Genomic DNA, 141720 nt, shown 5'->3' on the forward strand with positions numbered 1-141720 from the left:
AATGCAGCAAACCCTCCCCGGTCTGCTTGCTGGGAGCCATTCAAAGGCTCCTCTGTTCTCCTCCCTTGCTCAGGGCTGAGCAGGATCAGCAGCCGCAGAGCTGGGCAGGAAATGCTAATCTCCCAGATGTTCGCCTCCATCCTCCCTGCTCCACCACCATCAAACTCAAATTCTGCACCAAGTGGTAGGAGCAGAACTGGGCCAGAGCAGCAGCACCAGGGTGTGCCTACTCTTCTCCCTGCTCCCCAGCCCCTCCTACCCCAGCTGCCAGGCTGGGCTCTGTGCCCCTGAGTCAGGGGCAATGTAGATATGAGAATTGGGGCCTTTTTTCCCCAGGAAAGAGGGCAGGTGAGCAAGCAGGGACTGGGAGGATGGTTGGGGAGCAAGGGAGGTGGCATTTGAAGAGGAGAGAAGTCAGACTTTTGGCCCTGTACCAAAGTGGGAGGAGGACCTGCTTGGCAAGTGAAGCATTGGGGGAGGCTCCTGAAACTGATGGTGCCTGAGTTCCAGCTGAGACTGTGGCCAGGGATTGGAACCAGGGTGATGCTGGGTATGGGAACGGTTGGGGTGCTTGCTGTGATATCCGTGTACCTGGGATGGGCTGTGGCTAAGTGAACTAGGATGCTGTAGGGCCTGGAACTGTAACACCAAGGCTGCTGCCTCTGATTGTACTTAGGACACCGTTGCAGTGCTCTGATGCTGGTGTGCCTAGGCTATAGCCAATAAGATTACCTGAGAAACTATCGCCAAGCTGTGTGTATATGGGTGTGTGTGTGCATGTTGATGGAGGGCTGTAACTGATAAGCTGTTGGGCCTGAAGCTATAGATATGAGGCTGGCACACCTGAGACTGGCTGTAGCTGAGAAGCTGTTCCCTGTTAATATGATGTAGATGGGACTGTAACTGGATCCATTGCCTAGGTCCTAGGAGATGAGAGGCTGTTGAGAGGAGCCTGTACCTGGGAGACAGGCTGTTACCTGGGATAGGAGCAGAGCTACTGTTGTGTATGGGACTGTAGCTGAGCCGCTATTGGTCCTGGAGCTGTAGCTGTGATGACAGCATACTGGGGATTGGCTATAGCTAAGATGCTGTTGCTCAGGATTGTGGCTGGGCTGTTACTGTGTGCTGGACTCTAGCTGGGATGCCTTCAGCTATAACTTTAAAGCTTGGGTGTAGCTAGGAGGCCATTTCCTGGTAATTTTGCTGGACCATTGTTGTGTGGGGGCTGTGGCTGAGACTCTATTGTTTAGGAGATGACAAGCTGTTCTGGGAGGCAGGATACTACCTGAGATGGAAGCTGATGTACTGTTGGAGCTGATCTACTGTTGTGCCTAGGGTGGTCCCCAAGTGGCTGTTGCTGGGTCAGTGACGAGCTGGGTGGGGAAGCCAAGTGAGTCCTGCCTTGAGGTCTGGGAGATGCCAGGAGCCCTAGGCTGGGTGGGGGCTGCTGCTCTGGGGAGGCCTCAGCAGCTGCTCTGCTGTGGAGCTGGAAAGCCTGTTTTCATTACTGTTTTAACTCTTTTTTTAACCTTGTTTTTCTCTCGGCTGCACTTTCGCTCACTCATTAATTTTGGTATTTTTCTCACGGTGCCTCAGCCCCTGTCACGGCTGCCATGGCAACAGGAGGCAGTGTGCTCAGTGCCAAAATATCTGATCAAAAAATAACCAAAATAAGCAAACACCAAGACGACTGTTCTGGGAACTATGGTTGAGGGAGAGCCGATGGCTCAGATCCAGGAAACCCTAGGCTCCAGGGTACCTGTTTCACTACCCCTCTCCCCCAGGGAAGCTTTGCTGAACATTCTGATAACCTAGAGGGCCCCTTTCCAAGGAATCCCCCACAGCACAATCTCCTAGGACTCTGAGATTTCCAATAGTTCCTGTCCAAGGGGCAGCTTTGCCTGAGGTGGGAGCATCGGGAGAGGGTGAGGGCTGGGGATCACTTCCCAGGAGCTGGCAGATGAAGCTTCTAAGAAGCTCCCTCCCTGCCCTAGCCACAAGCATCCGCACTCACTCATTCACCCACCCCTCTTCTGGCCCTTCTTGCCTTAGGCTTGTCTCCCTTTCTCTGCACCCAACCCCCACTAGGCCACTTTTGTTTTCTCACAGCCCAACATTCTGATGGGATGAACAGAGGGGAGGAAGCTGACAGTCTCCAGCCCCCTACCAACTCCTCAGTGGAGGTGCCAGAGAGGGGTACCATAAAAGTAGCTGACATTCCGAGGCCTCTGCCCACCTCTAGCTCACCTTCCTAGGGGAGATTCCTGAACATCCCTGACCACTCACACTGCACTCCAATTTTCCCTCCCACTTCTTGGGAGCCTTCTAGTTCCCTGGAGACCTCCTCTCAAGTGGGCATGTTCCCAGGAGGGGTAAAAGGATAGAGCCTCACATAAGTTAGAAATGGGCAGAGCTCTTGGTACTACCTGTCTCTTTTCCTTCTTCATCCACCACTTTCCCCTCTGAGGAGGCTTGTCTAGATGTCTGGAGCACTGGGAATTGGGGGAATGAGGAGGAGCCCCTCAACTCTGTCTCAGTCACATCACTTAATCACACCTCTCCTTCTGCCCCACCCCTCTGGCAGTGAAGGCTCACTCCCAACAGATCTCCACCCGCTTCCGGGAATGGCCAGAACTCGCCTCCTGCGTCTCTCTTTCCATTTCTATCTTCCCCTCCCCCCAAGAGCTGTAGTGGCCTTGGCCTCCTGGCAGTGCCTTCCCAGCCTGTTTCCATAGAAACTGGGTAGGCTGTGCAGTGCAAGAAGTGGAGGGGAGACAGGAGCAGGAAGGAGGGACCAAGCCTTAGGGACAGCCCCCGATGAAGGGACCGAGAGAAACGGGGAGCTGCCCCATGCAAACTGAGGGTGGGACCCCGATTTGGGGAACCGGGCGGGATGGAGGGTGGAGTGGGGGGAAGAGGTAGCAAAAGCTTGGTAGCTGGCTTTGCTGCCTCCTGAGGAAGGGGCACAGAATCTCCCCTTCCCTGCCACAGGTAGTGGGGGTTCCTCCCTCCCCACCCCCTTAAAATCCTTCTTTACCAGGAACTGCCTGATCCAGATGAATCTCTTCTCCGGGGCCCACTAGTCTCTAAGAAAGGGACCATGGAATTCCTTTCTTCCCCGAAGAGCTCCCCACTCTCCCTGACCAGAGTCTCCTTGATCTGGAGGCTGGGCAGCCCCCGGGGACCCGGTGGCCGCCGCTGACCCCGTGGCATGCGGCTCTCAAAGGCCCCATTCATCTCTGGGGGCTGAAGGCGCCATTGTCCCCAGCGGGGGGTGGTGTGGGGAGTGAAGGGGTCTGGACTCAGAAGGAAGGAATGCGTCTGGAGAAGTTGCCCCCGGGGCTCCAGTCTCAAGGTCCCCACCAGATCTCCATCGGGACCCTTTCACGACCCCGAGCCCTTTCCCCAGGAGCTCCCAGCAACCTTCGCGCTTCTCCGGAGGGTGGGGTCTGCCGCGGCGCCGGGGCAGCCTCGCCCCACCTCACTGCTGGACTCCGGAGAGCCATTTCTGGGACCGGGAGCTGTCCAGCGCCTCGGGTCCTGACGGACCGCTGATTCGCCTAGGTGCCATCGGACAAGCGGGTGCTCAGAGCCAGCTCTGGTGGCTCGGGACCTTTCCCCCAACCAGGCTAAGACCACTAAACCACGCCTGGCCCAGATGAGCTTGGATGCAGCTCCGAACGTGGGGATCCATCGGTGCTGAGAACTGACCCAGGGAGCACCTTGACCCCTGCCCTATCTGGGCACAATTGAAGGGCCAAGTGCCACCAGACCACTTTCCTGGAACCCTGTCTCAGACTTGGGCAGGAAGAAGAGCCATGAGAGGTCAGGCCTTGCCTCTCCCCGCGTTCCCCATCTTTCTCTGTGCCTCTGTTTCTGTTTTCCTCTGGCTCTCCTCCCTCCTCCTCTCTTTCCTTCCCTGCTGGGTTGGGGGCTGCTGAATTATCATTTCTCAGCTCTGCTAATGTGCTCCCCGCTGCGGGAAGGGATCATAATTCTGGGAGATGATTAAGTTTCAAATTGTTTTTCTTTGTGTTGTTAAAGATGAGGCTTTAATATGGTCCTTCCTCAGCCCGGGAGCCTGCCCCCATTTCTCCTCTCCTAGTACTCTCCTCACTAATAGGCTAGGTTTGGTACCATGTCTTTTGTGGTCCTTGCCAAACTTTTATGTGTATGGGGTGGTAAGCGAGAGGGGTATAGACCTACCCTTTACTCAAAGGGGAATTTTTTTGTTTTTGTTTTTGTTTTGTTTTTTTTGAGACTGAGCCTCACTCTGTCACCCAGATTAGAGTGCAGTGGCGCCATCTCAGCTCACTGCAACCTCTGCCTCCCGGGTTCAAGTGATTCTCCTGCCTTAGCCTCCCGAGTAGCTGGGATTAGAGCTGCGCGCCTCCACGCCTGGCTAATTTTTTATATTTCACTAGAGACAGGTTTCACCATGTTGGCCAGGCTGGTCTCGAACTCCTGATCTCAAATAGTCTGCTCGCTTCAGCATCCCAAAGTGCTGGGATTACAGGCATGAGCCACTGTGCCTGGCTAGGGATACATTTAATATAGTGGTGAGAAACACTGGTTTGGAAGTCAGACAAGTCAACATTTAAATCCTGACTCTGCCACTTACTACTCAGGTGACCTTGGATGAGTTACTTGAACTATCTGAGCCTCCGTTTCTTCATCTATTAAATGGGGATACTGTGAATTACCTCATGGAGTGTTGGTGAGGATTTAAAGTGATATATCATGTAAAGTGGTTAGCCGGGTGTACAGCTTATGGTAAAACTCAGTGAATGTTAGTAGTTATTACTACACACATACCTTACCCTGTTTGATCCTGCTTCCCATAGCCTCCCTGACTTTGTTCTTCTGTTCAATGTTTATCTAATGCCTACTATTTTCCAGGTACTGTACAATAGAGAGTAAGTTATCCAGGAGTGAGGAAGTTGGCTTTCTTACCTATTTGTTCCTCAAACACCCCTTCCTTTACCTCCTTCCTTCCTTCCTTTCAACTGAAGTTTACTCTCATTTTACCCTCCCACCGGCTTCCAGTTCTTCCTGCATTGTTCCTACTCCATTTTTCCTTCTTTCACTGATGTCTTATCACTTCACTTTGATTCTTATCCTCCTAATACACATACATTTTTTCACCTTCTACATTATTCTTCATCCCATTTGGGGCCATCATAGTGAAAAAAAGGGCTGAATTTTCAAACTAGGAAAGAGAATTCTGTCATGCTGTGTGTATGTGTATGTGTGTGTGTGTGTGTGTCTGAGGAACACACGCATTAATTCACATTCAACAGTAACTCTATAGCTGACTTCTGAACTCCTACGTTTGAACTGTGTGCTTGTTTGCCTCTCTATCCCCTCTATTTAAGCTCTTAAAATACAAGTCTATTTCTTTGCCTGCCTACCTGTCTGCTCTGTCCTTGCCTCTCTCTCTTTTGGAATTTGTTGTTTTAAACATCTTTATTGAGATACAACTGATATACAAAGAACTACATGTATTTAATATGTATGATTTGATGAATTTGGATGTCTTTGTTATATTCTAAATGGGAATGCTTACTGGTTGTTAGTATAAGAAGCTGATTTATGATAATGTGTTTTTGTGTTTGCTTAACTGCCCTCCTACCTATCACAATACTGGTGATGGGTTCAGGATACACTACACCAAAATGTGGCAACTTGACATTTGAGAAAACAGCAGAAGCAGGAGGGTCATTCCCACCTGTCCCTCTCCCTTCTTCCCGGAAGTGGGCCAAAAACCTCTGACTGTCTTCCTCCTTTTCTCCTGAGGTAGAACATAAAACCCTAATTCCAGAGGTATCCTCCCCATACCCAGAGGAAAGGAGCATCCTTGTCCTCAAGTTACACAGAGTTACTAAGTAGAATTTGAACAAAGAGACCTTGCTAAGTTTTCTCCAGTTTACTACCACTAGACTATACCTCCTTTGTCCAATCATACTTCTGCTTGCCTGTCCACTCTTAATAAGAATCCCAGTCTGGCCAGGCCTGGTGGCTCACTCCTGTAATCCCAGCACTTTGGGAAGCCGAGGTGGGTGGATCACAAGGTCAGGAGTTCAAGACCAGCCTGACCCACATGGTGAAACCCCATCTCTACTAAAAATACAAAAATTAGCAGGGCGTGGTGTTGCACACCTGAAATCCCAGCTACTCAGGAGGCTGAGGCAGGAGAATCGCTTGAAGCTGGGAGGCAGAGGTTGCAGTGAGCCAAGATCATGCCACTGCACTCCAGCCTGGGCAACAGAGCGAGACTCTGTCTCAGAAAAAAAAAAAAAAGAAAGAAAAAGAAAAGAAATCCCAGTCCATCCATTAGGGGCTTTCCTCATTTTTTTCCTTTTTTTTTTTTGAGACAGAATCTCGCTCTGTCGCCCGGGCTGGAGTACAGTGGCACGATCTTGGCTCACCGCAACCTCCACCTCCTGGATTCAAGTGATTCTCCTGCCTCAACATCCCAAGTAGCTGGGATTACAGGCGCGCGTCACCACACCTAGCTAATTTTTTGTATTTTTTTTGGTAGAGGCAGGGTTTCACCATGTTGGCCAGGCTGGTCTTGAACTCCTGACCTCAGGTGATCCACCTGCCTTGGCCTCCCAAAGTGCTGGGATTACAGGTGTGTGAGCCACCACACCTGGCCCAGCTTTCCTCATTTTAATCTTCATTGTTTGGTTACTCCTGGGAAAGTTCCATCCCAGTAGCACCAGTTTGGTGTCACAGATTAGTGGGTATGTGACTGGAAGTGTCCTATATTTCTACATTTCATGGGAAATTGGAGAAACCATTTTCACAAACAGCATCCTTTCCCACCTGTGGCTCTGAAGGCCTTTGTTTTCTTTAGGCTATCTTTGGGGGTGGTTCTGGATCTTGGGAGGACTGAATCTTTTTGTACCCTCTTTTGAGGATATCTCTTTCATCCATGGTTAAGTCATAAAATATTTATTGGTTTTGGGCCAGGCACGGTGGCTCATGCCTGTAATCTCAGCACTTTGCGGGGCCAAGACAGGTGAATTGCTTGCGGTCAGGAGATGGAGACCATCCTGGCCAACATGGTGAAACCTCATCTCCACTAAAAATACAAAAATTAGCCAGGCATGGAAGCGCGCATCTGTAGTACCAGCTACTTGGGAGGCTGCAGCACGAGAATCGCTTGAACCCAGGAGGCAGAGGTTGCCGTGAGCCGAGATGGTGCCACTGCACTCCAGCCTGGGCAACAGAGCAAGACTGTGTCTCAGAAAAAAAAAAAAAAAAAGAAAGATTTATTGGTTTTGGTTCTGAGTCAATTGATTGCTGTCTTTGATTAAAATAAGAAAAAGGATATTTCAAAGTTTTTAATTTGTTTATTTTTTAATTTTAATTTTTTTTTTTTTTTTTTTTTTTGAGATGGAGCCTCGCTGTCACCCAGGCTGGAGTAGCTGGGACTACAGGTGCCTGCCACCATGCCCGGCTAATTTTTTGTATTTTTAATAGAGACGGGGTTTCACCATGTTAGCCAGGATGGTCTCCATCTCCTGACCTCGTGATCCGCCCGCCTCAGCCTCCCAAAGTGCTGGGATTACAGGCGTGATTTAATTTGTTTTTTAAAGAGCTTGGCCGGGTGCAGTGGCTCACACCTGTAATCCCAACACTTTGAGAGGCTGAGGCGGGTGGATCACGAGGTAAGGAGATCGAGACCATCCTGGCTAACACGCTAAAACCCCATCTCTACTAAAAATACAAAAAATTAGCTGGGCGAGGTGGCGGGTGCCTCTAGTCCCAGCTACTTGGGAGGCTGAGGCAGGAGAATGGCATGAACCCGGGAGGTGGAGCTTGCAGTGAGCCCAGATCGCGCCACTGCACTTCAGCCTGGGCGATAGAGATTCCGTCTCAAAATAAAAATAAATAAATAAATAAATAAATAGCTCTATGGTGGAAAGTTGGTTTAATTGAAAGTTGGTAGGCTGGGTGTGGTGGCTCACACCTGTAATCCCAGTACTTTGGGAGGCTAATGCGGGTGCATAACGAGGTCAGGAGATCGAGGCCATCCTGGCTAACACTGTGAAACCCCGTGTCTACTAAAAATACAAAAAAAAAAAAAATTAACCGGGCATGGTGGTGGTAGGCCCCTGTAGTCCCAGCTACTCGGGAGGCTGAGGCGGGAGAATGATGTGAACCCGGGAGGCGGAGCTTGCAGTGAGCCGAGATCGCACCACTGCACTCCAGCCTGGGCGACAGAGCAAGACTCCATCTCACAAAAAAAAAAAGAAAGAAAGTTGATATTCGGAATATATATATATATATTTTTTTTAAATTTTTATTTATTTATTTATTTTTATTGATCATTCTTGGGTGTTTCTCGCAGAGGGGGATTTGGCAGGGTCATAGGACAATAGTGGAGGGAAGTTCAGCAGATAAACTAGTGAACAAAGGTCTCTGGTTTTCCTAGGCAGAGGACCCTGCGGCCTTCCGCAGTGTTTGTGTCCCTGGGTACTTGAGATTAGGGAGTGGTGATGACTCTTAACCAGCATGCTGCCTTCAAGCATCTGTTTAACAAAGCACATCTTGCACCGCCCTTAATCCATTTAACCCTGAGTGGACACAGCACATGTTTCAGAGAGCACAGGGTTGGGGGTAAGGTCACAGATCAACAGGATAAGAATTTTTCTTAGTACAGAACAAAATGAAAAGTCTCCCACGTCTACCTCTTTCTACACAGACACGGCAACCATCCGATTTCTCAATCTTTTCCCCACCTTTCCCCCCTTTCTATTCCACAAAACCGCCATTGTCATCATGGCCCGTTCTCAATGAGCTGTTGGGTACACCTCCTAGACGGGGTGGTGGCCGGGCAGAGGGGCTCCTCACTTCCCAGTAGGGGCGGCCGGGCAGAGGCGCCCCTCACCTCCCGGGCTGGGCGGCTGGCCAGGCGGGGGGCTGACCCCCCCACCTCCCTCCCGGACGGGGCAGCTGGCGGGGCAGAGGGGCTCCTCACTTCCCAGTAGGGGCGGCCGGGCAGAGGCGCCCCTCACCTCCCGGACGGGGCGGCTGGCCGGGTGGGGGGCTGAACCCCCCACCTCCCTCCCGGACGGGGCAGCTGGCCAGGCGGGGGGCTGATCCCCCCACCTCCCTCCCAGACGGGGCGGCTGGCCGGGCGGGGGGCTGACCCTATATATATATATATTTTGAGACAAGTTCTCGATCTGTCACCCAGGTTGCAGTGCAGTGGCGTGATCTTGGCTCACTGCAACCTCCACTTCCCAAGTTCAAGCGATTCTCATACCTCAGCCTCCCGAGTAGCTAGGACTACAGGGGTGCACCACCACGCCTGGCTAATTTTTGTATTTTTAATAGAGACGGGGTTTCACCATGTTGGCCAGGCTGGTCTTGAACTCCTGACCTCAAGTGATTTGCCCGCTTTGGCCTCCCAAAATGCTGGGATTACAGGTGTGAGCCACCATGCCTGGCCCAGAATATATATATATATATATTTGTTGTTGTTTGAGACGGAGTCTTGCTCTGTCACCCAGGCTGGAGTGCAGTGGCACAATCTTGGCTCACTGCAAGTTCCACCTCCCGGGTTCATGCCAGTGTCCTGCCTCAGCCTCCCGAGTAGCTGGGACTACAAGTGCCCGCCACCACGCACAACTAATTTTTTTTTGTATTTTTAGTAGAGATGGGGTTTCACGGTGTTAGCCAGGATAGTCTCGATCTCCTGACCTCGTGATCTGCCCACCTCGGCCTCCCAAAGTGTAGGCATTACAGGCGTGAGCCACTGTGCCTGGCCCAGAATATATGTATTTTAAGGCATTTCTGTTCTGTCTATTGAACCCTGCTTTTCTCATGGGAACTTCTCGGTTGACTGACCCTTTGCCCCCTTCCCAAACTCCTTCTGACTATATTTTCTGTCAACTCTCTCCATCTCCTTCTTTCTTGAGCTTCATTGCCTCTTTGGGAAGCTGAAGATCCCCCCAGACTAGCTCCTCTAAGACCTCTTCTTTCCATTTACTTCTGCTTTTCCTTCCTCCTTTTGCTTTGGTCTTCTTTCAGTTCCCTTGAATTCTTGATATGCCACCTTTCTCCCTTCCCTCTCCAGAACCTCAATTACTTGAACTTTAGGTCTCCGGCTCTCAAGATACTCAGAGACTCCTGAAAGTAACCACTTGAGGCTAAAAGGGAGAAAGAAAAATACTATTTGGAAACAAAAAATGGATGTTTGTCTACTTAGATGGGCTTTGGAGGCCGATAGCCACTAGATGTCTCCTCAGTCACTCACCTAAAATTAGTCCACAGCCTCTATAAGATTAACCTCTGATAATAGACAAATACGCCTCCAAAACTTGCATTCTTTTTCTGTGCCATTGAGTTGTAAATTTTCTACCCTGTCTTCTTTAGAACCTAATAGTTACCTTTGGGAAATACAAACTTCAGGGAGGGAATTGTCATCAGAAAAAAAAAAAAAAAGAAGAAGCTATTTGAAACCAGGTAAGTAAAAAATCTTAAAAGTCTTTCCCACAAATATTGGTAAAAAACTTTAGACAACTGAGAAGGTAATCTTAACTTGTTATACCTGCCAAAAACACAATTTAGATCTAGCCGTTTATTTTATAAATTAGTGTGTTTTGAATTATTGTACCTGGCACATGGCTAACATGTTAAAAGCTGTAAGATCGGCTGGGCACAGTGGCTCACGCCTGTAATCTCAGCACTTTGGGAGGCCAAGGTGGGCGGATCACGAGGTCAAGAGATCGAGACCATCCTGGCCAACATGGTGAAACCCTGTCTCTACTAAAAATACAAAAATTAGCTGGGTGTGGTGGCATGCGCCTGTAGTCCCAGCTACTCGGGAGGCTGAAGCAGGAGAATCGCTTGAACCAGGGAGGTAGAGATTGCAGTGAGCCGAGATTGTGCCACTGCACTCCAGCCTTGTGACAGAGCGAGACTTCGTCTCAAAAAAAAAAAAAAACCTGTAAGATCTTTGCCATCTGTCCATATGTTTACATATGTATATGTATTTGTATGTTATGCATAGCTGGTATTTTTCCTACCTCTGGATAGTATTATCACATTTATTTATAAAATTCCTTAAAGGAATTCTATTCAAATTGGTCTGGAAATAAATGAGTGCTTGTATAAAGTATTCCTAAAACTCTCAGAAATGTAGAGTCCAAGCCAGGTGTAGTGGCATGATCCTGCAGTCTCAACTACTTCAGAAGCCGAGGCAGGAGAATCTCTTGGAGAATTCCTTGAGTCCAATAGTTCAAGACCAGCCTGGGCAACATAGTGGCCTCATCTCTCTCTCTGTCTCTGAAAAAAAAGAAAGAAACAGAAACTAACCCCAAGCTTTTTTGAGTTTAGATGACTTGGGTAAATTTTCTTCCTTCCTTCCTTCCTTCCTCTCTCTCTTTCTCTTTCTTTCTTTTTTCCTTTCTTTTTTTTTTTTTTTTTTTTTTTGACAGAGTTTCACTCTTGCTGCCTGGGCTGGAGTGCAATGGCACTATCTCAGCTCACTGCAACCTCTGCCTCCCGGGTTGAAGCGACTCTCCTGCCTCAGCCTCCCAAGTAGCTGGAATTACAGGTGCCTGCCACCAAGCCCAGCTAATTTTTTGTGTTTTTAGTAGAGACATGGTTTCACTATGTTGGCCAGGCTGGTCTTGAACTCCTGACCTCGCGATCTGCCCGCTTCAGCCTCCCAAAGTGCTGGGATTACAGGCGTGAGCCACCACGCCTCGCCAACTTGGGTAAATTTTCAAGAAATAAGATTAGTTTTAAAATTGTTCGTAAAAGAAAATCAGAAACGTCTTCAGAATTGTTAGCATTAAATATAATGCAGACATACATTTTTTTCCACTTGGGTTTACTAGTCAAACAAGCTTATATTATCTCCACTTATATATTTAACTTTTAGTTTCTTTGCTTCTGTGGTATTTTTGATACTTGCCTAATTTGTCAACAAGAAAAATAACTTAAAATGGTGGCTAGCTTTGTTTAATGTCTCATGAAATTTTCATGAGCAATTTAATTCAAGCATAATTGTTAAGAACAAGTGAATTAAATGAGATATAAGTGGGATAAAAGCTTATAAATAATCTTTTCCAACAACAATTATGTTTTATAAAACATTTCCAGTTAAAAATAATTCCAAAATTTTTTTGGCAACTTCAAGCTTAAAGTTATACTAAATTAAAATGAGTAACAAACATTTATCAAATGGGTCATTTCTATGTAAGATATAATGCTGAAACATTAATCGCTGAACATGAGTTTATCTACTTTTGCTTCTTATTTCAGAAGAACGAAATATATTTGGGTCTCAGTAAAAATGTTCTGTGCCACATTGAAAAATTGTATTATGGAGATGCATATATTTCTAGAAATTATGAAATGGTGTTAAGCTACAGAATGTTGGTATGTGACAGTTCACAATTGCTTACTTCTTAGTTTTCACTAGAAATTAAGGATACTAAAATTTAAAATTCAAATTAATATATGGAATTAAAACTATTAGAAATTATAAGTGTAACAACTCTGTATGCAAATAATGCAAGGAAAATAAGATACATTGTTGGTAAGGAAAATTATAAGGCATGAGGATGTGTTTTTCTGTTAGGGGAAAAACGAGTAATTAATTCTGCCATAAAGTAGAATGACTGATCTTCCCAGAATGAGAAAGAGAAAAATATAGGGAAAGAAATGTTGATGGATATATATATATTTTTTGTTTGTTTGTTTTTGAGATGGAGTCTCACTCCGTCATCCAGGCTGTAGTGCAGTGGCATGATCTCAGCTCACTGCAACCTCTGCCTCCCGGGTACAAGCGATTCTTCTGCCTCAGCCTCCCAAGTAGCTGGGACTACAGGTGTGTGCCACCACACCCGGCTCATTTTGTATTTTTTTAGTAGAGATGGGGTTTCACCATGTTGGCCAGGTTGGTCTCAAACGCCTGACCTTGTGATCTACCCGCCTCAGCCTCCCAAAGTGCTGGGATTACAGGCATGAGCCACCACGGCCGGCTTGATGGATATTTTTAAACGGTTGTAATGGGTTTGAGGAAGGAAATCTTAGGAAAGGAGTCTTATCTGGTGTGATCAAAGCTATCTGAGACGGGATAGATTTATTCAGAAGACATTTTTAAAATTAGCCTTAGCATTAATAGTACACTGATGCAAAACTAGAATTTGGCCTCCTCTGTCAAAGACAAAGTTTTGGCCGGGTGCAGTGGCTCACGCCTGTAATCCCAGCACTTTGGGAGGCCGAGGCGGGTGGATTACCTGAGGTCAGGAGTTCGAGATCAGCCTGGGCAACACAGTGAAACCCCATCTCTACTAAAAACACAAAAATTAGCCGGGCGTGGTGACACATGCCTGTAATCCCAGCTACTCGGGAGGCTGAGGCAGGAGAATCGCTTGAACCTGGGAAGTGGAGGATGCGGTGAACTGAGATCACGCCGTTGCACTCCAGCCTGGGCAGCAAGAATAAATCTCCGTCTCACCAAAAAAAAAAAAAAAAAAAAGAAAATAAAGACAAAGTTTTTTTGATGGGGGGTATATTGGTTTGCTTTTGATAAGAGATTATGAAAAGTTTTTTCTTTACCTTTTAAGTAATTGGCATAGAAAACAAAGGTTTTGTGAGCTATCAAAATAATTTTTGGTGCTTCACATGGTCTCCACTAGGTCTTTGATTACTTAAGAAAATGGAGTTCTCTCTATTAAAAGAACTGAAGGTTTGTTTTTAAAACTATGTAACCTTCTGTACTTGCCTTTAAAATATTTTGTTGCCACTTTGATTAAATAGATAACAAATAACCTGATTTAATCAAGAGTTTTACACCTTTTGATATTGTTGACAAACTTCCCCAAATCAAATTCTAAATTAAATCTTTTTGACCTCAATCTAAATTTGGGAGCTTTTAGAGGGCCTCTGGAATATCTCAAAATAATTTATTTTCTCTCCTTATAAAAAGAGAGATATTAAACTAATTTGGCTTATTTGTGTTTTTTTGTTTGTTTGTTTTTGTTTTGTTTTGTTTTGTTTTTTGAGATGGAGTCTCACTCTGTCGCCCAGGCTGGAGTGCAGTGGCGCGATCTGGGCTCACTGCAAGCTCCACTTCCCGGGTTCACGCCATTCTCCTGCCTCAGCCTCCCGAGTAGCTGGGACTACAGGCGCCCACCACCTCGCCCAGCTAATTTTTTGTATTTTTAGTAGAGATGGGGTTTCACCTTGTTTGCCAGGATGGTCTCGATCTCCTGACCTCATGATCCGCCCACCTCGGCCTCCCAAAGTGTTGGGATTACAGGCGTGAGCCATAATTTGGCTTATTTGACATGTTAAATTTACACGGGAAACATTGTCAACTAAGAAATGATGTTTAACGTTCTTTGAATTATATCTGCATGGGTATATTATTAATGTGTGTTCTAAAAACTGTATAAAATTCTTAAAAATCTGATATGTTCTCATATAATGTTTTCGGTCATAATTTTAGTTATGTTAAAATGTTTTATCCCACAGGAATAATCAAATTTCTTCATCAGGCCAGGTGCGGTGGCTCATGCCTGTAATCCCAGCACTTTGGGAGGCCGTGGCGGGTGGATCAGGAGGTCAGGAGATCGAGACCATCCTGGCTAACACGGTGAAACCCTGTCTCTACTAAAAATACAAAAAATTAGCCACTTGCGGTGGCGGGCGCCTGTAGTCCCAGCTACTCGGGAGGCTGAGGCAGGAGAATGGTGTGAACCCGGAAGGCAGAGCTTGCAGTGAGCGGAGATCGCACCACTGCACTCCAGCCTGGGCGACAGAGCAAGCCTCTGTCTCAAAAAAAAAAAAATTTCTTCATCAATTTTGTTATTATTATAATGAACTCTCATATTTTTAACCGTGGCCAGTTTTGTTGTTGTTGTTGTTATTCACAGACAGTTGTTTTACTTTTATTCTTGTCTGAAAGTATTTGCAATCAACTATTGTCCAAAATTGCTTCTTCTTCAAGGACATTCATGAAAAAGATTTTGACAAGTACGCTGGAATAGAATGCAGGTTCAGGTTTCTGATAACTTAAAAATCATACCACTGCACTGGGTAAGAATTTTCAAAACTCTAATGAAGAAACTGATAAATTCATGAAACTGCTAAGCAAGATCAAACAGAACAAGATTTGATTACATGGGACTGAATAAACTAATGAGGATGATTTTGGGGGATGACTTTTTGGCTGAAACATTGCTGGTTCTTTAATGTTTTCTTTTCCATATTTAAGAAAACTTTTTTTTTTTTCACTTTTAAGCTATCTATAGCTTACAGCCACTTGGTAAAGTATACTTTTATAAGTATACTTTATTCAATTTCAATAAGAATTGAATTCAATAATTCAGTTTCAATAAGAATTGAAGTCATCACTTTTTCTCCTTACCTGATTCCTCCAGAATTCAGAAACTATTAGTATCCTTTCCTGATTCCTCCAGAATTCAGAAACTATTAGTGAGTATCCTTATTTTTATGGCAATATAGTTATCTGCATACGTTCAAAAAGAATCTGTTCCCCTTGTAGCAGAACACATTGGAATTATTGGCTATATTACCAAGGCTTTGACTGGAATGCCTATTTTCAGATATAACCAGAATACTTTAAAGAACTAAGGCTGACTTTATTGATCTAGTAAAGCCTCTTAGGAAAAACTGGCTTGGTAGTCTGCATACATGGTTCCCTTACATGGTTCCCCTATGTGGTTGCCTTACAGGTAAGTAAGTAATGCCACTTTTCGACAGGCCCAGGAAACTCAGGGTATTTGGGGACTTCAAGAAGAGAGGAATTTGGCCAGGCGCACACACCTGTAATCCTAGCACTTTGGGAGGCCGAGGGGGCAGATCACCTGAGGTCAGGAGTTCGAGACCAGCCTGGCAAACATGGTGAAACCCCGTCTCTACTAAAAATACAAAAATTAGCCAGGCATGGTGGCGGGCACCTGTAATCCCAGCTACTGGGGAGGCTGAGGCGGGAGAATTGCTTGAACCCGGGAGGCAGAGGTTGCAGTGAGCCGTTGCACTTCAGCCTGGGCAACAAGAGCGACACTCCCTCTCAAAAAAAAAAAAAAAGGAGAGGAATTCACCCAAATCTATAGGTATTATAGGCAAAGTATAATGAGAAATCCTTGGTTTGGCTTCCTAGACTTGAGTCAGGTTTTAAAAGTCCAATTTGAGATTCCTTATGAAAAATTCCAGCAAAGCAATCTTAAATGAGCCTTTAGGGCAATCACTGTTTTGCTGCACTTATGCAAATAATCAGGTTAAGTTTAATGAGATTGGGCCTATTTTGCAAACAAATTCATCTTATTTTGATCATCTTTGGTAGAAACAGAGGTGACTGTAGGTTTAAAAATTACATTTCAGAAGAAAACTAAAGTTTATCTATTATTGAATTCTAGTCCTGTTCATGTTTTTGAGGTTTTGTTTTGTTTTGTTGTTGTTGTTGTTTTAATGAAGAAGTATTTTATTATTTTGCTGCAAAGCTGTTGCTTCACTGTATAAAAATAGCACCACCAAAAAATGCAGTGTATTGTAAAATTAAGATAGCGGTGTTCCTCATCTGACACTGTACAAGCAACAAAAACCTCTTCACTTCCAGCTATTTCCAATGGAAAGATCATTAAGTATTTCATCCCAAATCCAGGTATGGATACATGCAAGTTACAATATTATTAAGGCTTAAGAATAACAATGTTATCTTTGAATTATGTAATGTTTATAACTAGTTTTTACCATGGATAATTTCATGAATTCTGAACACTAGAGCCTAGTCTAAAAATCACAGGATATTGTGAAAAAGACACATATTCTATTTATCTATAATCATTAGAAAGTTAAAGGGCATTTTCTTTCATTAGCAGTGTTAACAGTAGTTTTTTCTTCCCCATCGGTAATGCTAAAAGTTGCTATTGTAAGTCTATCCACCACTAATTTAAGACAACTCTGCTGGGTTGCGTTATTTCATACTAGTTTATTTAGGAGTTCCATTTTCACTCCTCAATAGATTTTATGTATTTCTCATAAGCTTCTTCACTCATAAGTTCATCTAGTTCTGAAGGGTTACTCAGTGTCATCTTGATCTGCCAACCATCTTCATAACAAGATTTGTTTACAAGTCCTGGATTTTCTGCAAGAGCTTCATTAATTTCAGTTACTTCTCCTGATAAAGGAGAACAGAGTTCACCAGCAGCTTTCACACTTTCCAAAGCACCAAACTCATCTTGTTTGTTCAATTTTGTCCCAACTTCAGGCAGACTATAGTAAACAACATCTCCCAACGCTTCCTGTGCCAAATTGCTGATTCCCACTGTTCCAATGCCATTTTCTGTTGTTACGCATTCATGTTTCTCTGTGAATTTACGCACCCAGAGCAGAGCGGGTCCAGTGCGCAGCGTACGGACGGTGCCCACACCCAGCTGCCAAGGCCTTGGCGGGCAGGGCGCGGTGGGTAACGGGACCGCGTGCAGGGTGCAGAGCAGGGCCCGCACGCTCCGCACCACTCACAGCGCCATGTTCGCTGTTGTTGTTGTTTTTTGAGACGGAGTCTTGCTCTGTTGCCCAGGCTGAAGTGCAGTGGCGTGATCTCAGCTCACTGCAAGCTCCACCTCCTGGGTTCACGCCATTCTTCTGCCTCAGCCTCCCGAGTAGCTGGGACTACAGGTGCCCGCCACCATGCCTGGCTAATTTTTTGTATTTTTTAGTAGAGACGGGGTTTCACCGTGTTAGCCAGGATGGTCTTGATCTCCTGACCTCGTGATCCAGCCGCCTCGGCCTCCCAAAGTGCTGGGATTACAGGCGTGAGCTACCTCACCCGGCCCTGAGGTTTTGTTATTTACCTATAATCTGGACTGGATCTTAAATTCTTCTAGTTTCCTCCAATATCTGGTTATCACTCTCCAAACAATTTCCAATTTTTCTCCCACCTTATGACTGAGAATCACTAAAAATTAAAACTGCCCTTTTTCCAAAGCCCTGCAAGCTAAAGCTGGACAACTTCATATAGACTTTAGAGAAATCACAACAGCCACATATGAACAATTTTTGTACGTGTTGCTCTATGTGCTACTCAGAAAGTTCCCCAGAACACCTCATGCAAACTGCAAACCAGGAAAATCTATCAGCTTGTCACTACTTGTCCTCATTCTACAATCTCAAGATGCTTTGAGCTCGAATCTAGAAATTTTTTTGACTGGCTGTCTTCTGGACTCAAAAACTGAGTTTATGGATTGCTCTAATTGTTAATGTTTGTTTTTCTATTGTTTGTCTGGAAATGCCTCTTATTAAATGCCTGATTGATTACACTACATAGAGGCCTAACTTTGGTAGAAGCCTGACTGCAATACCCCCTAACAACTGGAATAAGATACAACTGTTAACTATTTAACTGGACTGAGTTATTCCTGGAACTGAGAGATGGTTCAATGGGTTATGCAATAATCTTCCAACTCAGTTTTTGGGCTGTGAAGCCTCTTGGGAAAGTTTCAGACAGGAGAATGATGGGGTTCAGGATACCGTACTCCAAAATATGGCAACTTGGCATTTGAAAAAACAGCAGAGGCAGGAGAACCACTCTCACCTTTCCCTCTCCCTTCTTTCCTGAAGCAGGCCATAAAACCTGGGAAGGTTGGCCGGGCACAGTGGCCATGCCTGTAATCCCAGCGCTTTGGGAGGCTGAGGCTGGTGGATCACCTGAGGTCGGGAGTTCAAGACCAGCTTGGCCAACATGGTGAAACCCCATCTCTACTAAAAATACAAAAAAAAAAAGTAGCCGGGCATGGTGGTGGGCACCCGTAATCCCAGCTACTTGGGAGGCTGAGGCAGGAGAATCACTTGAACCCAGGAGGCAGAGGTTTCAGTGAGCCGAGATCGTGCCACTGCATTCCAGCCTGGGCAACAGAGTGCAACTCCATCTCAAAAAAAAGAAAAGAAAAAAACCTGGGAAGGTTACTCTCTGACCTTCTCCCTCCTTTCTTTCCTGAAGTAGGTCATGAAATCCTCATTCCAGAGATACCCTCCCTATACTAAAGAAAAGGGACTTCCTTGTTCTTGAAGGCAGAAGAATCTGAACAGGACTTGCTAAGTCCCCCACCACCAGTTTATTACCATTAGATCACACCCCTTTTGTCCTATCATACTTCTGCATGAGTGACCACTTCTACTCTTCCTCAAACCTAAGCCTAAATAAATACACAAGTTTTCCTGTTTTGGGGGGGTCTTCATTTCCTTATGAAGGCTCCTGTGTCATGTAAACCTTATATTAAATACATTTGCATACTTTTCTCTTCTTAATCTGTTTTTTATTATTGGAATCTTGGCCATGAACCTAGAAGTGGATGAGAAAAGAAATCTTTTCTCTCCAACACAACACTGACTTTTTTTTCTTTGTTTCTCCAAGGAGTCAGTCATTTCACAACTATTTGAGGGCCTAGTTCAGTGCAGGAAAACAGAAACTACTCTAGGTATTTTGAACTGAGGAGAACTTAGTGTAGAGAATTAGTGCTTACACAATCGTTGAAAGGAGTTGTGGAATGGACTTCCCAAAACTGCAACAGGAGAGCGAATATGTTTGCCATGATTAGTAAGATCAAAAGGCCACCACTGTAACTGTTGAGTTAAAGAACACATTGTCAGAGATCTGCCATCCAGGAACTAGAAAGCAGAGATCAGGAAGCTGAATGGCTGTTGCAGGAGAACTCCATGTCTCCAGGATCCTGCTTGCCAACAGAAAGCCCAAAATAGCAGAAAGAAGTCATCTTCCTCCTTTCTGTCTTACAGTCATACAAGTGTGCCTAATTGTAAGGGAGTCATGGAAATGTATTCTAGCTTCCCGGTCCCTGTAACACATTAGAAGAAAATAAGAATAGAGGTTGCATGCCAAATGACCATATTCAATACAAACCTGCCCTTTAGGAGTCCACAGATTAGAGAGATAACACCACAATAAATGCAGGTTGAAAGGATGAGCCAGGAAGTATCTGTTTCAGACCGAGTTTAAGTGGCACGAGTCAGGGACCATTTTTTTTTTCTTTTTGAGGTGGAGTTTTGCTCTCGTTGCTCAGGCTGGAGTGCAATGGCGTGATTTCGGCTCACTGCAACCTCTGCCTCCCAGGTTCAAGTGATTCTCCTGCCTCTGCCTCCCGAGTAGCTGGGATTACAGGCATGCGCCACCACACCAGCCAATTTTGTATTTTTAGGAGAGACGGGGTTTCTCCATGTTGGTCAGCCTGGTCTCGAACTTCCAACCTCAGGTGATCTGCCAGCCTCGGCCTCCCAAAGTGCTGGGATTACAGGCATGAGCCACTGTATCCACCCCATAGTAGTCTTAAAATGATTCCAGACCTAATTTGAAGCCATGGAGGTCAGACTCAGAATCATTAAAGGGACAAAGCTGAAGTCAGTGCCACAGGGAAGAGAGGGGAACAGAAGACACCATGACCTGATGTCAAAAGCTTGGAGCTCTCACTTCCTGCAAGTGGCTGTACACAAGGCCGCGAGTGCAGCCCCAAGTAAATAGGGCCCACCTTCAGTGGCAGCTTCTCTCTCACACTGGCTGGTTATGGTTTATGTGGCCCTTTGTGGCTTACTTGTCACCTGCCTCAAGACCATCATCATTCAGAAATGAGCCCGCAGGATCACCACTGGGAGAAGAGAAATACAGAGGGAAAAGATTCAAAGTGGTCCCATCTTCCAAGCAGGAGGGCCAGGGACTCAGGAGTATTTTGCTGTAGAAGGCCAAGGATCAGGTGCCTTCCAGCTGCCTGTATTTGCTTCCTTCTGCAATTCCAGATGTTTTGGCACCTCTCTTCTGTGACTCCAGGAATCAGGAGCCAGATCCTGGTGGTTCTAAGACAAGGGAATAGTGGCAGCTTCTAAGATTGCAAATAAATCCCAAGTCCATTAAAGGGCACCACTTTATATCTGTTGAGTGAGTATGAGGTGGTCTGGTATCTCCCCGGGGCTTAAATAGAAGGCAGCCTATCCTGCTGGTTCAAAGCTTGGCCTCAGAGTCCTGTCCTGGCTCAGTTGCTTCCCAGTTGTGTGATGTTGGGCAAATTACTTATTCTCAAAATGGAAATAGTGGTACATTTTTCTCTCAAGATGGTTGTGAGGATTAATTAATTATGTGTAACTATATATAAAGTGCTTAGCCCAGTGCCTGGCATATAGTAAGCTTTCTATAAATGGTAGCTGATAGTATTTTTGTTATTATTATCAATACCATATGTTCTCGGCAACAAACATCTCCCATCTTAATTACCAGAAAACATCTGGAATAGAAGGTTCCTCACACAAAGCTTGGTCTAGAACTATGAGCTCTTAGTCACATTCTGGAAAAGTGCAGAGCCAGACCAGGCCAGGATGCCCCTCAGGCCTGTTTCCTCCAGCTGAGAAGTTTCTGTCTGCTTCAATCCTAGTGCTGTCCCTGTGTAGTTCTACTGGGCATCTTGTTTTTTTTTTTTTTTTGAGATGGAATCTCATTGTATTGCCCAGGCTGGAGTGCAGTGGCATGATGTTGGCTCACTGGAACCTCCACCTCCTGGGTTCAAGCGATTCTTGTGCCTCAGCCTCCCAAGTAGCTGGGACAACAGGTGCATGCCACCATGCCTGGCTAATTTTTGTATTTTTAGTAGAGGCGGTTTTGCCATGTTGACCAGGCTGGTCTCGAACTCCTGATCTCAAATGATCCACCTGCCTCAGCCTTCCAAAGTCCTGGGATTACAGGCTTGAGCCACTGCACCTGGCCTCTGCTGGGCATCTTAACATGCCCCAGGAGAGTTATGTGGTGTCACCCTGGCAGGTGAGAAAGGAAGATACTGGTGATAGTCAGAGGCCCAGGATCAGAAGGATTTGGAATCATCTGTTCTGACATTTTCTGTCTATTTTCCTTCTTCTCTAATGTCCTTTCCCCAAAGCATTCAACTTCATTTTTTTTTAATTAATTAATTTTTTTTTTTTTTTTTTGAGATGGAGTTTCGCTCTTGTTGCCCAGGCTGGAGTGCAATGGTGTGATCTCGGCTCACCGCAACCTAGGCCTCCCAGGTTCAAGCGATTCTCCTGCCTCAGCCTCCCTAGTAGCTGGGATTACAGGCATGTGCCACCATGCCCGGCTAATTTTGTATTTTTAGTAGAGACAGGGTTTCTCCATGTTTGTCAGGCTGGTCTTGAACTCCTGACCTCAGGTGATCCACCCACCTCAGCCTCCCAAAGTACTGGGATTACAGGCGTGAGCCACTACGCCCAGCCATTTAAGTTTTATTGAACATCAATTCTGTGCCAGGCATTGTGCTAGCACTGGGGGTATAGTGAAGAACAGAGAGAAAGGCAACTCCTAACCAACTGGAGTTCTCTTTCTAATGGGGCCACAAACCATATAAATGTGATCACATAAATAATCATTTAATTACAGGTTTAATCAGTGCAAGGAAGGAAAATGACAGAGAGTAATGAGCATGGATAATGGGGGAACTTACCATCCCTCAACAGTAAGGGGTCGGGGCTGAGCAGGGGAGGTTGGGTCAGACCTGAAGAATGAGTAAGAGTCAGCTAGTCAAGGAGAAAGAAGTTTCTGGGTAGAGGTGGGCTTCTGCCAAAATGTTGGATGAAAACTTTATGGTGTGTTGCCTTGACTGGAGGTCTTAATTCTTAGCTGAGTACTCCCAAAATGATAAATATTTAGTGGTGGAATCTTTGAGAGGCTTGTGACCAGCAGATAGGATCAGGAGGCTTTCTCATTAGCCTTCAAACCAAGCCATATGGCTAGGAGGCCTGGCTCTGGGTATGTAGTGTGTGTGTGTGAGCATGAGCGTGTAGGAGTGTGACTGCATGTTTGTGACTGTGAATGTCAGTGCGGGTGTATATGGATAGATGCAGAGCTATAACAGATAATTTTGGCATCTGGGTCAAGCAACAGAAATATATCTTGAAAGTCAGGCATATATCAGTTCAGGAGGGAGTCAGAGGGGAGCAGAGAAGAAAGACTGCTCTCCCACATGCACACAGGAGCCTCCTACAAGTGGGTTCCCTGTTCATGACCTTAGACATTCCAGGTCAGCCATCTCTGCCAAGAGTCAGGGGCAAGCTAGCCAGCACTTCTAGAGAAGGACTGGTGCTGAAGATTGGGGGAGGAGAAGCCTTTAAAATGTGCACAATCTTTGAGAAAATAATTCTTTAAAATGTTGGCACCCTCCACATTTTTGTTCCTGGGCCCCTGGTGAGTGTGCCTTTAAGACTCTGAATGTATATGTGCATATATGTGTGTATGTGTGTGTTGACTGTGCTTATGTGTATATGAATAGGTGTTGGGGACTACCATGTAAATTGTGATAACTAAGAGCCCCTGTGAGTTTGGAGCCAGCAGATGTGTTCCTGCACTCCTCCCCTCCCACTTTATGTGCTCTGACACTCCCACTATGCTTATCTCTGTAGCTCTCAGCAGAAGCAGAGGCTGGGATTATCTGCCTGCCAGGGCTGAGTCCCTTCATATTAACAACAGACTGAAGATGTACTGACTGCAACGAGACAAATAGAAATAATATGGTCACATTCACCTCCATTTCATAAAGCAACTGGAACCTGGGCTCACTGCGATGAATGAGCTTCAATAATTCATCCCAGCTGCTGGTGTGGTATTGACATAAAGCTAATTTAACACTGGGGGAGCCAGGGGAAGTAGGGAGCAGTTAGCCTTCGCTTACAGCATGGTCACTCTGCTAGCACTCTGGTGCTATGCTGGAAAGCAGAACCCCAGAGTAGAAGCAAACCCCAAACAAAACCCAAACAGAACCCCAAAGCAGATCCCCAGACCTGGGGAGGTCAGTTGCCCCCTTCCCTCCTTGTAGCCAGTTGACTTTCTGAAGTTGTTAGGATGGTATTTTCTTCTTGATGATACTCTTGATCTTTTGCGTCAGGAATAGAGACTTCCCACCCCTGTCTTCAGATCTGAACTTCTCAACAAAGAGATATTTCTCAGGTCAGTCAGACTCAGGTCAGTCTCTCCAGGGAATCAAAACAAGGTTGAGGGTTTTTGTTTGTTTTGAGACAAGGTCTCCCTGTGTCACCCAGGCTGGAGTGCAGTGGCATGATCTCGTCTGACTGCAGCCTCCACCTCCCTGGCTCAAGCGATCCTGCCACCTCAGCCTCCAAAGTAGCTGAGACTACAGGCCTGTGCCATTACACCCTGCTAATTGTTTCTGTTTTGTTTTGTTTTTCTAAAGAAGGAGTTTCGCCACATTGCCCAGGCTGTCTCAGACTCCTGAGCTCAACCAATCGCCTGCCTTGGCCTCCCAAAGTGCTGGGATTACAGGCATAAGCCACCATGCACAGCAATGTTGAGGTTTTTGCTAGAGAAAAAGGGAACCTGTGGTTCATATCTTAAATGATATCCAGCAACCCATTTGATTTTTTTCTTTCTCAAAAATAAGTCACTCATTCAACATCCAAAACATGTTTGAGTTCCTATCTTTCTTCATTTATTCAACAAATACTTAGGCCAGGCACGGTGGCTCATGCCTGTAATCCCAGCACTTTGGGAGGCGGAGGTGGGCGGATAACTTGAGGTCAGGAGTTCAAGACCAGCCTGGCCAACATGGCGAAACCCCATCTCTACTAAAAAATACAAAAATTAGCTAGGCATGGTGGTGGGTGCCTGTAATCTCAGCTGCTCGGGAGGCTGAAGCAAGGAGAATCGCTTGAACCCAGGAGGCAGAAGTTGCAGTAAGCCGAGATGGTGCCACTGCACTCCAGCCTGGGTGACAGAGCGAGACTCCATCTCACAAACAAAAAACAAAAAACAAAAAAAACCCCACATATTTAGTAAGCACTTCCTGGTACTAGGTGAACCAGACGGATTGGATCCTTGCCTTCATGAAGTTGACAGTACAGCAGGAAAGATAGGCATTAAATAAATAAATGCATGAATGAGTATATAATTGCAAATTGTTGCTAAGACTGTTTATTTATATTTATTCATTAATTTAGCCTTCAATGCAATGAGAGAGAATAACATTAAGGAATAGCTTTGGAATGGGAAGACCTCTCTGAACCCTGAAGGATGAGAAGTCTGGAAAAGACAGTGGGAAGAGTAGACCAGAAGGAGGAAAAGCCACATATTTAAGGTTTTGCTTCTTGCTGCAAGCAGGTGAATAAAATTTACTGGGGCCTAGTGGGAGAAAAGGAATCAGGAAAGACCTAAGTTCAAATTTGCTTTTGCCACATTACAGTTGTGTAGCCTTGGGCAAGTTACTTCTTTCAATTCTGTTACCTCTTCTATAAGATAGAAATGATCATATTTTCCACTTTATAGGATTGTTGTGGAAAATTAAGTAAAATAATGTTCTAAAGTGCTTACCGGTGCTTGGCATATGGTAAGTGTCAATAAATTACTATTACCGCTATTATGATTATCCTTAAATGTTCCAAGTTCTTTATTACCCCCAGGCTTTGGCACAGTTTGTTTCCTTTGCCTGGATCACACACTGTTCCTTTTACTCACTCATGCACATCTTTCAAGTAACAGCTGAAATGTATTTCCCTGGAAGGACTTTCCTGACCCCTAGATTAGTAGCTCTCAAACTGTAGTGCAAGTAAGAATCACGGCCAGGCGCAGTGGCTCATGCCGGTAATCCCATCACTTTGGGAGGCCAAGGTGGGTGGATCCCTAGAGCCCGGGAGTTCGAGACCAGCCTGGGCAACATGGCAAAACTCTGTCTCTACAGAAAAATACAAAAAACTAGCTGGGTGTGGTAGCATGTGCATGTAGTCCCAACTACTCAGGAGGCTGAGGCAGGAGGATCACTTGAGCCTGGCAGGTGGGGGTTGCAGTGAGCTGAGATCACACCCTGCACTCCAGCCTGGGTGACAGAATAAGAGCCTGTCTCAAATAAATAAATAAATAATGAGTATAAGTGATGTGAACGTGTGTGTGCACACGCACGTGCTTAGTACAAAGCAGATTCCAAGTTTTGTCAAAGTGCCATTGTAATGTAAGATGATAACATTAGGGGAAATGGAAACCAAATGAAAGATGTGCAGGAACTCTCTGTACTATCTTTGTAACTTTTCTGTAAATCTAAAATCATTCCAAAATAAAAAGTTCATTTAAAAAGGCAGATTCCTATGTGAAAATCAAAACCACAATGCAATATCACCACACACTATCCCCCCCTAAAAAAAGAGAAAGAAAGAAGCTGGGCACTGTGGCTCACACCTGTAATCCTAGCACTTTGGGAGGCCAAGGCAGGTGGATCACTTGAGGTCAGGAGTTCAAGACCAGCCTGGCCAACATGGTGAAACCCCGTCTCTACCAAAATACAAAAATTAGCCAGGCATGATGGCGGGTGCCTGTAATCCCAGCTACTCGGGAGGCTGAGACGGGAGAATCACTTGAACCCGGGAGACCATGGTTGTAGTGAGCCGAGATTGCACCACTGTACTCCAGCCTGGGTGGCTGAGTGAGACTCCATCTCAAAAAAAAAAAGTGAGGATGTGGAAAACGGAAGCTTTTGTGGGAGGATAAAATGGTACAGCTGCTATGGAAAATAGTACGGTGGTTCCTCAAAAAGCTAAAAATTGAATTACCATATGATCCAGTAATTTTACCTCTGGATATAAATTCAAAATAATTGAAAGCAGGGCCTTGAGGAGATATTTGTATGCCCATGTTTATAACAGCATTATTCAACAATAGCCAAAGTGGAAGCAACTCAAATGTTCACTGATAGCTGAATACGTAAAGAAAATGTGGTATATCCATACAATGGAATATTATTCAACCCTAAAAAGAAAGGAAATTCAAACACATGCTACAACATGGATGAAACTTGAGGACATTAGTGAAATAAGCCAGTCGCAAAAAGACAACTACTATATGATTCCACTTATATGAAGTACCTAGAGTAGTCCAACTCATAGAGACAGAAAGTAGAATGGTGGTTATCAGGTTCCAGGGGTAGGAGGAAAAGGGGGGTTGTTTAATGGGTATAGTTTCAGTTTTGCAAGATGAAAAAGTTCTGGGTATTGACTGCATAAAAATGTGAATGCACTTAACTGTACATTTAGAAATGGTTAAAGTGGTAAAATTTATGTTGTGTGTATTTTACTCACAATCAAAACTTATTTTTTTTTTTAAAAAAAAAGCAGATTCCTTGGCTTTACCTTCAGAGCTTTTGACTCAATGCAGAAATGGAAAAGCCGATCCTTAAATTCAAATGGAATTGCAGCGGACCCCAAATAGCCAAAGCAATCTTGAAAAAGAAGAACAAAGCTGGAAGACTTACACTTCCTGATTTCAAAACGTATTACAAAGCTACAGTAATCAAAATAGTGTGATAGTAGCATAAAGGATAGAGAGATATATATCAACGAAATAGAATTGAGAGTCCAAAAATATACTAATACAGCTATGGGGTCAATTGATTTTTGACAAGGGTGCCAAGAGCATTCAATGGGCAAAAAATAGTGTCTTCAACAAATAGTGCTGGGACAACTGGATATCCACATACAAAAAAGGAAGAAGAAGGAGAAGGAGAAGGAGAAGAAGAAGAAGAGGAAGGAAGAGGAGGAGGAGGAAGAGAAAGAAGGAGGAAGAAGAAGGAAGAAGAAGGAGAAAGAAAGAAGAACAAAGAAGAAAGTTGGACCCCTTACCTCATACCATATACAAATATTAACTCACTAAGGAGCTTCTGGATAGCTGAACACATGAAGATACTTGGAGGGAAGGTGGCATGCCTAGAGATGTATGAAAGCTCTATGCCCCTTCCCACATGGCTTGACCTATCCATCTCTCCATCTGGCTGTTCATCTTTAAAATACCCCTTATGATAAATGGGTAAATGCTACATGTTCACTTGGCATCCTAGGTCAGGCATTTGGTCTCCACCAGAGCCCAGGAACAAGCCCAGGAGTTGTATATTTTATTTTTTCAAAGTGTGAATGAGTTATTTGTGTAAAAAGACATAGCTGCAATACAAAACTCTAGGAGTCTACATCATGATTCCTCTATCAGGGATTCCCAGATGGTTCACCAGCATTCCTATCTGCAATAGACGTTTGGAGCACTGTTGAATCTGCTGGGTCATAAGGCCCAAGCAGGAAAGCAGCTTATATCATACCTGCAATAGCTTCAGAAACTTTTCTTGCTCTGGTCCTGAATTAGCTTTCTATTGCTATGTAACAAATTACCACAAACTTAGTGGCCTAAAACAAAAACAAAAAACAAACAAAAATTTTGAACTCATTATGTATCAAATACCTAAATGTAAGAGCAAAAAGTGTAAAACCTTTAGGAGAAAACATAAGGGTAAATATTCATGACTTTGGATTTGGCAATGGTTTCTTTTTTTTTTTTTTTTTTTTTTTTGAGAGCGGTCTTGCTTTCATCCCCCAGGCTTCAGTGCAATGGCTCAATCTCGGCTCACTGCAACATCCGCCTCCCGGGTTCAAACGATTCTCCTGCCTCTGCCTCCCAAGTAGCTGGGAGCAAAGTGCCGGCCATCACGCCCGGCTAATTTTTATATTTTTTAGTAGGGACAGGGTTCCACCATGTTGGCCAGGCTGGTCTCGAACTCCTGACCTTAGGTGATCTGCCCGCCTCAGCCTCCCAAAGTGCTGGGATTACAGGCATGAGCCACCACGCTCGGCCTGGCAATGGTTTCTTAAACATGATATCAAAACCACATGCAACAAAAAGTAAGTACGGATACACTGGACTTCAGCAAAATTAAAAACTTTCATGCATCCGAGAACATCTTCAAGAAAGTGAAAAGACACTTTTCATTTCATTTGTCAATTTGCAAATCACATATCCAATAAACTTCTAGTATCCAGAATATATAAAGGACTCTTATAATTTGATAACAAAAAGACAATCCTTTTTTTTTGACACAAGGTCTCACTCTGTCACCCAGGCTAGAGTACAGTGGAAAGATCACAGCTCATTGCAGCCTCAACCTTCCTGGGGCTCAAGTGATCCTCCCACCTGAGCCTCCTGAGTAGCTGGGACTACAGGTGCCACCATGCCAGGCTAATTTTTTGTATTTTTTCATAGAGATGGGGTTTTGCCATGTTGCCCCAGCTGGTCTCAAACTCTTGGGCTCAAGTGATCCATACTCTTTGGCCTCCAAAGTGCTGGGATTGCAGGTGTGAGCACCCTGCCTGGCCTAGATAACTATTTTTTAAATGAGCAAAGGACTTGAATAGACATTTCTCTAAAGAAGACATATAAATGGCCAAAAAGTACATGAAAAGATGCTCAACATCATTAGTCATTACGGAAATGCAAATCAAAACTACAATGAGATACCACTTTATACCCACTGTGATGGCTATAATTAAGGAAAAGAACAAGTATTGGCAAGAATGTGGGGACACTGAAACCCTTGGGCCTTCCTGATGGGAACATAAAATGGTACAGCCACTGTGGAAAACAGTTGGTGGTTCCTTAAAATGTTAAACATAGAATTGCCGTATGACCCAGCAATTTCATTCGTAGGGGTATACCCAAGAGACTTGAAAGTAGATACTCAAATACTTGTATATATTCACAGTAGCAATATTCACAATAGCCAAAAGATGGAAACAACCCAAATATCCATCAATGGATGAATGGATAAAGAAAATGTGGTATACCCACACAATAGAATATTATTTAGCAATAAAAATAAATGAAGTACTGATGTATGCTACAACATGGATGAACCTTGAAAACATTGTTAAGTGAAGGAAGCTAGACGCAAAAGATCATGTAGTGTATGATTTCATTTCTATGAAATATCTAGAAAAGGTCAATTCATACAGATAGAAAGAAGGTTAGTGGTTACCAGGGGATGGGGCAAAGGGAGAATGGGAGTGACTGCTTAATGAGTCAGGAGTTTCTTTGGGAGATGATCAAATGTTTTGGAACTAGATAGAGATGATGATTGTACAACATTGTGAATGTACTAAATGCCACTGAAGTGTATACTTTCAATGGCTAATTTTTTGTTATGTAGATTTTACCTAAATTTTTTTAAAAAGCAAGTTCCTTAGGCTCCACATTCAGAGCTTTGGATTCAGCATATCTGGCATGATGCCCAGGACCTGAATTTTCAACAAGTACCTCGGATACCCCTGATGCAAGTGGTCCAGGGACCATATTTTGAGAAACATTGCTAAACAATGTTAAGCTTCGAATTGATTCTCTTCCATTCTCTTTTACTTTTTGTAATATACATCATAATTGTATGGCTTATCCTGCACCTCTTTTCCCATAGACTGTAAACTCCATGAGGGCAGGGCCCATATCTTCCTTCTTCATCATCATGATGCTAGCATTTGGAAAAAGCGCCTTGAGGCTGGGCATGGTGGCTCATGCCTGTAATCTCAGCACTTTGGGAGGCTGAGGCCTGGGCAACATGTCAAAAACCCATCTCTACAAAAAAATAAAAAATTAGCTGGGTGTGGTGGCGCATGTGCCTGTAGTCCCTGCTACCTGGGAGGCTGATGCAGGAGGATAGATTGAGTCTGGGAGGTTGAGGCTGCAGTGAGCTGGGATTGTGCCACTGCACTCCAGCCTGGATGAGAGCGAGACTCTGTCTCAAAAAAAAAAATAAAATAAAGAAAAGAAAAAGCACCTTGACGTTACACGTGCCCAGTAGATACAGGGTGAATTTTTTTTTTTTTTTTGAGACAGAATCTCGCTCTGTCACCCAGGCTGGAGTGCAGTGGTGTGATCTCGGCTCACTACAACCTCGCCTCCAGGTTTAAGCGATTCTCCTAACTCAGCCTCCAGAGCAGCTGGGATTACAGGCGCGCTTCACCACGCCTGGCTAATTTCTTATATTTTTTGGTAGAGGTGGGATTTCGCCATGTTGGCCAGGCTGGTCTTGAACTCCTGACCTTAGGTGATGCACCAGCCTCGGCCTCCCAAAGTGCTGGGATTACAGGCATGAGCCACCACGCCCAGCCGGATATAGAGTGAACTGAATGACTGAACTGGATTAACTAGAAGGGATCAGAGTAGAAGGGAAAAATCTTAAGGAGCCTCTAGCCCAAGAATCCACAGTGTAAGTAGTGGGACCAGCGTTTAACCCCCCTTATCCCCATGGCTTCCATTGCACAACAAAATGTATCAGCCCACAGTGTGGAAACCAGGAAACTATGGTAGGGAAAGGAGGCCTGACTGGGCTCCCCTTGGGGAGGCACCTCTAGGAGCTCATGGCCAAGACTGAGCAAGCTTGAGACCCTGGGGCATGGCATCCAGAGGTGCACAGCTCTGTTGGCATGGCCTGGCTGGAAGACTCTGGCCAGGTTTTCCTGGTCTCCCTGGCTGATCCCAGTGCCTTTTGGCTTGGTGACTGCTCTCACTCTTGGCTGCTTCCACGGTGCCTTAGGGCACACAGTCAGCAGAATAGCTTCCCTCAGCATCCCTGAGCTGGGTCTGGGCCATCCCACGGTCGCCTGTTCTGACTTCTGAGGCCTCATCAACACTGCAGGAAGCATGATGCGCCCAAGAGGATGTAGGTGGGACATCCAGGGGATGGAGCCTCCTGCCTGGGCCTCTCATATGGAGCCAGCACAAATATAATTGTATCCTCACTGCTCTTACCTCTTCTCATCCAGGGGCAGGCTTCCTCTAGTCGAGCAATTTTCCTTTCATCCTCTGTGTCTTCTCTAAAGGGAAGGGTGAAATTCTTCAAGTCTTCACTAAGTTTGTGACCATCAATTAACCCTAAATCAATCAATAATCACCACCCCTATACACACACACTTATATACACAAATATAGGAAGTCAGCCAGGCACAGTGGCTCACGCCTAAAATCCCAGCACTTTGGAAGGCCGAGGCGAGTGGATCACCTGAGGTCAGGAGTTCGAGACCAGCCTGGCCAACATGGTGAAATCCGTCTCCACTAAAAGTGAAAAAAAAAATTAGTTGGGTGTGGTGGCACATGCCTGTAATCCCAGCTGCTCAGGAAGCTAAGGGAGGATAATCGTTTGAACCCGGGAGGCAGAGGTTGCAGTGAGCTGAGATCACACCACTGCACTCCAGCCTGGGCGAAAGAGCAAGACTCCTTCGCAAAAAAACCATATATATGTGTGTGTGTGTGTGTGTGTATGTATATATATGTGTGTGTATATATATGTATATATATATTTGAAGTGAATGTCTTTCATAGAAAAAAGTAGGACCTTTTTAAAATCTTATCATTGGCTAATTATGTGGCCTTCTTCAAGGCCTCAAATCCTTCCCTCAACATGAACAGTTACTGCCAGCCAGGGGCAGAGGCATGTGCCTATAGTCCCAGCTACTGCAAAGGCTGAGGAGGGAGAATCTCTTGCGCCCTGGAGTTCGAGTCTGCAGTAAGCTATCATCATGCCACTGCACTCCAGCCTGGGCAACTAACTGAGACCCCCATCTGTAAAATAATTAAATAATTTTAAAAATAAAAAATAATAAATGAAAAAAGTTGTTTCCATTGAGTACCTACAATGCACCAGGCAGTTAAACTTAGAGCCTCACAAATGCATCACCTCATTCAGTTCCCACACAACCCTATAAGGTAAGTAACATTTTCTTTTTTCTTTTCTTTTTTTTTTTTGAGACAGAGTTTCACTTTTGTCACCCAGCAGGGAGTGCAATGGTGGATCTTGGCTCACTGCAACCTCCGCCTCCCGGGTTCAAGCTATTCTCCTGCCGCAGCCTCCCAGGTAGCTGGGATTATAGACGTGCGCCACCACGCACGGCAAATTTTTGTGTTTTTAGTTGAGACGGGGTTTCGCCATATTGGCCAGGCTGGTCTCGAACTCCTGACCTCAGATGATCCACCCTCCTTGGCCACCCAAACTGCTGGGATTACAGGTGTGAGCCACCACGCTTAGCCAGGTAAGTAACATCTTAAAAAGGTAATTGTGAAATATAACATATATACAGAAGATGTCTAAAACATGTATACGAATCTATAATATATTAATATATATCTATTACATATGTATCTGTAACAACATTCCCTTTCTTTCTTTATAGTTGTATTACCCATATATGCATTTCTAAATAATATAATTTAGTCTTGCCTATTTTTGAAATATAAGTGAATGGGATCATACTGTACATATTCTTTCGAGTTTTTTTTTTTAAAACTTACTCTTATCTTCGTGAAAGGCTAGAAAATGTAGACCCTGACTGGACAGCCACATCCCAGCTGAATTCTAATACCATGGAAGAAGGAGAGAATGGATGTTGGTGGATAATTAGCCATTTTGCTACAATGTATTACTCACCCACTTCCCATTATTTCTGGAGTTATTTCTTTCCTGCTTACTTTGATTAATAATTTCCCCTTCTTTTCTATCTCACGGCAACCTCAATGATAAAATCATGGAACCAATGAGTAGGCTTTAGTTCAAGAAGGCAATAATTTCTTTCTAGGTGGTTTTGGGCAACATGAGCAGAAATGCCCTTCTACACCATCAAATTTTTTTTTCCTCTCTCTCGCTTTTTTTTTTTTTTTTTTTTGAGATGGTGTCTCACTCTGTCACCCAGGCTGCAATGCAGTGGCACAATGTTGGTGCACTGGAACCTCCATCTCCCAGGTTCAAGCAATTCTCCTGCCTCAGCCTCCCAAGTAGCTGGGATTACAGGTGTGCACCACCACACTGGGCTAATTTTTTTTTATTTTTAGTAGAGGCGGGGTTTTACCATGTTGGCCAGGCTGGCCTCAAACTCCTGAGCTCAAGTGATCCGCCCACCTCAACCTCCCAAAGCGCTGGGATTATGGGTGTGAGCCACCACGCCCAGCCTCAAATTTTCTTGAATAAACATATTTTGAGGGCTTACCTCCCATAAGATACTAAGCACATGCAAAGGCATCCTGACTGCTTACCATGCATGGAAATTCCAATAAAAGGGCATGAAGGGTTAAGGGTATGTGCACCCACAGGGTAAGCTTAGAACCAACTTATAGAGTCTTAGATGTCCAGCCATATCCTGTCCTGCAAGGACAGTCCCATGTAGTACATGCAGAGAAGGGTGGACTGGATGTGAGATACATAGGGGGTTGTGGGCATAGGAGAGGTGGTGGGATAGGGTGAGGATCAGAAAGACCTAGGAGGTGTTTCCTAGCTCTGCTCTAGTTGGGCAAATCTCTTAATTACTCTCAGCCTCAGTTTCCTCATCGGTAAAATGTACCTATATCTGAGAAAGAGATAGTTATTATCCTCATTTTACAGATGACGAATCCCAGGCTCAGAGAAGTTAGCTTGCTCAAGAATTCATTAGAGAAAGCAGAGTCAGGATTCAAGCCCAGGCAGTCTGACTCCAGAGCTGGAGTTCTTTATTGCTAAGAATCACTAGTGGGATGGGAGTGTGCAGAATGAGTGGGGGGAGAAGGATATACGTTTAACACACTTAATACATCCGCTGTTAAATGTTTCCTGATTTCCAAGTTGTTAAAAGGAGAGTAAGTGTGTTTTAGCATGAAGGAAACACGGTGCTGTGGGTGGGCAGGAAGGATGAGGAACAGAGAATGATCCCCTACTCTCTTATGCTGTTTCTTTCTTGGGTTTACAGCCTTGGGCAGGCCCCAAGTAGAACAGCCACGTAAACGCATGCCTAGAGCGCTTGCCTCCAAGATGAGGGCATGAGCGCAGGATGCCACTAAATTTCCCTCCCCCGGCAGCCAAGGTTTTTGGGATTTGGGGGTGGGGTGCAACGGTTGCCACAGTTATTGTTCCTCCAGAGCCTCGGAGCAAGATATCCCCCCAAAGCCATATTAAATAAATAAAAGGAAATTCAGCAGATGGGAACATGAATCAATGAAAACTCCCATATGAGTGCAAAGATTTATGTCAAAAAACAAAACATCAACATCTGGGAGCTGCCGCGTCTCCTCTTGGCTGCTCGTTTGGAATGGATTCTCAGTGTCGCTTTCCGCCTCTTTCTAGCCCTGGGAGAGGACAGCAAGAAATAAAGAATGATGCCCATTAAAAATAGTCATTTTTAATCAGAAATGAACGCTGCTTTCCCCCTCAAGGCTGGAGGTAACGTGATGCAGGCAGTGGAGCTGCGGGCTCGGCCCCGGGATCGTGGGGAGAGAGAGCCCCCTGCCGAGCGCGGAGGGGCGCCCTCCCTCCCAGGCCCCGGGCCACCGTCTGGGGTCGGTTCCCTCCAGATTTCACAGCCGCGGCAGCAGCAGGAGCGCGCACACGCCGGCGCCCACTGCACTGCGGCGGTGCTCCGCAGCTCAGCCGCGGGGCTGTCACGTGGGTGCGGCCCGACCCCGGGCGATTCTGGGGCAGTCTCCGCAGGCAGTTGAGCCTGCCGCCGGGGCGCTCCTCTGGTCAGGGCAATCCTGCACCTGCCTTCCCCAATCCGGGGGAAGGGAGGCGGCGAAAGAGGAACCTAGGCCTTGAGGAACGTGTACTGCGGATCCAAGTCCGCGGATCCAAGTCCGCGGATCCAAGTCCGCACTTAGCTCTTAAGCTGGGCCACGCGGGGCCTAAAGGGGCAGGCGTTGGATCCTGATACCTGGGTTCAAATCAACTCTGCCACCGTTAACTATGTGACCTTGAAGAAATTTACCTCCCTGAGCCAGCATTTCATCATCTGTAAAATGGGAATAATAGTACCAGTCTCCCAGGGAGGCTGTGAAAAGTAAATGAGAAACCATGCGAAATACTTAACACAGTGCACATATACATACAATTTAATAAATGTTAGCTATTATAATCAGGGATAAAAATTCAAATTCTCATCATAGCCTACACGGCTCTTACAACCCGTGCTCCTAGCTTTGCAGCCTTGGAGAGGTCACTGACCCCTTCCATCACTGGGTTCCAGCCACATTAACCTTGACTTCCACTGAGCAACCTAGTTCCTATCTGCCTCAGGACCTTTGCATCTGCTGTTCCCTCTGCCTAGATGGCTCTTTTCCACCTTCTGCTTCAACCCAGCCTGCCCTTTCTTTGGGCCTCAATTTACTTGTAACATTGTCCAGGATACTCTTCCCGATTCATTTCTGCCCAAAATATAGTTCCTCTGCTCTATGCTGTCATAGCAGCCCAGCTTCTCCTTCCTAGCAACCTTCCTAATTGAAACGTATCATCAGTTTTGTTATGTTTCCCGTCCATCACCCCCTGAACAATTCACTCCATGAGGCCAGGAGCCCAGCCTATCTCATTCGCTGCTGTATCCTCAGTCCCCGGGACGTGACTGGCCTAGGCTCTCTATTTGTGGTAAATGACCCAGAGGGGATGGTGGGACTCAGGCCAGAGGGAATCCTGGGTCTTCTACATTGTTTCACCAGTTCCTTCCAACAGTAAACATTCATTTATTAAGTTCTTCTATATGCTACGTCCTGTGTTGGGCACCAGAGACACAGACTCATGCAATTCAATCTCTGACTTAATGGAGCTTGTAGTTCAAAGGCAGAGATGGATATGTGAACAGAGGACAACACAGATGGGGTGAAGACAGCAATGGGGGTGGTCGTTCCTACAAGGACAGGGCCCTTGGCTCCAAGTGGCATAGATGGACTAAGCTAAGTGCTTTACCTGCATTATCTAACTAAAACTCACAACTATTAGAGTGGCCTATTATCATCCCCATTATACAGATGAGACATAAAGAATTTAAACAACTTGCCTAGTGTCAAAAAAAGAGTAAAAGCAGAAGCGAGATTCGAACAGGCGCACAAACATTCTGATTCAGAGCCAGAGCTCTGATCTACTTGGTCACACTGCCTGGAGAAAACAGCTGTGAGATTACCTACCTCCAACCGTCATGACTCCAGTTCTGTGCTGGATAGAGTTTGGCCCTGCCCCTCCTGGGTTCCTGCCAATAGGACTGCCACCACCCAAGAGCAGAGAGGAGGTAGGGAGAGCAGGGCTGAGGGGCGGGGAATGCATCCACCCTGTTCCACACATGGCACTTAATGAGGAATGTTCACAAGGGCGGCAAAGGGGACCTGCAGCAGCTCAGCTAAAAACAGGAGCATCTCTGACTTCCATGCTGCCAAATCCCCAGTGCTTGAGGGAGGCCCCAGCCTAAACCCAGCTCAATGCCCTGAGGGTGTTGCTGTCACCTTTCTCACCCGCTTCCAAACTTCACTGATCCTGCTACACCTCCCTTCACCACCTGGGGCTTTTTTTTAAAGGTTGAATTCACATCCTCCATTTGCTCTCATAATGGCAGCTCTGCCTGCCCTCCTAGAACCCAAGAGTCAGCCAGCACAGGGTTTGGAGGCTTCTGGGGGAGCTGTTCTTCAGGGCCTTCTCTGCTGAGGCCTGGCTGAGGTCAGGTACGGGGTTTCTTTGAGGATTCGATGGGACCACCTGCCTTTTCAAGTCTTCCCACCCTCCAGCTATCAGAAAGCTGCATCCTCCACTAGCATCTGGGGAATTCTGACAGGTGGATCTGAGGTCACAGCATGACATCTAATGGATAAATCTAGCAGGTGGTGGAGGACTGAACTGGAACTCGGGAAAGAGGACAAAGGTAAGGCTAATGATAGTCACCGTTTTGAGTTCTTTCTGTGTGCCAGGCACTGTGCTAACTAAGAACTTTACATGTGCTCCATTTCATAGATGAGGAAGTGAAGCTCAAAAAATTCAAATAACTTCCCAAAGTGCACACAACTGAGAAAGTGGTGGAGGATTCAAACCCTGATTATCAGGACTCCAGAACCCAAGCTCTTAACCACTGTATTTTCATTTAAGAGTCAACAGGACAGAGGGAGTTTAAGAGCAATAGGGAAAGAATGCACATCTGGACAATGCTGGTACTAGGGGTCAGAAGGAGGAAGAAGCACTGCTAGACAGATGTAGAGACCAGGGAAGCTGAAGAGGAGACAGATTTAAGGGTCTGATGCAAAAGAAGGTGATTTTGACAGGACCCAGTGACCAACTGGGTATGGGAGTGTCTGACACCTTTGGGGTATCTGGGCAAATCATGAGAAAGCCAGACAGAAAGCCAGAGAGAAAGGGCTCACTTTGTTGCCTCCTGAGTCCATAATTCTGGTCTTTCCTGGGTCCCAGCTGTCTCTTCCCTTGGGGTTCATTAAATGTCCTGTCCACTCTTCCATACCCTGATAAAACTTTTTCAAAAGCTAGCTTCAATGAGTTTCTAATATTTGAAGTAAGAGTCAAAACTAGTGTGGGGTCATGGGAAAACCTGAACCAGAGGAAAAAAAGAAAACAGAAAACTAGTATGGGGGAGGGCAGAGAAGGAAGCGTTGAGCCAACAATGAGTTCAAGATTCCTTTCCTGGGTGGCTTGGGGAAACTACACAATAGCAGAAAAATGGAAGCGGATGATGAGGTTTTGTGTGTAAGATTTAAGGAGTGGATGGTCAACTGAGTCAAGTGCTCTGGGTCAAGGTGTCTGATTGAGCAAAGGTCCACTGGTGGTTAATGAGGTGGTCTTTGATGACCCTAGTGACCCCTGTGTCAGAAGAAAAGGGATGGAAGCTGGGAGACAAGGCTGAAAAGTGAAGGAGTCATGCAGAAATGGAAGGTAGCATGTGTGTTACCTAATTAAGAAATCTGGCAGTAGGGAGAAAGAAACAGAATGGTAGCTGAAAAGGGCAGGAGGATCAAGTAAAGGATTTTTTCCCCCAAGATTGGAAAGGCCTGTGTATATTTCACAGGCGGAAAGGAAAAAGGTAGGAGAAAGATGTACGCTTTGGCATGAGGGTCAGGATAATTATAAAGACAAGGTTCTAAAAGGGACAGGAAGGGAATGGGACTGAGAACAGAGTTTAGCCTTAGAACAAAGGGAAGAGACAGACCTTTCCAACTGAGACTGTGTTCTTGTCATTTCTGCCAAATCATAAACACGCCTTACATTTATTTGTTTAGTGTGCAGCTAACCTCTAGGTGTACTCACAGCTGCTCTTAAGTTAGATTCTTCTTCATCATCATCAAATACAGCCACCATTTATAGACCATGTGCCCAGCAGTTTAACTGTGTCATCTCATAAGAAGAATACAATTATCATTCCCATCATACAGATGAAGAAACTAAGGGAAAAGATATTATAATGAACTTGACCAAGATAACCCAGCTGCTAAGGGAGACAGCTGTGTTGGATGCTAGACAATTCAATTCTAGAACCCCTGCTCTCCTGTGCTGCTTTCTGACACTTTACAGAGTTGAAAATAATTGCCTCCAGAGAGTAGGATTAGAGAGTAGAGAGCGTGTGGCAGAGGTCTGCTGTCTTTTGATATAAGCCTTTAGTATTATTTGACTTTTTACTAGAGTAGGAGCTTTTTGACGACCATTATTTATCTGAGGGGTCAAATCCACTGAGCTTGGCTTGCTCTATGCTCCCTGCCAGTGGGCTCTTCCTTAATATACGTCACACTTAAGTATAAATCGACCCCTGGCCGGGTGTGGTGGCTCACATGTGTAATCCCAGCACTTTGGGAGGCCGAGGCAGGTGGATCATCTAAGGTCGGGAGTTCAAGACCAGCCTGACCAACATGGTGAAACCCCGTCTCTACTAAAAATACAAAAATTAGCTGGGTGTGGCGGCGCATGCCTGTAATCCCAGCTACCTGGGAGGCTGAGGCAAGAGAATCCCTAGAACCCGGGAGGTGGAGGTTGCGGTGAGCCGAGATCGTGCCATTGCACTCCAGCCTGGGCAACAAGAGCGAAACTCCAACTCAAAAAATAAAATAAAATAAAATAAAATAAAATAAAATAAAATAAAATAAAATAAATTGACCCCTGACCAACCCCATGTCCAGATCCCTACCAGGTAGGTTTTCTATGATATGTTCTTTAAAAAGCAATTAAAACAAAAATATTTGTATAAAGGCATTTGCAGTTTTATAAGAAAAATCCCAGCCAGGTGTGGTGGCTCACACCCATAATCTCAGCACTTTGGTCAGACCTCCTCTCCTGAGGTCAGGAGTTCGAGAACAGCCTGGCCAACATGGCAAAACTCCGTCTCTACTAAAAACACAAAAATTAGCTGGGTGTGTGATCCCAACTACTCAGGAGGCTGAGGCAGGAGAATTGCTTGAACCCAGGAAGCGGAGGTTGCCATGAGCCAAGATTGCACCACTGCACTCAAGCCTGGGCGACAGAGCAAGACTCCATCTCAAAAAATAAAAAATAAATAAAAACAAAATCCCCACTAATAAAAAGCAAAAGCAAGAAGAGCTAGTACTAGTATCAGTGCTGAGGTGATGACTCAGCTTTCTCAGTGCTGAAGGTGAGGTCACTGGCCTAGAAGGCACAGGGTGAAAATGAGGGCTTGACCCCCACTAATACAGCAGCCAATAGCCTTTCTTGGATCCCTCTGGCCTGGTCACTCCCCTGCCAAAACCCTTCCTAGATGTCTCGTGCCTTCAGGACAGAGTCCAAATGTTTTATGGGCTTACAAGGTGTTATGACCTTGTGCTATTTACCTCTCCAGACTAAAGGCCTATCACCACCCCATCGCCATGACTCCATGCCTCCCTCCCGGCTCCAGCTACAGTGATCTTAAATTGTGCTTTCTTTGCCTTTCTGGAACTTTGTATCAGTCAGCTGTGTCCCCTGCCTGAACTGGGTTTCTTTTCCTCTTCTTCACCTGGTTAGTTTCCAGGCCTCATCATTCAGGTTAATTTAGCATCACTGCTTCCAGGAAGTCTTCCTGACTTCCATGCCTAGGTTATGGGCCTTCCCTGGGTGTTCCCATAGCACTCTGTACTTTCTTCACCACAGCACTTGCTTGTCTCCAAAGTCTACTTCCCAGTATTTGTGACCTTACGTTTTCCCCTCCCACACTGATTCTGGGCTGACCCTGTGAGTTGCTTTAACCAACAGAGTGCAGAAGTGATGCTATGCCAGTTCCTGCCAGCTTCCACTTGTGTACTTTTGGAAGCTCTGAGCCACTGTGTAAGAAGTTCAGCAACACAGCTGGAGAGGTCATGTGGCGCAGAGGGGACCTGAGACTACATGGAGAAAGAGGCCCAGCCTTTCCAATGCCCTACTTGAGTCTTCATATGACTGCCATCTGACTACAACCTCATAAGAGACCCCAAGTGAGACCAGCAGAATTGCCCAGCTGAGCCCAGTCAATTTGCAGAACTGTGAGAGATAATGATTGTTTTAAGCCACTCAATTTTGGGGTGTTTGTTATGCTGCAATAAGTAACTAAAACACCACTCTGTATTTTAATTGCTTACTGACTTTGTTTGCACTCCTAGGCTATTTTCTGTGAGGGCAAGGACCACATCCATGTTTTGTTTTGTTTTGTTTTAATTTTTCCTCAAGACAGAGTCTTGCTCTGTCGCCCAGGCTGGAGTGCAATGGTGCGATCTTAGCTTACTGCAACCTCTGCCTCCTGGGTTCAAGTGATTCTCCTGCCTCAGCCTCCCAAATGGCTGGGATTACAGATGCGCACCACCACGCCTGACTAATTTTTTGTATTTTTTTTAGTAGAGATGGGGTTTCACCATGTTGGGCAGGCTGGTCTTGAACTCCTGGCCTCGTGAACCACCCCCCTCGGCCTCCCAAAGAGCTGGGATTACAGGCGTGAGGCACTGCGCCCGGCCCACATCCATGTTTTAAAATTGTTATATACTTAGCATATCCTTTAGCACTAAATAAGCTATCATATATTTGATTAATGCAAATTAAGAATGCCTACAAAAATGAAGGCAACAAGTATCTAGAATACTCACTGTAGTGACAGTACACAAAGTACACAATGGCATGTGTAGTCATCATGAAAGGTGATTAACTGGACAGTAGGCAATAGGTTCCCAGTGTCAGTTTACCTTTGTGGAGGGATTGAGTCAACTTGAGGGACTGTGTAGAGGGACTGAGCCACAATCCAAAACCACAGAGTTTGGGGTCTGGCAGTTGAGGCAGCTGCCATTCAACCAACAGCACTCCCAGGAGCTGCACTCAACAGGTGATCTGCTGTGCGCTCCAGCCACCCTCGCCATCTACCCTCACACAAGTGGTCTGATGTTTCTGTTTATGGGGACAAGAGATGCCATAATGCCATTCTATACATGGGGGCAGATGTCCTAGTCTCTCCTTCAAAACTTTTCAACTAGCTTCAAACAGGGAGGGCCCTCAATGAATGTTTGTATGTGCAATGAATACATTTCCACTCAAATCAGTAAATCCCCTGGCTGGGGTCTGGTACCCTTGGCTGTAATAATCATTAGTACAAGATGTTCTGTCAACAGGGATTGTTTGGACATATTCTTTGGGCTGACAATTTACGTCAAGCCCTATGTGGGACACGGAATAGGAAAATGCTATTCCTGTCCTGAAAGGAGAGAACTGGGAAGGCTAGAGTTACACAAATGAGATAAATACCAAGACAGCATATAATTACTGCTAAACTGTGTAGTAAGAAATTAAGTGCTATAGGAATTGGGAAAAGTAGGGAGCAGGGAGGGCTCAAACAGTTGAGGAGTCTACACTGAAGAGCTGGGATTGGGCTGAACCTTGAGAAATGACACAAACTATGGATAGTCTGAAAGGAAGGAGGGTACAAAAGACGCAGGAGGAAGAACACAGCCAAACCAGCGTACTTGTTTGTTACTTTATTTTGGGGACAGCAACACAAGGAATGTGAAAGGTTGCCGTCCCAAATCCCGAAGCAAGGCTATTTCTGAATAGTTGCCCAACATTCAAACTTCTGGGCCTTTATTTATTGTTTCCTCCGCTTGCAATGCCTTTCTTCCTTCTCCACCTGGCAAGCTCTTATTCACATTTAAAGACCCCGCTCAAATGCAACTACTTTTCTGAAGCCTTCCAAGGGATCCCACAATCCATTGCTCATGCTTCTATGGGAACCTAACCTATTACACTTGCCTGCTTACCTCCCCTACTAATATAATTAATAGCAACTTATACTTACTGGGCTTTTACTATGTGCCAGGAACTATGCTAAACATTTTTATTTATTTATTTTTTATTTTTTGAAGGGTATTCCCAAAACACCAAGTTAAACATTTTTAACATATTATTTTATTTAAACCTCACAACAATTGCATGAGGTATTTTCCCTATTTTACGGATGAAGCTCTTGAGACTTAGTGTGGTTAAGGAACCTGCACAAGATAACATACCTACGAAGTAAGCAAGCTGTGATTCCAACCCAGATTTGTGGGACTCCAAAGCCCACTACTAATCCACTGGACCGTGTTCCTGGAGGCCACAAATGCTCTTTCCTCATCTGTCTTCTCAGATCCTAGAACGGGCTGATATGTGGCTCAAAAGTTCTTTAACGGCCAGGCACGGTGGCTCAAGCCTGTAATCCCAGCACTTTGGGAGGCCAAGGCAGGAGGATCACCTGAGGTCCAGGAGTTCGAGACCAACCTGGCCAACATGGTGAAACCCCGTCTCCACTAAAAATACAAAAATTAGCAGGATGTGGTAGCAGGCGCCTGTAATCTCAGCTACTTGGGAGGCTGAGGCAAGAGAATCGCTTGAACCTGGGAGGCAGAGGTTGCAGTGAGCCGAGATCACACCATTGCACTCCAGCCTGGGCGACAGAGAATCCGTCTCAAAAGAAAAAAAAAAGTTGTTTAACATATTAATACAACTTTCAAGCCACATGCCTCGGTCTAAAAGTAGGTGCCTCCAGTACACTTTTACCCCAGGTAGCAACTTCCACTCACCTTAAAGTCACATACCTGGAGGAAGGGGATAGGGAGGAAATCTAAACATCTTACACTTGAATGTGAGCTCCGTTATTTCACGGATTCAAATGTGGTGAAAGGAACTATTTTTTTTTCCTTTTTTTTTTTGAGATGGAGTCTCACTCTGTCGCCCAGGCGCGATCTCGGCTCACTGCAACCTCCGTCTCCCGTGTTCAAGCAATTCTCCTGCCTCAGCCTCCAGAGTAGCTAGGATTACAGGCACCCACCACCACGCGCAACTGATTTTTGTATTTTTAGTAGAGACAGGGTTTCACCATGTTGGCCAGGCTGGTCTCAAACTCCTGACCTCAGGTGATCCGCCCGCCTCGGCCTCCCAAAGTGCTGGGATTACAGGCGTGAGCCACCGGGACCAGACGGAACTATTCTTTTCCACAAAAGAACAAACACATACATAACTTTTGCCACGTCTGAAGACGAGGGTTCTAATAGGGCGCGGGTGGTGTCTCAGGTATTTTGAAAGGAGCTACCCAAGAATCTCAGCTTGTCAGGCCAGTCATTCCATTTGACCCTATCTGGCGCGTATTGGGGCCCGGACAAGGTAAGGGGTTGGCATGAAGCTGCACAGTGAGATAAAGCTGGACCGGAGCTAGAACCCAGAATCAAAGCCTTGCCCTGTGCGGTTTCTCATCGCCTACGCAGTCGGGCCCTGGCCTGGCATCTCCAGGCAGGTGGCCTTGGACGGAAGCCCGGCCTACTGGCTTCATTTGTGGGACCCCGGGGGTCCTCTCCTCCGCCCATGGAGCCTGGTTACTCCCACTTCCTCAAGCCTAGGGCCTGGGGAAGCCTTTCCTGGTTCGCGGCCTCACGGTCTGCAAGGTCCTCTTACTTCCCTGAAGCCGCTCCAGCCCCACTTCTCGAAGGTCCCGCTTCCGGGTGGCTCGCTTCGCCACCTGCGGTCCCCTGCCTCGGCTTGGGAACGCCAAGGACATCCCCCACGGAAGCCTGGGCCCACATCCCCATGCCCTTGCCGCACGTCACCGCCCCGCTGGCCCCGAATACGCCTCCGCCCTGCACTTCCTCTCTGCAGCGCCGTCTTTCCGGCCGGGCTCCCTTCTAATTGGCCAGCTCAGAGCTTCCTCGGGTACTCGGCCACTCGGGGCATCGCGGCGGCCTTTCTAGCCGCTGTCCCAAGGTTTGGTCTCGCGCTTTCGGCTGCGAGCTCTCTGTGGTGCTGGCAGCGACATGTGGCGCCTCCCGGGACTCCTGGGCCGAGGTAAGGGACGTCCAAGCAACCAGCGTCACTCTGGGCCGCAAAGACCGAACTGGAGTGGGGGCGGGCCCGAGGAAACAGCCGAAGCGATCGTGGGCAGGGTTAGAGCCAAGGAAGGCGGGGCTTGAAAGAGGGCGGGGAAGTCAGGGGCTGTTGGAATTTGAGATGTGGATGGGCCTAGCTAGAAGCGGGTGGAGTCCAAGAAGTTGGTAGGACTGTTGGGAGGGGGAGGAGTCCAATGGCAGGAGATGGTGGACTGAATGAATGAAAGAGGATTAGGGGCCAATGGAGTAGGCATAGCCAGTGAAGAGAGGAGAGGTTTAGAGTCAAAGAGCCCCAAACATTAGTGAGAGTATATGTATGAACGTTTGGTCATCTTAGAACAGTGGTTGGCATCCACAGGAGACCAGCAGAATCACATGGGCGCTTTTAAAAAACGTGGATGCTCTACCCTGAGAAATCTTAGTTTATTGGTTCTGGGGTACTACCCTAGAATCTGTAGTAGATAAAAGATTCCCATGTGTATCCATGTTTAAGAACCTCTGCTGAGGCAGATGACAGTGATTCCTGGGTTCTTGTTGAGGTGCCTGAGTTTTGGTTCTGTACAGCTCTTCCCCGTACACTGGGACCTAGCCTCTGGAGGGTGACTCCTAAGTCCACCAGCCCAGATGGGCCTCAGACTACCTCCTCCACTTTGCTGGTTCCTGTGCCTAACCTCGACAGGTAAGATACTGCCATTTTACCACTCATTTCCTCCCCTAGTCACCCTTTTTTTTAAATTTTTTTTTTTTGTTTTTTGAGATGGAGTCTCATTCTGTCACCCAGTCTGGAGTGCAGTGGGGCAATCTCGGCTCACTGCAACCTCCGCCTCCCAGGTTCAAGCAGTTCTCTGCCTCAGCCTCCCAAGTAGCTGGGATTACAGGCACCCGTCACCACACCCTGCTAATTTTTATTTTATTTTATTTTTTTTGAGACAGAGTCTCGCTCTGTCGCCCAGGCTGGAGTGCAGTGGCGCGATCTTGGCTCACTGAAACCTCCGCCTCCTGGGTTCAAGCGATTCTGCTGCCTCAGCCTCCCAAGTAGCTGGGATTTCAGGCATGTACCATCACGCCTGGCTATTTTTTTTTTGTATTTTTAGTAGAGACGGGGTTTCACCATGTTAGCCAGGATGGTCTTGATCTCCTGATCTCATGATCTGCCCGCCTCAGCCTCCCAAAGTGCTGGGATTACAGTGTGAGCCACTGTGCCCAGCCAATTTTTATATTTTTAGTAGAGATGGGGTTTCACCATCTTGACCAGGCTGGTCTTGAACTCCTGACCTCGTGATCCACCCACCTCAGCCTCCCAGATTGTTGGGATTACAGGTGTGAGCCACTGCACCCAGTCCCTGGTCTCCCTTTGCCCCTACTTGATAGCCTCTTATTTCATCATCTAGGTCAGGTCCCCATGGCCCAGGCACGAGCGGGGGTCCAAGGTCCCATGGATGGAAGGATGCCTTCCAATGGATGTCTTCCCGTGTCTCCCCGAACACCCTATGGGATGCCATATCTTGGGTAAGGCTTCCCCAGCCTGGTCCTTGACCTTCAGTGTAGATGAGAATGATCCTTCATGGGTATACAGCCGAACCTGGAACAAGGGCTAGGGAATCACTGTGTCCATTTAACAAGTAACCCATGGTATTGGAGCATATTCAAGGAGATATTGCCACTTTCCACACCCCTGCCATGTATGTTTTCCTCATTTCATTCAGTAAACATTTATGTAACACCTTCTCTGGGCCAGGCATTTTTGCTAGTCACTACGGACATAACAGAGAACAAGATAGATATATTCTTGCCTTCATGGATCTTACAATAAATAATAATACATTGCATCTTTTTTTTATTATTCATTTTTTTTATTTTTAAATTATTATTTTTTTCTGAGACAGAGTCTTTCTCTGTCGCCCAGGCTGAAGTGCAGTGGCATGATCTTGGCTCACTGCAACCTCCGTCTCCCGGGTTCAAGCAATTCTTCTGCTTCAGCCTCCCAAGTAGCTGGGATTACAGGCACGTGCCACCATGCCTGGCTAATTTTTGTGTTTTTAGTAGAGACGGGGTTTCACCATTTTGGCCAGGATGGTCTCGAACTCCTGACCTAGTGACCCACCCACCCCGGCCTCCCAAAGTGCTGGGATTACAGCTGTGAGCCACCGCGCCCAGCCTTATAGCATTATTTATTAATGTAAAGTATTATACATGCATTATCTTGCGTAATCCTTACAAAAATCTTACAAGGGAAATATCACCTTCATTTTACAGATGAGGAATCTCAGGCTCTGAAATATTAGGTAACATGGGTAGGGTCTCATACCTGTTAAGTGAAGGAGCCAGATTTAACTCTGGAGTTCATGTTCTACTGCTTGGTTGCTGCATCAAATACAGAGCCTAGCCCGTAATGGTTGCTCAAAAATATTTGTTGAACCTGATCTATAAGGTCAGATTCTTACTAGTGAACACTAGGTCTCATAGGGCAGAGTCTTCGCTTTTCAGGCAATGTTCCAGGTAGAAGTTCTGCTTATAAGATCTTCTGAATGAAGTTGACACACACATCACTCTCATGTTTGTCACAGCTCATCCCTGCTGCTTTTGTGCTGGGTACTTTGGACAAATGACTTGACCTCTGTGACCCTTGGCTTTCTCATCTGTAAATTGGTGTCATCAGCAGAACTGAGCCTGGGATGTCCCCATGACAGGGTTACCCCTCTATGGGGAGCTGTGGACTAAGGCCATATCATACCCTGAAGAGAGGAGCATTTTCCCATGTTGCCAAAGAAGATCTGGGCCCTAGGGCTGTCCCATAGTGAGAAGTAGGAAGTGGGCCTAGATTCCAGAAGTCCCAGTGCCATCCCTGTGCTCTGTCACTACTGCTCATATGAAAGGGTCTGCACGCAAGCTGTCCTCAGTACCATGGATACTTGTCTCTGTTCTTCACAATGCTGGTGCCTTTTCTTCTGGCCTTAGCCCACACGTCACCCCCACAGACAGGCTTTCCCTGACTCCTTGTCTTGTCAGGACCCCTTTTATGCTCTGTGTAACTCTCTGATTAGTTTCCTTCTTGGCATTTAACATCACTAGTAATTACTCTATTTCTCTCTGTAGTTGTGTTTTGTCTTTCTAAACACAAGATATAAACTTCATGAGGGCAGAAATTATGTCTGTCTTACTTGCTATTGTATGCAGTGCCTGGAGCAACAAGTAAGTATCTGGGTCAACCTGTGTGTTTTTTTTAGGCTGGAGCGCAGTGATGCGATCCTGGCTCACTGCAACCTCTGCCTCCCAGGTTCAAGCAATTTTCATGCCTCAACCTCCGAGTAGTTGGGATTACAGGTGTGCCCCACCACGCCTGGCTAATTCTTGTATTTTTAGTGGAACAGAGTTTCTCCATGTTGGCCGGTCTTCAACTCCTGGCCTCAAGTGATCCACCTGCCTCAGCCTCCCAAGTGCTGGGATTACAGGCATGAGCCACTGCACCCGACCCTGGGTCAACCTTCTTAAGCATAACATAAGGAGAGACAGGAGACAGGGAAAACCAAGGAGTCTCTGGGATAAGAGCTAGCTCAGGTCTTCTGCAGACCTGTCAGAGAAGAAACACCTTTACAAAGCTTACACCTGGAGATGTGTGTGTGCTGGGGTGACTTCACTGGGGGAATGGGAGTTGGTGGAAGGAGGGGTTGTGCAAGACTGGAAAGAGAGCCTAATGGGGAACTCTGACCTGTTGCTATATTTGCAACTAGGTGCCAACCTACCCCATTATCTTTTTGCCTGCTTAGTCTTCGCTTATTTAGTCACTTGATCAAGCATTTATTCAGGTTGTACTTATTAGGTCCCTACTATATATTAGCACTGTGCTATACTTGGGCACCAGAGATACATTGGTGAGTAAAACACACATGGTCCCTGCCCATGTCGTGCTTATAGACTAACAGGAGAGACAGACCTTAGATAAATAAATGTAGAGATGATTGTTTAAATGCCAGTGTGGTCAGGGCTCCAGAGAAGTTAGGGTGTTGTGAAAGTTTGTAGTCGGGGAGCTGCCCCACCTGGATTTCCTGAGGAAGTGATGTTTGAGAATAAGGCCGGGTCTGATGGAGTTGATTGGTGAAGGACTGTGTCCTTAACGTGCTGTCTTTCCCAGGGCACTCTGGCTGTGCTGGCCCTGCAGCTGGCAAGGCAGATCCACTTCCAGGCATCCCTGCCAGCAGGACCTCAGCGGGTAGAACACTGCTCCTGGCACAGTCCCCTGGACCGTTTCCTCTCATCTCCCTTGTGGCACCCATGCTCCTGTGAGTTCTCAGTCCTGGGGACAGGAGGGCTGGGCTGGGCGTTTCTCTGGGCCAGGAAGCGTCTCTGGACACACCTCAGGAAAAGAGCCATCAGCAGCTCCTTGCCTTTCCTATCTGAAGTCAGAGGAAGAGGAATGTGGGGAAGTTCTATCCACCCAGGGCATGGGCCACACCTGCCCCTCAGTGTCTTTCCATTTCCTCCCATCACCTCCAACCAAGGGAGGCCCACAGGGTCCAGACTACTTTAGATTCTGGGTGTGGCTTCCTGGCCCACATTCAACCAGTTAAATTATTCTCTGGTCAGTCACTCAGTCATTCATAAATAAATGAATCTTTATTGAGCACCTATTATGTGCCATGGTGCAGAAGCAACATAGCCTAGTGGTTGAGGCTCTGGAGTCAGGTTATAGAGGTTCAAGTCCCAAAATTGCTGCATACTAGTCTTATGTCCCCGAACAAGTCACTTTTAACTTCCTTCTGCCTCGGTTTCTTTATCTATAAATTGGGGTAATAATAAAACCCACCCCATAGGTTTCTTGGGAGGACTAAATGAGTTAATACATGTCAAGGACTTAGGGCAGTGCCTGACACATAGTAAGTGTGTAGTAATTATTAGTTTAAGCGTTAGTTCTTGTCCTTATTATGATGATAATCATTAGCAATATTGCTATCAAAGAAAGTGCTAGGTACTGGGGCTACAACAGTGAGTAAGGTAGATGCCTCCCTGCCACTGAAGAATTTAGGCAGAGGAGTGATTGATGCTTAGGGTGGGAGATCAGCACAAATACAGGCCCCTCTAGACTCCTCTGGAGGGAAGCCAAGGAAACAGAGGAGGAGGAGTGTGAAGGAAGTGTCACAGGAGTTTTAAAATTCTTCCTATGGCCTCTAAAACCTCAGGGAGGACTCAGTCAAGCCCGAGCAGCCTGCACTGATCCTCTTCTGACCTGATCACTCTTTTTTTTTCTTTTGAGACACAGTCTTGCTCTGTCACCCAGGCTGGAGTGCAGTGGTGTGATCTTGGCTCACTGCAACCTCCGCCTCCTGGGTTCAAGCAATTTTCCTGCCTCAGCCTCCTGAGTAGCTGGGATTATAGGCATGTGCCACTACACCCCGCTAATTTTTTGTATTTTTAGTACAGTTGGGGTTTCACCATGTTGGCCAGGCTGGTCTTGAACTCCTGACCTCAGGTGATCCACCCGCCTCGGCCTCCCAAGGTGCTGTGATTATAGGTGTGAGCCATCGCGCCTGGCCCAGACCTGACTACTCTTGCTGGCTCTTTCCAGCACTGCGACAACACATCCTCCCCAGCCCCGATGGCCCAGCTCCCAGGCACACTGGCCTCAGGGAACCCAGGCTTGGCCAGGAAGAAGCCTCAGCTCAGCCCCGGAACTTCTCACACAACTCTTTGAGAGGAGCTCGTCCTCAGGACCCCTCTGAGGAAGGTATGTCCCTGCCTCATGGAATCAGCAGAAGGCAGGGGGCGGTGGTGGCGAGCTGGGCAAGATGGACGTTGTTTGCTGCGAAGGGAATTGGCACTCCTGTGAGGTCCCATGCCTTGTGAGGTGATTCAGGGTTATTTCGGTTCCTGGCAAGGGTGCTGGCTGGAAAGCCTGGATAGACTGGGAGAGTTGGAGAAAAGAAGTACAACTTTCTCCTTTGCCCTGGCCGGGTGTCGGCCTTTGCCTTGCAGGTCCCGGTGATTTTGGCTTCCTGCATGCCAGTAGTAGCATCGAGTCCGAGGCAAAACCAGCCCAGCCTCAGCCCACTGGTGAAAAGGTATTATCCAGATTTGGCCACCTGGATCCCCATAACATTCTCTTGGGCAGGTGGCAATCCCGGTAAACCATCCCTTGGTGAGTCTTTTATATTTCTTTCCCAGGAACAAGATAAATCAAAAACTCTTTCCCTTGAGGAGGCTGTGACTTCCATTCAGCAGCTCTTCCAGCTCAGTGTTTCCATCGCTTTCAACTTCCTGGGTAACCAAATGGACCCTGCCCCAAGGCAGGAGGGTGGGAAAATGGAAAGGGTATGGGGTAGGTCAGATATAGTCAAGATAGGGAGTGGCTTAAACGAGAGATTTTATTTTCTCCCAGGTAGGTAGACCAAATCTGGCATGGCAGGGACCCATTCTTATGCAGATGTGTCCTGCCATTTTTAAAACTGGCTCCCATCTTGAGGTGCAGTTTGGCAATTCCAGCTCCTGCCCTCCTGTCCGTATTCTAGCCAGCTGGTCGGGGCAAGGTAGGGAAGCTAAAGGATCACTCCTTCCCTTTAATCTAGACGTTGCACAAATCCTTGTCCAGAATATAGGCACATGGCCACACCTCGCCACAGAGGAGACTAGTTACTGTGTATGAAGGAAAAAATAAATCTTGGAGGGCACGTAGCATTCTCTGCCACACTTAGGAAAGAACAGGCTCCTGGGGTTTGGAGCAGATCCTCGATGTGTGAACAGGAACCTCTTAACCCTCATGTGGGGACTCCAAATACCCTTCCACCATTTGTCCTGTTCTTTGCAGTAACTTGGCTCATTTTAGGCCTTCTAATGCGGAGACTCAGACTCCCCACAGCATCTATTGGGGTCTAGTGGGCAGATAGGCAAGAGGCTGGTTTTCATTCACAACAAATTTATTGAGCATTTACCTTTTGCCAGTTCCTGTTTTAGGTACTGGGGATACAGTGATTTACAAGACAAAGTCCTTATTCTCAGGGAGCAGAAAAACAATAATTGAGAAACAAAAAGAGAATTTCAGATGTTGATAGATGTTATGAAGAAAATAAAGGAATGTGTTAGTGACTTGAGCAAGGAGCAGTTTTTGATTTAGAAGTCCTCACTGAGCAGAAGACCTTTGATCTAAGACCTGTCACAAAGACAGCCACTTTTGTTTCAATCTGGAGAAAGAGCTTTCCAAGTGGCGGGAACAGTAAGTGCAAAAGTCCTGAGGCAGGATTGGATTTTGATTGCTAAAGGAACAAAAGAAAAGTGAGTGTGGCTGGAGCTTAGAGATCTTGGGAAGGGCGGAAGGAGATAAAGCCAGAAAAGCAGGCAGGGGTCAGATCAGGTGAGGTCTTCTGAGCCACAGTAAAGAGTGTGGATTTTCTAAGTGAGACAGGAAGTCTTTGGAGGGCTTTAAGCAGGAGCAGGAAAGGGGGCAGCCACATGATCTGATGTACTTTTCCAAAGATCTCTCTGGCTGCCATGTAGACAGACATGGATTGTAGGATTGCCAGAGGGGAAAAAGGAGACGAGGCAGGCGCTGTTGGTGACGGCTGAACAAAACATGTCAGTGGCATGGTCTAGATGAGAGAAAGAAGAGAGCAAGAAGAGTAGATGGATCTGGGTATATTAATGAGCCAGGTGGGAAACAGGAGGATGGTGGGATCCTTTGCACTCTTGAGTCTTCTCCCCAAGGGCAGAGGGCTCTGTCAACCCTGGACAGTGAGTTTTCAGGCAGCAAGGAGGCAACTTTATTTAATTCACTGCTGGCTGAATGGAACCTGGTTTCTCCCTCATGAGCTTTATGTGATTTTGATGGGCAAAGAGTCTCTTCTCAGAATTTACTTGCCCATCCCTTCATTCATATATTCATTTATTCAGCAAGCGCTTGGCACGGTGGCAGAACGCGAAAGGAGCATAAGCCATAATCATGTTTTGCATTTGTATGGCGCCTTCACCCTAGGCAAAATTATTTCTTCTACATTCTTTTTCTGCTTCTGCCTCCAGGATTTTACAGTCTAATTGAGGAGACAGGACTTGTACTTTTGAAAAGGTTTAGTTTGTAGAAAAAGGCTTGGTATATTAAGTAAGTGCCAAAAAAAGTGTTTAAAGCCTGAGTGTGGTCCGAAGGTTTAGAGCAGACACAGGATGGGAGCTTTGATGGTGGAGGCGGAAAGAAAGATCCCAGGCAGGAGAGACAATTGAAGCAAAGGCTTTGAGTTGAGAATTGGCCGTGCCCTCATCCTTTCCTGTTTCCTTTTTGTTTGGGCAATGAAAAGAGCATGGGCTTTGGGGTTGGATGTGCCTGCATTCAGGTCTTGACACTGCTGTATTACCGCTCCCAATTTCTTCATGAAACAAGATTAACAGTATCACTTGTATCAGTTAGGGTTTGTTGGTTATGAGCAACCTAAACCCACTCTGGCTAACTTAAACATAAAAGGAATCTATTGGGATCTATTGACCTGCCAAGCCTCAGAAAGGACAGGAATCAGGGAAGCTCCAGAGACCTAAGAGGCAGCAGCTGATAGTATCTTCAGAGTGCTGCTGTCAGAATAAACCTACAAGGGCTGTTTTCTCTCCTTGTCCCAACCAGATCAAGGTTCAGATTCCTGAGAAAGAACCTCCGTGGTTAGGAAGAACACAAGCACATTGATTGACAGCACTAGGGGAGGGGTTGTTCCCAATGGGAAATCTAGATGCTATTACCAAGAGAAGGAGGAATGGTTTATAGTAGGGCAGAACCCACTGCTTTCCATGGCAAACCAGTGAAATATTTAGAAGATAGAAATATATGCAAAGGCCAGGCACAGTGGCTCACGCCTGTAATCCCGACACTTTGGGAGGCCGAGGCAGGTGGATCACCTGAGATCAAGAGTTTGAGACAAGCCTGGCCAACATGGTGAAACCCCAATTCTACTAAAAATACAAAAGTTAGCCAGGCATGGGGTCAGGCATCTGTAAACCCAGCTACTTGGGAGGCTGAGGCAGGAGAATCGTTTGAACTCAGGAGGTGGAGGTTGTAGTGAGCTGAGATTGCGCCACTGCATTCCAGCCTGGGCAACAGAGCAGGACTCCATCTCAAAAAAAAAAAAAAAAAATATATATATATATATGTAAAGTGTCTGGCACAAAAAAAGAAAGGGAGGAGGATCAGATGAGGAGTCTGTAGGTACCTGGCTGAGGGTGTGGGGAAGTTCACTGAGGAAGCTGTGTTTGTGCCCTGTGCCTTCTTACAGGAACAGAGAACATGAAGAGTGGCGACCACACGGCAGCCTTTTCTTACTTCCAGAAAGCTGCAGCCCGCGGCTACAGCAAAGCGCAGTACAATGCGGGCTTGTGTCATGAGCATGGCAGAGGCACCCCCAGGGACATTAGCAAGGTATTCCCCTGCCCCCAAGCCCGCCTCCTGTGCTGGGCTGCTGAGATTGATGTCTAGAAATGAGCAGTGGGCAGGGATGGGGGAAAGTTTGGCTTCTTTTCTCCACTTGGTTCTAGCCCAGCTGCGAAGGAAAAATAAGAAAGAAGCTCCTAACTTCCAGGAATTTAGACTCAAAATTCAGGGAGGGCAGGGATTTTGCCTTTCTTCTTTGCAACTATATCCTCAGCCTAGAATAGCATCTTGATGAATAGATTAATTAATTTTTAAAAAGTGGGATAAGAACACAAAGAGGTTATATATAAGAATGTATTTCGTAGAGTTGTATGTGAAGGCAAAAAAACCCAAAAAAACCTGAAAGTTTCTTCAATGGAAAACTGGTTAATTACATCTATTTGGGCCTTAAAATGATGTGCTAGATCTGTATGTCAGGGAAAGACATTCATGGTGTACTATTAAAGTTAAAAAAATAGGTTATAAAGTAATATAGTGTGATCTAAGTCTCTCTGTCTCTCTGCCCCCCCCACACATATGTGTGTGCAAATGCGTAGATCTCTAAAAGGTATGTGTGTGAGTATGTCTAACACATATATGTGAGAAGATATTTGCAAGGCTGTATGCTAAAATTTTAAGCAAGAATGATCTTTAGGAGGCTGAATTTCTTGGGATTTTATGTTTCTATTTTTGGTTTATATTTTTAAATTTTGGCTTATCTGAATTTTCTGACTAGTCTATAATTATTATGTATTATTTAATTAAAATAATTTTTAAAAATTTCACTGAGTGCAAAAGATGCTTACAGAGTTGCCAGCCGACTGGGTGTTTCTCCCTTTGCCCCAGGCGGTCCTTTATTATCAGTTGGCTGCCAGTCAGGGCCACAGCCTGGCTCAGTACCGCTATGCCAGGTGCCTACTACGAGACCCAGCCTCTTCGTGGAACCCTGAGCGGCAGAGGGCAGTGTCCTTGCTGAAGCAGGCTGCAGACTCAGGCTTGAGAGAGGTGAGTGCCATTGGCAGGGTCTGTTCAAGGTCTCTGAGGCCTGTGGAGCCTGAAAGTGACCAAGATGCCTTCTTTTCCTTCCTCCTTGACCACAGGCCCAAGCTTTCCTCGGGGTGCTTTTCACCAAGGAGCCCTACCTGGATGAGCAGAGAGCTGTGAAATATCTTTGGCTTGCAGCCAACAATGGGGTATGCGATCTCAGTGGACAAGCATGTTGGGGATGAAGCCTGATAAGAGAAGGGATTTTGGAAGTGGTACTGAGTTCTTCTGTTCTTAGGAGATTGTTGGATAGGAGCCTTGGCCTGGCTTCAAGCCTTAGCGCTCACTGACTTACTGTGTGACCGTTGGGCAGTTGCAGTAGTACGCCAGAGCTGGCTTGCACCAGGCTGTGAGAGCTGTTGGCAGCTTAAAATCTGCTATGGTGGGAATATTTGCACCACAGAAATTGCTAAATGCCATAAAACAGGGCTTTTTCCCTCCTCGAGAGCCAGTTGTTCAACATTTACCAGCACACTACTGGGCCTGGTCACTTCTTGATTCAAACCTGTTTCCTCGTCTTTAAAATCAGAATAATAATGCTTGCCTTACCTGTCCAGTACTTCACAGGGTGGTTGTGAGGATCAAAATCTAACTGAGATAACTAACAGGTGTGACAGTGCTGTGAAACCTGTACACGTGAGAAACGCATCATTACAAGTGATGGTAACCCAGGGAAATTAGAAGACGCATCAAGTGGAGACAGTAAACAGGGAACACTGCTCAGTTTGGGGTGGGTGGGGATGTCTGGTTGTCTGTGAACTGGGGTCATTGGCATTCAGACAATTCAGATGTGTTCCATGAAGCATTAGTTCTCTGGGATGCTTGTAAGTCATAAGAGGAAAAAAATGGTTAGATGGGTTTGGGAAATACTGAGTTAAACAGTTAATGCAGGAAGTCTCAAAGCTTTATGTCACTGTAGATCACTGAAAAGGCCATCTGTAATTTGCTGTCTTCCTCAAGTGTATTTGACCAGTATATCTTTTGAGTTGCATCTTGAAGGACCAGGAGTCTTGGATTAAATCAAGCAATATATGTGTGAACTGTAATCTCCCTACATAGGGGACTGCTGCTTCCTTTGTTTTCTGGCCAACACACTGATAGCTTCGTTGAACTCCTGGGCATCAGAATGCTTTTCCTTGTCTACTCTGTGTTGCCCAGAGTATCTGTAGTAGCTGTCAAAAGGGGACCAATGTCACCAACAGGTATCCACTGCTGTACCTGCCTTGCCTTGAAAGAGCCCCACAGAGCCTTCCAAAGTTGGGCAGGTCTGCACATCCATGTGCAGGGCAAGACTGTGGGCATGCTGGCCTGCTTTAATCAGACCAGCGTGCTAGCAGGAGAAATGTACAAAAGGATATCTGTCACCTGCTATATGACACTGTATTGGGACTCAGACCCAACACACTTCCACCCCACAGGGAATTGTGTCTTTCTGGGTTTGTACTGAGCAGTGTTGCAGGGGTGGTGTTTTGGCCTTACGTGTGTCCACTGCTGTGTTGTAACCTGGTCTGTAGGCATGAGTCTGTCATATTTGTTGGAGAGACTTTTGGCCTGTGTGTTATAGAAGCAGGGGGAGAATGTGTAGACAACTCTTCCCAGAAGTTTGACTGTGGAGGGTAGAAGAGAAATTGGACCATGGTTGAGAGTCAATAGTGTTTTGTTTTGTTTTTTTAATTGGGAGAGTGAATATGATTCATATAGTGAATGTAAGCACTTTTCATATAGTGTATTTAATCCTTGCAACAACCTAATAAGGTAGGTGCTATTAGCATCCCACTTTATAGGTAAGAAAACTGAGGCACCATGAGGTAGAGTCACGTGCCTGAGTTAACACAGCTGTTAAGTGGTAGAGCCGTGATGGGAGTGCAGACAGTCTGGCTATGCAGCTGGACACCCAGCCTCTACCTGATCTGTTCCTCCCAGGAGCATAGTTCTCAGAGAGAGGAGAGAGAATCGAGGATCCAGAGCTGGGGCAAAGAGCATAGCGTTGTTTTTTTTTTTTGAGACGGAGTCTCACACTGTCGCCCTGGCTGGAGTGCAGTGGCGCGATCTCAGCGCACTGCAACCTCCGCCTCCCGGGTTCACACGATTCTCCTGCCTCAGCCTTCTGAGTAGTTAGGATTACAGGTGCACACCACCACACCTGCCTAATTTTTTTTGTATTTTTAGAGACGGGGTTTCACTATGTTGGGCAGACTGGTCTCCAACTCATGACCTCGTGATCTGCCCACCTTGCCCTCCCAAAGTGCTAGGATTACAGGTGTGAGCCACCACGCCCAGGCCAAGCATAGCTTTTTAAAGGAGAAGAGTTGCCTTTTCTGTCAGCCCTCCCAGGCAGAGATTCAGGAAGGCACAGGGCCTTTGGGAAGACAACCCTCCACCCTCGCCTCCTTGCTGTTTCAGGGCAACGTAGGAGCCCGACTCCCAGGTTTGCTATAACTGGCCTGAGTGTTTCCTGTAGCCTTCTTTGTGCATGCTTTCAGCCAGCCTATGCAAGAGAAGCCTCCACACTGCCCTGCCTGGAATCTCCCTGGGTGGAGGGATCCCCCTCTCCTTTGTGTTGGGTGAGGTCTGAGCCTCTGGCATTTTGTAGTTGAGATCCCTTGCTATGGGGCGGGCCAGGACTGGGCCTTGACCGAGTGTGGATGAAGTCCCAGCATGCCTGACTTCACCTTCCTCCTCCCTTAGCATTTCAGTTCCTCATTCCTGCATGTGTGTATCTGTTTGTCTGTCCATTTTCTCCTTAGGACTCACAGAGCAGTTACCACCTTGGAATTTGCTATGAGAAAGGCCTTGGTGTGCAGAGGAATCTGGGAGAGGCCTTGAGATGTTACCAGCAGTCAGCCGCTCTGGGAAATGAGGCCGCCCAGGAGAGGCTGCGAGCCCTCTTTTCCATGGAGGCTGCAGGTACAGACCCAAGTCCAAGCCAACAGGTTCATTCCCTGAGCTCAGTACTCTGTGACAGATAAGTAGGTAGCAGTAGTCTCTGGTCTACTAGTCATTTCCAACCCCAGTGGTGGCTAAGAATGCAGCTTTTGGGATGGGCACGGTGGCTCACGCCTGTAATCCCAGCACTTTGGGAGGCTGAGACTGGCGGATCACCAGGTCAGGAGATCGAGACCCTCCTGGCTAACACGGTGAAACCCCGTCTCTATTAAAAATATTAAAAAAAATTAGTTGGGCGTGGTGCGGACCCTGTGGTCCCAGCACTCGGGAGGCTGAGGCAGGAGAATGGCGTGAACCCGGGAGGCAGAGCTTGCAGTGAGCCGAGATCGCGCCACTGCACTCCAGCCTGGGTGACAGAGCAAGACTCTGTCTCAAAAAAAAAAAAAAAAAAAAGAATGCAGCTTTTGGAGTCAAGACAAACCTGAGTTTTTTTTGTTTTTTTTTGAGATGATGTTTCACTCTCGTTGCCCAGGCTGGAGTGCAATAGCGCAATCTTGGCTCACTGCAACCTCTGCCTCCCGGGTTCAAGCGATTCTCCTGCCTCAGCCTCTCAAGTAGCTGGGATTACAGGCACCCACCACAATCCCCAGCTAATTTTTTGTATTTTTAGTAGAGTCTGGGTTTCACCATGTTGGCCAGGCTGGTTTCGAACTCCTGACCTCAGGCGATCCACCCGCCTCGGCCTCCCAAAGTGCTGGGATTACAAGTGTGAGCCACCGCGCCCAGTCAAACCTGAGTTTTAACCCCCACTATCACTGAACTTGGACTCCATGGCTTAGTGCCTCAGTTTCTTCACCTCTGAAAATGAAGGTAATGGTAGCACCTAACTCATTAAGTTGTCATAAGGATGAAATGAGATGACACTAAGGGACTTAGCACAGCCTGACAGCACGGTAGGTATTGAACAAATGGTAGCTGCTCTGATGATTTTGTAGGACAGACAATATCCCAAGGTTGCCTGAATTACCCTTCTAGGGCTCTAAGAGCCCTGCTCACTCATGAGTCACTGGGGTTGGGAGTTAACAATGCCTGGGGAACCAAGCCCTTGAAGAAGTGCTGGCTCCAAAGTAGGAGTCCAAGAATATACAGCATGAGTAAGAGTTGCTCTCACCTCTTCTTGTAGCTCTGGGGCCCAGCGACCTGACAGTTACAGGACTGAAGTCTTTCTCCAGCCCCTCCCTCTGCAGCTTGAACACCCTGCTAGCAGGAACCTCACGCCTACCACACGCCTCGAGCACAGGCAACCTTGGCCTCCTCTGCAGAAGTGGGCATCTCGGAGCCAGCCTGGAAGCCTCCAGCAGGGCTATTCCCCCACACCCCTACCCACTGGAAAGGAGTGTTGTAAGACTAGGTTTTGGCTAAGGTGAGATAAAACATAGTCCCTGGTGCCTCTTAGGGGCCAGAGGGGGCAGGAGGTTGGATAACAAAAATAGAGCATCAGCAACCCTTTCCAGGTAGAAATTCCAGCAGGAGTTCAGGTTCCCAAGCAATTTCACGTACATGGCTGGTAAGTGACTGATCTTTCCCCCAGCTTGGTAGCCTCACAGATGAGTCTTGGATGCATTGACATTCATTTCTGGTCTGTGCACCAAAGGATGCATTCAGTGACCTATGAAAAACCCTACTGAAGGGTCCAGAGACCCTGGTGCTCACCTTAGCCTTTGTCTTTGAGCAAATAACTTACCTTCTTCCTTCCTATGCCTCGGTTTTCTCACACTTAAATCTGTACTACTGTTTGCCAATGTCTGATGTGTGTATCCCTGGTTCACAAGAAGATTTTAGATGGTATTCAAATTAATATTTTCTATTTCAGTAGTTATATATTTAATGTATAATATAAAAATATGATTAGCATATTGACCTGTAGTTTGATAGATGTTCTGTCTAGGATAAAGCTAACTGTAAAAAAAAATAGTGAATCAGTTTAAAGAAAAACATAACATAAAAGTGGGCACAGATCCAGAGAGGTAGCAAAAATCACAGGGGTGGTTCCATGAATGGCTGACACTTAGGAAACTGTGAATTAGGCCATCCTCGAGACTAGCCCACCATTCACCTCTGTTCATCCCCCATGGGCTCATAATCGTTTTCATTTCACCTTTGATTTGGAAGGAAGAAGTTTCTTGCCCAAATGCCTGGATGTGTCTGCTTGACTTTCAGAACTTCTCACCTCAGCCCTAAAGAGGGAGCCTGTGGGTTCTCAGAGAGATATCACAATTTGAGTCCCAAAGAAGAGGCCAGATACCCACCCACCTTCCCCCAAATCCTAAGCACCTGCGCCAGTACAGTCAAGAAGAGGAAAGTGAGTGAAGACCCAGGTCTGGCTCTGCCACTTGCCTGGCCATGTCACCTTGAAGCTGTGACCTGACTCCCTATATTGTTTCCTCAGTTGTAGACCAAAGGCAATGGTGTCTGCCCTCCTACCTTAAAAGACAAATGCAAGGGCATTTCACCACAGAGAGGACCTTTGTGCTCACTTTGGCCCAGGAGGCAGTGATGCTCATGGTTGCATGACTTTATGAGTCGCTGGGCCAGGATGAGGACCTGGGCCTCCTTGACTCCTGGCCCAGAGTTCTTGTCCATCAGTTCATACTGCAATTTTATGTGAAAGCATTATGACTGTCCTACCCATGGGAGAGTAAATGTAGATTGAATGCTAGGAGTCTTAAAGCTGCAGAGTGTAGATTTTGAGGTCCCCGTTTGGGAAACATGTGCCAGAAATGTCTAGGTGTTTAATAAAACAGATATTGGATTATCTCATCACTCTTGCCCTTGAGTATTTTGGGAAGAGCCAGGGAGACAGGCAGGGGGAGCTGAAAGCTGAGGCTCCGTCCTCATCTCTAAACTCTCCATTAACCAATTTAAAGGATCTTAAAAGCTTCTCCAGGAGAGAGACTTAGGAAAAAAAAGATTTCTGAGTCAATGCTAATGAGTCCAATTACTGAATTTGTGAATAGCTATTCCCTGGCTTCTGGATGTTAGCCCAAGTTGAATAGCATAGATGTGGTTGAGAGTGGGGGCTGGGAGGGATAGAGAGCCCACCCCCACAATCCCATGACTGAGTGGAGACCAACCAGCCTGGCCAATTCAAAGGCAAGAAGATTTGAGGGGGGAAAGTTGTCCACGTTTCCCTCTCTGCTTCCCACCCCATCTCTCTCAACTTCTTATGGTCCTGCCATACTTCCCTAGCACCTCTGTTTCACCCGGGGAGCCCAAGCGTCCTCTAGCTCCAGCTCCTCGCCTGCTCCCTGCCTCCTTTTCAGGGCTGCCCTGCACACTGGCTCACCACTGTTGGACCCTGCACATGGCCACCTTCCACAGATGGCACTCCTTGGGAGCAGGGTCCTTGTCTTTGTATTACAGTGTCCCCAGCACTGAGTGCAAGGCCCCATGCAGGGTAGGAAACCTGAGGTTTCAAGCTCAGGGTTTTAAGCTGTGCAGTGCACTAAGCTCTCTGCCAAAAAACAAACAAAAAAAGGTTTCTGTGGTTAAATAAGTTTGGGAAATGCTGCACCAGACGTCCCCTTTTTATAGATTCACAATACACATCAGCATATTTGAGGTTCCAAGAAGTCCTCCAGTAAAGAACTTGGTTAACCCAATGTTTTCTCTCACTGAGTTGAGCCCAGAGCCCGTTTCCCTACAGATTGCTTTTGAGCCTTCCTGGGGCACCCTCTGTGTGAAATGTCACTGTGTGCCCTCCCTGTGGAGCCCCACTCTCCAGCCTCCTCCCCTCTGTGGTCATTTTGGATTTTCTGACTACTTCTAGCCATAGCTGGGGCCGAGGGCTGGTTCACAGTCTGGCCACTGGGCGTCCTGTGGTGAAGGCCAGATGCAGCCCTCCTTGAGTGGCTCTCCCTCCCACTCAGTCACTACTGAGCTAAATACTGATTCAATTTGGGGTGCCAAAGGTTGGGGGTAGGATATTTTTAAGCTCTCCAGTTTAAAAAGGAAGGGCCTCTCCTGTGGAAAGGGAAGGATGGCAGAGTCGTGAGAAAGGTGTTGTCAAGGGACCAAAAATCCTTGGCTGTTCAGTCACTGCGGTCTTGATCCAGCCCCAGGGGGATGGGCTTCATTGGCAGAGTTGGGGACTGCTGTGCTTTTGCCATTAAAATTCTGTTATTAATGACTCATCATCAGTGCCCCAGAGGAAGTGTGAGGGGACGAGAGGGAGGTGGCTCCCATCAGCAGGGCCAGCCTGGGTCAGGATGCTGGGTTAAAGCCCGGCGCCCTCACCAGTGAGACCTTTGTGGGAAGCTCTACTGCCTCAGTTTCCCTATCCGGAGATGCTGTTTTCAGGGAGTCCTGACACTACGATGGGAACAAGGCTATTTGGTTCACTATATCATTAGTGCTAATATAGTGTGGGGCACTCAGATGTTCAGTAAATATACATTCAACAAATAAGTGAGTGATTATACTCAACTCCCCCCACCCAATGCCCAGCACCAAGCCTACCCAGCACATAGTAGGTACTTTAAGTAATTTGAATGAATAATTTTAAATAACTTGAATGAATAATTCTGTATTGCCCCCCACTCGCCGCCTATACACACACACACACACGCATACACACACACACACACGCACACACACACACACACACGGTTTCCTGTGCTACTTCTGGCACTTAGTAATTGTTCAATAAACACAAAATGTTTGTTGCATGAGTGTTTCTGATCATGTCCTACTCCTCCCACATTGTACCCAAAATTTAGTAGGAGCTAGAAAATGCTTATCTATTTTCTAGGTATGTGCCAGGCCAAGCCTCTCCTTCCTCCTGTCCTCTCTTTTTTGGGATTTGGTTCTCTCCAGAGTTTCAAAGGTAGTGGTTGCCACATCACTCTTATTTCAGCCAGAGAAGAGGCAGCATCAATGAGCTGCCAAACTGAAGTTGGGTGACAGACAAGGCAGCTGCCTGTCAATCTTTGAGCTGCCCCCAGGCTCTGAGTGAGCACTGCATTGCACTCCTGGTGCTGGAGAACGGCTGACTATTGATTTTAAAAATGTCCCTCTATGCTTTCCAAATTAGGACGACATGTAACAGTGCTTGCTGGCTCGCCTGCTCCCTCAGTCTCCCAGGGGACAGAGCCCATCTTGGTGGAAACTGTTTTGAGCGTGTCCAAAGTCTCAGCTTTGACATCTTGGCTGATGTCAAGAAGTTTCTGTAACCTTCCTGTTCAACACACCCAGTTCTGTTACCATAGACACGGTCTCACTCTGAGCCTGTTATTGGGAAAGGTGCTGGTATCAGCTCATCAGGAGGGGACACATGGTGCAGGAGAGAACACTGTCCCTCACGTACATACACCCCCATTCTGATCAAAGTTCAGAACAGGAGCAGCTCTACGCAGGAGTTCTCCAGGTTCTGCAGGGAAGGCAGGGCTGAGGGCTGACCTAGAGGATTGTAGTGCTTTCTAATCTTAATTGGGCCCGAAATCTCTTTGAGAATCTGATCTAAGCACCTACTTCTTTCCATAGAAAAAATGCATATCCTCCCAATTTTGCATGCAGTTCAGCAGGTTCATAGATCCTGAAGTCTAACCAAAGACGTCAGATTAAGAATCCTTGATGTATTAAAAAGACCACCATACTAAATCCCAGATCCAAATCCTGATTTGAGCAAGCACTCAGTTAAATGTCTTAATTTGGAAAGCTCTCCCCCACAAACCTGCCAGGTGGCCTTGGGCAAGTCATTTGCCATTTCTTTCTATATTCTTGGCTATAAAATGAAGAGTTGAAATAGATAAAGTTCAGACTCTTTATGACAACTGCCCATGTCTGTGGATGTTTAGATAGTATCTTAAAGCAATGCTGTGTAACCTTTTAAAGGTCAAGGTTTCCTTTGAGAATCTGATGAGAATTTTGTATCTTCTGCCTAAAAAAATGCCTAGACACAAAGTTTTACCTAGTATTCAGGGGGCCCAAGGAGTACAGATTTAGGGCTTTTGAACTAGAATGATGCAATGGTCCCATGTGTCTAGTGATCTAGTTGCCAGCTCTAGCTCCAACTTCCTCAGGTCACCTCCCCCTGCCCACTCTCTTCTCTCTACCCTCCCAACATCTGCTCTGCACTGAAAATCTGCTGGTGACTGGGAGGTCACCATGGTCTACTCCAGTACTGTGGTTCTCAGACTTTGCTTTTACATCACAGAGTCTTTTTTTCTAATGAAGGCCTACCTGGAGCTCCAATATGGATAAAAGGGGCCTCTGAAGCATTTATTGACACATTTATTCATTCATACATCCATTCAACAGCTATTCATCAAGTGTTGCTTTGTGGCAGGCACCTGGCTGGTCAGGCTGGAGACCCTGCCTGCCTGCTTGATATCCCCCAGCTTCTCTCACTGGCCCGCAGAACCCAACAGTTCTGTGATCCAGCCTGAAAATCACAGATTCTGTAAGGAGATCACTCTGGCCTAGAGTGAGGTGAGGAGAAACTGTGCCCCTGAAACTCATAACTTTGGGGAACCTCATTTTCTTCATCTGTAAAATGGAATAATGATACCACACTGTATTCCAAGTATGTATGATGCACATTATCCCTAGCTGGGAGTATGATTGGCCCATTTCTTGAACAGTGAACATGAGCACTGAGCTCCAAGAAAGGACAAAAAGAGGAGCAGATAGAGGAACTTTTGCCTGCAGTGTCCAGGAGAGACCCACACTATTTAGAAGCTAGCTGATTGGCTGCTCGGAAATTTCCAAGAAAATTATAAAGCTGAACCTTGGGAAAATATCTGCTGTTTCTTCCCTCCCCCATCCCCTGGAAGGCTGGCTGCTGTCAGTGCCGATTTCATAGACCCAGTTCACAGAGTGTCCTCTGGGATTCACAAGCCTGAACCTGCAATGACAGAGGAAGGTTTACCCGCAAATGGGGTTGGGAAAGATGACATCCACACTTGAAGAGCTACTTGTTGGGAAAGAACGGGTCTGCATCAGTTCAGATCCAAGTTCCTTTTGCCTTGTGCTTGGGAATGTAGAGAGGTGCGGGCCTGGATGGCTTTGGAAATGTTCCTTTCAACAGTGTTTCCCGGGGGAGCTCGAGCAAGTTCACTGCTGCCAACAGCTCACCTCCAGGGCCTTCCCTTCTCTCCTTGGTTGGCAGGCTGGTGTCAAGGTGGAAGGCATGGGTTTTGGTGTTGGCCCAGCCTGGGTCCAAATCCTGGCTCTGGCTCTACTCCCTGCTTGATCTTGGGAAAGCCACTTGACCTCTCCAAGCCCCATATCCATGTCTGTGAAACGGGGTTAATAATACCTCCCTCTCAGGATTGTTGGAAAATCAAATTAAATCCTATTGTAAAGCCTGGTGCCTGGCTCATGTAAATGCTTTATAAATAGTTGTGCTTTCTTAGCTCTAATTTTGCAGCTGAGAAGCAGATTAGTTGGTAACATAGTGATAGGGGAACGGGGTTAAGAGCACACATGTCTGCTATTTGTGTACCTGTTACTGTGTACCAAGGTGCCCCACTCCTGTCCAGGCCCAGTGTGACGGTCTTGCCAGGGAATGGATGACAAATAACCCTCACTCTATTACTCTTCCCTTCTCCCTCTTGACAGGTGCAAACAGGAGAATGACTCACTGCTTTTCCTTTATTGGTAGGTCAGAGAGCATTTCCTGGCACCCCCAGGGTACAGCCCCCTGACTCCTGCTACCCAAGAAGGCCATCCTTCCCTGCTTGTGATACTCCGTGGCATCTGTTCTGCGAGAGGACTGACCCTTTGTGCTCCACATATGTTTTGCCAGGAAACACTTATCTCAGCCACAAACCATCCCTGTCCTCCAAAAGACTCAGAGCTGCTTACAAGGGGCTGCTTTGGTCAGTCAGCTGTTAGTCCTGGGGCTCTTGCCTCCTCTGTGGGGGTAGCATCAGTCACCCTAAAGTTCTCAGGCCGCCGCTAGCTAGTGAGTTACAAGATTTTAGAAACCAGCTCTTGTCCCCAGATCCTCAGGCCCCTGGTTCTTGGATCCAGAGGCGTCCGAGGTACGTTCACAGGCACCTGCTGCTGCTGCTGCTGCCTCTGCTCTTACCCTCAGTCCCCGTCTTTCCACCTGGGTCCCCTTGCACTTTCATGCCTGAGGCCGCACTGGTGGCCAAGTCTAAACTGAGGGTCCTCCCGCAGACCGAGAGCCGCCGCAGCACCTCGGAGGCGGCCTCCACGGGCATGCTGGAGCGCTGTTCCAGCAGCATCTCCAGCAGTGAGCTCATCTCTGAGACAAAGGTGCTGGCCAGCCTCGTGCCTGTTGGGCTCAGCTCTGGTGCCTCTGCCTTGCCGAACGTCTGGAAGGTCCTCGGCTCCTCCGTGGCTGCAGCATCCGGGGAGATCACATTGTCACGGTAGTTGGTGGTAAGGGGCAAAGAGAGTCTCGCCATCCAGGCCGGGTCAGGGGCGCTTAGCCGGTCCAGGGCCAGACCTGTGGGGGAAGGAGGGGACACAGTGAGGGCCAGGCTCCGGGAAGGGCCAGGCGGGTGAGGGTGGGGCAATGAGCAGGGCAAGGGCAGTGGACAAAGGAGGGAAGGGAAATGGCAGGGGACAGACAGAGTGGCCAGACGGGGACAGGAAGGAAGAGGCCCTGACAGGGAAGCTCCCTGGGTAGGAAAGCAGTCGACTGACACACCCGGGCGAACCAAGTGGGGAAGCAGCAGGAGGAGGAGAAGGCCTAGAAGTAGAAATTTGCCCTTTTCTGAAGAATTTCCCAATCTGGGCGTGTGTTTCCAGTCTCAGTGTCTTCTATATTTCATCCAGGATTTTTACCCCTCAGGGCGCCTTCTCCCCTCAGGGCTCCACTAGCTGAGGATGGAGGGAAAATCCCTTTTCTTTGCCAAGGCTGGAGTTCCTGGCTTAGCGCTGCCTTTTTTGGTTCCCATCCATAATAATAGGGACCACATATTAGGTACTTATGTGATGAGCAATTTACATAATTATTTCATTTAACTTCACAAACCTTTGAGGTCAGGAGTATTATCCCCATTTGATGGATGAGGAAACTGGAGCTGAAAGAAGTTAAGTCATACATCTGCTAGGCAACCAAACCTCAATTTGATGCCAGGTCTGATGACTTTGAAGCCTCCCTATGATGGCACCACCCTACCCTCTCTCTGAAGAGCTGGCCCTTCCTCCCCCTGGATACTCCAGGTGCCCAGCTGGGGCCTCTGGAATTCCCAGGCTACCTAAGGTCTGCACTGTTACCACCTGGCCCCGGATTCTCAAATCCTCCTCAACATCATCTCTCAAGCTGCTGGAACCCTGGCCTAGAGTCAGGCTGGGGAGGGGCTGCCTGTCCAAGGGCTGTCCCAGGAGAGGGACTGGGGTAGTGGTGGTGGCAAGTCAGCCTGGTGGCTGGGAATTCAAAAAACTGGCCCCTACATTTGCAATGCCACAGTCACCCTTCTTTTCCCATCCCTTTAACAGAAAATCCTGTTTCAAGAAACCAGTCCCAGGCCTGATGGTAGAGACCAAGCCAGAGGAAAGAAATTGTAAGTCTTGGAGTTAAGAAACAGTGTCTTAAAAAAATTAAAAAAAAAAAAAAGCACAACATCTACTTAACATTTATCTAATGTTTGCCTAAGGTGAGTTACTTTAAAATCTGCGCACAGAATGAAAGACTGGAAGGAGATATGTCAAAATGTTAACTGAAATTACCTCTGGGCAGAAGCAATCCATTCTCTTTTTGTTTATCTATGTTTTTCTATATTAACCAAATATTACTTATGTAATTTGAACAAGTTATTCCGAAGTATGTGTAGTCATTTATTGTACTGATAAATGAATCTCTCCCCTGCATTCTGGACTGTGCAGCTTGTGAGACACTGTTGGGCTCCTGCCCTACTGGATCCTTGGGTTTAGCCCCATGCCTGGGACTTAGTGAATGTTTGTTGAATGATTGAATGAACATAAATATTAACCTTCAACATTTGGGAAATGCAAACCTTAGTTCCTTGAGACTCTGAGGCTATAAGGTTGGATGGAACTCTTGGTGTTATAGAATCAGGCCTTTCCTTTTACATGGGTCAGAGAGCTTCAGAAGGAGTGAAGCTTGGAATGAGAAAATCACTGGGGCGTATGAGAACAGCTGAAAAGTGATGCTGAATTCACCCAGCATCACCCACCAGTTCTAGCTGCAGGTGGGCACTGGGCCAACCTGGGTTTGATTTCCCAGCTTTGCAGCTTAGGGGCAGTGTGTGTGACCTTGGGAAAATGGCTTAACCTCTCTAAGCTCCCGTTTCCTCTTAGGAAGTGGTGAGACAGTAGTACGTATCTTGTGGAGTTGTTGTGAGGTTCAGTGAGTTCATGCAACCAGGAAAACATTATCATGGTCGCATTCTCAAGTGGGGCAATCTGAATCCGAAGCAGCAAATCTGAAGCAATCTGAAGCAGATCTGAAGCAGCAAGATCCCAGTCTCCCCATGGCAGTCCAGCCTGTGAGCAGCAAAAGCTTTTCTGCCCCTCCTCTTTCCTTACCCCCAACTCCTTACAGTGCCCCTGTGTTCAGTACCCTTTGTGCTGTGGGCAAGCAGGACCGTGTGGGAACTGACCCCACAGGTTCCAGCCAGAGCTGACCAATAGAGATAGAATCCAAAGCTATATCCCCCAGCCATACATAGCTAGTGAGCACTTGAAATGTGGCCGGTATGGCAGAACTGAATATTTTATTTTATTTAATTTTAATTCACTTAAATTTAAATAGCCACTTGTCGCTAGTGACTACCTCATTGAACAACACAGCTCTAAAATTTACAGCCACACTGCCTGTGTTAATAACCATCCACGAGCTGCACAACCTTGGGCAAATTATGAAACACCCCTGACCCTCACATGTTTCCTTTATGAAATGGGGATAATGAATAGCCCCTATCTCATAAGATTTTCTCATGAGGTACTTAGAACAGGGCCTAGCACATAGAAAGTGCCCAATAAACATTAGCAATATTTTTTAACCAAGGAAAGAGAAGTCCCTGCCATACCTTCAGTGTGTCTGCAGCCAGATGGAGCACATGAGAAACAGTGTTAACTACATAGATAGAAAACCACAGCACAGGGATGGTCCGCCGTGGGGTGTGTTACCAAAGGAGGCTGACCAATGTCCACAGCAGGGGCGGGGGGCGCTAGCAGATTCTTGAATTCAAGTTCACATTATGTATTTATTGTCAAAGCTAATTATTTCTCTGCAAAAAAATCTTTTTGTTTTCATTGCAATTGTTAGCATATTAAAGAGTTGACCTGGTTCCCAGGGTGAAAGGGTATTGAAACACACCAAACACCAATGAGTGGTAAGAAGTCCATAGAGGACAGGCTGGCTCAGGGTTTGGCTCCCCTTCAATCACTGGTGAGCTGGGTGACTCTGGGAAGGCTACTTGATTTTTTTGAGCCTCGGTTTGCTCATCTGTAAATTCGAGGTAATAATTATCTACTTGAGGGGACTGGTTGGAGGCTTGAATGAGATCATGTACATAAGATGCTTCCCCAGTGCCTGGCATGTTCACTATTTTTACAATGATTTTTAAAATGAATAATCAACGTAGGGCAGATGCCTACTTTGGCTTTGATTACAGGTGCCTCATGCCTCTAATGCCAGCACTTTGGGAGGCTGAGGTGGGTGGATTGCTTGAGCCCAAGAGTTGGAGACCAGCCTGGGCAACAGGTGAATCCCTGTCCCTACAAAAAAAAAAAAAATCAAAAATTAGCGGGATGTGGTGGTGGTGCTCACCTGTAGTCCCAGCTACTTGGGAGGCTAAGGTGGGAGGATCACCTGAGCCCAGGAGGTCAATGCTGCAGTGAGCTGTGATCACGCTGTGATCATGCCACTGTGCTCCAGCCTGGGTGACAGAGCAAGACCCTGTCTAAAAAAAAAAAAAAAAAAAAAATCAAAGTAGAACCCGGTCTTTAAAATACTTTCTGAGGCTGCAAGGGTGCAAGGGAAGTTAAATGTTGTTGATGTTCCTCCACAGAAACAGAATGGCTTTTCCCTGCAGTGGATTGGAGCAGAACTCTGAAGCTTGGACACCATGGGGCAGAAGCAGGGTCAAGGTAACTCCAGGGGGTCCCTACCTGTGCTGGGGTCCAGCAGACTTGACAGCTCTTCTTCTAGCAGTTGCTTCACAGAGAGGTCCTCTTCAGGATCCAAAGGCCCTTCCTCCTGTTCTGGGTCTGTCTGGCCTCCAGCCCTTGCACTTGGGCCATCTGTGTCTGGGATTGCACTCCTGCAAAAGAAACCAACCAGTCCATGGGTAGGGACATTCCCATATAGATTCATTCATTCATGCCCATTCATGTTTGCATTCATTTACCCATATAGGGAACTGGATACACAGCCTGGCCTCTAGAGTCAGACCAACCTGGATCATGTGATTCCCGCCCTCCTCTTACTCTGTTTCCTCATTTGTAAAATGAGAGTAATAAATAACACCCACCTCACAGGGTGTTGTGAGGGTAAAATGAGACGTTGTAGGTAGAGGGGCCTACCACAGAGCCTGGCACATTGTAAGCACTCAGCAGACAGAAGTGAAGATGAGTTCATTGATATCATTCTCGTTGCCCCTCCCATGTCTAGGTATTGCCTGGCACACAGGAGGAGTTTAGTAAACCTCAGTGGAGCCAGTGCAGCCGTCCATCCGTCCGTAGGAGAAGGCTGGGATTTTTGCCTGTCTCATTGCCTGCTCCCTCACTGATGCTCAGAACAGGGCGTGGCACACAGTGGGTGCTGAATGAGTGACTGAACATTCCTTCCTCCCTACTTTAGGCCAAATCCTAGGCCAGAAGAGCAGACCTATGGAGGGTGCAGCCGGAGTGAGGCAGCCTAAAGCTGCTCAGAATCTGCTACCTGCACCCCAGTCTCCTGCTGTCTCCATCCTGGTCCCTCTCTCCCATAGACACTTGGGGACAGGCCTGGACCCTCATCCCAGCAGGTGGGAAGGCTACCTGAGGGGTTTTAAGGCGTAGGAGTCCTTCTGTTTGTTTGGTTTTGTTCACCTGTAGCCATTTCTGCTGCTGTGAAGAAATGAGCAGGGAGGTGGCAAGTGTGTGGGTGATAATGACAACTAATGTTTTTGAGCAGTGAGTCTGAGTCAGGCCTTATGCGATGCAAGGTCCATGCACCGTCTTATTCAAACCTTCCACACCTGTAAGGGGTTCTCTTTAATCAACCCATTGTACAAATGAGAAAACCAGGACTTGTGAAGATTTTGCAGGTTGCCCAAGGTCCCCATAGATTAAGAGATAAAGCAAGAATTCAAATCCAGGCCAGTGTGACCCTGGAGTGTGTGGACTCACCCCTGCAGTACACTACCTCTCACCATCCTTGTAAAAAGAAGCTGTAAGTTGTCAGGGCAAGAGCACTGATGCAGGAGTCAGGAACTCTGAGAGCTGGTCCCAGCTTTGCCACTCACTTGTTACATGACCTTTAGCAAAATTGCTTCAAGGGGAAAGGAGTTAGCATTGTGTGTGCACCTACTATGTGTCAGTTGCTGGGCTATGGGCTTAGAATACAATTGATTATGAAATCCTCACCCCATTACCACAAGGGAAATGGGATGGGTTCTGTTTTACAGATGGGGAAACCAAGGTCCTGAGAGATTATCTCACTTGCTCAAGTTTACATAGCTGGTTTGAATCAAGCTACTCAGAGCCTCAGTTTCTCCATCCGTAACAAGAAGTTGGATTTGATGTTCTCTTAAGGTGTCTTCAATTCTAGGATTGCCCAAAGGGACACGCCCACACAGCCATGTCTTTAGTGGGGAGCCTTCATATTATGTTTATGGGTCAAGAGAAAGAGAGGTGACAGTTACAGATATAAAGGCAATTTACAGCACCTCTGTAATCGGGACAAATACAGTCTCAGGGATGAGGTCATTTCCTTGGTGACTACTGTATTGATGGTATTTATCAATACAGCTAGTTAGTCCTACAGGACTTCTAGGTCCTGTAAATACTATCAATACAGTCACCTCACGACCAAAACTCCCAGGGTGGGAGGATGGATGCTGTCTGCTGCACCCTCCCAGGGGACCGGTGTCTGACTTGTGCTCACCCTTCCTCACTCACAGAGGCTGCAGAGATGAGGGGCGGCCAGTAGGGGCCTTGAGATGCCTGTAGGGGCTACGTGCTGCTTACCTGCTGCCTCCTGGCTTGGCCAAGTACTTATTTCCTCGGTGGTTTGGTTTGGGCTGGAATTGGCCCTGATGCAGCAAGGACAGCAGCTGGGAGATTTGCTACAAGACAGGAAAAATCTGTTGACTCCACACAATTCCGACTCAGCACACTTCCTCGCCGGATGTTTCCCTCAATGCCGGTGCTTTCTTTTTATAGTCTTTCCTCTGGCTTCAGATGTTTGTGTGATCAGATGGGGGATGGTGCCCAGTGACAGAGACAGGGACCTGGGCGGGCAGGTCCCCTGCTCTGTCATGTCACCCCAGGACCTGAGTGTCTGAAGGAGAGCAAGAGGACCCTCTGGGCCCGTCCCCTCATACTCATTCCTCCGAGTGTCCTGCACCTGGTGGACTCTGAGAGATGGGGTGAAAAAGGCATTTCCTGACCATCAATTTGTTGTTACTTTGATGAAGATTATCTTAAAGAGTTATGTTCCCCTTTAGCAGTATTTGGACATTCGGCCAATTTTTGTTGACCAGATGTACGACTATGTTGTAGAGAAGGCAAAATGGTGTCATTGAATTATTCATTTATTCATCTTTTCATTCATTCAACAAGTACTTAATAAGTGCCACGCAGGGTGGTTGCTATGGGAGTAAGAAGGAGAAGGAGCCCCAGCTGCTGCCCTCAGTGTGGTCACATCTGTCAGGATGTGAAGGTTGCAGGCAGCCCCACAGGGAGGCTGGCTGGAGATCAGGGCAGCGAAGAGTGTTTACCACAGGGGTTGCCTCTGGGCATAGGGAAAGAATGGGGGCTCTGTGGGAGCAGAGGGCCCCTAACCCAACTTGGAGCAGGGAGGAAGCAGGGGGGTGGTACTGGATTAAGTTAATTCATTCATTTCAACAGATGTTACTGAGTTCATACCACATGCCAGGCACCTCTGCTGAGACCCAAAGGCTCCATAGGAGTTTGGCAGGTGGAAAGAGAATGAAGGTCTGGGCAAGGGGTGGGGAGGTTTTCAGGCAGAAGCACTGCACACTGAAAGGCTGGAAGAGAAGGTAGAGTTTCAGAAAGACTGGAGAATGGAGTAGGGGATGGGTGAGATATCACGGCCAGACCCTATAGGCCATTGGAAGGGAGAGGCAACAGATCAAGTCCTGGGAGGCGGAGTTCTAGTTCAAGGCCATTTGTAGCTTATTGTATAGCATTAGACAGGTTTTTAGACCTCCTCAGACCTCAGTTTCCTCATCTCTAATAGGGGGCTAGAAATACCCACATGCCGCCTTCTCAGTGTTGTCAGGATTAAATGGTTTGAAAAAGTTAAAAATCCTCTGCAAAAGCAAGGAGTTTGCACTGTTATTCCTAGAAACACTGCTTCCTCCTCCTGGGTCCACCCCCATTCCTCCCTCAGGAGGTCCACCATGCCCCTCTGTGCAGCTTGAGGTAGGAAGTGTCAACCTCAGAGGAGAGTTGGAAGAGGAGATGGCCAGGACTGGGGCTTCACTGTGACTTGGGAGACTCGGGGTCTTATTGCCTGCCTCAGGGAAGATCCCACCTCCCAGCCCAGGCCCAGAAGCCCTCTTAAGATACCTGCCACCCTTTGCTCAAGTGACAGCTGCCATTTCATGACATGACTCCCTACATGCCAAGCCCTATGCTGAGCACTGTCATTCAGGGTCACTTCACAGTTACAGCCCAGACTCGAATCAGTCAGACTCAGGTTCAAATCCTAAATATGTCCCTGCCCCAGTTCCCATCAGGTGGCCTTGAGGAATTACTTAAGCATTCTGAGAAAATTACTCAGTTTCCTCAACAGTGAAAAAAGTGCATATTAATGAGACCCAGGTCATATGGTGGGTTACGAGGTTTAAATGAGCTTATTAATAAATCCCATGATAAACAGTGATTGTCCAGTGGTATATAATCTCATTTAATTCTTACAACAGCCTAAGGGAAGAGATACCATTATGGCCATTTTGCAGAGGTGGAATTGGAGGCTCACAGGGGCTACACAGAAATTAGTGGAAGGGCTGGAATTTACACTCAGATCTGACTCTATGTGCTGCTGGAAAGATATGAGCATTGGGCAAGTTGCCTGTTACCCTCAAGTTGATCCCAAATGGGCACCTTTCTTTCTGTCACCTCAGCGGGGTCACCCACAGGGCCTATTCTCTGTTGTCCTGTCTACCAGCAGCCAGCACAGTGTTCAGCACAGAGTTTATCCAAAAAGCACCTGATAAATGGATGGATGAATGGAAGGATAAATGAATGGTTGGCTCTGGCAACCTCTGGGTCTGCACCGATCCCAGGGCAAGATTCCTAAGAGAACAGCTGGGCCATCTCCAGGTGGCTTCCTGAGGAGGGAATAGGGAAGGAAACTGTGTTTTGCTTCACAGGAAACCTGAGCTGATAGCCTGGCCAAACAGAAGTGTGCCTTGGGCGGGCAGCCTGGCACAGTGAAAATATCTGAGGTTCACAGAAGCAGATATGGGTGTGAGATCAGGCATCATCCCTGGAAAGGTTTCCCCACTTGTGTCTAGAAAATCCCAGGTCCTTAGACATTTTGACACTCATCATCCCATTTAGCCCTCACACTCTAAGGAGGCAGACACAGGGTAAGTTTGGTCTCATAATCCCCATTTTATAGATGAGGAAAATGAGGCTCAGATGTTGAAGGACGTGTACAAGGTTGCCCAGCTCCTAAGTGGCTGTGTTGAAATCTGAACTCCAATCTGCCTAACTGCTAAGTTCTAAGGTTATTTCCACTGCCCCATCCTGCAGGCCCAGCCGGAAAGCTCTGGGGTCTCAGACAAATTATTTGCAGCACCTGGGTTTGGGTGCAATGATGTCTATGCTGGCCTTCTTCATAGGGAAGTTGCCCAGATGAGATGAAGGCAGGCAAATAGTGGAGATGGAGAAGTGCTTTGAGGAAGTAATAGTAATAATTTGCTGAGTACTGACTACATGTCAGATGGACACTGTTCTACAGGCATTAAGAGCATTCACTCATTTTATTTTCAAGCAAACTTAGAAGATGGGTGGTGTTAACATAGACATCTTCAACAGAGATGTTAACTTCCTCTGCGGTTCAGAGCTAGGAAGAAGTGGAGCCAGGATTTGAACCCAGGTAACCTTGCCCAAAGCTTATACTCTTAATCACTACCTTTGCTGTGTGTCTACTTGTGAGGCACCATAAATGCCTTATAGGAATTAATTGATCAAATCCTCTGGACAACTCTACAAGGTAGATACTCTTACTATCATTTCTAATTTACAGATAAGACAACTAAGGCCCAGAGACAGTAAGGAATTTGCCTAGGATCACACAGCTAAGTTCAGCCGATCACAAAGCTGTGCCCTGAACCATTGCTACCCAAAGCATCAGAAAGTGCCAGGTGAGCCTAAGGAAGAAACATGAGGACTGTGCAGGTTATGGGGGTGTCTGATTCTGTTTCTGGTGGTCCAGGAGTGACCAGAGAAAGAGCTGCCCATGCCCCAGGTACCTGAACAGGAGGAGAATCCACAGTGAGCTCCTCCACGGGGTTCCGCTCGGCGAAGGCAGCCACAGACAGCCGGACCAGGCTCCGCAGGATCTGACGGGGCCCTGATTCTTTCTCAGGGGACACTTTGCCATTGAGATGTCGCTGCCGTCTCAGGGTTGCAGAGGAGGCTGGTGGGCTCTGTGGGGCTTCCTCACTGCCCTGGTCTCCAGCCAGCCTCCCTGTGGGGCTGCCTGCAACCTTCAGAGGCCTGGAACGTGGCTGGCCTGTGGCAGGCTGGGGCTCGGGGAGGTTCAGGTTCTCCCGGGAGGCATTCCTCTGCCTGGGATGGTTGAAAAGGAGGTTGACCGTGTCTTGCAGCACCTCTCGGCTCTCCGCCGGTGCTCCCTGGTTGCCTTGATTACGCAGCGTCCTGTACAGGGTCGGGGTGAGGTGGAAGGGGGCCTGCAGGCAGGGGTCCCAGCCTGCTTCCATCATCGCCTCCTTGTCCACATCTTTGTGGGACTGCCCGACTTCACAAGGCTCACCTGCCTGACCCCTGAGCACAGGCACGAGGTGGATGTCTGCCTTCTGAATGTGTTTCTGGGGCCTCTTGGGCTGCTGGCGGTAGGTGGACTCGGCCTCCCGACAGTTGTAGGCCCTGTTGTCCTTCTTTTCTGTCCGGCAGATGGACATGAACAAAGCCAGGATCAACCCGAAGATGCCCAGCAGTACAGCCAGGCAGATCACCGTCAGCATCGACATGCTCAAGGCCCCAGGCTTGCGGGCTGAGTCCCTCAGGTGGTCCACACTGGTGACAAACATGACCCTCAACAGGGCTCGGGTCTGTAAGGGGGGGCTTCCCTGGTCCTCTACTACTATCTCCAGCTCCCACTCACTCCCAATGAGGCTGCTGGCATTGGTGACATTGACGAACAGCTGCCCCATATGAGGGTTGAGGATGAAGAGGTGGGCTTCATTTCCACTGCGGATGCTGTAGAGGGGCTCTCCATTTGCCCCCGAGTCTGCATCTCTTGCCACAATGGTTGTCAAAAGGAATGGCCGGGAGCTGTGAGTGGCCAGTGGAGGTGTGTCAGTGCCTGCTGGACCCAAGCCATTGGGAGTCTCGATGGGCACCAGCAGGTGGCCTGTGGAGGCATTCACAAGCACGGAGAGGCTGGCTTTTCCATCGCTGAGTACAGGCTGGACCACCTCTGGGGCATTATCATTGGCATCCAAGAGGCTGACCCACACAGAGACACTGGATGCAAGCATGGGTTGCCCACTGTCCTCTGCGATCACCTGGAACTCGAAGCCGGCCATCTCTTCATAGTTCAGTGACCTCTGAGCAGTGACCTCTCCTGTGTTGGAGTCAATAGCTACTAAGTGAGCAACTGGGGAGTCCTGGATGCGGTATGAGACTTTTCCATTAATGCCCAAGTCTGCATCATGAGCCTTGATGGTAATGAGGTGAAGAGAGGGTAAGTTGTTTTCCCGCGTGGAGACTTCATACCTGCTTTTCTCAAACACAGGTGCATTGTCGTTGATGTCACTGATCTGAATGCTGAGCTGTTTCTTGGCTGATAAGGGCTGGAGTCCTTGGTCTTGGGCTAACAGAGTGAGGGTATATTTGGGCCACTGCTCTCTGTCCAGTGTGGCATTGGTTAGCAACATGTATGTGTTGCCATTAGTTCTTTTCAGCCTGAAGTGGCCCAGCTCTTGGCTCAGCCAGCAGTGGACCAAACCATTGTTTCCTGAATCCAAGTCGTCTGCCATGACAAGAGCAATAAAACTGTCCTTGGGAAGAGCTTCTGACACCAGTGATGGCTGGGAGGCCCATGTGACGTGGATGCTTGGGATGTTGTCATTGACATCCAGAACCTTGATGAGAACTTTGCAATGGGCTGGGATAGGATTGGGACCCAGGTCCCTTGCCTGGACATCCACCTCGTAGGCAGGGTTCTTTTCATAGTCTAGAGGTCGACGCAGAATGACCTGGCCTGTCTTGGCATCAATACTGAAGGTGTCCAGCACCTCTGGAGGCATGTGCTTACTGAGGAAGAACTCCACCTCCCCATTGGGGCCTTGGTCAGGGTCTGTGGCGGTCAGTTTTATGAGAAGCGTACCAGGGACAGCATCTTCTTGGATTTCTAGTGCCAGTGAACTCTCAGCAAACGCAGGGCTATTGTCATTGGAGTCCAAGACATTGACCTTGACCAAGCTGGTACCTGACTTGGGGGGGTTCCCATTGTCATAGGCAGTTAACACCAGATCAAAAAATGAATGGATTTCCCTGTCCAGCTCCTTCACCACTATGAGTTCTGCATGTTTGGTCTCATCAGGGCCCACAATGACATCCAAGGCAAAGTGCTCACTGGGAGACAGAGTATAGGTGTGCAGGGTGTTAGGGCCTGTGTCTGGGTCAAGAGCTCTGTCCAGGGGGATCCGGGTTCGCAGAGAGGCGCTCTCAGAGATTTCCAGCTCCTGCTCGCCTTTGGGAAACCGTGGCTGGTGGTCATTGATGTCCAGCACTTGGATCTCCACATGGATCAGAGCCAAATCCCCTGTGGCAAGCACATCAAAGGAAACCAGGCAGGGATCCCACTGTCGGCATAGCTGCTCTCGATCCAGCCGCTTGCCTGTGCTGAGCAAGCCTTCCTCAGAGTCCACCTGAATGGGGAGCGCCTGAGGCAGCTGCAACACCTGGAAGGCAGCCCCAGCTTGCCTCTGCCTCTCCTCCCGGCCCAGTTCCTGGGACAGCTTCCCGATCACTGTACCAGATGGCACTTCCTCTGACACTTGGTATTTCACCGTGAGAGTGGTCACCTCCTGACAATCCCCTAAAAGAAATAAGTAGCCACCTGGCCCCAAAAGCCCCAGCAGAAGTTGCAGAAGTTGCATCATGCTTACCGCCAAGTGGGCTAGATTCAGAAACCACTAGAGTTCTTTCAAGGCTGGACAAGTCCTCCAGTGTTTCCTGGATGGCTTGATCAGCCCCGTGCTCCTTCCCCCAGAGCTGCCGGCACAACCTTGTCCCATAGTTAGATGATTATGAAACAAGCAGGACCCCAAGGCAAGGCCATCTTCATTGGAAGCGATCTGAGATGTCCAAACGCCGATCAAGAATTGCCAGGGGAGACCCCCTACTGGGGAACTAGTTGGTCCACTTCAGCAAATGATGGACAAGAGCTGGTCTAAGAGGGACCTGACCCAGTTGAGCAGGATGTGGGACTCTGACTGCCAAACAGTTGCTAGGCTGGGGAAACAGAGAAGCAGCTTTTTCCTATGGAAACCCCACCTACAGGAAAAGGGAGGGCTGTGAGTTTCAATGCCAATTAGAGAAAGAGCATTTCCTGTGAAGCTAAGTGGCCTGCCGCTGAGGAGGATGAGGCCGGGGCTCCGGGGACAGGCCAGATGGGAAGCTGCTGTCCACGCAGCAAGGCGGCTGCTGAGGGAAAGGGAGCCTCTGCATCACCAAGTGAGCAGAAAACTTGAGCCTCCACCTGCTTGCACGTGGACTGATGCCCCTCCCGGGCAAGTCATGTTTCCTGTTTCTCTCCCCTTCCCCAACTCTCTTTGTTCCTATCTTTTCTCCCATTGTTCCCCTCTCATTCCTGTCTTTTTCCCAATCTTGTTTACCTCTCTGTCTTGACTCTGCCCTGATCACCCGTTTTTGTCTCACTGGAAAGCAGCTGTGATTAACAGAGCAGCCATCAGAGGTAAACTGCCTGAGTTCAAATTCTGACTTTGCAACTTACCAGCTGTGTCATCTGGGACAAGTCACTTAACTTTTCTGGGCCTCCATTACCTCATCTGTAGAGTGGGGATGGGAGTAAGAATAGTAGCCCTTTCAGCAGGAAACTGTGAGGATTAAACGAAATGATGTATGAAGGGCTTTGGCCTGGGCCTGGCCCCGAGTCACAGGCAGTGACGTTATTGCAAGGGGTGAGTGTTGTAATCTGCACAACTTGTCACACCCTATGGCTACCTCTGGATCTTGGATTGGCCCTGGGGCAGTCCCTGCCCACACTGACTTATGAGGGTGCCCATGGTCTTGATTCCAGAAGCTGCAAGAACCTGTGCAACTTGACCGTGTGGCTCTCCTCCCGCTTCCCTTCTGCCCCACCCCCCAGCCTTGAAGTCCATTGTTCTCTGCATCTGGTCCAGCCTGAGTCTCTGTCTGGGGAACCCCCAGCCTCCCACTCCTCTTGGAAGCTTTTATACATTTCCCTCTCCCACACCTTCCCCTCCCTTTCATCTATGTCTTTCCCCCTTCCTCCAATTCTTCTCTCCCCAGTTTTGTTTATAAGAGTCCCGTGAAGCACATCTCCTTTGCTGCCCCCAGCTCTCCTTTTAGATGTTTTAAGGGATGCCCTCCCTTCCACTCACCTCCTCATAAGGTGAAATTCAGGAAGGAAGGAGGTGAATGAGCAGTTTGCTTGGGTGGGCTTTGAGGTGGCCTTATTGCTTCTCATTGTGCCCTTCAGTTTGCTGCCCCCAACATTCTCCCAGCCTTATACCCACTTCAAGGTTGATCCCTGAGGCTCATGAAGCATTTGAGGTGATGAGAATGAAGGCCAGCTTCCCTAGATGGGTGTTTGCTACTAAGCCCTTGGGGCCAGAGATGCCATGTTTGGACCCAAGTGGCACTAGTCAGGGCTTATTGGCATGGAGGCCTGTGATCATCAGGACTGGGGTGGCTAAGGGACAGTCACCTGCACTCCTTCCCTTTCTCTCTGGCTTTTCTTTCCCTTAACTCCATATCCCACTCCTGAGGTTTCCCAACTATTTCACTGAAACCCATTAAACCATAGCAAGGGGCCTGAATCCAGGGCCACCTCCTACAGCATGGCCCTGGAGACAGACAGGCCACTCACAAGCTCTGAGACACTGCACAAGGGACTTAACCTCTCCTAGCCTCTGTTTCCTTCTCTGAGGGCTGTCATCCATCTCACAAGGTAGGGTAAGGACTCAGCACAGGGCCTGGCTCAGACAAAGCACTCAGCACATAGGGACTATGATTTTGCTGTTTATTATCTTCCAAGTTTTATGCCTCATATGCAAATGGCAAAGATGGCCTTGCATTTGTCCCTTCACTTTTTTCTTTGCCTCTTTGGCAGGAATCCCATTTCTCAGGTCTCCCTCAGCTTGGTGTGGGCAAGGTGCTGCCTAAGCTACTAGGAGCTCCTGGCAGCTCAGGGACACAAGGGTGCCCATTGCCCCCTGCTGGCAGCCCACGTGACAGTCTCACTGTCCGCCCCGCAATCGTCCCCCTGTGTGCCTCTGGCAGTGAACAAGGCAAGGGGCTGACAGTCGCAGGTGGGGGCAGGGAAAATGAAAGGCGAGAGGCCAGTAGAATGGCTCTGGAATCAGGCCTGGGGGTCCGGGAGGCTCCTCATGGAGGGCACACGCTGAATCCTGACGGACCTGGAGGAGTGAGCCCGAGGAAGTTGAATAGGCAGGAGACAGGCAAAGCTGGTGGCAGGGGCAAAATGGGCAAAGGCCCCAAAGTGGGCAGGCTGGCTCCTGGCTGTGCTGCAAGAGGGTCAGTGCAGTAGTGTAGGGAGGAAGGTTGGGCAGGGGACATAAGCAGGGGTCCTCAGATGATGCAGCGGCCTGGGTTCCCATGGCTAAGAATTTAGACCTTGTCCTGAAGGTCATGGAGTGCTTTTGAAAAGCTCTACGCAGGACCATGAGAACAGCGACCACATGCCAGGCCTTGTCCTAAGTGCTTTACCTACATCCTCTCATGACACACTCACAGCCATGCCATCACATTGAAGATGCTGAGCACACAGCGTTAGGTAACTTGCCCAAGATCACACAGATGTGCCCTCCAGAAAGGCCTTTTGGCTGCACCCTGGAAAATGGCTTGGAAGGGAACAGAGAAGAGGGAGGAGGGAGCCTAGTTGAGAGTAATGCAGGGGAGCTTTGATGCAGAAAACTCGTTTCCAGAGCGCCATCTGGTGGCCAAAGGCAGAGAAAACGGCACAGAGGCAGGGACCGGGGACAGCCACGAAAACAGGAAGTGGGTGCCTGGGGTTCATAAATATCCACAGCTCCAGCCCCGTGCTACACAGAAGAATACAACAGGAGAAGCTACTCACTGATGACAATAGTATCTCTTAATGGAAAACCTAACGTGGACCAAGGCCACAGAAGGAGTTATGGAATTCATGATAATTTTACTTGTGTTAACATTTATATTCTTCAGAGGACATTGTTTTATCTATATATATTTTACATGCAGTTATATATCTGTTGGGTGTGTGTGTGTGTCTGTGTTTTGACTGGGAATGTGAATGCAAAAAAATGATGCATAGGTCGCAAGAAAGTTTGAATTTAGATTTCATAGGTGGTTTTTATTTGTTTTATTCACACTGGGGACATGAAGCTAAGATTACCCTTTGAGATTTCAAAGCTGGCAAAAAAGGCCCCAGACTTTTTTAAGGTGATCACCTCTGGAAATGAGGTCCCCATTTAGCAATCTTCTCTCCTCCTTCTGGCTGCAGGGGTCAGCTGATCTTTAGCAGTCAAATGCCAAGGGGTGAATGGAGCTGTCACTAGAGTTCGCCTGGAAAGGCGACGTTTTCCTGAGTTTTGAAAATAGGTTTGAAGGAGTGGAGGTACTCTGAAATAGGTTTGAAACAATTGAGGACAGCCTCCCTTAAGTCCAAAATATTTTTTTAAAAAGGGCAGGATTAGAGTTTGTGCTTGAAGGCCTCACTAACCACCAACCTTGGGGTTGTTCACACTTGGGTTCTTAACCACAGGGAGGGCTGAGGGGTGAAGTGGGAAGGGTGGGGGGGTGGTCAGAGAATCTTCTTAAAACACCTGGAGTCCTAAGGAACCTTGAGGGGTCAGATTAGTAAGGTGTGACTCTGACCCTTGGAGGACTCCCAGGCCAGCTGAATGAAGGCCGAGATCACACCTCGCCCCTACGAATGTCCCGCTGGGCTGGCTGCCCACTTCCAGGGCTCTGGTCTTCCAGGCTTGCTCCTTGTGAATCTCCCCTGTGGTTGCCACAGCATCACCACCAAGACAGCTTTGGGGAAGCCAAGAAGTATCCTCCGGTTTATCCTAGGTAGGAAGGTGGTTGGACCATCCAAGCTCAGCATCTTTTTTCAGGAAGATCTTGTTGAAGTTAGATTCCTAGTCAGACCAGGAATCTTGACTGGGAGACTCAGGTAGATGTTCTGGGTTATCTGCTCCTAGCAGGGCACTTTGTGGACTTTGTTGAGACAGATGACAGGTGCTGTCTCCCACACAATGGCACCTGTTTCTGGGGTCAGTGCAGAAAAAAGAATGCACTTTGCAGGGAGAAATTTGCCAAGAAATAGGACCTTTCAAGAAATGAAAAAGCTTTATGTCTTGTTTAAGAGCAGCAGCTCTCAAAAGGGTCCAGATATCAAAGTCACTTGGAAAGCTTTACAAAATACCAGGGACAGGGCAAGAAAATTCATACTTTTCCCCTTCCCAGAATACTGCCAAAGAATAGTCTGTAATTGCCAGCTCAGTTCCGCACCCTTCATTTGGGACAGGGTTGGGGAATTTGATTGGACCTTTTTGCTGGAAAGAGAGGCTAAGTTGATTTACGTGATAAAAATAAATAGACGGGAGGAGGGAGATTTCTGCAATCTGAGAAAATTATGGAGAGCAATACAGCAGACAACAGCAGAGGCTGTGAAGGAGGTAGAATGAAGATGAAAAGGACTTTTGAATTCGTTATTGCAAATTATAGACCTCCTTCATGATTTTCAAGAAAAATACAAGAAAAGATTTGTATGTTCTTTTCCAAATTTATTTTGTGCGTTAGTAACCATAACATGGACCTAAAACTGGACCACTTGAGTTCTGGGTTGATAAGAGTTACACACACATGTCTTTCTCCCCAACCTTCGAGAGGAAGGGCACTACTTCTGGTGTACAGATTTCAATTTTGATATATTCTGGGTGATTCCGACATGCATCCTTATCTCCACCCCAACTTCATCGAGAACCACCTATTAGAAATTCTCAGAATCACCATCCCCCATTGCAAAGGCCAAACTCTATAGCGATCAGGCCTTTCTTAACCCAGCATCCTCATGGTCCCCACCTCTCCCTGACATGTGTGTCACTATTCATTAGAGTTCCATACTCACCTGGTTCTCTCTCCATATTTCTGCAGACTCCTCTATCTGCCTCTCTGGCTCCTTCTTTGGTTTTCCTTCCTTCTAACTCCCAGGTGCAGGCATGTCCCCTAGAAGCTATCTTCTGTCCTTTCCTCTACGTAGGGTTATTGGTCTAGAAAGGGGTTGCCAGATTTAGTAAATAAAAATACAGAGTGCCCAGTTAAATTAGAATTTCAGATAAACAATGAATAATTTTTAGTATAAATATTTTAATCTGACAACTCTTCCCAGAAATAATGTATGCTTTCAACACAAGTTCCTTTTTTTTTTTTTTTTAAGAATTTTGGTTTGCACAGTGAATTTGAAAATCTATTAGTAAACAGAAAAAAAAATCAAACATATTGACTGGGAGCATCATCTGTGCATGAATATTCAGAAGCGAACTCTGTTGATTGGCCTTGTTATGTGTTCAGCATTTCTGGGTGACTCCAAGATCGAACTGTTTTACACGAAAGAACCACCCTGGAGGAAGCCTAGATTACACTCATTTATTAAATCATTCGGTCATCCAGTCACTCATTTATTTGGTGGAATTTAGCATGTTCCTCTCTATTTACAAGGTCATTTTTTTGGCAAGGGAAGTAGCTCAAGTTGACCCACATTTTCCCTTCCTCTAAACCATTGGCTTGGTTTTTTTCTTCATATAGAATCTAATCGGCCTAATTCTCTCCTTGCTTCAGAAAGGCTCTTGCAGGAAGGAAAATGAGTCTTCCCATCGTTACATAAATTCTCATGGGGCTTCCCTTTATAAGTTTATGACAGCCAGGAGTTGAGCCTGGAGCTCTGAGAGAAACAGCCACACACTGATTTATGATGGCAGCTGCTGCTAAATCTCACCCCTCTTTCCTCCTTACAGAGCCATGTTACCTTGGGGTTACAAAACTCTTTTCACTGTTATTCAGGGGAATAATAATAAAATGCCAGGTTGCGAGTATAAACATGATCATTCTGTGCCTATTATTGTAAATCAAATTTTAGCTTGCATCAAAAGCACAGAAAACATTTTATACTGTCAGCCACCTCAAGCCCTTGTAGCAGTCTGTCTTTATATAACCCTGGGCTGACCTGACCTGAGTTATTGTTTAGGTTGCACTGGCCAGGGAAGCTGGTCACGCAGGTAATCTGGCTATTTCTCCTTACAGACCCAGCTGACCACTTTTCTTGAGCCAAGTATTGACTTGGTCTAAGCATAGCAATGGGGTTAATGATGTGGGCCCAGGGCACCAATTGCCTGGGTTCAGGGATTGGCTCTGTAATTTACCATCTGTGTGACGATGGCAAGTCAATTATCTATGATCAGTTTCCTTAGCTTTAAAATAGGAATGATGATGATGATGATGGTGCTATGTTATAGGGTTGATGTCGGGTTTAGCTTAGTTAACATACAGCACTTAGAGTGGGGCCTGGGATATAAGTAGCACTTTAAGCGTTATTTATCATTGTGCTTCTAGTGTAGGCACTTCCAATTTTTTAGGATGAAGCCTCTATTTTTTTTAATTTTGTTTTATTTTTTGAGACAGAGTCTCATTCTGTCGCCCAGGCTGGAGTGCAATGGTGCGATCTGGGCTCACTGCAACCTCTGCCTCTTGGGTTCAAGTGATTCTCCTGTCTCGGCCTCCCGAGTAGCTGGGATTACAGGTGCCCGCCACCAAGCCCGGCTAAATTTTTTTTTTTTTTTTTTTTTGTATTTTTAGTAGAAGCAGGGTTTCACCACACTGGCCAGGCTGGTCTCAAACTCCTGATCTCAGGTGGTCCACCTGCCTCGGCCTCCCAGAGTGCTGGGATAACAGGCATGAGCCACCACACCTGGCCCGAAACCTCTATTTTTTTTTAAAAAAACAATGTTTCAGAGGCCCACATGATAATAGACTTTTAAGATCTACATGATGAGCAAATACACAATGACAAGAGACCAGCAAGAAGTCAGGGACACTTCTGTACTGGGGTAGGGCTCATTACAGTTCAGTTTTATCCAAGAGTTGGGCAGGGTTTTCCTCTCCACACTGCTGCCCCTCTGTGTTCAAGGGCTTGTTGCAGGAGTGCTTGTGAGTGGTGGCCATGGAAAAGGAGGCAGTCCCCCCTGGGATGGTGGGATGAGTTCAGCGAAGTTTCTGGACAGCCACCAGATGCCAGTGATGGATGGGAACAAATGCAGGCACCGTCAGGTCTGCTAACCCCTATAGTGACAAGCCATAGTTTGTGACTCACTTCTACTCTCCACTCCGTGGCCTGGGTCCCGACCTCTGGTCTAGGTGGTACACTGTAACCTCTCCTCTCCCTAGGCTCCGTCATCATCCGGTGTCCCTGGGGACAGGGGGTGGGAGTTGGGTCTCTTTCTCTGTCTGTGTTCTCATTCTCACCTATCCTTAAGTCATAAACTCGAATCCTAACTTCCCCAGGGCCTTCCCGTTTAGTTCTTAAGGCCAGAACTATTTTACTCTCTGTGAATTTGTTACAAAAAACCCTTATTCTCTGACAGGCTCCTGGAGAGAGTCAGACTGATGAGGAATTGGCTCTAACCCTGGCTCCACCACTGTGTGATACTGGCCAAACCTTAGTGCCTCCATCATCTTTAGCAAACTAGCCCAGGAACAGAAAACCAAATACCACATACTCTGACTTGTAAGTGGAAGCTAAATGATGAGAACACATGGTCACAAAGTGGGGAACAACAGACACTGGGGCCTACCTACTACAGGGTAGAGGATGAGAGGATGAGAGGAGGGAGAGGATCAGGAAGAATAAAAAGTACTAGACAATATTTCGTCACTGGGTGACGAAATAATCTGTACAACAAACCCCCGTGACACGAGTTTACCTACATAACAAACCTGCACATGTACCCATGAACTTAAAAGTTAAAAAAAAAAAAAAGTGACGCGGTGGCTCACATCTGTAGTCGCAGCACTTTGGGAAGCCAAAGCGGGTGGATCACTTGAGCCCAGGAGTTCAAGACCAGCCTGGGCAACATGGTGAAACCCCATCTCTACCAAAAATACAAAAATTAGCCAGGTGTGGTGGCGTGCACTGGAATCCCAGCTACTCAGGAGGCTGAGGCACGAGAATCGCTTAAACCCTCTACCGGGAGGCAGAGGTTGCAGTGAGCTGAGATTGTGCCACTGCACTCTAGCCTGGGTGACAGAGTGAGACTCGGTCTCAAAAACAAAACAAAACCCCAAAGTATAATACACCTGACTTCAACTTTATGACATTGCTGTCTTTTATTACATCTTTTTATATTAAAAATAAATAAATAAAAATGTCATAAATAGTAATTGTGTAAATATAAAAGGCCTTATTAAAAAAACAAATCTTAGTGCCTCAGTTTTCTCTTCTGTCAAGTGGGCACATAAAATTACCTAAGTCATAGGGTCCTGGGCATTTAAATGAGAGAATGTACGTGAAATATTTAGCACAGTGGAGGGCTAGGCACACGGGGAGACTGCAGTTTAAAAGACTAACCAGGCACATGAGACCAAAGACACAAAAGTCTGTTATTTTCCTAGAGTCAAAAACAAAACTTATTAGAAGGCTGTCTTTACCCAATCTTGTCCTCAAAATTGACTCTAAATCTTTAGTTCACTTTAAACATTCAGTAAATTATTAACACTGCTTTGAAATTCTCTTTCTATTCTCTCTATCCTGTGACCTCTGACATGATGTCACAATTCACCTTCTGCTCTGACTTTGTGAGAATTTCCCAAGCTGGTTGGTGCATGGGCTTCCTCACTTTTTGCATCGAAGAGGTCTCTGGTCTCCCCTCTCTGAGCACTCTGAGGTAGGGTTGCTGTGCGTTTTGCTCTTGGTCTAATTCCTTTGGCTAAACATGAATAATGATATTAATGAATGGCTTTGGAGATTCTTCTTCCATCCTTTGCATTTTTCCGAGATATGTTTCTGGTTTTGGTATCTATTAGAAGGGTATTTTGGTTTCTGTTTTGTGACAATCAAGATTTATAGTACAGAAAATTAGAAGTGATTATTTCTATTTCAAGGTTCTTTCTGTGGCAGCCAGGTAATCCCTTGGGTGCCCTGATTTGCTCACTTGGTTTTTTTCTCTCTCCTGGGTATAAGACCAACTACATAATTTACAAAGCCCAGGGCAAAATAAAAATGCAGCCTCTCATTCAAAAATTATCAAGAACTTCAAGAGGGTGAGAGCACAGCATCAAATCAAGAGCAGGGCACTTCTTTTTTATTTTAATTTTTCCATAAGTTATTGGGGTGCAGGTGGTATTTGGTTACATGAGTAAGTTCTTTAATGGTGATTTGTGAGATTTTGGTGCACTCATCACTCGAGTAGTATACACTGCACCCTATTTGTAGTCTTTTATCCTTCGTCCCCCTCTCATCCTTCCCCCTAAGTCCCCAAAGTCCATTGTATCATTCTTAAGAGCAGGGCACTTCTAAATCTGGGGCCCTTCTAAGTGCAGGGCCCTATGTGACTGCACGGGTTGCTGGCCCATGAATCTAATCCTGCCTGGGAGGCAATGGTGGTAAAAGCTTTAGAATCCTGTAGGCTTGGGTTAGAGTCTTAGCTCTGCAAGTTACTCTTTTGGAGGAAGAAATATATGAAAAAGCGGACACAGGAGCTTATTAGATTATGAGGAGCACATTAGTTTGATGGGTCCCAGGAGAAGGAGCCAACATTTCTGTATTCCACTTAAGTGCTGAGAACGGTGCTTTGTACCTAAAAAAATTTTTAAATTAAGACATAATTCACATGCAATAAAATTAACTCTTCAAAAGTATACAATCCAGTGGTTTCTAGTACACTCACAAAGTTATACAACTATCACTGCTCTCTAATTCCACAATATTTTCATCACCCAAGAAACACCATATCTATTAGCAGTATCTATTAGCAGTCACTTCCCATTCCCTCCTGCCTTAGTTTCTGGCAACCACTAAACTACTTTTTGTCTCTATGGATTTGCCTATTCTGGACATTTCATATAAATTAAAAACAAGATATGGCTTTTTGTGTTTGACTTTTTTTTTTTTTTTTTGAGACGGAGTCTCGCTGTTACCTAGGCTGGAGTGCAGTGACTCACTGTAACCTCTGTCTCCTGGGTTCAAATGATTCTCCTGCCTCAGCCTCCTGAGTAGCTGGGACTACAGACATGTGCCACCATGCCCGGCTAATTTTTGTATTTTTAGTAGAGATGGGGTTTCACTGTGTTGCCCAGGCTGGTCTCGAACTCCTGACCTCAGGTGATCCACCTGCCTCGGCCTCCCAGTGTGCTAGGATTACAGGTGTGTGCCACCACACTCAGCCGTGTTTGACTTCTTTCACTTGGCATAATGTTTCCGAGGTTCATCCATGTTGCAGCATGTATTAAGTACTTCATTACTTTTTTTTATTTTGAGACAGGGTCTCACTCTGTCACCCAAGCTGGAGTGCAGTGGTACAATCTTGGTTCACTTCATTCCTTTTTATAGCTGAACAATATTCCATTGTATGAATATAACATTTTGTTAATTCATCTATTGATGGACATTTGGGTTGTTTCCATTTTTTGGCTATTGTGAATACTGCTACTATGAACATTTGTCTACAAGTTTTTGTGCAAACATATGTTTTCAAGAGTGGAATTGCTGAGTCTTATTGTAACTCTGTTCAATTTTTTGAGAACCTGCCAAACTGTTTTCCAAAATGGCTGCACCATTTTAGGGTCCCATCAGCAGTATATGAAGGTTTGAATTTCTCCACATCCTCACCAATACTTGCTATTATCTGTCTTTTTAAAATAGACATCCTAGTGTGTGTAAAGTGGTTTCTCATAGTGGTTTTCATTTGCATTTTTCTGATGACTAATGATGTTGGCCATCTTCTTATGTGCTTACCAATTATTTGCATATCTTCTCTGGAGAATAATCTATTCAGATCCCTTGCCTATTTTAAAATGGGATTATTTGTCTTTTTGTTATTGACTTGCAGGAGTTATTTATAAATTTTGGATAAGTAGACCTTTGTCAGATACATATGATTTGCAAATATTTTATTCTATTATGTGGGTTGTCTTTTCATTTTCTTGATAGTGTCCTTTTGTTACAGGAAAGGGGTCCCAATCCAGACCCCAAGAGAGGGTTCTTGGATCTCACACAAGAAAGAATTCAGGGGGAACCCATAAAGTGAAAGCAAGTTTATGAAGAAAGTAAAGAAATGAAAGAATGGCTACTCCATAGACGGAGCAGCCCCAAGGGCTGCTGGTTGCCCATTTTTTATGGTTATTTCCTGATGATATGCTAAACAAAGGGTGGATTATTCATGCCTCCCCTTTTTAGACCATATAGGGTAACTTACTGACATTGCCATGGCATTTGTAAACTGTCATGGTGCGGGTGGGAGTGTAGCAGTGAGGATGACCAGAGTTCACTCTCGTGGCCATCTGGGTTTTGGTGGGTTTTAGCCCGCTTCTTTACTGCAAGCTGTTTTATCAGTAAGATCTTTATAACCTGTATCTTGTGCCGATCTCCTATCTCATCCTGTGACTTAGAATGCCTAACTGTCTGGGAATGTAGCCTAGTAGGTTGCTCAGCCTTATTTTACTGAGCCGCTACTCAAGATGAAGTTGCTCTGGTTCAAACGCCTCTGACATTTTGAAGCACAAAAGTTTTTAGTTTTGGTGAATCCAATTTATGTGTTTTTTTCCTTTGATGCTTGTGCCTTTGGTTTCATATCTAGGAAACTATTGCCTAATCCAAGTTCACAAATGTTTACTCCTACATTTTCTTCTAAGGTTTTTTTTTTTTTTTTTTTTTTTTGAGACGGAGTCTCACTCTGTCGCCTAGGCTGGAGTGCAGTGGCGCGATCTTGGCTCACTGCAAGCTCCGCCTCCCGGGTTCATGCCATTCTCCTGCCTCAGCCTCCCGAGTAGCTGGGACCACAGGTGCCCGCCACCATGCCCGGCTTATTTTTTGTATTTTTAGTAGAGACGGGGTTTCACCATGTTGGTCAGGCTGGTCTCGATCTCCTGACCTCGTGATCCACCCGCCTCGGCCTCCCAAAGTGCTAGGATTACAGGCGTGAGCCACCGCACCCGGCCTTCTAAGGGTTTTATAGTTTTAGTTCTTACATTTAGGTCGTTGATCCATATTTAGTTAATTTTTGCATATGGTGTGAGGAAGGAAGGGTATAATTTTAATTCCTGCTTAGCCTGACGATAATCATAATCACGTGACCCTTGGTAAGTTCTTGCACCTAAGTCTCAATTTCCTTATTTGTAAAGTGAGAATAACAAATGGTAGCTAAATCATAAGCTTACAGTGAAGATAGAAAATTTACGTAGAGCATTTATCACACTGCTTGAAGCATCCTAACTACTCAATAAATGCGGTCGGTGTTACAGTTATAACATGAGCGATGAATGCGTGCTTCCACAGTGGAGTGCCAGAAAGACCGGCAGCATTTCTGAGAAGGTAAACGGGAGGAAGTAGGCTTGCTTAGTCCACTTAGAGAAGCAGGTCTGGGATTGTTGTGAGAGTCTCTGTCCTAGGTAGACCACTGCCTCATGATCCCCTCTAGAGATTGGTAAAAATTCGAATTCTCGGGCCCCATCAGAACTACTGAAAAGAGCCTCCTGTGAGCACAGGGCTCGCAGTGGTGGGGGTGACGATGGTCGCGCCGGCAGCGCCGCCTTGGGCCTGCGGGAGGCGCCCGAGAGGCAGGGGCGACCACGGCGGCTGCGCAGAGTCCTCCCTATGCCGGCGGCCGCAGCAGCGGGATCCGCCTGGCTCAGCTGACAGCTCCCGAGAACGGAAGAGGCGGCGCGCCGGTTGAGCAGGGCGTCTCTAGTCCTGGTCGGCTGGCGGCGGTGAGTGGGCCCCAGGCAAGGGCGGAGGGCGGAACTTTGGGGTTCGGCACTGCCGGGCGGCCGGAAGGTACGGTGGGGATAGCTCTCGGGGCGCGCGAGGCAGAGAAGGGGACCGGGCTGGGACTGTACACTGGGCCTCAGTCCCTCAAATCCGGGACCGGGCGTCCGCAGCCCGGCTGGCCGGGACTCCCTTCGGGACGCTGAGGAGGAAGGGGAAGGTGTGGGCCCTGCTCCTTCGGAACGCCCCAGGCTGGCCAGCAGCTCACACACCCGCATTGCGCCCTCTGATCCCAGCGTTGGGGCGGATAGCTAGCCTTGGGCCTGCCCCTGTTTTTGGGCAGTCGCCCAAACGACGCCGCACGCCAAGTGGCGAGCTGAACCCAGACTAGGACACCCGAAGACCAAATGGATAGACACCCGAAGACCAAATGGATAGAATGAGAAGGAAATGGGGGTTAGCAACCTGAATTGAGGTACTGGATTCCAAGTGACAGCTTCACAAGCTGAAATCTTGTAGGGTAGGTCATGAGGAACTGTTGAAACTGCTTGGAGTAGAAGTTCTTAGCCCTGGCTGCATATTGGAATCACCTGGAGAACTTGAAAAACTACTGAGGCCTGAATTAATTGTTCTAGGGTGTGGCCTGGGTATTGAGATTTTAAAAAACAGCTCCTCAGAATTCTAATGTGCAGTCAGATGGAGAACACTAACCTAAAACCATAAACTGCATGAATGAATCTCTCATCCCATTTGCAAATGTTTTAACAGGAAGAAACAAAAAGCTTAATTCAATTAGCACCATATACTCCCACCTAGTAAAATAAAACAATGTGAAAGGACCTAATACAGTACATAGTAGGTGCTCAATTAATGTAAATTGATTCTGAATCTCATTCTTATCTCATTTGGGAGTTACACATCCGAGAATCTGGTTTTTAATTATGGTTTTGTATATAGTATTTTTGCATATAATTTTAGGGTGTTGATAGTATTCTCCATAACCCATCTATAGACCACACTCCCTTTTCCCCTCACCCCAGTGAAGAAGCCTAGCTCTAAAGCATTTAGAATAAAACTTAAAAGTTTGTGTTTGTGTACTCTTGTTTTAAGTATTTTTCTGTTACCAAAATTAACCTTGAGTGCCACTGGCAGGGTTAATTCATGAACAAGAGAGGAAAAACTGGAGGGGAATGGCAAATGAAGGAATACAAGAAGCAGAAGAGGAAAGGAGAAAAAAACAAAACAAAAAACAAACTGAAGAGGTTGTTTGTTATGGGGCATGGTGTCCTGTACTTTCATATGACCTTGGTGTTCCTCCTTAGCTCCTCCCATAGCTGAGGGCAGACAGATAAAAAGTCCTCAGTCATTGCTGGGGACATGCAAATACTCCTTTAACCACATGGCTCAGTTAGCCTGCCCTAGGAGAGTAACATGCACCTGTAGATTAGGATTGGCTATATGTTAGGATATGTTTGACTTAAGCGGTGATCATGGAAATTCAGAATTTTAATTTGGAGAGGGTCCTAACACCATCTTTTGTATTTCTTTTCTGCAAATGGCAGGATTTTCATAATATATGTAGTATGAGTTCCACATCTTGGCCTCTTACCCAGCTTCAGCAGTCTCAGCTCCACCAGTTAGAGAATAAATGGGATTTGCATGAACTCCACTCTGAGCTGAAATACAGACTGCGGTGTTAATATCCTTTTCTTCTGATTGTTATTAACAGGTACTAACTGACCTCAAGTAGAACATGTAATTGTGTCTTAGATAGGGATGCAGCTTAAGCAGAGCCATGAACTAACATCTCCTAGAAAAAAAGTGTTTTTTGAAAATGAAATCATTTTAAATTTCATAGTATGACCTTTTAGAATGTAAAAAATCCTAACTTTTTACTTATGTACATTTTAATTAAAAATATTTTAGTTGTGAGGGAGGATATTTGCAAATGCAATTGTAGTTCAATATTTTAATTGACTGGTAGTTTTGTTTTATTAAAATGATTTTTGTAAATTCTCATTGCATATTTTTTCCACATTTAAATTATCTGAAATTGCTGTATCTTTCAGTTGATGCTATTTTAAAAAACATTGATTCATACTTTATTTTTTGAGACAAGGTCTTGCTCTGTCCCCCAGGCTGGAGTGCAGTGGTGCAAACACGGCTCACTGCAGCCTCAGCATCCAAGGCTCAAGCGATCCTCCTGCCACAGTCTCCTGAGTAGCTGGGACTACAGGCACACACCACCACACCTGGCTAATTTTTTATAGAGACAGGATCTTGCTATGTTGCCAGGGCTGATCTCAAACTGCTGGCCTCAAGTGATCCTCCTGCCTTGGCCTCCCAAAGTGCTGGGATTACAGGCATGAGCCACCATATCCAGCCAGTTCATACTTTAATTGTAGCTAATTTCTTTTTCTTTCTTTCTTTCTTTCTCTTTCTTTCTTTCTTTCTTCTTTCTTTCTTTCTTTCCTTTTTTTTTTTTTTTTGGAGACAGAGTCTGTCTCTGTCACCCAGGCTGGAATGCAGTGGTGCAGTCTCAGCTTACTGCAACCTCTGCCTCCTGGATTCTAGTGATTCTCTAGTCTCGTGCCTCAGCCACCGAGTAGCTGGGATTACATGCGTGTACCACCATGCCTGGCTAATTTTTTTATTTTTAGTAGAGATGGGGTTTTGCTGTGTTGGCCAGGCTAGTCTTGAACTCTTGGCCTCAAGTCATCTGCCTGCCTTGGTCTCCCAAAGTGCTGGGATTAAAGACTTGAGCCACTGTGCCTGGGCCTTGTAGCTAAATTCTTAGTATTACCTAAAATAATGGTAAATCTTTCTTAAAATTATTATCTTTTAAATATTCTTGAGTCATAATGGTAAATCTTTAAATTGGTGACTGCTTGGATTTGACAAAATCTATTATTTCAAAAATGTAATATTATTTTGCTGCTTGCTCAGTTATCTAATTTTCTTCCATAATATCTATGCCTGTCACATCCTCAAGCACTGTTTTCTCACCTGGGAGCAATTTTGCCTCCAACCCCCATCCTGCCCCAGGACTTGGTGCTATTTGGAGATTTTTTTTTTTTTTTGAGACAGGGTCCCACTTTGTCACTCAGGCTGGAGTGCAGTGGTGCTATCATGGCCCACTGCAGCCTCGACTTCCCAGGCTCAAGTGATCCTCCCATGTCAGCCCCCCAAGTAGCTGGGACCACAGGCGAGCACCACCACACCTGGCTAGATATTTTCAGTTGTCACAGCTCTTGTGGGTGGAAGCGGGCCACTATTGGGTATCTAGTGGGTAAAAGCCAGGGGATGCTGTTAAGATTCTATAATGCATAACACAGCTCTCCAACAACAATTATTTACTCCAAAATGTCAATAGAGCTGAAGCTAAGAAAACTTGCCCTAAAGATTCCTGTGGATTTAAAAAATTTACTTTTTTTTTTTTTTTGAGACAGAGTCTGACTCTGTCGCCCAGGCTGGAGTGCAGTGGTGCAATCTCGGCTCACTGCAACCTCTGCCTCCCACGTTCAAGCAGTTCTCCTGCCTCAACCTCCCGAGTAGCTGGGATTACAGGGGTGAGCCACCACACCCAGCTAATTTTTGTATTTTTAGTAGAGATGGGGTTTCACCATGTTGGCCAGGCTGGTCTCGAACTCCTGACCGCAGGTGATTTGCCCGCCTTGGCCTACCAAAGTGTTGGGATTACAGGCACGAGCCACCGCGCCTGGCAAATTAACTTAAGAAAGGAGTGTAATATACTTTGACCACTTTTGCGAGCCAGGCACATTGCTAGGTTCAGTGGACAAGTCAAAATAAATTTGTGATTTGTCCTTTTCAAAGAAAATTTTCAGATTGTGCTTTTTTTCCTCTAATTCAGTCATAAAATATCTAACTGATAAGACCAGGAATTAGAAGTACCACAACCATCCCTTTTGAAAAAGACTGTTAATATTGCAAAACTAATGGAATGCCAGATATGGCTGTCGTTTTTGGTTTAGGAGAAAAGTGATAATATCGATTAATTCTTTGCAGTTGTTTGTGCCATTAAGCTTTTTCCACCTCTGTGCATTTTCTTTTCTTTTTTTTTTTTGAGACGGAGTTTCGCTCTTGTCGCCCAGGCTGGAGTGCAGTGGTGCGATGTTAGCTCACTGCAGTCTCCACCTCCCGGTTCAAGCGATTCTCCTGTCTCAGCCTCCCAAGTAGCTGGGATTACAGGCACCTGCCACCACGCCTGGCTAATTTTTGTATTTTTAGCAGAGATGGGGTTTCACCATGTTGGCCAGGCTAGTCTCAAACTCCTGACCTCAGGTGATCCGCCCGCCTCGGCCTCCCAAAGTGTTGGGATTACAGGTGTGAGCCACCACACCCAGCCAGCCTCTGTGTATTTTCTGTTCTTAACTGATTTTAATGTTTTCAGGTCCTTATGTCGTCAGAAGATCGAGAAGCTCAGGAGGATGAATTGCTGGCCCTGGCAAGTATTTACGATGGAGATGAATTTAGAAAAGCAGAGTCTGTCCAAGGTGGAGAAACCAGGATCTATTTGGATTTGCCACAGAATTTCAAGATATTTGTGAGCGGTTAGTTAATAATTTCTTAAACAGATTTTTGTATTATTCTTTATTTCTTAGTGTACCTTAAACTATTTGTCATTTTGTGTTTATAGGCATTAGTGATAGGTGGTAGTATTACAGATGTAATGCATGTTTCTGTTTTAAATGAAAATTGCAATGAGGGGCAAGCAGTTTTCAATTTGATTCTACCTTTTTGATCACTGAAGAGGGATATTATCCTGCATATTTCATACATCCTGGTCTGCTAACTAGCAGTTTATCAGCCATGAGTCACTGGCTGTTACATAGCAGTAATCAAAGAGAAAATGAATGTATGTGAAAACACTTAGAAATTTTCAAGTACAGTGGTGGTGGTTAATACTATTTGGTTTCCAGAATCATTTCAACTACTATAAACATATGACACATGCTATTACTCTGTGACCTTTTGCTTCAGAAAAAACAAAACTGCTGCTTTTGATACAGACATTTACAGAAGACTTTGATGCACACTTTCTCAAAATGTTTCTACTATAAAGGGATTGAGTAAGGAACGTAAGTGTGGTAATTTAAATGAAACTTTGATTGTGAGAGTGTTGTGTGCTATATCATATCCTCAAACCTGAGATCATTGTGTTGGCACAAATTTTCCCAACTGATTCATGGGTAGTTGGGACATGCTGGTCTAAGTAGGTCATGCTGTTCAATGGAAATGAACATCCTTTCTCTAGATTGTGTCTTTAATCATCTACTGTAAACCAAACCACAACAAAACAAACATTGTGTGTTCCTTGGTCATTAGTGTTAGGAATTGTACCCAGAAGTGTATACAAGAATAAGTTGTAGTATTTTCATTATACATTTCATGGTGCTGAGTAGATTTTTCAAGGGCTTACAAGATTTTTTTTTAAGGTGGTGGCTACCAAGTTAAAATTAAGAAATAGAAAGTGCTTTGGGGGAGGGTTTTTATTCCCTCAACTAAAGCATTAAGTCTTTCTTGAGCGCTGCTCAACAGTAGTGGACACTCAAGTGTTGACCAACTGATCCTTTCTAATCTCTGTTTTTGGTTCAGGCAATTCAAATGAGTGTCTCCAGAATAGTGGCTTTGAATACACCATTTGCTTTCTGCCTCCACTTGTGCTGAACTTTGAACTGCCACCAGATTATCCATCCTCTTCCCCACCTTCATTCACACTTAGTGGCAAATGGCTGTCACCAACTCAGGTTAGACTTGAAACTTAATTTTTCCTATCCATTTTTAGAAACTTAAAAATCATCTTTAATTGAAGACTATCTTAATGATCTTGAATTCAGTGCATGAAAAACAAATGGCTTTGGTTTTGTAATTTCTTTCCCTTGCCTTGGTGAATCCTGATGTTAAGAAATTGAAAATGTTTGGTGTTTTTAAAAGGAATGGCAGTAATTAAAACAATCATGAATTGTAGTAGGAGTAATTTTTAATCAAGTATATTATTTCTTTTCTTGTCTTGCTATTTTCCCGTTTAATCTGTATTATAATGGAGACTAAGAGGTCTTCCTCATTTTCCTTAGACATTGATACTACTTTTTTCTTAGTTTCTTATCCATTCCTTAAATGAAAGATTCCATTGTAATTAGGACTAAAAATTGAGCTAATGTAGTTATAATAAGCAAATTTTCTGAGTGAATACAATAACTGATTTTCTTTGTAAAAATCTGTATTAATAACAAATAACAGTCAACTGGTATCACATAGACATAAATGCATACAAGTAGAAATGTGTATAGTTCCTGTAGATATCTCAGTAAGGCTTGAGGCCTTATGTTAAGCACCTCATTTCCTCTGGGTTATATATACTTTTCTAGCAACAACCTCAACTCTTGATTGAGACATAAATATGGCTTGAAGCTAAATATAAATAATATAAAGCATTCTGGGAGAGATAATGAATCAGCAGCTGCTTTTCTAGAAGTCATAATGAAGATTGATAGACTAATGTGTATTAAGACAAAAGCTCAGCCTGTGCAACATGGCGAAACCCAATTTCTACAAAAAATACAAAAATTAGCCAAGTGTGGTGGTGCGTCCCTGTAATCCCAGATCCTTGGGAGGCTGAGATGGGAGGATCACTTGAGCCTGGGTGGCAGAGATTGCAGTGAGCCAAGACTGAGCCACTGCACTCCAGCGTGGGTGACAGAGAGAGACCCTGTCTCAAAAAAAAAAAAAAAGAAAAAGACAAAAGCTGTCAGAGTTGCTGACCTCAAGGAATAGCTCATTAGTTTTTCTCTTTGGATCATACAGTTTTCATTTCCCCATCCACCAATCTAATCTTTTAAGTGAGAGTACTTTCACAAACTAGAGCTTATCGTTTAAAAGCAAAATTAAACCTTAAAAAGGATAACACAGGTAGAATAAAAAGGAGTATTACTTTACATTCTAATGTCTGTGCCAGAGGCAACAGATGCAAGACAGTTGATTTGTCCAGGAATATCAAGACTGTTTGCCATTTAGGCCACTGATAGTTGGCTTAATTATTTAGATCTTCATAGTCCTATTTCACCAGAGAGCTTTTCATACTTTACATCCACGCATGTGCGTGCATGCACACACACACACGCACAAAACAGGGACAGATTAACTGGATGCGTGGTTGTGGTTTCAGATTCCAGCTAACCAGCATCTACTTAATGCTGGATTTGGGGGCGGGGGTGTGTGCTGGGGAAGAGAGTTGTTTTATGTGTTACAGCTAAAATTACAGTAGAATTCTTTATCAAATAAATGTTTATGCATATAATTAACATTTTAATTGGTCTCTTATATTCCTTCTTGGTTCAGTTCTTGTTTGTTGCTGTACCCTGATTCCTTGGCATTATGACTCTCACCTGTTAATGGTGAAATTGACACATAGAGCTGTCATTCCCTGAATTGGGGCGGGTAGACAGAGGGAAGTGGTTTTAGTTTTCTAAAACCTTATTCCTCCCCCAATATACTTACACAGTCTCTTTCCCGTCCCCCTTCCATTTACATGCATTCCAGCTGCCTTTCTCTCTCTCTCTTTTTTTTTTTTTTTTTTTGAGATGGAGTCTTGCTCTGTCACCCAGGCTGGAGCACAGGGGCACAATCTCAGCTCACTACAACCTCTGCCTAGTGGGTTCAAGTGGTTGTTCTGCCTCAGCCTCCCAAGTAGCTGGGAATACAGGCGCCCACCACCACACCTGGCTAATTTTTTGTATTTTTTAGTAGAGACAGGGTTTCACCATGTTGGCCAGGCTGATCACCAACCCCTGACCTCAGGTGATCCACCCGCCTTGGCCTCCCAGAGTTCTGGGATTACAGGCATGAGCCACCACGCCTAGCCCCAGCTGCCTCTCTTGAGAAGGGACTGGGGTAGAAAAGAGGTTGGAGAATGGCTTCTTCATAGGACTTGGTAGCTCACACAGCACTCATAGCTTCCCTTTTAGTATTTATCACATTTTACAGATTTTAGCAGATTTCTCAAAAGCATGGTTGATTTATAAGGATATTTATGCAAATGTGAAAAATCATTAGTTGTTCAATCTTAACTCATCAATAAGTATTTAAGGTAGTACCTATGCAGGGTTTAGTCAGTGGCACTACACAGAGTGTAAGAAACAGAAAATCTGGTCCCTTTTCATTTGTCATTTAAATTTACAAAATTTGTTTGCCATCTGGAAGGCATATTTTTGGATGTTTACCTAAAAAAGAAAAGCTGCTTATAATTCCTGTGCTCTAGTTACAAATATTTTATATTTCTAATGGAAAATCCTCCTACATTTGCCTTTCAAATTGAACAGACCACTTTTAAAGAGGAAAATTCCAAATAATTTAACTTTGGTTGCTTAGCTTAGGAAGCGTAAGCTTTCTCTATGGCTGCCAAACCTTGCTGAGGGCTTGTGATTAGGACCAGGGTCAATGTCAGGCAGCTTCCCTCCATTAACCAGGATCTGATATAAGCCCAGATTGCTTACTTAAAAGCAGCTTGTAAATCTGAACAAGGACTCTGAGGTTGAATTCTGTTAGTGATTGTTTCAGATGAGTTACCTTTTTGATAAAACTGTAAGAATTAATTTTAAAACTTGGATAGTATTTTTAAACTATTCTTTTTCTAACCATTATTCTAGGATACCAACAGGGCTAGGACTCCTAATGGAAGAAAAATAGTTTATTTTTAGAACTAGATCTCTTTGTCCTACATGAGGTATATGGCAGTACTAAAAGATTAAAGAACAGAAAAAAGTCTTCCATTTCAGTGGCTAAAATGTACAGCTATTTCTCTACCTTACGGAGTCTTGCTATTTCTCTTCTTCTCATGGTACTTCTTGCTTCTGACTTTATGTTCTACTCTGGCTCATGTTGCCGAATAGTTTAAGAAGTGCTCCAGTAAGAATGTTTGTACTGTTTTGTAGCACAGTGTACCACAGCAGTAAAAAATAGTGTTAGAATAAGGGCCTAACTTGCAAGTGGAAAAGATTTCTAGGGAAACCAGGAGTTGGCAGCAGCATCATCTTTCCAAACTCACCAACATCTTCATGTGTTTTCTCCTAGCTATCTGCTCTATGCAAGCACTTAGACAACCTATGGGAAGAACACCGTGGCAGCGTGGTCCTGTTTGCCTGGATGCAATTTCTTAAGGAAGAGACCCTAGCATACTTGAATATTGTCTCTCCTTTTGAGCTCAAGATTGGTTCTCAGAAAAAAGTGCAGAGAAGGACAGCTCAAGCTTCTCCCAACACAGAGCTAGATTTTGGAGGAGCTGCTGGATCTGATGTAGACCAAGAGGAAATTGTGGATGAGAGAGCAGTGCAGGATGTGGAATCACTGTCAAATCTGATCCAGGAAATCTTGGACTTTGATCAAGCTCAGCAGATAAAATGCTTTAATAGTAAATTGTTCCTGTGCAATATCTGTTTCTGTGAGAAGCTGGGTAGTGAATGCATGTACTTCTTGGAGTGCAGGCATGTGTACTGCAAAGCCTGTTTGAAGGACTACTTTGAAATCCAGATCAGAGATGGCCAGGTTCAATGCCTCAACTGCCCAGAACCAAAGTGCCCTTCGGTGGCCACTCCTGGTCAGGTAACTGTTTACCCTGCTGATGGTTGCCTCCTAATTCTCTTCCATAAATGGAGATATCATCTCAGGAACTTCCTTGATAGGGCTCATGGGGCAGTCCGAGGCCTTGGAGCCAGCCCACAGGTTGTTTTGCTGTATCCATTAAAAATGCTATGGTCTTAGTCTACTGCTTAAGCAAATGGAATGCTTCCTTTGGCCTTGCAGTGGGCAAGGATGAGTGTTAAAGTAGTTATTAAGTAATTGTGATAATTGACTTTGTATATATGCTAGTAGGATCCCATAAACCTTGGGGAATCACTAGCTTATTCTTGTGTGAGGTTGGCATCTGAAGGGGACGTCTCTTAGAATGATTAACCAACTTTTTTATAGACTTCAGCAGAAGTACAGCCTACTTAGGTTTTGTTGTTGTTGTTGTTGTTGTTGTTTTGTTTGAGATGGAGTCTTGCTGCGTCACCCAGGATGGAGTGCAGGGGCATGATCTCAGCTCACGGCAACCTCTGCCTCCAAGGTTCAAGTGATTTCCTGCCTCAGCCTCCCAAGTAGCTGGGATTACAGGCACCCGCCACCATGCCCGGCTAATTTTTTTTGTATTTTTAGTAGAGACGGGGTTTCACCACGTTGGCCAGGCTGGTCTTGAACTCCTGACCTCAAGTGATCCTCCCGCTTTGGCCTCCCAAAGTGTTGGGATTACAGGTGTGAGCCACTGCGCCTGGCCAGTTTTTTGTTTTCTTATTAAAGCATAATTTTACTTAAAATAAACTACACATTTAAATCATACAAGGCTAGCATGGTAGCTTACACCTATAATCCCAGCACTTTGGGAGGCCAAGATAGGAGGATCGCTTGAGGCTAGGGGTTTAAAACCAGCCTGTGCAAAATAGCATGACTCCATTCTTAAAAAAAAAAAAAAATCAGGCATGATGGCAAGTGCCTGTTGTCCTAGCTACTTGGGAAGCTGAGGTAGAGCATCATTTGAGCCCAGGAGTTCAAGGCTGCAGTGAGCTATGATTGCACCACTGCACTCCAGTCTGGACGACAGAGTAAGACCCCATCTCTAAAGAAATAAAACTAAAATATAAAATAAATTGGACACTTTGCTTAGTTTTAACAAATGTGTAGACCCCTATAATTGTCATCTCAGTCAAAATGTACTTGGTTTGATTTTGAAGTGAAAGAGAGGTTTTAATTTATGTGCCCATCTGGTTTACACTAGCATCCTAAGAATCGCCTCAGGTTCAGAACTGGTTGTGGAATCATCAAACCTATGGTGTTTTGTATTTCCCTCCAGGTCAAAGAGTTAGTGGAAGCAGAGTTATTTGCCCGTTATGACCGCCTTCTCCTCCAGTCCTCCTTGGACCTGATGGCAGATGTGGTGTACTGCCCCCGGCCGTGCTGCCAGCTGCCTGTGATGCAGGAACCTGGCTGCACCATGGGTATCTGCTCCAGCTGCAATTTTGCCTTCTGTACTTTGTGCAGGTTGACCTACCATGGGGTCTCTCCATGTAAGGTGACTGCAGGTATGTTTTAACTGTGAACCCAAACCCCCATCCCCAGTCTCTCCCTCACATTTCACTCTACTACCAGGGCCTTATGACTTCATTCTTCAATTTGGAAGTATTCATTTAGCAGATATTTCTGTGTCAGTGACTATCTCAGGCCTTGGGGCTGTAGTAGTGACCAGAAGAGACAAAATCTCTGCCCTCATGGAACTCACATTCTACTAGGGGAGACAGAAAAACAAAATAAGGATATTAGGTGGTGGTAAGTGCTGAAGAGGCAGAAGAAATAAAGCAAGGACAGGATATGAAATGTTCTGAAGGGGAGGGGACTTGGGATTTTAGTTAGGGAAAACAGGGGAGGCCTCACTGGCAAATGGTTTAAGTAAAGACTTGAAGGAGGTAAGAAAGACCGTGCAGATACCAGGGAGGAACATTCCAGGAGAAGGAATGGCACGGGAAATTCTATATACGAACATGGAATAATGTAGATCCTGGATGGCCAATGCAGGGCATCTAAGCTGCCATTCTTGTCTCCATGGCACATGTGTTTGACTAGTCATCAAATGCTTTCTCCTTGAGCCCAGAGAGGCCTCAGAATCTTCCTCAACATGGCACTTCGGAAAGCTACCCTCTGATGAAGTAGACACAGGAGTGAAATGTGTTTGCCATTTCCAGTCTACGTAAGGAATCATAAATCAGGCCCTTAACGTCGATTTAATTGGACTTTGGTGGCTTAGTCTTCTTCAGACTAACAGGGATAATGATAACAGCTACCTCACAAAATTGCAGCTAGAGCAGATAACAATAACTTCACGGGGTTATTCTAAGGATGAAGGGAACGAATATCGTGCTATTCAAAATTGTTATATTTGTTAATTGGTGTATAATATATAGAAATTGAGAGGGTTAGAAACTTTTATAGTGATTTCACATAATTTTATGTCAAATCTAATAAAAATTTAGACTTTTTTTCATTTTTCTAATAATTGATTGTTAGCTGACTGTGGTGGTGCACACCTGTAGTTCTAGCTATTCAGAAGGCTACAGCAGGAGGATCTTTTGAGCCTCAGTTGAGACTAGCTTGGGCAACGTAGTGAGACTCTGCTTCTAAAAAAATTAAATCAAGCAAACCTGGTTATATCTTATAAAAGTGTTGATCTTTGACGTATCAGAGAGAAAAAAAACTGGGCCTTTACCATAAATAGTTTGAGAAACAGTGGGCTAATACATGTAAAATGCAGAATGGGGCTGGGCATAGTGGCTCACCTCTGTAATCTCAGCACTTTGGGAGGCCAAGGCGGGCGGATTGCTTGAGTCCAGGAGTTTGACACCATGGCAAAACCCCGTGTCTACAAAAAAATACAAAAATTAACGAGGTGTGGTGGTGCACATCTGTAGTCTCAGCCACTCAGGTTGCTGAGGCGGGAGGATTGCTTGAACCCGGGAGGTAGAGGCTGCAGTGAGCCAGATTGCGCCACTGCACTCCAGCCTGGGGGACAGAGTGGGACCCTGTCTCAAAAAAAAAAAGAGGAAAAAGAAAAATAGTAATTATTAATGCTATTATTATTGTAGTTATTACTTGCTAATGTCAGCAGACTGTCATTATTTCCAAGAAAGTACCGTGAGAGGAAAGAGTGGGTAGATAATTTCAGTTGCCTCAGGCAGCACCTTGTAGAAGGTAAGGCCAGATGGGATGGAGAACTTAGCAATGTATAATATAAGCCTTTACTTTAGACTTCTGTAACCTTTTCATTAAAAGTCAACAGTACATTTCAGGTGTTTCACAGCATTCAGGGAAGAAATTGAAGATAGATTCAGGGCTTTAGCAAAATTAGGAATCTCTCCCTCTCTTTGTAGGTATATATTATATAAAATATGAAATACTAACAATTTTATTATTTTGGGAAGACTAAAGCAATATAACCTTTGTCCTTAGGATGCCTAGGAACACAAAAATGCATTGAATTATTAGAGGGATGAGATTTACATTGCTTCACTGCTACACTGAAGTAGAGGTGATGAAGCTGTGGGAATGTACTACACAGAGAAAGAATTCACAGGTGAAAGCAAAGAGTGGAGATAGGATATAGGATTCTATACCGGAAGATGTCTTTTGCTTTAAAAGGGAGATAGACTTCCAAATAATGTGAGGAAAGTAAACTGATAAAATAACTAGAACATTGTTGAGAAAACTCTTTAATTAATTGTGTTGAAAAATTAAGGTAATACAACTGTGAACAAAAGCCTTTTGTCTGCAAGTAAAGCCTTTGGGATTGGTTACCTGTTCCATTTCAGTTAAATGATAGAGCAGTAGAAGCCAGATTGAATAGTATCGAGGGAAAACTTTTCAGCACCTGTAGCAAAGCATAGTACAGGGTGAGACTTGGGTGGTAAGTTTTATTCACTGATTTTTTTTTTTTTTACACAGAATTGAAGAGGTAGTCTTTGCCCTTAAGCCAAAGGTGCCTTTGTATTTGGTAGGCCTCTTCATTATCAAACAGTGAATGGTGCTGACTTAGTGGAAAAATCAATGTCTGTTTCAACCTTTGTGTCTTCTAGATAAGTCAGTCTTTAACTGCATACTTGTAGTTGCATAAACATACCAACATTAGGAAATCAAAATCAAAGGAAAAAAATAGCCTATCTTATTCTACCACTTTTAGCAGATACATCTTTTCTAGTTGGGGGATTCCTTTCCATTTATTATCATTTGTGCATGTATAATTTTTACTGGGTTATAACATAAATATACTTTTTTTCTGGATTCTGTGATGAGTGTTTTAATTGGGTTGTAGTGAACCTAATTATGTTTTTAATAATTGAATATTATGTCATTAAATGGCTCTTCCAAACATAATTATTTCCTTAGAAATGTAATTTTTTTGCCATTGTTTTCTGCATCTCCATGCATATGACTTTGGATTATTTCCTTATGATAAAGTTCTAGGAATAACATTATTGAATAGTCGAAGATTATAGCCATTTGTAATGATTTTTGGTCAGAATTACAAAGTTATATAAAAGTTAATTTTCCATTTCACTTTGTAGAGAAATTAATGGACTTACGAAATGAATACCTGCAAGCAGATGAGGCTAATAAAAGACTTTTGGATCAAAGGTATGGTAAGAGAGTGATTCAGAAGGCACTGGAAGAGATGGAAAGTAAGGAGTGGCTAGAGAAGAACTCAAAGAGCTGCCCATGTTGTGGAACTCCCATAGAGGTAAATGTTTTGGGACAGACTTGGAGGCCATCAGACTTGCAAGGATGTTATGATTACCTTAAGAAGCCTTACTAGTCAATTTTATGACTTACAAAACACATGCTGGTATTATTACACCTTCTTACGTGGAAGGTGGAAATTTCACTATTAGATCTTGTTATCGACCTTAAATGTTTGTAGACTTCCCTTTTCAAAGTGTTTGCTTACAGTGACCATTGTTCTCACATTGTATCCACCTCAAAATTGAATGGGTTGTAAGGAGGGCATACTAGAGCTATGGTCAACTCTTACCTCATCTATGTGATTAAAAAAAATCAAATCTGATCTCTCAGAACTATTTATCCTGGAATGCTGCACACCTGTTTAAGATACACTCAGGAATTAATTTGAGTCAAAATAATTAGACAGATCTATTGCTTCTTGACAAAAATCTTAATATGTTTTAAAATCAAAATACATCTTAGCATTTGATTCTGTTGTTCTAATCTGTTATGTCTGAACTGAACATAGTGGGCTCCAGTTAAGGAAACTGGGACTATATGTAATCACTTTTTTTTTTTTTTGATACTGAGTCTCTCTTGCCCAGGCTGGAGTGCGGTAGTGCAATCTCAGCTAACTGCAATCCCCGCCTCCCAGGTTCAAGGAATTTTCATACCTCAGCCTCCCGAGTAGCTGGGATTACAGGCGCCAGCCACCACACCTGGCTAATTTTTGTATTTTTAGTAGAGACAGGGTTTCACCATGTTGGCCAGGCTGGTCTCGAACTCCTGACCTCAAATGACTCGCCCACCTTGGCTTCCCAAAGTGCTGGGATTACAGGCATGAGCCACCACACCTGGCCATATAATCACTTTTGACATACCTTAGCCCTATGACAGAGTGGAGGACTTGGTACCAAATATTTACTTAGATTTCTGTAAAAATTAAAAACCCACACGTTACATCCAAACATTTTAATATTAATCCAACTACATTTTCCGTTATACGTGTGTGATTTTTATCTACTGCTTGTCAGAAGAGATTGTGCCAAGTAACTAATTGTAGTAACACTAGCTATTTTCTGTATTTTACTTCTAATGCAAAATAGAAAGAATTACATAGTCATCAGTGTGTTACATTGATATCTCAACCCTGCATAAGAAAAGGGAGAGGACCAAGACCATGTTGTACTGAATCATTTTGGCATGTGCTGTCTCTTCTGCTTTTACAGCCTTGATATTTTTCTCTTTCTATCCTTCCCACCAGAAATTAGATGGATGTAACAAGATGACATGTACTGGCTGTATGCAATATTTCTGTTGGATTTGCATGGGTTCTCTCTCTAGAGCAAACCCTTACAAACATTTCAATGACCCTGGTTCACCATGTTTTAACCGGTATGTATACACGGAATTCCTCAGGCTCACCAGCAATTTTTGGTACTTGATTTGCAGACCACAAATCCAGTGTTTTATTTAAGTACTTGGACTTATTTAGAGAATTCTCTTACATGTTTTCCCCTATAAAGGAATTTTTATATTATTTTCTCAAAAATGAGTTTTATAATGAGAATATACACCATCTGGAAGTTTTTATAGTGAAAGTTTTCAAACAGAAAATTTGAAAGGATAGGACTATGAATAGTAGGATACTTTCCACCCAAATTAACAGTTGATAGTACTTTGCCATATTTGTTCCCTTAACATTTTTACTGAACTACATGAAGTTGGAGTTATGATAATGCTTCAACTCTAAATATTTCCACGTTTCTCCTAAGATAAGGAAATGCTTCTACATAATGACAGCACTTTTAAAAAACTTAATGATAGTGGCATACTATTATCTAGTAAACAAACATATTTGAAACTTCCTAATTATTTCTGAAAATATCTTTTAAAGCTATTTGATTGAACCAGAATCTGAACAAGTTCAGTCATTGTATTTGGTTCTATCTCTTTAGTCTCTTAATACAGAAAAGCTTTGGCCCACCTTTTTTGTGTGTGTGTTTTGTGAACATTCACTTTTTTTTTTGTTGAGTCAGAGTCTCGCTCTGTCGCCCAGGCTGGAGTGCAGTGGTGCCGTCTCAGCTCACTGCAAGCTCCGCCTCCCCTGTTCATGCCATTCTGCCTCAGCCTCCTGAGTAGCTGGGACTACAGGCGCCTGCCACCACGCCCGGCTAATTTTTTTGTATTTTTAGTAGAGACGGGGTTTCACCGTGTTAGCCAGGATGGTCTCGATCTCCTGACCTCGTGATCTGCCCGCCTCGGCCTCCCAAAGTGCTGGGATTACAGGCGTGAGCCACCACACCCAGCAAAACATTCACTTTTTGAAGAGTCCAGGTCAGTTATCTTATATAACGTCTTACCTTCTAGACTTTTATTTGTCCATGGTGTCCTTTAGCTTGCTTCTCTTATTTGCTATAAACTGGAAGTTAGGTCTAGACTGAAGTTTGATTCGATTTAGAATAACATTTTTTATGCTGATACTTCTTGAGGAGTGATGTGTATTCCATATTGGATCACATCAAGAGGTCCATGATGTCCCTCATTAGTGTGGTGCTCATTTCTACAGTTTGCTTTATTGTAAAGGCAAGTTTTCCATTTTGTTATTAGGAAGTAATCTGTGGGGTGATTCCTTGGCACAATGTGAATATCCTGTTCTCCAAGAGCTCTCCACTTTCAGCATCAGTTGATGATCTTTGTTAAGAGGTGTCTGTTAAGTAAACACATTGGTATTGTGAAACTGTAAGAGAAATTGAAGAAACAAGCCCTGCCATGAACTATTGGGAATCTAGTGTTGGAAATTGCATAAATTGTAGATAACATAAGGAAAGGAAGACAAATTGACAGCTACAAAACATTCTACAAATGGAGGGTGCAAGGACTGTGAAGATAGAATGGAGTGATGAGCATGTAATAGTAATAATAGTGTCTTGAAAGAGTTCAGTTTAAATTGCCTGACTTCCCCAGTCTTGCCTTATTCCATGTATTGTATACGCTGAGTATCAGTTTTGTGATACCTATCCCCCATTATTGTTTATCCTTGGCCCTGGAGAATTTGTCTGGATTCTAAAAGGACTGTTTTGTTCGTTTGTTTTAATTTGGAAAGGAGAGCTTTATTTCTCATAAAGAGTTGAAGCCGGCAAGGTGGCTGTTATGACAGGTTGGGAAGCATAGCCTTTAGCCAGAAGCTGGAAACAGACACTCTAAGGATGGGAAGAGGAAGACAGGGATTTATGCCCTACAAGATAGCCAGATATACATATTCAGTAAGGTATAGGAGGAGTCATGAATATTTATGAAAGGAGAAATACGCTGCATGTGCAGTTGAGCTTCATTACCCTTCAGGGGACCCATGTTCAAAAAATGGTGGCATTAGCATGATCTCTGGGGGAGTTCTCTGATATCAAAAGGTGAAGCAGAGAACATGAAAACCTCAGTCCACATCCTCCATAGACTGGCTAGAACCACTCCATGGTCAGTGGTCTATTGGCAGGAAGAAATGCTGGTCGGTTTTTGTGCCAAAACTGCAGAAGGGAGGGGCAGCGTCAGGCAGTTGGTTGATATCAGCGGTGGAGCAAGTCTTCCCAAAGGGTTGGTTTGAACCGTTAGGGAAAGAAAGCCTAATGGTGGTCAGTGAGGGAGGGGGGTATGACCAGGTGTGTCTGGCCTCCCATCCCATCATGGCCGGGAACTGTTTTCAGGGTTTCTCTGGGGTTCCCTTGGCCAGGAGAGGGTCTGTTCAGTTGGTTGTGGGGCTTAGGGTATCATTTTTATTTCTCATTTTCCCCTTTTTGGCTGAGATTTGCCAGAGGCAGCATTGATGGTCAAACTTATTTTGTCCCATATCATTGCTGGAGTGGTGTGGCTAACCTGCCTCGCCTCCATCTAGGCCCTCAGTGGGACCCCTATGGCCAAGGGACTTAAGGCCAAAAGACAGCCAATTAAATCTTCTAGGCCAGTGGGAATGGAGCTGGACAGGTACTCATCCACCTTAAATGGGCCATTCTTAACTAACTTTAGGGTAGATTGTTCAGAGGGACCCATATTTCAGCCCTCCTCAGTGCAATGATTAAAGGAGAAGAAAAGATGTACAAAGATGTTATAAGAGTACAAAAAATATTTTTCAGCGGAGAGGCAATTTATATTGTTTCGTTCAAGTGTATAAAAATGTACCTTTTTTAATGCTTCCAGGCTGTTTTATGCTGTGGATGTTGACGACGATATTTGGGAAGATGAGGTAGAAGACTAGTTAACTACTGCTCAAGATATGGAAGTGGATTGTTTTTCCCTAATCTTCCGTCAAGTACACAAAGTAACTTTGCGGGATATTTAGGGTACTATTCATTCACTCTTCCTGCGTAGAAGATATGGAAGAATGAGGTTTATATTTTCATGTGGTACTACTGAAGAAGGTGCATTGATACCTTTTTAAATGTAAGTTGAGAAAAATTTATAAGCCAAAGGTTCAGAAAATTAAACTACAGAATATTAAATATTATAATGTGCCCAAAGCTCTGAATAGTTAAAAATTAAATATTTATTTTCTTCCCCAAGCTTTAGGTAAGGAGAAGAGGGGTCAAGAGTTAAACTTAGAGACCCTTTGTCTCTGAGAAGCATCCTTCTAAGACATTCTGTTGGAGTTCCCTCAGTACTATTCCTTACAACTGGAGTGGGTAGAAGCCTTATGAAAATTATACTGAGAACCTGATCTCGTTTACTCCATGTTAATCACATTCCTACCAACCTAAATTTCTGCCAAGTCAGTTCTCTTTGGAGGAAGCCCTTTACTCCGTAACTGACTGGATGGTCCAGTGTCATTTTGATCTGCTTTTCAGAATGGAAATTTATAATATATGTTTTAATACCACAAACACTGTGGGGCACTTGATATTTATTAGTGGTGTATATGGTCCACTGGTTTCAGGCCAAATCTAGAATTTAGTGATACTGGCTCAGAAGAATTTAAGTTCTATTCAGCTTTCCTGGGTGTTAGAACCTAGATTCAAAATGGCTTGTCTTTGCTACTTTTGTTCCACATTCTCTCTCTTTACCTTTGCCCTACCTTCTGTTTGTAAGGATGATTTTAATATTAATTCCAGGAACACATGTTTTTATTTCCTCTGCTGGAATAGGAGAAAGCTTAATATATTCCCAAGCTGAATGTTCTTGAATTATATCTGCATTTACCACTGTATATGCATATAGTGACAGTATAACCTGTCTATACTACAGTAGTTCCAGTCCTAACTTTCTGAATTATTTTTAAAGATCTTCTCTAACAAGCTATGGGAATTTGGCTTCATACTCTTTTTTTGCAACAGCAGTGTTCTGGGTGATAATTTTGAATTGATACCTGTTCGTTTTTCTGGGTTTTGTTGGCTTTTTGAAAAATTGTCTTTCCTTATCATTGGTGGGAGGCTTGGTAGCAAAGTAACGTTTTTTGGAAAAGAGGACAGAAAAATTGAACTACAGCTTGAGAACGTATTCTTTTTTTCCTACTTTGTTATTGCAAATTGAGGAATCACTTTTAACTGTTTTAGGTGTGTGTGTCCAGAGTGAGCAAGGATTATGTTTTTGGATTGTCAAAGAGGATGCTTAGTCTGAAAATAAAAATAAATTTAAAAATCATCTTATAATTAGAACAGAGTTGCTGCTATTTGTTCTGTCACCAAGGCAACTAATCACATTTTAAAACTGTTCGGCATATAACATATTCTTAAAGTAAGAAAAAAAAGGTCACAGAATAGCATCTCTTTTACCTGGGCTTGTGACTGAGCTTAGGTTTTAGGGCCCATATTTTGTTTAAACCAGATAGTTTCATGGTCTTCCATTCAGGACATTTTGTGTAAAAATTGAGGTTAATTTGCTGGGCACAGTGGCTCACACCTGTAATCCCAGCACTTTGGGAGGCCTAGGCGGGCAGATCACGAGGTCAGGAGTTCGAGACCATCATGGCTAACACGGTGAAACCCCGTCTCTACTAAAAATACAAAAAATTAGCTGGGCATGGTGGCAGGCGCCTGTAGTCCCAGCTACTCAGGAGGCTGAGGCAGGAGAATGGCATGAACCTGGGAGGTGGAGCTTGCAGTGAGCCGAGATAGCGCCACTGCACTCCAGCCTGAGCGACAGAGCGAGACTCCTTCTCAAAAAAAAAAAAAAAAAAAAAAAAAAAAAAAAAATTGAGGTTAATTTAAAGAATAAATTAAAGATAAGAAATGGAAATTAAAATGATTTGTTCTACAGTATATACCTGAGAAGAGTGATTTCTGTGATCAAAGAGTTCAATTCAGATTTATTCAGAAAGAGCTACTCAGAAGCTCTATAGTTCATGAGCTACTTGATATTTTCTAGAGATCATTTTATGTTAAGCTGTTATACATTATTGATGATGTCATAGAAGTAGGAAAGAAGCCTTTATAATACAGTTTTATGAAAGAAATGGGAGCCTTTTTTCCCATTTATGATATTAAAAACAACACAGGTATTTGGTGTTTAGTCTCAAAAATTTGTTTGGTCACCTTAGTGATTCTTAGGTACAAAGTCTTCATCACTCAATTTTAACAAAGAAAATAGGGCTTATAAAGTTATACTTTTGAAGCATGAGTTATGAGCTAATTTTAAGATGTATAGTTTTGGTAGAGTACTTTTGTCTCAGTAAAATGAAAGATTTGGGTAACTCCCCAAATGCCCTGTAAAACAAATGGGTTTGTGGAAGGTTGTGGTGTCAGCAAAATATATGATAGAATAAAGAGTTTTGTACCTACCTTAATTTCATGAAAGCCTTTTTTTATGAGTGGGTTGAGATTTGCCATAAATTAGTATGAATTTCATGGGCCTTTTTTCTTTTTGAGACAGGGTCTCACTGTCACCCAGGCTGGAGTGCAGTGGTGCGATCATAGCTCACGGCAGCCTTGAGATCTGGTCTCAAGCAATCCTCCCACCTCAGCCTCCTGAGTAGCTGCGACTGCAGGCACATAGCACCATGCCCAGCTAATTTTTTTTTTTCTTTTTAGTAGAAATAAGGTCTTGCTATATTGCCCAGGTTGTGAACTCCTGAGCTCAAGTAATGCTCCTGCCTCAGCCTGCCAAAGTGTTGGGATTTACAGGCATGAGCCACAGTGCCTGGCCTCCTAGGTGTTTTTGGGGGAGTTTGAATAGTCAGTGTCTCTTCATTTTTATATAAAAGGTTTGGGTCTAGAGCTGATAAATGAAAATAAGCTATCAAATAACTTATTTATTTATTTATTTGAGATGGAATCTCCCTCTGTTGCCCAGGCTGGAGTGCAGTGGCACAATCTCAGCTCACCACAGCCTCCACCTCTCAGGTTCAAGTGATTCTCCTGCCTCAGCATCCCAAGTAGCTAGGACTACAGGCATGCTCACCGTGCCCAGCTAATTTTTTTGTATTTTTAGTAGAGATGGGGTTTCACCATGTTGGCCAGGCTGGTCTCGAACTCCTGACCTAGTGATCCACCCGCCTCAGCCTCCGAAAGTGCTGGGGTTACAGGCATGAGCCACCACGCCTGGCCATAATTTTTTTTTAAATCAAAATAGCTCTGTGACATTTTAAGCTTGTGATCGAACTAACTTTAGGGCCTGCCTTTGTCAGTTGAGATGCATCTTGTTTCATCCATTTTTCTTTTAGTTTAAATTTTTATTATTATAATTTTTATTTTTTTAGCTACCCTATTAACAGACCATCCATTTTTTAAAAAGAAACTTTTTATTTTAGAATATAGATTGACAGAAAAAGTGCCAAGATTGTACAGCGTTCCTATGTACCCCTCACTTGGTTTTCCTTATTAACATATTAGTGCAGCACATTTATCATATTAATGAAGTAGTATTGATATTATTAAGTAGAGTTCATACTTTATTTAGATTTTCTTAGTTTTACCTAATGTCCTTTTTCTGTTCCAGGATCCCTTCTAGGACACCACGTTATTATATTTAGTTGTCATGTCTCCTTAGACCCCTCTCAGCTGTCACAGTTGTCTCATCTGTTTTTATTGTTATATAAACATTAATTATACCTTGGTACATCTGGATTGGGCAGGAGCCAGAAAACTTTTTGAAGACAGATTACCTAATCCTAGCAGGCTCAGCAAATCAGTGATTTCTTTTTGACTGAGGTCTTTTGTAGCTTTAAATCAGTTACTTCTCAGGATGCTTCAGTGCTGTGTATGCAGTTTTAGGCTGTTCACCTGTTCTGGTAATTTTCCTGCTCGGCTTCTTGAAAAACATCATTAAACACTGGGCAAGTTGATCAAGTCAGGAAGTCAGCTGGACCCATTAGACTGTGCCCTGGTGTGAGACTTAGCCTGCCATCTTGGCTAAATCCCGAAGTTTGTTGAGTAGATGTATCCCTTCCTGTTGACCTGTGGAGGAGCTGGTGAACGTAAGAAAGGCTCAGTATCAGAAGCCATATTCCCAGACAGATTTGTGGTGTTGTCAGCAGTCTTTTTTTTTTTTTTTTGAGACGGAGTCTTGCTCTGTCACCCAGGCTGGAGTGCAGTGGCTTGATCTCGGCTCACTGCAACCTTCGCCTCCCGGGTTCAAGTGATTCTCCTGCCTCAGCCTCCCAAGTAGCTGGGATTACAGGTGCCCACGACCACACCCAGCTAATTTTTTATTTTTATTTTTTTTAAATTTTTAGTAGAGACGGGGTTTCACCATGTTGGCCAGCCTGGTTTCGAACTCCTGACTTCAAGTGATCCACCCATCTCAGCCTCCCAAAGTGCTAGGATTACAGGTGTGAGCCACCGCACCCAACCCAAAGTCATTTGCCCAAAGTCATTTTTTTAGTAGTAGACAGTTCTAATTTACATTAGTAATCTCTTCATATACTTAGTATTTATTTTTTCTGTCAAGAGCAATGAGAGTTAATTAGAGGAGATAATAATAAAGTTGTTCACGTGGCTGTCTGCTTTGAAAGGGAATTTCAGAATTTTGAGTGGAGTTTGGATCTCCCTCCTACCTAGTATTAACTTTGCCATAAGCATCACCAGCAGGTGGCAGCAGTTCCCATGTTCTAAAAATATCGTCACTAGTTAAGACAGGTATAGAGTATGTTGTTTTGTTACAGAAGTAGATTTAATTTCTGGTATTTAAATTTTCCTCATTATATTTCATTATAGTCTGTTTAATACTTTAGTAGACAGAATGGTATCTAACAATACTATCAAGGCAGGAACAGCAGTATTATCAGAAATTTTTAAATACTCAAAAGTGTATGTGAACCACAGTTGACATCTTATGCAATTGTTACATAGTAGAGTGTCACTCCTGATAGTGGCACTTAACCTTCAACCACCAAAGTAGGGAAATTAAGTTGTATATAAAGCCCCTAAGTAGGACCAAGGAATTGTAACCCCATGGTGCCCTCTGATGCTGGTAAGAGTAGCCAGCCTGCTCCCCAAACCTTAGCTTAACTAAAAAAATCAGGCCAGACTGCGTGTGGTCAGAAATCTGGCTATGGGAGCTTTAGGGGTATTCTTAGCCAATGTTTATGGTAATAATCAACTTTCATCACCCATCGTTTAGACTGTACAGTTTCTCAGGTTGTCTGAAGATTTACCACTCCAAGGACTCCCACATTTCTCTGAGCCAGAGGATGCTTTGGAGAAGATTGTGTACATTGGAAACTTAGGGAGATTTGATGCTGAAGTTGCTAAGTACAAAGTTAACACAGTCACTTCTTTTCCTTGCTTGGATCTCCTTTTTTCCCTTCATTATAAAAACAAACCAAAAACGGAAAAGCAACTAAACTCACACTAATACAACATAAATACATGTAAATTTTAAACACGATTGTCTTACCCTCAGTACCATTCTACTTTTTGCAACCTATAGTATTTCCTAGAATAACTCACTTATTTAACAAATACTGATGGAATACCCAGCAATGGGCCTTACTCTTTTTCAAGGTGGTGAGAATGTAGCAGTAAATAAAACAGACATAATCTCCCTGCCCATGTGGAACTTAAATTCTGGCGGAAGGAAAGAGACACTAAGTAAATTATCTGGTTCATCAGAAGATAAGTACCATGGGTCGTGCGCAGTGGCTCCCTCCTGTAATCCCAGTGCTTTGAGAGGCTGAGGTGAGTGGATCACTTGAAGCCAGGAGTTTGAGACCAGTCGGGGCAACATAGTAAGACTCCGTCTCTCTTAAAAAAAAAAAAAAAAAAAAAAAAAAACCACTAAAAATGTGCTGGGTGCAGTGGTATGTGCCTGTTGTCCCAGCTGACATTCAAGAGGCTGAGGCAGGAGGATTTCTTGAGCTCAGGAGGTCAAGGCTGCAGTGAGCCTTGATCACACCACTGCATTCCAGCCTGAATGACAAAGCAAGACCTTTGACTCAAAGAAAAAGAAAGAAAGAAAGAAAAAAAAAACCATAGAAGTTGGGGAGAAGAAATAGGGAGTTAGGGGAGGCAGGGCAATGTTGGAATCTTAAAGAGTAGAGAAGACTCCATCAAGATAGCACTTGAACAAAGTCTCAGCAGTGTGGGATTGAACCTTCTGGACACCTGGAAGGAGAGAATTCCAGGCAGAGACAACAAGGGCAAAGCCCTTGGGCTATGAGCATGTAAGAGGGCTCCAGGAACAGTGTGGTAGCCAGTGAGGGCTGAGGCAGACCCAGGAAGAGTGCGAGACGGGATGTGAGCATGTGGTCCTGTAGACTATATAGAGCCTTGTGTGAACTTTGGCTGCCACTCTGAGAGGGGGCCATTGAGCAGAGGAGTGATAGGGTCAGGCGTGTGCTTTAGGGGATTGGTGAGCAAAGGTGGAAACAGACCAGTTAGGAGGCCATTTGCAGTAGCTCAGGTGAGAAGTGCAGGTGGCTTGTACCAGTGTGCCAGAAGTTAGAATCTTGAGAACTGGTTAGATTTTGTACTTACCTTGAAGGTAAAATTAATAGGATTTGTTGACAGGCTGACTATATGAGAAATTAAGGCATCAGGGTTGATTTCTAGGTATTTTTGTCTGAGCAGTTGAGATGAGAAACCTGTAGGTACCACAGGTCTATGGCTGAAGATCAGGAATTTGGTTGTGGACAGGTAAGTTTGAGATGCCTGGTAGTTATCCCAGGGGAAATGATAAACAGGCAGTTGGATATTCTAGTCCGGAGTTCAAGGGAGCAACTCAGGGTAGAGATAGAATTATGGGAGTCAACATGTAAATGGCATTTAAAGTCATGAGACTAGATGAGATTAGAAAGGGAGTGAGTTTTATGTAGAGAAAGGTCCAAGGACTGAGTCGTGGGTCACTCCAGATGCTAAGAAGTCAAGGAGATGAGGAAAAACCAGCAAAGACAGACAGTGGCCAGTGAGGTAGGAAAACCAGCTGTGTGTGGTGTCTTGGAAGCTAAGTCAAGTTTGAGGGAAGGAGTAATCAACTGTGTCATACGCTGCAAAAAGGTCAAGTACTGTGAGCTGTAACAATTGAAGCAGTCAGTATTGAGGTCCTTGGGGACTTTGACAAGTGCTGTTTCAGTGGAGGGCAGTTGCAAATCTAGAGTATGTTTGAGAAAGAATGGGGTGTCCTCATAATAAGAAAAAGGCTAAGCAAACCGATAATCAACAGCTTTTCTTATATCTGTCAGAGAATTGAGGTCACAGGGCAAACCTTCACCGCAAAAACAGGCAGGAAAATAGAGATTGGCTCACCTAAGGCAGAAGCTGTTGGAGACAGTAATTGAGATTTAAACATATTGCTGTGGGCTAAGTGTGGACTAGCTTGAGGGTTCAAAACCGGGAGCTTGTCTAAGGGAACCCCACACTTTGGTGGGTTTTACCTTGAGGAGACCCACTAGGTTCTCCTGTAAAGATGGCAGGAAAATTCCCTTGTGCTTTGGACACGGGAAGGGGGAAAGTAATCCTTTTGAAATACATCCAGGAAGAAATCAGCCCCAGATCTTCTGTTCTCCATGGCAGAGAACAGTTTTCTCAGGGAAAACTACTTGCAGAAGCCTTCTCTAGCTTAGGAGAAGGGCAGTTGGATGGCTCAACCCCCCTCTAGCCTTCCTGTCTCACATAGGAGGAGGAAAAAACAAGTCTCCACTAAAAAAAAAAAAAAAAAAAAAAAAAAAAGACAGATTTAATCATAAGAATATGCAGTGCATCTTCTCACCAATACGATACCATCAGTAGGGCTCCAGGATAATAGTGGATTACAACTGAGAGCTGCAAGACATGGACTCTATTTTAAGAAGGAATTTCTAGGGAAACCCAAAGACAACAGGGGAGACAAGGATATTGAGGAAAATTGGAGCCTCTAGCACCTACAGCGAACATCAGATGCAGCCTGTTAGCCAGATAAACATACAACTCACATTAAAGGTCTGTTTACGTAAGTTCTTGTTACCTAATATATCATGTCTGGCTTCAGTAAAAAAGTACAAAGCATGCTAAAAGGGAAAAAAGAAGAGACAAAGCAAGCATCAGAGCCAGACTCAGATATGTCAGAAATTTGAGAGTTATCAGACTGGGAATTTAAAATAACTGATTAATATGCCAGATTTCTAATAGAAAAAATGAACAACATGCAAGAATAGTCAGGTAGTATAAGCAACAGATGGAAACTTAGAATCAAAAAGAAATGCAAAAAAAAAAAAAGACCAGGTGCAGTGGCTCACGCCTGTAATCCCAACACTTTAGGAAGCTGAGGCGGGAGGATCACCTGAGGTCGGGAGTTCAAGACCAGCCTGACCAACATGGAGAAACCCCATCTCTACTAAAAATACAAAATTAGCCTGGCGTGGTGGTGCATGCCTGTAATCCCAGCTACTCGAGAGGCTGAGGCAGGAGAATAGCTTGAATCCGGGAGGCGGAGGTTGCAGTGAGCCAAGATCGTGTCATTGCACTCCAGCCTGGGCAACAAGAGCGAAACTCTGTCTCAAAAAAAAAAAAAAAAAAAAGCTAGAAATAAAACACTGAAACAGAGATGAATGACTTTGATGGGCTCATAAGACTGAACACAGCCAGAAAGAATCAGTGAACTTGAAGATATGTCAATAGAAACTTCCCAAATTGAAATTGAAAGATTTCAAAAAGGAATGGAAAAATTTTTAAAAACAGCAGAATATCCAAGAACTGTGGGATAATTTTTAAAAGTGTAGGTTGGATGCAGTGGCTTACACTTGTAATCCCAGCACTTTGGGAGGCTGAGGCAGGCGATTGCTTGAGGCCAGGAGTTTGAGTCCAGCCTGGGCAACATGACAAAACCCAGTATCTCCAAAAAAAAAAAAAAAAAAATATACAAAAATTAGCCAAGCATGGTGGCGCACACCTGTAATCCCAGCTACTCAGGAGGCTAAGGTGGGAGGATCGCTTGAGCCCGGGAGGTGGAGATTGCAGTGAGTTGAGATCATGCCACTGCACTCCAGCCTGGGCAACAGAGAACTTGTTTCCAAAAAAAAGGCAAAGTGTAGGTACGCGTAATGGGAATATGGTAGTTCCCCCTTATCCACAGTTTCACTTTCTACGGTCAACTGTAGTCCAAAAATAGGTAAGTGCAGTAGAATAAGATTTTGAGAGGGAGAGAGACAATGCTCACATAACTTATTACAGTGTATTGTTATAATTATTCTATTTTTGTAAATTTCTTACTGCGCCTAGTTTATAGATTAAGCTTTATCATAGGTATATGTGTATCAAAAAAAACTATCAGGTTCAGTACTATCCACGGTTCCAGGCATTCACTGGGGGTCTTAGAACATATGCCCTGTGGATGAAGGGGCGACTACCATACCAGAAGGAGAAGAGAGAATAGAAGAGTGAGAGATTAAAGTCAGAGTATGGGTAACTAGAAACTTTGCTCTAAAGGAGATCAGAAAAATGAGGATGTACTTGAGGGGGCAAATGAGGTACAGTTTTGTTTTTAAATCTTGTCTTGAATGCCATAGGAGTGGTCCAGGAGAGGACAATTTGATGCTGTAGGTGAGAGTTGGGAGTGTTGCCAGAGCAACGTCCTCAAGGAGGCAAGAGAGGATGGGATCTGGTGTGCAAGCAGAGGGCTCGGCCAAGGAGCAGGTAACAGGAAGACAGCAAGTGTGAGAGCAGGGCTGACGTCTGGGTGTGTGATGATGGGAACTGGTGGACATTCTTTTCTGCTTGCTTCTGTTTTCAAGGTCATCAGCTGAAAGGAAAGCTGGGGTAGAGGGGTTAGAGGTTTGGGACCTTATGATTTAGTCTTTGAGGATACTAAATGGACTGATTATTAATGTAGTATGACTGCCAGCTGGTGGTAATGGCTCCCCTGAGGTCCAAAGTACTATGTTCTGTTTTACCTGCCCATTATTGCATAACTCTAAATCCTGTCACACTGTATCTTACTGGAAATGGACGTGTTTCATTAGCATCTCATCACAGTAAGGATTTTGGTTCCCAGGAAAGCATCATCAAATTTTCCAAGTTAGATCTCCTCAGTAGGCCAGTTGGCTAATCCATTATGTAATATGCCATGATTTCCCCTGATTGTTATGTACGATCACTACTCATGGGGACAACTATCAGACTTATGGTTCAACAAGTACCAGTGCCTTCTAGATATCAAGGCACTGCTATAGGGGCAGAATAGAGCAGTATTTAACATCTACCTTCATGGAGTTTACATTTAGTGGGAAACAAAATACACGTCCAATGGTAAAGGGTTCTGAGAAAATAGTGCACGGCAAGGATAGGAACTTGGGGATCGCAGCTTTATATTGGAGGATCAGGGAAGAGTTAATCTGATAAATGACATTCGAGGCGAGGCCTGAAGGACGGAAAGAGTAGAAGAGTAGGCCATAGGGGTAATAGTGAGCCAGGCTCTCGTGTTCACCTCTACTTTATAAACAGACTAATAGAAGGAAGGTGGCACCCACTGATGTCAACACTGCCACTTTTTACTAAATGTAAGTAAACACATTCTGTCTGCTGTTCCTGAAATACAGCTCTGTGTGCACTTAATATTACATTTTCCTTTTCTTATCAAACTTGCTGTTTTACAAATTCAACTTGTTCCAGTCAGCTGTATTTAGTATTTCCTTTTTGATCAAATTGTGAAAACCTGGTCCGTAGGAACCCATTTAACTGGCTGTTTTGTCCTCTCAGAACTGCCTCAGACATTTTTGTTTTGTTTTATTTCATCCCCAGACTTCCTGGGACAAGCCCCAGACTTTTTTTTTGGAGACGATGTCTTGCTCTGTAGCCCAGGCTGGAGTGTAGTGGCATGATCTTGGCACACTGCAACCTCTGCCTCCTGGGTTCAAGCGATTTTCCTGCCTCAGCCTCCCCAGTAGCTAGGATTACAGGTGCACGCCACTGCACTCGGCTAATTTTTTGTATTTTTAGTAGGGATGGGGTTTCACCATGTTGGCCAGGCTGGTCTTGAACTCCTGACCTCAGGTGATCCGCCTGCCTCAGCCTCCCAAAGTGCTAGGATTACAGGTGTGAGCTACTGCTCCCGGCCAGCCCCAGACATTTTTGAAAGCACCCTTATTTCCAGTAACAAGATATTCCAGGCCTACTCTGATCCCTACCCCCAAACATATTAGCTCCTGTACAAGGAGCCCTGGTATTAGAGGCCCAAGATGACCCAGGGGTGTACGTCCCACTTGATCGCATAAGCACTGGTTGTAGCAGTACACTGCTGTTGAGCCACCAGGAAAACACAGACTCGGGAAAGACATCAGATCTTTCTAAGGTCTCAAGTTCATACAGGTATCTCCAGTTTAGCTGTCATCACTAAGTCCTTTTTTGTCTCATTTTAATGTAGTTACTATAACATACTTAAAATTTAAACCCTTCTTGACTGGATAAACAAAATATATGTCCAAAAAACGGAATACTATACAGCAATAAAAAGGAATGGACTGCTGCTACGTGTTGTATGAACCTGAAAAATGTTATGCTTAGTGAAAAAAGCCAGACACAAAAGATGTCATGTCACATGATTCCATTTATATTAAATGACCAGAAAAGGTAAATCTATAGACACAAAGCAGACCAGTAGTTGCCTGGGGCTGGGGTTAGGAGTAGGGAGCTTTTGGGAATGATAGAAATGGATTGTGATGCTGGGCGCAGTGGCTCATGCCTGTAATCCCAGCACTTTAGGAGGCCAAGGCAGGCAGATCACTTAAGGCCAGGAATTCGAGACCAGCCTGGCCAATGTGGTGAAACCCCGTCTCTACTAAAAATACAAAAATTAGGTGGGTGGGGTGGTGCACACCTGTAATCCCAGCTACTGGGCAGTCTGAGGCAGGAGAATCATTTGAACCCAGGAAGCAGAGGTTACAGTGAGCTGAGATCGCACCACTGCACTCCAGCCTGGAAGACAGGGTGAGACTTTTCTCTCTTTAAAAAAAAAAAGAAAAAGGATTGTGGTAAGGAAGTGCACTATTCCATAAACATAAAAATCATTGGATTTATATCTAAAAAAAATATTTTTTTGAGACGGGGTCCTGTTCTGTTGTCCAGAGTTGGGGTACAGTGATGCGATTATAGTTCACAGCAGTCTTGAACTCCTGGGCTCAAGCAATCCTCTTGTCTCAGCCTTCTGAGTGGCTGGGACTACAGGCATGCACCACCATGCTTGGCTAAATTTTAAAAATTTCGTAGAGACAGGGTCTTGTTATGTTGCCCAGGCTGGTTTTGAACTGCTGATCTCAGGTGATCCTCCTGCTTTGGCCTCCCAGAGCACTGGGATTACAGGCATGAGCCACTGCACCCAGCCTCAAAATAGTTAAAAAAATTAAACCCTTCTTTTAACTTCTATATCTACCTCCTTAATTGGCTATATTGACCTAAGATATTCATTAACTTTAAAAAAAAAAAAAAAACCTAAATGTATTTTTGCATACCTTGCAATAATATCCCTCATCACAAATCTGCCTTAATCTTTATAACAGCTGTATCCTCGTTTGGATCTCAGGTACAGCCCCAACATGACAATTTATTGCTCATCTGTTCATTCCTACCCTTTTTCCTGTAAGTGCTCCATTTTCATAAAATCTTATTTTTCACTCTGATGATGGTTGCTATGCTTGTGACCTTCCTGCAAGCTCTTGTGAGGACTGAATGTGAGGCTTTGCTTATCAGCTCTTTCTAAAATATATAAATAGCCCAGAGAGTCTTCTAAAATTGGGGGCTCAAATCCACAAATGACATGTTATTTGAAAATACTGGATTTAATAGAAAATATCACATTGTAAACAAATCCATTGATCCATGAGCTTAAAACAGAATGACGGCACAATCACATAGAAAAGCTAAAGACAAAACACTGCTACCAAACATAGCCCTTAGGCCTGGGCTAGGCTCTCAAAGGTCTTTCCCAGAAATGGAGGCAGCAGTAGCTTCAAACAGTCACAAAAACAGCCAGGAGGAGGCAGCATCCACTCCATGAAGGCCTAAGACAATGAAAGGAAGCCAAAGCAACAGACCACCTTGGGATCCGGGGAGAAGGATAAATGGGCAAAAGGGTTGTATTTCCTGATGTTCTCAGAACATCAGACCACACCACGTGAATTTAAGCAGGACTATTTTAAGTGGGGAAACAATACTAGAAGCATTTGGTGTATTTTCCTGGCACTCACCTCCTAGGTAAGCAGGAGAGCGGGACACTCAGGAGTTGTGACTAAACTCACACTTAAACTGCCTGCCCAGACCGTCCCCTTGGCTGAACACAACACTGAAATTGTGGCAGTGTCTGTTGCCCCAGTGGACCTCCCACTTACTAATGAGTATGTAAAACAGGAGCCACAGTGAGGCCTTTCACAAAAACACAGGGCTCTGGGGGAAAAACGGCTTCCACCTTCTGCCTTTTGGTGCTGGAGAGTCCCTGAGGGAGAGAAGTTTGACGTGGCTGGGCCCCTTGAGGCTCTGGATTTATCAATAGAAGCCTCCTCTTTGGCCCCACCCACCCAAATCCATCCCCAGGTTCTCCTAGTTCAGAGAAAAGCTGTGAAAGTGGAAGAAGGAAGGGATCGTTTTCTTTCCATTGCACTTGTTACTGACCAAAGAGACTGCTTCCTTGCACTTATTTTAGATATTGAGAGTTTGTGCCTTAACTTGGAACAATGGTTCTCAACCAAGGGGCAGGCCTGTGCAAGAAGGACTCTCAAGACTCTTCAAAGAGGTGGTATCCAATATACATAAGCCCCTAATTCCCTCCCACTTGAAAATCAGTGCGTGTAAGGAGAGAAATTCCTGACGGGAGTGTGTCATACGTGTGAACCATGGCTGAAGCAGAACAAAAAGTTTAAAACCCCCAGCCTGGGTTTGGCAGACATCAAAACGATGGAGTACGTTTTGCAGATATTTTTTTTCTGATTAAGTTACAAACATTCTCCCTATAGCTAAACTCCGTGACTAGGCTCCCAGCCTCATGGCCAAGAACAGTAAGTTCACCCACTTATCTGGAGTAACCATACTAGATTAAAGAAATACAATTCTTTCTTCTAAAGACAATTTCCAGAAAGACCTGCCTTTCCCTATGGGTACTTGACACTAGGTCCCAGCACAGGCTAATCGCTGTATGGTTTCTTCGAAGATTGGCTTTTCTCAGTTTCTTTCTCTTTGATACTGTACAAGGGGTCCACCAACTTGTTATGAACAAGCATTAAACCTACAAAAAATTAAAAACAAAAAGTAGTTAATTCAGGCAGTGGCAAGAGTTCCTTGATTATCAATCATAACATCCAGGAGCTCTCAAATTTTGTCTTAGAGCTGACACTTCTCTCTTTTCTCTATGATCCCCAAATGATAAACACCCTAAGAGTACAAAAAGAGTTATTCACAGTGAGTACTACATTCATGGAACTTTTATAAATTCAATCACTATGGGAGTTGGCTATTTAAAGGTTAGTCTTTTCAGCAAAGAACAAATTCCTAATTGACCTACTTGAGTAAAAGAGGATTTTCACATGTTTGCCTAAAGCAGTGTGCATCCTTTTAAAGTAAAAGAAGGGCCAGGCATAGTGGCTCACACCTATGATCCTAGCACTTTGGGAGGCCGAGGTGGGTGGATCACCTGAGGTCAGGAGTTTGAGACCAGCCTAGGCAACATGGCGAAACCCCGCCTCTACTAAAAAATACAAAAATTAACTGGGCATAGTGGCGGGCACCTGTAATCCCAGCTACTTGGGAGACTGAGGCAAGGAGAATCACTTAAGCCCGGGAGGTGGAGGTTGCAGTGAGCTGAGATCACACCACTGCACTCCAGCCTGAGCGACAGAGTGAGACCCTGTCTCAAAAAAAAAGAAAGTAAATAAAAGAAAGGAATCACTTGTTTAAGATTTGAAAAGAGAAAACCTGAGGCTTAATGGCACTGTGAGGTCACCACATAGTCCTTGGACCACATTGCATTTTCTTTCCTCCTTCTCAGAGCAAACAGATCTCCAGAAATGGATCTTTGCAGTCACAGGCAGAAGAGAAATGACTGTGTAGTGTGATGCAGTTGGGTTTGATATTTCTTAAGATTACAGTTGTCAATTAAAATGACCAGAGGATGAAAGCTGGATCTACTCCTTACTCCTAGCACATCCCAAGCTTGACCACCTCCTCCTGGAACCACACCTCCCTCACCTTTGAAATACTTGACAGTCTTCACTTTCAGCTCCAAGGTGGCATCCTCGTCACACACAAACACGGTGCGGGGATGCTGCTGGAAGGCAGACACGGTCCACATGTGGTTCACTCCCTCCTCGATGGCCTTGTACAGAGCAAATGCCTTGTGAGCACCTGTGATAAGGATCATCACCTGGGGATCAGAAAACAAGTCTGTGATGGAGGGGAGCATTCCAGACACCCTAAACAGTTGTAAGGATGATTGTTTTTCATATCACATTGTAAGTGGTTACCATGCAACATACTTTTGCTCAGTGCTCCCTGTGCTTTATCACACAAATAACCCGAGGCAGGCAGCATCATTATCTCCATCTTATAAGAAAACAGAGCCCCGGGGGGTTAAATAACTTGCCCAGGGTCATTTATGACCCCAAAGTTCATGTTCTTGACTACCACGTGACAGTGCCTCCAGGTATCTTTGATGATGACTATGAAGGTGCCCTGTAAACATACATCCCATGCCCAGGCCTGCTATCCCATCAGCTGGGTGACTCTCCACAAGCACAGTTTGTGAAAGAGGGCTCCCAACCTGCACCACCAGCAAGGGCGCTTTGCAAGCAATGGTGGGAGTTATCTGTGGGGCCTCTAAGGCTGAATCCCAGAAAGGTTGCCGCATTATCTGGTCACTTTCAGTTCACAGCATTAAACCTATGAACTAATGTGACTTGGGGTGATGGTTTTTGTTAATATATAATAAAACAAAGGCACAGTCTCCACTTAACAGTTAAAATATCGAGAATGTAAGTGATCTTAAAGAACTCAGCTCTATTCAAGGGCAGAAAAAGAGAAAAAAACTCAGTTCTATAGATTTCCTTTCATTTTAATTCACATGTGCCACAGAGTTGTGAACAGGATTTACTGTTCCTTTCTTAAAAGATTAGAATGCAGAAGCAGAGAGGGAATGTGACTATTTCTTCCGGACCCCTCAGCAACCCAGAACTCTTTAGAAAAGATAATTTCCTGATTTCCAGCCCCAGGTCCTTTCCCAGATCAAGATGCCCTCATGATAAAGATGGCCCTAAACCCGTTTCCAAGCTGCAGAGCTAAAAACAGCGAGTAAACACCCCCACCCCATGTACTGATTGAAGATTACCCAACAGAAATCTGGGTGCCATCACTCATTTCACAAAAGTTCACTTTAAACAGGGAAGTTTTCACTGATTTAGATGCTTGTTTATTGGCTTGGGCAAAGAAATGTAAATCTAACATGTCTATACACGTCAGAAAGGAAGAGAAAATGCTTCTAAAGTTCTAATGAAAATAAGGAAATTGGAACCACAAAAAATTCACATTCAAATGATAGCCAATTTTTTAGGGGAAAAGCTAAATTCAGTTTAAAACACTTATATTTTAATCATACTTCACCACATTTATTAATCTCTGAGCACGGGGCTAGAAGCACAAGCATCCTTGGTGTCCCAACAGTGACCTCTACCAACTACAAGGAACAAGGGAACCCCTCTCTCCATACCTGGTCAGGTACAAATATTCCAACATGAGCGATGCTGGCCTCCTCTCTGCCTGTGAAAAGCATGAAAGGGGCCTGAGGCCAGAGAGCCTGCTGTCCCAGGCAGTCAGCCAAAGGCACCAAAAACGTGCTCAAGGGATTCACCTCACACTGGGAATAATGATGTCTTCCAAAGACGCAAGAGGAACAGTGAGTAACAGGGTCAGCAGGGATTTTAGCCTTATTTACCATGCCTTCATCTTTAATAAGAATGTAGGTGGTACCAGTATAGTTAAGATTAACAAGAGAAAGACAAGTCCACCAGCGCAAGGCTGGTGGGGCCCTTATGCCCTTACCTCTCTAGCATCCATGACAGTGCCCACCCCCACCGTCAAGGCCATGGTGGGCACCTTGGTGAGTTCTCCATCGAAGAACCTAGCATTGGCCAGGATGGTATCCATGGCCAGCGTCTTCACACGGGTCCTGGACACCAGACTGGAGCCTGGCTCGTTGAAGGCAATGTGTCCATCAGGGCCGATGCCTACAGGGAGAGAGCCCGTGCAGCCCTGTCAGTCCCAGGGATCCAAGATTTCAAGAATGGACAATCTCTCCTTCCCTAACTAGGGTCTGAAAAAAAATCATTGAAAGCTGTGTCACCTTTCTCATTTGCAGCCCTGGGCAGGTACACCTTAAACATGTGATCTGTCCCCCTCCCTACCATTTCTTTCTCTTTGCCATACTGTCTCAGAGGAGACCCTCCCCACCATGTCTATCTGAGGCACACACAGACATTGTTAACTTGCTATCACCCTCAAAAAGCTGAGGAGGAAACACTCCAAACAGCTTCTGCCTCCCCAGATTGTCAGAAAGGTGGACCTTCTCTGTCTCTTCTGCCTGTAGTTAGAGGGTCCTGCTGCTGGGATAGAGGTGCAGTGAACAAAACACCCAGAGAACCTGGACAGGGGCTGCCAAGGTTCTAAAATCTCAGAGGATGAGAGGTCCTGCCCCCCTCCTGCCCACCTTGAAGTATAGAAGAGTGATCTCTAGAGCAATAAAAGGCAGTTCAGTGTTACCCCTCATGGGTAACTCCAGAGGTGGCGATAGATGGACACACAGAAGGGCAGCCCAGAGGACCCGAGCACAAATCCAAGAAGCACACACTTGCTCCCACCTGTGAACCTTGAGTGAGTCACCTAACTTCTCTGGGGTTCAACTGGCTATCTACAGGGGCTGTGTGGAGCCTTCTGGAACTACATGAGTCCATGATGTTAAATGTTTAGATAAGTTCCAGGACTGATCCATAAAACCTTAAGACTGGGGAGTAGACAGAATCTCAGAGTCCAAACCCAAACCTCTCAGTTTACAGACAAGGCATCAAACTGCAGAAAGAGATCTCCAAGATAACATAGTTCCTGAGTAACAGAGCCAGGCAGGGCCCATTTCTCCCGCCTCTGTCGCTATGGTCACTAGCACACCCAGAAGAAGCTGTCTGCAGACAGGCATGGTGTCTTGTCCTCCTTCCCATGGGTCTGGCCCTGGACATGTGTGCTGCAGAGTGTCAAGCTCACCTCCAACAAATAGCTCGATCCCACCTGCAGCCTTGATCTTCTCTTCAAAGGCATCACATTCTGCCTGTAGGTCGACTGCATTCCCATCCAGAATGTGGGTGTTTTCTGGGTGGATGTCAATGTGCTTGAAGAAGTTGTTCCACATGAAGGAGTGGTAACTCTCCGGGTGGTCTCGAGGAAGGCCTGTGGGGCCGTGAGACACTCGGTTATGCCTAGGCCAAGCCAAAGCCCCCCTCCTAAGAAGGATGCCAGGACACCATGCTGACCTACAGAGACACTCCCAGGGGTCTGCCCATCTGGGAGCCTTAGGCACCAGCCCTCTGACCCCTAGCCACTCGGCACAGGCTGAGCCAGTATCCATGTGTCCACCCACCCAGTACCACCATCTGTGGCCACAGGGCTTGGCCAGAGTAACTGCACACCAAGGGCCTGGGAAATCCCCACATTCTGATCTGCTTTTCATAAGGCAATGACCATAGGTTAGAGGCTGGGGACACTCTGGCCACCTGGGGTAGGGCTGGACTCATCTTAGAAAGCAAGCAAGCACACCCCTCACCCTGTGCCTCTCAACCCACCATCCACTCCCAGTTCTACCCCACTCAGCCTGAATAAATCCCAGCTTGAACACCAGGTGGTTAGAGAGAACTATCTCAGGGCTTCCCTGAGTTATAGCCCCAAGATCAACTTTTGGGGCTATAAAAGTTGATAGTTTATAGCCCCAAGATCAACTTTTTTTTTTTGGCCAGGAAAAAAAAAATAATGTTTAATGTTAAGCATTAAGAATATGTAAAATCAGCCTTAAAAAGGAAGGAAATTTTGACACACACTACAACAATGGATGAACCTTGTGGACTTTATGCTAGGTTTAAGAAGCCAGTCAAAAAGACAAATACTTTATGATTCCAGTTATATACTCTAGTTTGATTCTAGAGTAGTCAAATTCATAGAGACAGACAGTAAAATGGTGGTTTCCGTGGCTGGTGAAGTGGGAAATGAGAAGTTGTTGTTTCACGGGTATAGAGCCTGAGTCTTACAAGATGAAAAGAGTTCTGGAAATTGATTGCACAACAATGTGAATGCACTTAACACTACTGAACTATACACAGAAAGGTGGTTAAGATGGTAAATGTCATGTTACATGTATTTTACCACAATTTTTTTTTTTAAAAAAAGGATGTTTAAAATGAAGCTATTACAAAAGGACTGGGTGAGGGAGAGGTGATAGAAGACCAAGGTATAGTCTTTCAGCAGCAGGAAGGATACCAATCTCAGGTCCCCTTCAAGTGTACCTGGCAGAAAGGGGAGCTGGAGGCCACACACAGAAGAGAAAGCACAGACACAGATCCTAGGGGAAACACCCGAGCCAGGATCCCACTTGCAATCATTTGTTCCAGAAAGAAATGGAATGGAGTTGAGGAGCAGGCAGAGGAGAAGGAGATACTCTAATATTTATTAAGTATTTGTTATGTATAAGAAACTTCCACATCTTTTATCATAAAAGCATTAAATGAATTTAATGCTTACAACCTGTGAGGTCAGCTTTATTAGCCCCATTTTATAGCCCCAAGAGGTAAGTATTGATAATTGAGCCTATCATCAAATGTCACTGGCTCCCCGATTCCTCTCCAGGACTGGGCCAATGAGAGGAGGAACATCACTCTCCTAGAATCAGGAAAGAACCTTGAAAGAGAAAGACTCACCCACGTACTCATCCATGTTGAAAGTCTTCACATATTTAAAGGACAGGTCCCCATTCTTATAGTATTCAATCAGCTTCTTGTAGCAGCCAAGTGGGGTACTCCCTGCAAGAGTGGCCACACCCATGAACACCCCTTGCACCCCAAGTCTGGAAGCCCGGAGGGTACACAGGAATAAGTCAGGGCTGCTCACAGGGAGAACCTGTCAGATCTGAAGTCCTACCCAGTACTGCAATCCTAACTGCCATCCATCCATTAATTGCTTGTTTAATGCCTATTTTGCCACTAGACTGTAAGCTCCAGGAGGGCAGGACTGTGTCTGCCTTGATCACTGCTGAATCTCCCAGTATCCAGCACACTGATGACTGAAATCACTCTGATTAGTACCTGAGTGAACATCAGACTTCATTATTGACATGATACTCCCTGAACAAGTACTATGTGCAAGGCACAGGGCCATGTGATAAGGACACAGGGGAGCAAGGGACAGTAGCTACTCTAAGATAACTCACTATTTAGGAGTAGAACACAAAGCAGGAACATCAGTTGTGATAGGGTAAAGCACAGGCTCACCTAGTGCTTCAGGGTTCAAGGAAGACTTCCCTGAGGAGCAGCGAAGCCCTAGTTGAGTCTCATTAAAAAGTCAATGTCATGGCTAGGCATGGTGGCTCACGCCTGTAACCCCAACACTTTGGGAGGCCAAGGCGGGCAGATCACTTGAGGTCAGGAGTTCAAGACCAGCCTGGACAACATGGTGAAACCCCGTCTCTACTAAAAGTACAAAAAGTAGCTGGGCATGGTGGCATGTGCCTGTAATCCCAGCTACTCGGGAGGCTGAGGCACAAGAATCACTTGAACCTGGGAGGCAGAGGTTGCAGTGGGCCGAGATTGCACCACTGCACTCCAGCCTGGCCAACAGAGCCAGACTCTATCTTGGAAAAAAAAAAAAAAAGTCAATGTCATAAAAACACATACACAATAAAAGGTAGGAGGACACTGTATATTAAAAGACTAAAGATGCATGAACCCTGACTGGACACTGAATTAATTTTTTAAAAACCAACCTATAAAAGATAAATGTGGACAATTGAGAAAAAATTGTGAACATAGTTTGCATATTAGATGATGGCATGATTTTTCATTTTCTTAGGTATGATGGTATCGTGGTTGTGTAGGAGAATGTCCTTATTCTCAGGAGATATGTGCTGAAGGATTTAGAGATAAGTGTCAGGATGTCTGGAACTTATTTTCACGTGGTTCAGAAAAAAAAACTTGTGTGTGTGTGTAGATAAAGAACAAGAGCCAGAGAAAGGTAAAAGCAAACGTGGCAAAATGGTAACAACTGGTGAATTTAGGTGAATGGTATTGACCTGTTTTTTTCCGCTTTTTTGAATATTTGAAATTTTGCAAACTAAAAAAATGAAAGAAAAAAAACCCATCGAGATTACGTCATGTCACCCCTCTTTTCAAAACCCACCAATAGCTTCTCATTTCACCCTCAGCAACACCAGTTATTCTAAGGCTCCACAGAACCTGGCCCCTGGCTATGAGACCCTCCCTGCCACCATATCCAACACTGCACAGCCCCACCCCTGCCGACACACTCCCTATCCTTTCCTGCTTCATGTTTCTCCTTTCCTCTTACCACCATCTAACATACTCTATATTTTGCTAATTATTATCTGTCTCTCCCATTATAATTTAAGCCTCAGAAGGCAGAAGTTCATATCCTTTTTGTTCATTGCTGTATCCTTAGAGGCTAGAACAGCTTTGCATACGGAGGGTACTCAATAAATACCTGCTGAGTGAATGGCAGTTCCCCGCAGCCCACCCAAAATAATCAGTTGGTCCATGTGACAAGGCCTTAGCTATGCCTGAGCCACATAGCTTCCTCTCTCCTGCCATTTTCCAAACTTCTAGCCTTCCCATGAATTCTCTGAACTTCCCAGTATCTAGCCAATAAACTCCTTTTCTGCTTAATTTAGCTGGAGTTGGTTTCTGTGGTTTCCACTCAGAACCCTGACAGGTGCTACATCTATCAGAAGCAATGTTCCAAGGAACCCGTGTGGAAACGCTGTCCTGTTGGTTCAAGCAGGACAGGCAGGGAGAGGCCAGGTTTTGGAGGGCCTTGAATGCCACTCTGAAGAGCTTGGATCTGACTCTGCAATGATGGGAATGAGGGAATGGTTTCAGAAGGCCAGACTCTGACCCATACAGAGGTTGGGTCTCTCCACAGTTAGGAGACAGGATGTTAGCACAGCCTCCGAGGGCCTGAGACATTGCTAGTTTCACAGGCACAGGTGGATACTACTCCCACAAACCTCTAGTGCAGAACTCAGCAAACTTTGGTCCACAGGCCAAATTTGGCCTGCGGCCTGTATTTTTTATTTTTTTAGACAGAGTATCGCTGTCACCCAAGCTGGAGTGCAGTGGCACAATCTCAGCTCACTGTAACCTCTATCTGCTGGGTTCAATCGATTCTCCTGCCTCAGCCTCCTGAGTAGCTGGGATTATAGGTGCCCGCCACCATGCCCAGCTAATTTTTATATTTTTAGTAGAGGCAGGGTTTCACCATGTTGGCCAGGCTGGTCTCAAATTCCTGACTTCAAATGATCGACCCACCTCAGCCTCCCAAAGTGCTGGGATTACAGGCGTGAGCCACCACACCCGGCCCTGTGGCCTGTTTTTATACAGCTTCTGAGTTAAGAATGGTTTTCTTTTCTTTCTTTTTTTTTTTTTTTTTTTTTGAGACAGAATCTTGCTCTGTCACCTAGACTGGAGTGCAATTGCACAATCATGGTTCACTGCAGCCTCGACCTCCTGGCCCAAGCAATACTCACACCTCACACCACAGCCTCCTCAGTAGCTGGGACTACAGGCATGTGCCACCATGCCTAGCTAATTTTTCTATTTTTTGTAGAGATGGGGTTTTGCCATGTTGCCCAGGCTAATCTCAAACTCCTGGGCTCCAGCAATCTGCCTACTTCAGCCTCCCAAAGTGCTGAAATTATAGATATGAGCCACCATGCCTGGCCTGGTTTTTACATTTTTAAATAGTTTTTTTTTAAATTAAAGAAGAATAATATTTTGTGACATGTGAAAATTATATAAGTTCAAACTTCAGTGTCCATACAGTTTTATTGGCATACAACCATACTCATTCACTTATATATTGTCTTTTCTTTTTTTGAGACAGGGTCTCACTGTCACCCAGACTGGAGTACAGTGACACAATCATGGCTCACTGCAGCCTCAATCTACTGGCTCAAGCAATCCACCTACCTCAGCCTCCCAAGAAGCTGGGACTACAGGTGAGCGCCACCACGCCAGGCTAATTATAGCTGCTTTCAAACAGCAGAAGGGTTAAGTTGTTGCAACAGAGACTATATGGCTAGTGAAGTCTAACATATTTACTACTGGCCATTTACAGAAAAAGTCTGGACTGCAAGGAAGACCAAAAAAAAAAAAAAAAGAAAAAGAAAATAACAAGTTTGAAGACCCCTCCAACACACACACACACATAGACATGCTAATGGATGGGTCAGGTAGGGCCACTAGGGCAAACCCATCCATCTCTGAAAGAAATAATCAGGACATTTGTCTTGAGGAGCTGGGGTCAAAATATCTTTCTGAAAAAGCAACATTTTGATTTTTTCCAAAAGAAATTAGAACTGTTTTTTACTTAGGTCCTGTGTTTAATTAAGCCTTACAGAAAATTACCTAAGTGACTATCTTTTCAATTCTCCCAAGGATGGTACTTAGCTGGTACCCCTCTAGATGCAGGGAAGAGAAATTAATTCATTACATAAAATGAATGCCTTAGGGTATCAGGACTTAATTCTGTTAAGAAACCCTGGTGGACAGGGCTGACTTAGGATGTAGCCTAAAAATAAAATTCTTCCTGCCAACCAAGATCCCTTCTGCTCCAGGATTCTGCAGGGACAGGCAGCGACTAAACCAACCCATAAGGGAAGCTGGGTCCTTTGTATGTGGAAGGGGCAGGAAGGTGCTCTCTCAGCACCAGTACCCCAGAGCCCCCGTGAAGTCCCTTGGCTGAGTGAGCCGGTGTACCTGGCCCCTGTTGCCTACTCTCTCCACCCCTATCCACGGCACCCTCTCCATCCAAGAACGCACCAGTGGGGAGCCCCAGGGTGAAGTACTTCTCTGGCCCTGGGTTAAACTGGATGATGCGGTTCCTGATGTATTTAGCCGCCCACTCGCTGGCCTGAGAATAGTGCTCCAGGATGATGAGCTTCATCTTGTCCTGCAGTGGGGGAGAGGGGATGACGGAAAGGAATCAATGGTAAGGGGCAGAGAAAGAGATGGAGGTGGTGGGAGAAGCTTCTCTTACCCAGCAACAATCCCCTTCCCAAGCTGTCTGAGCCAGGAAAAAGGCCTTTCTATTCACAGAGGAGCTAAGAGTCTAGGCCAGTCGTCTCCACCACCCACAGACCACCAGGAGGCGCCACTGGGGGCAGATCTGGGTTCTAATCTCAGCTCCTTCACTTACCAACTGCAGGACCTCGGTCAAAGGACCTAAGTTCTCTCTGAGCCGTTTCCTCCTATGTAAAAATTGGGACAATAGTACCTACTTCACAGACTTCACGACGGGTAATATGAAATGAGAGAATGCATGTAAACAACTTAGTATTTTCTACGTTGGCTGTTACCATCCAGATAGATGCTCGGCTCAGCCCCGCCTCCCTCATCCCTGCCCCTACCGGAACGGGATACCCTACCCCTCCCCGCCGTCTACCCCACGACTCTTCCTCCAGAAGTAGAGAGGTCATGGGATCATGCTGGGCCACTACAGCAGGTGGGGCAATGAGCTCTGCCTGGGGAGCTGTGTGCTCTCTCTGGACTAGCGGAGGGGTCTTCCTACTGGCCCACCTTGCTTTGCGAACCCCTCTGGGTCCTCAGTTTCCCCCAAAGCACAAAAGGGAAAAGGTAATCGCTCCAGAAGGAGGACATTTTGTTCCCCCAGCACTGCGGTTAGTGGGAGTGTAAAGGAAAGAGTCGAAGGTGGCCCGCGCGGTCGTCGGTGGGGTACAGCGTGTCCCCCACCCCGATTACCACCCCATCGCCCCTCCGATCCTTCCTGGAAAATGTGTGAGGGCGGCTCCCCGGGGTCCCGACCCCGAGTGCCGTAGGGCTGGAGCAGCGCTCCGCGCTCCGGCCCGCGAGGAAGGTCCCCGCCAGCCCTGCTACCCACTTACACGGACGCCTCCCGCGGCGGCTGCAGCGACTGCGCCGGCGGCCCGGCCCCGCGCGGGTCACGTGGCTGCGGGTCACGCGGCGCCGCGTGCGCCGCCCGCCGGGCTGACTCAGCTTGGCCGCAGCTACCCGGACCGACTCTCCCCGGCGGAGGAGTTCCGGCCACTCAGTCCCACCTCAGTCCCTGGCCCCGGCAGGCCCTGGAACAGACCTTAAAAAACACTTTCCCTTGGGAGGCGGGGATTCGAGCCTGGTTTGTGTGTGTGTGTGTGTGCAAGAGGAGGGAGACTTGAGGGGTGTCGGGTCGCCCCCAGGAATACAACCCCCTGGACCTTGGGGCTGGGGCCGGGGGGTTTTAGTGCAGGGGTTGAGCTGGGGGCAGGCAAAGCAGAATCGCTTCCTCAGTCTCCTAGGGTTGGGCCTGGCTCTGCCTTCAGTTTCTTTCTTTGTTTAGATGCCATTTATTTACCCAAGTATTAAAACTTTTGTTGTTTAAAGTACAATTGGGCTTTTTAATGTCCTTTTTTAAAGATCAAACTTTGCAGCATTATATAATAGAGAAAAAGGCAGGCCCCTGGTTTCCCCAACTCCCCACACCAAGATAACCATTGCTTAGTTTAAGAGTACATTCTGAATTGCTTTCTTTGAATATGCTTACACTGTTATTTTACATAAATGGGAACACATACACATGAGGCTTATATATATCAAGGCTCGGATATTTGACCTGCATTATTTCACTTAATCCTTATTAAGCTCCAGTGAGGTAGGTTTGCCGTTACTTTTTAACAGGTGGAGAAACTGACGCTTGGAGAGAAAAATTAACTTGGCCAGAGGCACAAGTGGTTTCCCTTATGCCTTCAATTCAGGAGGATCTGTCCAAATCCAAAATCCATGCTTTTTACCGCTAGCGGGCACTGCCTCCCAGCTGGTATGACTGGATTTGGGACGCTTCCATATCAGAAAAAGAGATCCATCTTATTCTTTCCAGTCAACATTAGAGTGTTCCAGACTTCTAGGGACACTTGGGAACTTTCCATGCGGAGGCTGGAGGAAGGACTTGAGTGCTGGTCATCAGTAACATCTTCCATTACATAGGGTTTTGCCAGAGCTTTGTGCGCATTATTTCATAGAATCCCGCCCAATCGTCAGATATGATTACCGCCATTTTATTGATGTGGAAACTGGGGATCAAAGGCGTACAGAGACTTGTGATATATGACCTCATAGTCTGACATCCCGAACTTTAGTCAGTGCTAGGGAGCAGTGGTGAGACCTTCTGAATCAGCCTAGTTTTCCTCCAGCAGCAAAAGGCCAAAGGAATCCTGGCTTTATGCCCACAGGACAGGGCCTTCCTCAGTCAGCCAGGTGGCCACGTTCTGCAATTCTGCTGAATCTGCTCACTGGACAGCCCCAGGCGCTCACCCAGCCCTTGGGCCCAACTGCAGCTCCAGACCAGCTTGCTAGAGGTAGGCTTCATCTGGTGAGGCCCTGATGAGACCAGATGGTGGAGCTGATACCTTTACAGTGTGGGGGACTTGCTCTTTGCCTCAGTGTTATTTTGTTTTGTTTTGTTTTGTTTTCCAAATCCTGAGAGGCTGTGAATGGCTTGGTGTTGGTGTAGTTTTTGTTTATTTTTAAATTCAGTCAGAAATCTTTTTTTTTTTTTTTTTTGAGATGGAGTCTTGCTCTGTTGCCCAGGCTGGAGTACAGTGGTGTGATCTCTGCTCACTGCAACCTCCGCCTCCTGGGTTCAAGCAATTCTCCTGCCTCAGCCTCCGGGGTAGCTGGGATTACAGATGCCTACCACCATGCCCAGCTAATTTTTGTGCTTTTAATAGAGATGGGGTTTCACCATGCTGGCCAGGCTAGTCGCGAACTCCTGACCTCAGGTGATCCGCCCGCCTTGGCCTCCTAAAGTGCTGGGATTACAGGCATGAGCCACCACCCCCAGCCAGAAATGTTGTCTCAGCTTGAGGACTGCAGATGTTTCACAATGAAGCTCCAACTCCAATCTCCGATCACGTCTGATAACATGGGCCAGGTCTGCAGCATCTGCATCCAGACCTTTCCAGGAGGAGAGTGACTTCTGGTGACTAAGCCCATTTCCCCTGAGTTACCCCTTCTGCAGGGAACCAGTGCAGGGTCTCTGTGAAGCCTGGAGGCTCTTGGATCAGCGTGGGGACTAATCGGAAAGACCTGCATTTCCATTCTGGTCTGGCTAATTTCTGGTTCTTTAGTGAGTAATTCAAGCAAATGACTCAACTTCTCCAGGTCTCAGTTTTCTTACCTGAAACATAAGAATTGAGTGGAAATTAAGTAATACTGCCCTCGTGTGGCTGTTGTGACTATTAAATGAAGTATTAGTATAGCATGGCATTCACAGCCAGCTGTTATTACTTACCCCTTATTTCCTCCTAACCCTCCTTACAGCCCACTCTCTAACCATACTGAAATGCTCTCTAGCCCTAACCTCCTGTCTCCCTGTACTCCTCCTACTCCACATCTGTGTTTAAACTATTACCCACACCTATCCTCCCATCCTTTTGTCTTGGAACTAAAGTTGCCAAATTAAAAGAATTGTGAGTTTATCCATACAATGGAACACTCTGCAACTCTTGTATGGTCAGATATTTTTATACCTTCTAATGCACCCTTGCTTTGGGCAAACAACTGACCAGATGTTACCTCCCAAATTCTGCTCAATTCATAGAGTTTGTGTGGTGCTGGCCCTACCCTTTGACTTAGGAGCGAACCAATTAGAGACTCCATGGCTCTGGCCATGATTAGTTCAAGGCGAGGCAGGCATGGAAGACACTAACCCAGCAGCCATTCAGAGACTCCTTCTCCCTTGCTGCTTCCCACTGGAGAAACTGGAAAGTCAACGACTCTCACAGCTTCTCCCACAGCTACGGGGTGGCCAAGTAACTTCATTCTGCCCAATGAGGGAGGCGGATGGCTTCTGGTTAGATATTTTACTTCCTGAGAAAAGTGCTGTGCTTGAGAAACAAACTGGCGGTTTCTGGTTCCTTCCCTTTCCTTCCTGCCTTGAAGGCAGTTGTGATGACTGAAGCTGGGGAGGCCCCGTTGTAACTGTGAGGCACCAAGCATAAGGATAGAGTGGAGGAGGGAAAACACTTATGTCCTTGATATCTGACTAGTGCTGGGATCTCCTACTTCTGGACTTCTTCTAAGTAAATGGTAAATGTCCTTATGGCTTAAACCTTAAATCATTGTTAGGAGAATTTCCTGTGACTTGAAATTGAAAACATGACTCACTGCTAGAGCAGGTGATTCAGATCTTCCTTAGGGTTTATGCCACTACTGGGGGAAAATACACTTCTCCTGAGATCTTGAGCCGTAAAACAGAGGAAAGCTTAGAGCTACAGAAAGGTACAACAAATAGAAGAGAGACACAGAACTCTGATGACATCATTTGAGCCCCCTAGAATAGCATGTCTGAAGCCAAACATACCCTTTTGGGTTTCGTGGTTGAGTGAGTGAATGAGTGAATACATAATTAAATATCATTTTCCCCTGAAGCTAGTTAGAGGAAATTCTGGAAGGATATTTTATTAGTTATCTATTGCTGTGTAACAGATTACCCCAAAACTTAGTGGCTTAAAACAACAATAATGACTTATTTCTCACAGTTTCTGTGGGCTAGAAATTCAGACAGGATACAGTGGCGATGATATCTTGCCCCTCAACTGAAAGACTCAAATTCTGGGGCTGGAATCATATGAAAGCTCATTGACTCACACGTCTTGACAACAGGTGCTCACTGTCAGTGGAACACTCACACATGGCTCTCCTTGTTGCCTGGGCTTCCTCACAACATAGTGGTGGGTTCCAAGGGCAAGCGTATCAAGAGACAAAGATGGGCTAAGGCTGTATCCTTCTTCTGACCTAGTCTCAGAAGTCATATAGCAACACTTCTGCTGAGCTCTGTGGGTTGGAGAAATCACAAGCCCCTATCCAGATTTAAAAAGAGAAAACATAGACCCCCATCTCTCTGTGTAAGAAGTTCAGTAATATTATAAGAAGAGCATGTTGGACGGGATACATGTACAAGTATGGCCATGTTTAAAAAATACAATCTGCCACAGACACACACTAACTTGTTATTAAGATTTGATCTGGCCAGGAGTGGTGGGTCACACCTGTAACCCCAACACTTTGGGAGGCAGAGGCGGGCAGATCACTTGAACCCAGGAGTTTGAGACCAGCCTGGCCAACATGGTAAAACCCTGTCTCCACTAAAAATACAAAAATTACCCGGGCGTGGTGGCACGTGCCTGTAATCCTAGCTACTCAGGAGGCTGATGCGCGAGAATTGCTTGAACCTGGGAGGTGAAGGTTGCAGTAAGCTGAGATCGCACCACTGCACTGCAGCCTGGGTGACAGAGCAAGACTCTGTCTCAAACAAACAACCCCCCCCTGCCCCATTTGGCAAAAAAAAAAAAAAAAAAAAAAAAAATTTAATAAAAAGATTTTATCAAAGTAATTGACCATCTACTCTGTGCTGGGCACTGTGCTAAAAGTTTTTAAAGCATCGTCTCATTGACTCATCATATTTTTTCAAAGTGGGTGCTGTGGGGTAGGATACATTCTGCCTAATATTTGTATGAAATGAATGATTTTGTCTTGAAGGAAAAACAACAACAAAACCTTGAAAACTTAATGAATCTTATGCTTCCATCCAAGCCAAGTAAATTGCCACCTGCCCTGCAGTCTTCTTTTTCATTCATTTATAAAATATTTATTGAGCCTTTACTATGTGCCCAGCACTATTTTAGGTTCTGGGGACACAACAATGAACAAAGAGCAAAGACCATACCCTTGTGGACCTCCAGGCTCTAGGAATTACATTTTTATGAATTTTAGTAACTCGGAGAGACAGCCAGCCTCCAAGACGGCTCCTAGTGATTCACACGCTTATGTAGTCCCATTCCACAGTGGATGGGGTGACCTGTGTAACCCAACAGGATAGTGCAGAAATGATGGGTGTGTCTTCTAGGGTTAGGTCATAAAAGCCATTGCAGCTTCTTCTTTGTTTTCTCTCTGGGATCACTTTCTCAGTGATGTCAGCTGCTCCATTTCCACACTGGAGCAGCCTTATGGAAAAGCCCAGGTGGCGAGGAAACAAGACTTCTCCCAACAGCCATGGGAGCCATCTTGGAAGCAGATCCTCCAGTCCCAGTCACGACTGCAAATGACTGCAACCCTGGCCAGTAGCCTCACTGAAATCTCATGAGAGACCCTTAACCACAACCACTCAACTAAGTCATTCTTGATTTCTTGACCCACAGAAGCTGTGAGATAATAAACACTTGTGGTTTTAAGCTGCTAAATTGAGAGTGATTTGTTATGCAGCAATATATCTAATACGCTCAGAAAAAAATCCACAAATGGGGAGGGTGGCAAACAAGAGATTCAACCTTTGTAGCCAGTCCCTTGTGTCTGGAGGTGCAATGTCTGACCCATCAGAGACTCCCCACTCCCCACCCCTATACTCCAACATCCTGCCCCCTTCCACATGTTTGTGGAATCCCCTGCCAAGGCTTTTGCTGAGCCTTTCTTTCTGCTACTTGCTGTTTTCCACCTTTTCATTTTCTGAGGCCCTGTCTTACCTCCTATAATGATAGCCATATGTCACTACTCCCTGCATTTCCCATACTCCCTGTAGCTCAGTGGTACCTTGCACATAAAAGCCAAAGCCCCAAGTGGCTCAGAACACTGGCTCCGAAGCCCATTGGATTCAGATTCTGGATCAATCACTAATTAGCTGGGACACTTTTCTTAACCTTCCTGTAGTTCAGCTCCCTCAATTGTAAAATGGGGATAATCATAATGGCCACTCATAGGATAGTTGTGAGGATGAAATGAATTGACACGTGTAGAGCATTTGGAACTGCACCTGACACATGGCGGGTGGTCAATAAATACCAGTTATTAAACCATATGATTTTGTGACTTTTCTGGGTCAAAAACTATAAAATATCAGCAATTTCATACTGTTTAACCTAATATTATTATTATTC

At 45.4% G+C, this 141720-nt stretch overlaps 4 protein-coding genes, 1 long non-coding RNA gene and 1 pseudogene across 22 annotated transcripts; 3 read left to right on the plus strand and 3 right to left on the minus strand.

Moving 5' to 3' along the window:
- The first annotated feature begins 2199 nt into the window (after positions 1-2199).
- Positions 2200-33033, plus strand: LOC117980392 (uncharacterized). Of its 3 annotated transcripts, none has more exons than XR_004671681.3 (4): positions 2200-3825; positions 23440-23639; positions 24991-25150; positions 27148-33033. It is a non-coding gene; the product is annotated as an uncharacterized LOC117980392 (long non-coding RNA). The 3 variants fall into 3 exon arrangements; XR_004671678.3 differs by having other exon boundaries at positions 27151-33031; XR_004671677.3 differs by lacking the exon at positions 23440-23639 and having other exon boundaries at positions 27151-33029.
- LOC100977102 (glycine cleavage system H protein, mitochondrial-like) lies at positions 16893-17525 on the minus strand (annotated as a pseudogene).
- A 10394-nt stretch (positions 33034-43427) lies between the features above and the next one.
- Positions 43428-66505, plus strand: DELE1 (DAP3 binding cell death enhancer 1). Of its 5 annotated transcripts, none has more exons than XM_063604652.1 (13): positions 43433-44870; positions 45476-45590; positions 46303-46420; positions 49044-49191; positions 50475-50633; positions 50882-50967; positions 51071-51167; positions 54148-54290; positions 55128-55286; positions 55382-55474; positions 58073-58232; positions 59395-59634; positions 66396-66505. In XM_063604652.1, exons 1-12 carry the CDS (start codon positions 44840-44842, stop codon positions 59631-59633), a joined length of 1548 nt encoding a protein of 515 aa, XP_063460722.1. In that variant the 5' UTR covers positions 43433-44839; the 3' UTR covers position 59634; positions 66396-66505. The 5 variants fall into 5 exon arrangements, with proteins under 5 accessions (XP_034816568.1, XP_063460722.1, XP_063460723.1 ...); XM_063604653.1 differs by lacking the exon at positions 66396-66505 and adding an exon at positions 65875-66003; XM_008954521.5 differs by lacking the exon at positions 66396-66505 and adding an exon at positions 60432-61031.
- PCDH12 (protocadherin 12) lies at positions 65851-91532 on the minus strand. Its single transcript, XM_063604651.1, has 4 exons — positions 75863-91532; positions 72384-72481; positions 70323-70474; positions 65851-66687 (listed from the first exon to the last, which is right to left on the minus strand). The coding sequence occupies exons 1-4, from the start codon at positions 78740-78742 to the stop codon at positions 66263-66265; spliced, it is 3555 nt and encodes a 1184-aa protein (XP_063460721.1). The 5' UTR covers positions 78743-91532; the 3' UTR covers positions 65851-66262.
- RNF14 (ring finger protein 14) lies at positions 67709-111782 on the plus strand. Of its 10 annotated transcripts, none has more exons than XM_063604656.1 (9): positions 67715-67750; positions 70223-70301; positions 96239-96398; positions 97444-97595; positions 100918-101445; positions 102731-102959; positions 105990-106162; positions 107408-107538; positions 110335-111782. In XM_063604656.1, the coding sequence occupies exons 2-9, from the start codon at positions 70230-70232 to the stop codon at positions 110390-110392; spliced, it is 1503 nt and encodes a 500-aa protein (XP_063460726.1). In that variant the 5' UTR covers positions 67715-67750; positions 70223-70229; the 3' UTR covers positions 110393-111782. The 10 variants fall into 10 exon arrangements, with proteins under 10 accessions (XP_057158338.1, XP_063460726.1, XP_063460725.1 ...); XM_063604655.1 differs by lacking the exon at positions 67715-67750 and adding an exon at positions 69796-69915; XM_008954510.6 differs by lacking the exons at positions 67715-67750; positions 70223-70301 and adding exons at positions 91710-91829; positions 93390-93556.
- Positions 111783-123294: 11512 nt separating this feature from the next.
- On the minus strand, positions 123295-135794 carry GNPDA1 (glucosamine-6-phosphate deaminase 1). 3 transcript variants are annotated; one of them, XM_014345076.4, is made up of 8 exons: positions 135679-135783; positions 134973-135024; positions 134597-134726; positions 130466-130567; positions 128766-128948; positions 127554-127738; positions 125709-125883; positions 123295-124749 (listed from the first exon to the last, which is right to left on the minus strand). In XM_014345076.4, exons 3-8 carry the CDS (start codon positions 134718-134720, stop codon positions 124649-124651), a joined length of 870 nt encoding a protein of 289 aa, XP_014200562.1. In that variant the 5' UTR covers positions 134721-134726; positions 134973-135024; positions 135679-135783; the 3' UTR covers positions 123295-124648. The 3 variants fall into 3 exon arrangements, with proteins under 3 accessions (XP_014200562.1, XP_008952755.1, XP_034816570.1); XM_008954507.4 differs by lacking the exon at positions 134973-135024 and having other exon boundaries at positions 135679-135794; XM_034960679.4 differs by lacking the exon at positions 134973-135024 and having other exon boundaries at positions 135353-135691.
- Positions 135795-141720: the final 5926 nt, after the last annotated feature.

The sequence above is a fragment of the Pan paniscus genome, chromosome 4, assembly GCF_029289425.2.
Source record: "Pan paniscus chromosome 4, NHGRI_mPanPan1-v2.0_pri, whole genome shotgun sequence".
NCBI lineage: Eukaryota > Metazoa > Chordata > Mammalia > Primates > Hominidae > Pan > Pan paniscus.

What these genes read in the sequence shown, in the direction of transcription:
- GNPDA1 (XM_034960679.4), bottom strand. Translation starts at nt 135,433, where the DNA reads ATGTCCTCCTTCTGGAGCGATTACCTTTTCCCTTTTGTGCTTTGGGGG. An exon ending in AGAGGGGTTCGCAAAGCAAG is followed by an intron (nt 134,727 to 135,352) that starts GTGGGCCAGTAG and finishes CCCCCACTGCAG; the next exon opens with GACAAGATGAAGCTCATCAT. An exon ending in CTGTCATGGATGCTAGAGAG is followed by an intron (nt 125,884 to 127,553) that starts GTAAGGGCATAA and finishes TCTGATCCCCAG; the next exon opens with GTGATGATCCTTATCACAGG.
- DELE1 (XM_063604652.1), top strand. Translation starts at nt 44,840, where the DNA reads ATGTGGCGCCTCCCGGGACTCCTGGGCCGAG. An exon ending in CCCCCAGGGACATTAGCAAG is followed by an intron (nt 54,291 to 55,127) that starts GTATTCCCCTGC and finishes CCTTTGCCCCAG; the next exon opens with GCGGTCCTTTATTATCAGTT. An exon ending in CTTTTCCATGGAGGCTGCAG is followed by an intron (nt 58,233 to 59,394) that starts GTACAGACCCAA and finishes CTCTTCTTGTAG; the next exon opens with CTCTGGGGCCCAGCGACCTG.
- RNF14 (XM_057302355.2), top strand. Translation starts at nt 70,200, where the DNA reads ATGTTGTTGATGTTCCTCCACAGAAACAGAATGGCTTTTCCCTGCAGT. An exon ending in TTTCAAGATATTTGTGAGCG is followed by an intron (nt 96,399 to 97,443) that starts GTTAGTTAATAA and finishes TTTTTGGTTCAG; the next exon opens with GCAATTCAAATGAGTGTCTC. An exon ending in TCCATGTAAGGTGACTGCAG is followed by an intron (nt 102,960 to 105,989) that starts GTATGTTTTAAC and finishes TTCACTTTGTAG; the next exon opens with AGAAATTAATGGACTTACGA.
- PCDH12 (XM_063604651.1), bottom strand. Translation starts at nt 78,742, where the DNA reads ATGATGCAACTTCTGCAACTTCTGCTGGGGCTTTTGGGGCCAGGTGGC. An exon ending in TGGATTCTCCTCCTGTTCAG is followed by an intron (nt 72,482 to 75,862) that starts GTACCTGGGGCA and finishes CCTGTCTTGTAG; the next exon opens with CAAATCTCCCAGCTGCTGTC. An exon ending in TCTGCTGGACCCCAGCACAG is followed by an intron (nt 66,688 to 70,322) that starts GTAGGGACCCCC and finishes CTTCCCCCACAG; the next exon opens with GTCTGGCCCTGGACCGGCTA.